The 140,688-nt window shown below is 39.1% G+C and overlaps 14 protein-coding genes, 1 non-coding gene and 1 pseudogene across 23 annotated transcripts in view; 10 read left to right on the top strand and 6 right to left on the bottom strand.

Annotated features, from left to right (window-relative positions):
• LOC121988673 (1-phosphatidylinositol-3-phosphate 5-kinase FAB1B-like) overlaps window positions 1-12,595 on the top strand; it is a 14,088-nt gene extending 1,493 nt beyond the window's left edge. For 4 of the 5 annotated variants that reach the window (XM_042542224.1, XM_042542221.1, XM_042542222.1 and 1 more), the window contains exons 2-12: window positions 1-5; window positions 4,531-5,259; window positions 6,075-6,228; window positions 6,309-6,650; window positions 6,979-7,875; window positions 7,974-8,305; window positions 8,395-8,518; window positions 8,597-8,728; window positions 8,833-10,239; window positions 10,642-10,908; window positions 11,821-12,595. The exon at window positions 1-5 is cut by the window's left edge and continues 1,007 nt beyond it. In XM_042542224.1, coding sequence (XP_042398158.1) covers window positions 1-5; window positions 4,531-5,259; window positions 6,075-6,228; window positions 6,309-6,650; window positions 6,979-7,875; window positions 7,974-8,305; window positions 8,395-8,518; window positions 8,597-8,728; window positions 8,833-10,239; window positions 10,642-10,908; window positions 11,821-12,147 — 4,716 coding nt within the window. In that variant the 3' untranslated portion in view covers window positions 12,148-12,595. The remainder of the gene's footprint in view (window positions 6-4,530; window positions 5,260-6,074; window positions 6,229-6,308; window positions 6,651-6,978; window positions 7,876-7,973; window positions 8,306-8,394; window positions 8,519-8,596; window positions 8,729-8,832; window positions 10,240-10,641; window positions 10,909-11,820) is intronic. The other variant, XM_042542225.1, reaches the window with a different exon arrangement.
• Window positions 12,596-37,743: 25,148 nt separating this feature from the next.
• On the top strand, window positions 37,744-40,015 carry LOC121988670 (ethylene-responsive transcription factor 1-like). 2 transcript variants are annotated; one of them, XM_042542217.1, is made up of 3 exons: window positions 37,744-38,109; window positions 38,773-39,633; window positions 39,715-40,015. In XM_042542217.1, the coding sequence occupies exons 1-2, from the start codon at window positions 37,848-37,850 to the stop codon at window positions 39,597-39,599; spliced, it is 1,089 nt and encodes a 362-aa protein (XP_042398151.1). In that variant the 5' UTR covers window positions 37,744-37,847; the 3' UTR covers window positions 39,600-39,633; window positions 39,715-40,015. The 2 variants fall into 2 exon arrangements, with proteins under 2 accessions (XP_042398151.1, XP_042398150.1); XM_042542216.1 differs by having other exon boundaries at window positions 37,745-38,109; window positions 38,770-39,633.
• A 710-nt stretch (window positions 40,016-40,725) lies between these two features.
• LOC121988669 (phosphoinositide phosphatase SAC2-like) lies at window positions 40,726-50,457 on the bottom strand. Its single transcript, XM_042542215.1, has 16 exons — window positions 49,936-50,457; window positions 48,524-48,728; window positions 48,259-48,424; window positions 47,888-48,110; window positions 47,120-47,196; window positions 46,778-46,965; window positions 46,570-46,667; window positions 46,294-46,427; window positions 46,051-46,179; window positions 43,838-44,324; window positions 43,460-43,581; window positions 43,214-43,327; window positions 42,666-42,848; window positions 41,906-42,046; window positions 41,657-41,744; window positions 40,726-41,196 (listed from the first exon to the last, which is right to left on the bottom strand). The coding sequence occupies exons 1-16, from the start codon at window positions 50,029-50,031 to the stop codon at window positions 41,077-41,079; spliced, it is 2,571 nt and encodes an 856-aa protein (XP_042398149.1). The 5' UTR covers window positions 50,032-50,457; the 3' UTR covers window positions 40,726-41,076.
• Window positions 50,458-50,737: 280 nt separating this feature from the next.
• LOC121988672 (dormancy-associated protein homolog 4-like) lies at window positions 50,738-51,657 on the top strand. Its single transcript, XM_042542220.1, has 3 exons — window positions 50,738-51,019; window positions 51,133-51,235; window positions 51,334-51,657. The coding sequence occupies exons 1-3, from the start codon at window positions 50,773-50,775 to the stop codon at window positions 51,359-51,361; spliced, it is 378 nt and encodes a 125-aa protein (XP_042398154.1). The 5' UTR covers window positions 50,738-50,772; the 3' UTR covers window positions 51,362-51,657.
• A 141-nt stretch (window positions 51,658-51,798) lies between these two features.
• On the bottom strand, window positions 51,799-55,592 carry LOC121988671. Its single transcript, XM_042542218.1, has 6 exons — window positions 55,214-55,592; window positions 54,040-54,093; window positions 53,868-53,948; window positions 53,041-53,110; window positions 52,860-52,948; window positions 51,799-52,206 (listed from the first exon to the last, which is right to left on the bottom strand). The coding sequence occupies exons 1-6, from the start codon at window positions 55,373-55,375 to the stop codon at window positions 52,072-52,074; spliced, it is 591 nt and encodes a 196-aa protein (XP_042398152.1). The 5' UTR covers window positions 55,376-55,592; the 3' UTR covers window positions 51,799-52,071.
• Window positions 55,593-55,706: 114 nt separating this feature from the next.
• TRNAE-CUC lies at window positions 55,707-55,786 on the bottom strand. Its single transcript has one exon. It is a non-coding gene; the product is annotated as a tRNA-Glu (tRNA).
• Window positions 55,787-69,766: 13,980 nt separating this feature from the next.
• Window positions 69,767-73,820, top strand: LOC121988668 (squamosa promoter-binding-like protein 12). Its single transcript, XM_042542214.1, has 7 exons — window positions 69,767-69,988; window positions 70,870-71,538; window positions 71,888-72,024; window positions 72,474-72,539; window positions 72,664-72,906; window positions 73,037-73,386; window positions 73,479-73,820. The coding sequence occupies exons 1-7, from the start codon at window positions 69,936-69,938 to the stop codon at window positions 73,494-73,496; spliced, it is 1,536 nt and encodes a 511-aa protein (XP_042398148.1). The 5' UTR covers window positions 69,767-69,935; the 3' UTR covers window positions 73,497-73,820.
• Window positions 73,821-74,877: 1,057 nt separating this feature from the next.
• On the top strand, window positions 74,878-79,726 carry LOC121988667 (aspartate--tRNA ligase 2, cytoplasmic-like). Its single transcript, XM_042542213.1, has 10 exons — window positions 74,878-75,483; window positions 75,982-76,092; window positions 76,196-76,309; window positions 76,692-76,982; window positions 77,062-77,172; window positions 77,268-77,321; window positions 77,957-78,036; window positions 78,138-78,253; window positions 78,820-78,934; window positions 79,370-79,726. Exons 1-10 carry the CDS (start codon window positions 74,947-74,949, stop codon window positions 79,494-79,496), a joined length of 1,656 nt encoding a protein of 551 aa, XP_042398147.1. The 5' UTR covers window positions 74,878-74,946; the 3' UTR covers window positions 79,497-79,726.
• A 410-nt stretch (window positions 79,727-80,136) lies between these two features.
• Window positions 80,137-80,980, bottom strand: LOC121990501 (60S ribosomal protein L12-1-like). Its single transcript, XM_042544620.1, has one exon. It carries the CDS (start codon window positions 80,915-80,917, stop codon window positions 80,417-80,419), a length of 501 nt encoding a protein of 166 aa, XP_042400554.1. The 5' UTR covers window positions 80,918-80,980; the 3' UTR covers window positions 80,137-80,416.
• Window positions 80,981-87,811: 6,831 nt separating this feature from the next.
• Window positions 87,812-97,072, bottom strand: LOC121988666 (RNA-binding protein 208-like). Of its 4 annotated transcripts, none has more exons than XM_042542208.1 (12): window positions 96,742-97,072; window positions 94,528-94,589; window positions 94,095-94,197; window positions 90,414-90,490; window positions 90,266-90,327; window positions 90,074-90,161; window positions 89,856-89,931; window positions 89,101-89,131; window positions 88,895-89,014; window positions 88,619-88,710; window positions 88,298-88,471; window positions 87,812-88,217 (listed from the first exon to the last, which is right to left on the bottom strand). In XM_042542208.1, the coding sequence occupies exons 1-12, from the start codon at window positions 96,856-96,858 to the stop codon at window positions 87,912-87,914; spliced, it is 1,308 nt and encodes a 435-aa protein (XP_042398142.1). In that variant the 5' UTR covers window positions 96,859-97,072; the 3' UTR covers window positions 87,812-87,911. The 4 variants fall into 4 exon arrangements, with proteins under 4 accessions (XP_042398142.1, XP_042398144.1, XP_042398143.1 ...); XM_042542210.1 differs by having other exon boundaries at window positions 87,812-88,199; XM_042542209.1 differs by having other exon boundaries at window positions 88,619-88,704.
• Window positions 97,073-97,833: 761 nt separating this feature from the next.
• Window positions 97,834-99,212, top strand: LOC121991328 (probable serine/threonine-protein kinase PBL23). The gene is made up of 4 exons (XM_042545341.1): window positions 97,834-98,040; window positions 98,126-98,315; window positions 98,384-98,775; window positions 98,862-99,212. The coding sequence occupies exons 1-4, from the start codon at window positions 97,834-97,836 to the stop codon at window positions 99,210-99,212; spliced, it is 1,140 nt and encodes a 379-aa protein (XP_042401275.1).
• A 651-nt stretch (window positions 99,213-99,863) lies between these two features.
• On the top strand, window positions 99,864-101,632 carry LOC121988665 (cytochrome P450 CYP73A100-like). The gene is made up of 3 exons (XM_042542207.1): window positions 99,864-100,709; window positions 100,790-100,923; window positions 101,005-101,632. Exons 1-3 carry the CDS (start codon window positions 99,871-99,873, stop codon window positions 101,613-101,615), a joined length of 1,584 nt encoding a protein of 527 aa, XP_042398141.1. The 5' UTR covers window positions 99,864-99,870; the 3' UTR covers window positions 101,616-101,632.
• A 1,504-nt stretch (window positions 101,633-103,136) lies between these two features.
• LOC121991327 (auxin-responsive protein SAUR50-like) lies at window positions 103,137-103,637 on the bottom strand. Its single transcript, XM_042545340.1, has one exon. The coding sequence runs from the start codon at window positions 103,635-103,637 to the stop codon at window positions 103,137-103,139; it is 501 nt and encodes a 166-aa protein (XP_042401274.1).
• Window positions 103,638-104,279: 642 nt separating this feature from the next.
• On the top strand, window positions 104,280-105,958 carry LOC121988663 (60S acidic ribosomal protein P3-like). Its single transcript, XM_042542206.1, has 2 exons — window positions 104,280-104,532; window positions 105,622-105,958. Exons 1-2 carry the CDS (start codon window positions 104,335-104,337, stop codon window positions 105,796-105,798), a joined length of 375 nt encoding a protein of 124 aa, XP_042398140.1. The 5' UTR covers window positions 104,280-104,334; the 3' UTR covers window positions 105,799-105,958.
• Window positions 105,959-107,013: 1,055 nt separating this feature from the next.
• On the top strand, window positions 107,014-113,565 carry LOC121988662 (UDP-sugar pyrophosphorylase-like). The gene is made up of 11 exons (XM_042542205.1): window positions 107,014-107,238; window positions 108,563-108,667; window positions 109,286-109,402; window positions 110,565-110,705; window positions 111,193-111,292; window positions 112,238-112,365; window positions 112,454-112,525; window positions 112,723-112,787; window positions 112,960-113,020; window positions 113,126-113,243; window positions 113,393-113,565. The coding sequence occupies exons 1-11, from the start codon at window positions 107,110-107,112 to the stop codon at window positions 113,548-113,550; spliced, it is 1,194 nt and encodes a 397-aa protein (XP_042398139.1). The 5' UTR covers window positions 107,014-107,109; the 3' UTR covers window positions 113,551-113,565.
• A 26,771-nt stretch (window positions 113,566-140,336) lies between these two features.
• LOC121993283 lies at window positions 140,337-140,481 on the top strand (annotated as a pseudogene).
• Window positions 140,482-140,688: the final 207 nt, after the last annotated feature.

Genomic DNA, 140,688 nt, shown 5'->3' with positions numbered 1-140,688 from the left:
AACAGGTGCTTTATCTTTCTAATATCATTCTCTCTACAGCAGCATACTATTTGCTTGACAGTGGAGTTGGTGATGACTAATAATATTTATGCATGCCCATATGACAACTCTCTGTTTATATCATTGTATACCATAAAACCTCATCTCATTTGATCGTTATTGTCCTTAGGGCCCTAATATATTCTAGGATGTCCACATCTTAATCCATTAGATTAGAGCAGGTGGGTTATATGCTCATCCAACGTCTGACCTATACTACTCAGTTCAAAGATGAATTAAATTGGACAAATATGTGCATTACAATCTGAAAGGGTCACCATGTTGTTTTTTAATGCTCGTTCAATTTGGAGGAATTGGACAACTTGGAGAAACTATGACAAATGTTCATAGCAAACGAGGAAAAGGAATACCAAAAAAAAACTCAGTAATAATAAAACAAGATAAAATTTATTTAAATATAAATGATAATATAGTAGAGGATAGAACCCAATAGCGAAGAACGATCTATATAACCGACTCCACCTAATAGGATAAGGTTTGGTTGTTGTTGTTCAACTCGGAGGAATTGGCTGAAATTCATCATTTCTGAAATAGCCAGAGAAGGGAGGCATGCTACTTATGTTATTAAATTTTATTTAATTATACCTAACTTATACATATGGATGTGTAGATGAGTTAAACTTGCAGCATGTTTAACAAGGTAATGCTATTAGAAATTTCCATCTTATTGCTTTGTCCGTGTTTAACTTGCTGAACTGAATTAACTTCATTATTTTTGAGGTAAAACGTTGATGGTTTAACATAATATATACACCTCCCCGACTCTCACTGCGCGGCTTCCATTGTAGCAGTGGCAGTGCCCAGTGTTTTTTTTTAATTTTTTGTCTTCATTGCCCTTTCCCTCTCGACATTCTCCGGAGTTCCCTTTCCCCTTTCGGCATTCTCTGAAGTTAGGTTTTCTCGCCACGACGAGTTCCCTTTCCCCTTTCGGCATTCTCCGAAGTTATGTTTTCTCGCCATGACGCCCACCTTGACGCGACAACCTCCTTGCCGCCACCTGGGTACGTCCTTCGTTGGGAGCTGCCGTCCCTCTCCGCAAGACACTCGCTGCCACCTGTGTGCGTCTTCTTCAGATCTTCATATTTTCTTGTAATTCCAAAAACTAAATGATTAGGGATCTGCCTGGTTGATAACAATAGTGTGTGATTAGGCTTTAGATGCCATTTGTGATGGCCTTGCATCTGGAATTGGTGGATGTTCTTTTGGATCTACTAATGTTTATTTTTGTCCCTACCTTTTCTAAGAATTCTTGTGGATCCCCTAAAACTTAATTTGCTGCAATCTTGATATGATAGGAAGAAGAATATTTTTAATAGCTCTTCATATGAAGCCGATATACTGCCTGATTCTTTTCATATGAAAAACATTCTGGCAGTTTTATTATTTTTTTCCCACAAAACAAAAAATAAAATAAAAAAAATATAAAAATGAGAGCATGGTGCTCACCACTAGGAAAGCTAAGTAATTAGGTAAAATAAACAATATCAGAATGTTTTTGTGCAAATCTGATGCAGATCTGTTTTTCAGATCTGTTGTTGTTTTTTTTTGAAGGAAACTTGCAAAACAACGTTTCTTTATATCAAAGAATGGTAAGTCGTTTCATTTTATGTTCTACTATTTTGTTTATTTAAGATTTTTAATGTTGTTTTTAATATAAGGGAAAACATATGTTGTCATTGTTGGACATGAACCGGATATGTATGACATGTGGGTAGAAGCATTTGGTAAAGTTAATGACTTTAAGGACGCTATACATCAATCTTTCAAGAGTAGAGAGAAGGTAGACAGAGCTTTTCAGACACACTTGAATAAAAAATCTGCACCCACTTCTTTTACATTGAGTGGAAACGAAAATTTATGTGCAGCTTTAGGTTCATTGTCAAGTTCAAATTCAGGGAGAAGACTTTCTCAATTTGAAAAATTAATTAATTTGAAAGATGCATTCGAAGAGCTAAAGCGGCATTTGGATTCTCTACAAATTAGTGATGATGATTAGATATGTTGTTTCAAGCTGTTATCTGAGTTGAACTTCAAACACTGATTTTATCTGAGTTGTTGCAAGTGTTGCGTCGAAGTTGAAATTATAATTTTATCTAAGTTGTTTTATGAGTTGTTGCAAGTGGTGTGTTGAACTTGAAACAATGAGTTGTTAACTTGAAACAATGAGTTATATGAGTAGAACTTGAAATAATTTTATCTGAGTTGTCAACTAAGTTGTTTTATCTAAGTTGTTGAAGTTAGGATGATAACTTGTAATAAATGATTTCCTGACAACTTGGATAAAATTATTTCAAGTTCAACTCAGATAACTCATTGTTTCAACTTCAGCACACCACTTGCAACAACTCAAATAAAACAACTTAGACAAAATTATTCTTTCAACTTCGACACAACACTTGCAACAACTCAGATAAAAATCAATGCTTGAAGTTCAACTCAGATAACAATTTGAAACAACATGCCTAATCATCATCACTAATTTGTAGAGAATCAAAATGCCGCTTTATCTCTTCAAATGCATCATTCAACTTAGTTAATTTTTCCGACTGCGAAAGTTTTCTCCCTAAATTTGAACTTGATAATGAACCTCAAGCTGCACATAAACTTTCGTTTCCACTCAATGTAAAGAAAGTGGGTGTAGATTTTTTATCCAGGTTGTCTAAAAAGCTTTTTTTGCCTCTCTACTACTGGTGTATAGTGCCCTTAAAAGCCATTAATTTTACTAGATGCTTCTACCCATGTGTCGTAAATACGTGGTTCACGTCCAACAAAGACAACATATGTTTTTTCCTATATTAAAAACAATATTTAGAATCTTGTATAAATATACAAAATATTAGAACTTAAAATGAAATGACTTATATTCTTTGATATAAAGAAATGCTGTTTTGTAAGTTTCCTACAAAAAAAAAACAACATATCTGAAAAATTTTCGGATCTGCACAAAACCAACATTATGATATTATATATTTTACCTAATTACTTAGCTTTCCTAGTGGTGAGCACCATGCTCCAATTTATATTTTATTTTTTGTTTTGTGGGAAAAAAAATAAAACGGTTGAGAATGTTTTTCATATGAAAAGAATCAGCTAGTATATCGGCTTCATATGAAGAGCTATTAAAAATATTCTTCTTCATATCAGATCAAGTTCGCAGCAAATTAAGTTTTAGGGGATCCATAAGAATTCTTAGAAAAGACAGAGACATAAGTAAACATTAGTAGATCCAAAAGAACATCCACTAATTTCGGATGTAAGTTCCTAAGGCCATCACAAATCACATCTGAAAGCATATCCCTAATCATTTAGTTTTGGAATTACAAGAAAATATGAAGAAGAAGACGCACACATGTCGCGGAGAGGGACGACGGCTCCCGACGAAGGACACACATAGGTGGCGGTGAGAAGGGTGTCACGTCGAGGAGGGCATTGTGGTGGGAAAACCTAACTTCGGAGAATGCCGAGAGGGGAAAGGGAACTTCAGAGAATGCCAAGAGGGAAAGGGCAATGAAGATAAAAAATTTAAAAAAAGCACTAACGGGGCATTGCTAAAGTGGAAGTCGCGCAGCGAGAGTCGGGGAGCATATCAACTGTGTGTGTATATATTACCCTGCACACCCATCCGTGAGCACTTAGTGTTTTTTTTTTAGGGTTTAGTATTTAGGCTAAAGGAAGTGAAATTTGGAAAAAAAAAAAATGACACTATGCTCTTAGGTTGCTTACGGATGGATGTGTGGGGTAATAAAACTCTCTCTATATATTCATTTCTATGTTAAAATAATACCTAAATTTTGGAATGGGTGTGATAATGCTGTCCAGTACCTAAGGTTTTACCATAGCTCTTGCTTTGCCGTTTTGATGATTCCACTTATTTATATCAACTTAAAATATTTGTTAATTAATTAGTGTTTTTAATTGATTAATGTGAATTTGAATTGAGGAATTGTCCATATATCTACTATCTTTGAGTTAGCTTTTCATGAACACATTGATTTTGTTCTGAAAAGAATGGAAAAGAAAATCTAAGATCTAATTAAACTATTACTAAATAATTATTAGGTGTGCTATCATTATTATCAATAATACTATTAACTATTTATTGAATTCAATAATTGTATCATAGAGATATAATAGAAATAACTATTAAAATTCATTTGCAAAATTGTAGTGATTGTGCCAAATAAAATTGTTTTGCAAATTTAGATTTCTTATTACTAAAAAATGTCCTTGTTTAAATTTTAAATTTTTGTATATTGATTCTAAATTTTGATCTTCTGGTGCCTAAAGAAGTTCTGTACATAAAAAATCATTTTGAAAAATAGAATTGTCTATATTTTGCTCGTCTTCATCATTATATCATTTTTGCTTCTTCCTGAAATTATATGGTGTTCTTATTTATTGGAGACTCTCTATATTAAAAGTTGATACAGAGAATTAAACTAAAAATTCATAGTTTCCCTCTGGTTATAGGAGTGATGATGAAGAAGATGATTTTGGAACGTGTCAGTGGGATTCAGAAGAACAAAGGTATGCCAACTCTGATGAATTTTATGGGCCACTTGAATTTGACGAATCTGTAAAGAGATGTGGATCACATAAACCACATCCTGCTGAAGGAGATATTGACACTCAAGAAATCAGCGTTCCATTGCTCGACAACAGAAATTACCACACTCATTTAAGCACTGATAAGGTAGAAGAACATTGTACTGTAAATAATGTTGAATGTGATACTTCATCTTCCATATTTGGCGTGGACACTAGTGATGCAGAACCTATGGATTTTGAGAACAATAAACAACTTTGGCTGCCTCCGGAGCCTGAAAATGAAGAAGATGAGAAAGAAGCTGTTTTCTTTGAAGATGAAGAAGATGATGCTACAGGAGAATGGCGCTATATGCGTTCATTGAATAGCTTTGGAAGTTTTGAGCACAGAAATCGAGACCGATCAATTGAGGAACATAAGAAAGCCATGAAAAATGTTGTTGAAGGCCACTTTAGGGCTTTAGTGGCTCAACTACTTCAAGTTGAAAATTTACCTATTTCTGAAGATGGCAAGGAGGGCTGGCTAGATATACTAACCTCTTTGTCATGGGAAGCAGCAATGCATCTTAAACCAGACACTAGTAGTGGTGGAGGAATGGACCCTGGATTATATGTCAAGATTAAGTGCCTGGCTTGTGGGCATCGCCGTGATAGGTAAGCCAACATTCAATGTTCTAAAATGCTGAATAGACCTTTAGGGATCATTTGGTATGGAGGTTAAAATACCCAGTAATATCATTCCTGCAAAAAATTGTTTATTGAAATGTTATGTCCTTGAAATTTTTTCCAGGAATATAAATAAAATACACAAAAAAACAAAGCTTTGGACAACTTAAAATACTTAAGTAGACAACAACTAATTAAGAAAACTGTAACTAGTTAATTTCTACTAATACTTCTAACTGCTGATATACAAAAGTGCATTAAGAAATAGTCAAGCACTTAAAAGTGTTAATATCTTAAAATCACATTTTAAAACATCATAACAATTCTTGCTTTGACAAATAACCAAACAGAATTGTATAAAACTGATGATGTATGAAACTACAAAAGCAAAAAATGAGAATAACCTAAGTTTGTCAAAACCCAACACATGGGACTAGAGGCCAATCATCTTGGTCAAATTTTTCATTCCCATCCAAAATTCCATTGCATAGGAACTAATTCCCACCTCATCATATCCCATTGCAGTGATATATGGAACATGTTTTTATGATCATTCTCACCAATTCCAATGCCATGAGAAGTAAAATGTTCGAAGCCAATTGAATACTTCCCCATGAGAAATATTTTAGTTTTTAGTTGACTTTACTGATAGTTACTACTTACTAATGACCCTTCCCCATGATGGAGCATACCCCTCATAATATGGAATAATGTTGTTGCAGGATCAAGTATCATGATTTGGTTGGTTTGTCTCTGGACGTTTCTTAATTCTTAACATAACTTTCCCCCTCATTTTCTTTTAGTATGGTTGTGAAAGGAGTTGTGTGCAAGAAGAATGTGGCCAACCGACGTATGCCTTCAAAGATTGAGAAAGCCCGCTTTCTAATCCTTGGTGGAGCTCTTGAATACCAGCGAGTATCAAATTTGCTTTCAAGTATTGATACTCTGTTGCAGCAGGTTTGTTGGGCCCTTATTCTTGACTAACATGTTTCATAGAGATGCTTTACTAGTTTCATATTTCATGATGTTTTATTCAGGAAATGGATCACTTGAAGATGGCAATTGCAAAGATAGATTCTCACCACCCCAATGTTCTTTTGGTAGAGAAAACAGTTTCTCGTTGTGCTCAAGATTATCTTCTTGCTAAAAACATTTCGCTTGTTTTGAATGTAAAAAGGCCACTTCTAGAGCGCATAGCACGCTGCACTGGTGCAGATATTGTCCCTTCAATTGACCATCTTTCATCTTCAAATCTGGGGCATTGCGAACTGTTTCATGTAGAGAAATTCGTTGAAGAACATGATATTGCCTGCCAAGATGGAAAAAAACTAAAAACATTGATGTTTTTTAGGGGATGCCCCAAACCCTTGGGTTGTACTGTAAGTGCTCAAGTTTCACTGTTTTATTAGTTACTTCTTGCTATGAAATCCTCAAACAATAGTTTAGACATTTGTATTTGGTGAATTCTTCATGCAAGTAAACTCAAGATATTTCATTATAAAATCAATTTCAGTAAAAGGTTTAATTTCTCAGGAACTGATTTTAGTTGTACTTAATTCTTTCCCAACACTTTTTTTTATTAAAATTGAAGTTTACTTCAAGTTTTTTTTTTTAATGTTTCTGAAGATGGCTACATCAATCTCATTGGAGTTTATAAGCACACCAAGGTTCACAAATATTTATCTGTATTCCCTTTTTGATTTACAGATTTTGCTTAAGGGTGCCTGTAGCAATGAGCTGAAGAAAGTCAAGCATGTTCTTCAATATGGAGTATTTGCTGCATATCATCTGGCTTTGGAAACATCTTTTCTTGCTGATGAGGGGGCCTCTCTTCCAGAACTTCCATTGAAGTCTCCCATAACTGTTGCACTTCCAGATAAACCCTCTATGGTAAACCGATCTATATCCACAATTCCTGGCTTCACAATATCTCCAGCGGATAAGTCACAATCTAGTAGTGTTGTGCAAACTTCTGGGAAATCAGATCCCAATTTAGGACCAGAAACTGGATCAGCTTTACGACTTTCTTATGAAGATAATACTTCTCTCTCTAACTCTGATAGTGCAGTTGTAAATATGCATGATCTTTCCTTTGATAAAGGCAACCAACTGAATAATATGGGAGAACAATGCCTGGTCCCTTTTGTTTCTTCATCTCACTCAGTTACAGCTCCAAGCTATTCCCTTGGTCGTTCTGCCTGTCATACTGGAGAAGAAATTATGGCAGACTTTTTGAGGGGTAATGAACCTGGATGCATGGAAACTCATAAAGAAACAAGTATCAGTCATCAAGTTCAAGCATCTAACCTTCATGAAAATAGAGGAGTCTTTGAGGATGGTAGGGGGACAGACTGTGATGTGCAAAGAGATGACCTAAAATCTATAAAATTGCATCGAGATAATTCAAGGAATGATGATTTGGTTACAAAGGAAGAATTCCCACCATCTCCATCAGATCATCAGAGCATTTTGGTTTCTCTATCTTCCCGCTGTGTTTGGAAAGGAGGTACTGTTTGTGAGCGTGCACATCTATTCCGCTTCAAATATTATGGCAGTTTTGACAGGCCCCTTGGGAGATACTTACGAGACCACTTATTTAATCAGGTTTTTTTATGTCTTTTAATTTTATTTTATTTCCTGTACAAATGTGTAGCTAGAGTGATATATAAAGAAGCTTTCTACTCTAACAATGTATTCTACAGAGTTATAAGTGTCGTACTTGTGAGATGCCATCAGAAGTTCATATATATTGTTATACACATCGCCAAGGCAGCCTGACAATATCTGTTAAGAAGCTTGAAGAATTTGTTCTGCCGGGAGCACGCGATGGCAAGATATGGATGTGGCACAGATGCCTGTGCTGTCCTCGAGCTAATGGGCTACCACCTGCAACTCCAAGAATTGTAATGTCTGATGCTGCTTGGGGTTTGTCTTTTGGTAAATTTTTAGAGCTTAGCTTTTCAAATCATGCTGCTGCAAGTAGAGTAGCTAGCTGTGGACATTCACTACACAGGGATTGTCTACGCTTTTATGGGTAATTTTCTTTACCGTTATTTCTTTTTGGCACTTTATAAGGTAACTTGTATTTTTCTTGTTCATTGATCTTTGTCTGAACTTGAGTAGATATGGGGAAATGGTTGCTTGCTTCAAATATGCACCAATAAATATACACTCTGTCTATCTGCCACCTTCAATATTGGATTTTAACTACCAGCATCAAGATTGGGTACAAGAAGAAACAGATAAGGTCTCATTGGACTAAGTTTGGTTAGTGCGGATTTATTTGGCACTCTTGGAAATTAATTGTTTTGATTTAATTTGACAGCTAAGTAATATTGCGCTTGATCTCTTCGCTCAAGTACAAAAGTCACTGCACCAACTTGAAGAGAATATCTCTAATGCTGCTAACATGAAAGTCCTTGAAGGTATTTTGCTGAAAGAGAGAGCAGAATTTGAGGTGTGGAAACATAAATACATACCTTTTTATATTATTTTCCATGTCTTCGTGAAATGATGGCCTTCTCATATCAATGAAGATATCTTCTACTTTACTGATCTCAGGAATCTGTTCGGACAGTAACTAAAAAGGAGGAGACAGATATGCAGCCATTTGTTGATATACTTGAAGTTAATAAGTTGCAAAGGAAATTGCTGTTCCAGTCCTATGTATGGGATAAACAAATAAAATTTGCTACTGACGCATGTACTAAAGGTTTGCCAACTAAGAATAAAGAGGAACTAGCTCCTAGGGTTGGGAGGAGCTTCACAAATTCAGACTCTTCAGTTTCTGTAACTTCTGCTGGACCCCATAATGGGAGTGGGAGTAAAGATGAAGATGATCAATATAAACAACCTTCAGATCAGCAAAAACTAGATTTAGAACATGAGAGCACCAAAGTCCTCTCTACTAGCACAACTGCAAGCAATCAGACTGATTTCCTGGAATCACATGATGGTCCTCATAGGGTTGTTTCTGTGGGGCAATACCCAATCATGGATGAGCTCTCTAACACCTTGGATGCAAAATGGATAGGTGAAAATGGTCCTACTTTAGTTGATGCAAGCAAATTGAACTTATCAGGTCTAGATGATACAACTCATATTGAATCATCTGAGAATGTTGAAGAAAGCTATCACATTGATTCAAATTCAACATCTACAAATACTTCTAGATCATGTGAACACATTGAAGATGTATCTGTTTTTATCAAGACGTCTGTATCTGACCTCTATGCTTCTCTCAACAAGGATATTGATGGTTTCCTTAGTGCGTACCATCCTGAAAGTATACATGTATTTAAGGAGTTATTGCAGAAGGGGTGGGGAAGGCTGTTTCTTCCCCTTGGTGTTAACGATACTGCCATTCCAATTTATGATGATGAACCAACGAGTGTCATTTCTTATGCTCTTGTTTGTGCTGATTATCACTCTCAAATATCTGATGAGCCTGAGAAGTTAAGAGATGGTAGGGAATCTCCACTTTCTTTTACCATCCAGGATTATGGAAACTCTTTCATATTTCAGTCATTGGATGATATTCCTTTTGAAACTTTCAAGAGTCTTGGGTCCATTGATGATAGCACTCCATCCATCCCTGGTAGCAAGAGTCCCCTGACCATAGATCCACTTGCATCCACTAAATCAATGCATGTTAGAGTCTCTTTCGCAACAAGGTATAGTGTGACTTGCTACTATGCAAAACATTTTGAAGCATTAAGGAAAACTTGCTGTCCATCTGAACTCGACTTTATAAGGTCTCTTAGTCGTTGCAAAAAATGGGGTGCACAAGGTGGGAAGAGCAATGTCTTTTTTGCAAAGTCTCTGGATGATAGGTTCATTATAAAGCAGGTTACCAAGACTGAGTTAGAATCATTTATTAAATTTGCTCCGGAGTATTTCAAGTATCTGACAGAATCCATAAACACTGGGTGCCCAACATGTTTGGCAAAGATTCTTGGCATTTACCAGGTATCTGACCCTGTTCCTCTTTTTCATGTTTGATTTTCCATATTGTCTTCGCGAAACTAGTGTCGGTGCATTAACCAAATATCGCAATCTGACTGACTAAAATCTTGCCTCTAATTTTGTTGATTGCTTTAGGGGGCAAAATGTGCCTCTCCTCTACATTTATTACTCTTCTTAACCATTGACATTACACCTTTTGTAGCAAGGATAAACTGAAAGCACCAATTTTGCTTTTGTTAATCTGAAGTAGAGACTCATCCTTATTATTTACTATGGTGAAAAGAACATTTTCTTGTTTGTTATCACCAATCCAGCTACATCTTCTCCTTGATTTACCATTCCATGTGCAAGCTCTAATTTATCTTTTTCCGAAACAAAATTGTTTTATATATATTTGTAATATAGGTCCTAATCAAAAACTCAAAAGGTGGAAAAGAATCAAAGATGGATGTTCTTGTAATGGAGAACCTTTTATTTGGAAGGAGTGTTGAGTGGTTGTATGACCTTAAAGGATCTTCAAGGTCTCGATATAATGCAGATTCAAGTGGTAACAATAAGGTGCTTCTTGATCAAAATTTGATTGAGGCCATGCCTACTTCTCCAATTTTTGTTGGAAACAAAGCAAAGAGACTTCTGGAAAGAGCTGTGTGGAATGACACAGCCTTTCTTGCGGTAAGTAAACTGTTTTGATAGGTCTGCTCCTTACATTACAATTATCTGTGACAGAACTCTTTTATATATCCTCCAGAAAACATGTTCTTTATATTTGCACAACAATATGGTAACACACCTCTTTCTGCACACTATCAGAATTATGAAATGTAAATCTTATATTTACTTGGACAGGGATCAAAGCTGAGAAAGTAAATGATGACTGTATTATTAATTGAACCTCATAATAAGTTCCCACATATATATGAATTATTTCCACTGGAAGCATTTACCATTTGGAGGGAGCCCAATTTCGTATTATCTTTCAATTTTCTCTGAATCCAAAAGCAAATTGTACTATGAAATTTGGTTTCTTTCCCAATCCCATAAAATGCAATTTGTGTGAGCACAACAAATATGCTTTTGCTAACCACTCCTATTGCAATCCATTCCTCTTCAACTTAAAATTACCAATTAACACAACTGAATTTTATTATTCCACAAGGAATTGCAAGAAGAACAAAGATAAGGTTCCTATCTTGTGCAAGTTTAAATTGGCATCAAAGTCATGTGGAAATCATCAGTGAGATTTGTTTCTTTATTTTGTAGTTGTGCTCATGGTCTCTCCTTGCTATTGAGTTTATGAATTCCATACATGAATCTAAATTGCACAATGGGAATTTTGAGCTTCCATCGACTGACAGTTTTTTTTTCCTGTTGCACACCCACATATGTTATGCCCATTGAAGGTGAGAAGGGGTAGGAGAACCTTAAGTATGCAGTATGTTTCTTAACTGAGAATTGTGATATTTGCTTATCTAGTAATGATAATAATGTGATTAAACTGCTAACAATGAATGTTCTTTCTAATTGCGTTTCTAACCATTTCTGTGCCTATAACTTCTTTTTGATATTTTTCTTGTTTTCTCATAGTCCATTGATGTGATGGATTACTCTTTGCTCGTGGGGGTTGATGAGAACAAGCAGGAGCTGGTTCTTGGAATCATTGATTTCATGCGGCAATACACATGGGACAAGCATCTCGAGACATGGGTGAAAGCCTCAGGAATTCTGGGAGGACCCAAAGACGCATCTCCCACTGTGATTTCACCCAAACAATACAAGAAACGATTCAGGAAAGCAATGTCGGCATACTTCATTGTGGTTCCTGATCAATGGTCACCACCTACCATCATACCAAGTCAATCACAGTCTGACCTTTGCCGAGACGATCTACTAGCCGCCTCTCCAAATTTATAAATGCCAGCCTCAGCTTATTTTTAAGGTTTGAACTGGCTACATCCTACCATAACATCATGGCGGACGGCCGTCCGATTGTTCTTTGCTAAGCCAACCTTCTGATGTTCATGTGAATGCCATTGAGATGTATAGTGGGTGATTGCCCACATTTTTGTCATTTTACACCAAAGCCCACCTCGTATAAAATCTCATAATATACAGTATGTTAGGTTTCTGTCTCCTATTTGTTGTTCTCTCTACATATGCCCCATTTATTTGTCAAAGATATGCAACATGGATGTCGCTATCAAGATCCATAACTATGCTGTTTGTCTACCATTTATTTGTTTGTGTCCATGAACTTGCTCGTTGTGTGGGAAGTGTATGTAATGTAAGTAGCAACACTAGAATATGTACATTTCAATCACAATAAATCTGATTGCATAGTACACTTCAGTGCTTCGTTGTAGTGTTGAAGTGTTCCCTAGTACGATCTCTCCTCGTTATGTTTGTTTGAGTTCTTTCGAGCTTACAATTATCCTTGTCGGGGTTCTCTATCAAATCATGGCTTCGTGCTACCGTGGCTACTCGTTGATCATGTATGTCGTCTTGTTTCTCGGAAGTTGGTCTGTCTCATCATTCAAACCTCCTTAATGGAACCCTAATTTATCCTTTTGTATTTCCCCTCTGAATCATTGTGGATGTTGTTACAATTTCAATACTCACCTCCTTTCCCTCTTGTTCTTTCTCATACTACGTTTGCTTATGCAAGAAATTGCTACAAATACAATTTCATTTCAATTGATATTTTCTACAATTGTAAATCATATTTCTTCTACTCTGCTCGATTAATTTTAGAACTAGACGACTTTTTCTCTAGTTCACCTATCAAATAAATTACTTAGAAATTTGACCTCTAAAATATTTATGAATTTGAACTTTGATCATTTTATTATTACATTCGGCGATTAAAAATATTAAATTAATTAACAAGACAAATTGGAATCTTGTCACCTTTTTCTTCGTCTACTATTATTAAAATCAAAAGGAGTGTGTAGGGCACATGGCCCCAAGCCCCACGTTACATTCAGTGAACCTGGCTCAAGGAATATCTCTAAAACTTTTGCTCATCAATATTTAAAATCATTATAAATAGCAATTCATTGTGCTTTATTTTTTCTTTGAATTTTTTTTTTCTATGTGCATGTATTTTAACTCCATGTAATTTAAAATATAGATTAATATTGAGGTCAACTTTTGTAATACAGTATCTAATGTACTAATAAATAAATAAATAAATAAGTTAATTACATCTTGGAGAACAAAATCTATGGTACCTTCACGTTAGCTTTCGCTCACAATTATCTTATATAACTGAGTGACAGGTTCTCTAAAAATTACAAATAAATCGATTCTCAAAAAAATAAATCGGGATGTGAATGATTCCAAGCGCTCAGAGCTGTGAGAATATCCATGAGCATACAAGGTATTATATATATGTATATCATCATGTTACATTGATCAAGATACCTGGATTCAATTTAGACGTCTGCATTTAATTTTTTTTAAATTAATATTTTCTTAAAGAGGAATATTATACCCGTGAATATTTAAATTTTTAATCTTAAATATTATAATCCAAGAGGAAAACCTGAATCCTAAAAAGAAAATTTTATTAATTAACTTAAATCTATTATAACATAACCCCTAAATTTTAAAATCTTAATTCCTAAATATATATAATATATCCCATAAATATTTAAAAATTTTAATCTTGAATACAATAACTCAAAAAGAACTATAAAGAGAAAATTTTATTGACTCAAATCTATTATAACCCAACTCCTTAATTTTAAAATTTTAAATTCTAAAAATATATATAATATATTTAAAATAAAAAAAATATTATATAAATCTAAACGGCTGGGTTCATCCTAGAGAACCACTATCACGTACGAACGTATGGTAAATGGTCCGCAGCAGGGTTACCGCGTGTGTATATATATATATATAGAGAGAGAGAAGTTATCCTGCGGCACGCTCCGTGCAATTTGGTGCGACGTGCATTAAAATTAGTGTTGGATCGACCCACTGATCGATTTAGCGGTGGATCGATTCAGCCCCGCTTCGTCTTCTCGCACCTGCTAGATCGATCCAGCGAGGCTGAATCGATCCGATTCAGCCCCGTTTCGTCTTCTCACGCTTGCTGGATCGATCCACTGATCGATTCAGTCTCACTTGTTTTCTCGTGCCTGTCATGCCAGTCGCACCCTCCCACCGTCGACGGTCTCCGGGCGCCTGCCCCCGAACTTTACTATAACTAGAGGGGAAGGTGAACCCAAGGGGTTCCGGCATCTAGCGGGGCTGAAGTCCCGCTTCGTCTTCTTGCGCCTGCTAGATCGAACCACTGATCGATCTAGTGAGGCTGAAGCCCCGCTTCATCCTCTCATGCCTGTTGGATCGATCCATTGATCAAGCCAACGGGGGTGAATCAATCAATGGATCGATCTATCGCACCGATCCGTATGGATGTGTGTCGTAGGATAATATTTTCGTGTGTATATATATATATATATATATATATATATATATATATATATATATATGATCCTGTCCGAATCGCTGAACCAACGGACGCTGGGCACGTGGCGCTCTCCTAGTCGATGGCGTAGGCCTCCGTCTGGTCGCACGAATCTCCGGCGAGCCTGCACAAAAGTCAGGTCGGGAAGGGGTTCCCAGCGATGACCCTCCGACGCTCAAGTCAGGCAAGCAAGCAGTGAAAAAGTGGCTCTCCGAATATTAGAACGCGTACCTCCGGCGAAGGATGAGGGCCTTTATATAGGGCAGCGGAGAAGCGAGTGTACACATACCGAGGTGTACACGTATCCGCGGCCCATACCTCAGTAAGGGCTTGTCAGTGAGCTTACCTGACCCATACTGCTACAGTCCAAGCATGTCCTCGATGGGACAGCGGAACCCCCTGTCATAAGATTAGGAGTATGGCCTACATGTGGAACATACCCGCTATCAGAAAAAGATGTGTCACTTGTCCTTTTGCCCTTACTCCCTTGCCTAACATCCAACCGGACAGCCTTCGACCTACGTCCGGCCTCCCGGATATGTATAGTGGTTGGGAGATCCTCGGTCGTGCTTGGTGGATACTGCTAGCAGCATGCTACCTCCTGTCTTCGGCCGAGCGTGCCCTCCGCTCAGCCCCGCGATCTTTGTCCAATGAGTGCCGGAATCTTACTTTTCGCCAGGGTGCCTTTGACCGTCAACTAGACACCGGCCGGCCGGTCGGTCGCCGCCCTCTCCAGCCAGCCACCTGCCCTTTGACTTCCCTGTGGCGTTGACTCCACAGAACGGGGGTCCCCTGTTCTTACCGCCGGATCACTTGCCTCCCCTTCAAGTCTAGTCGAAAGAGGCGATTAGTCCGACTGACTGGACTGCTAGCCTAGCCGGGCGGCACCTTCAGGCACACCTAATTCGCTCGGCTTTTCACAGGGATGGCTTTTAAGGTTAGTCAACAGCAACCTTCCTCGGATCTCCTCGTAACCCATGCCAATCTTCGACATTAAGGCTGAGCATGCGCTCATTAAATGCATCGAATGACCGAACGCCACGTGGTGAACTGTCGTCATCGTACGGCGGCGGCGGTGTGGTGCTTTGATGGGATCGAGGCGGTTCGAAATGGACGGCGCGATGTGCACTTTGATTCCCGTGACCTGGATCCAACGACGGAGGCCGCCCGGCCCCCGCTATATAAAATCTTCGCTCTCTCATATTCCCCTCACTTGCTTTCGCGATTTCTACCTTTGTCTCTGGTGTTTCGGTGCTCCGGCGATTCCCTTCATGCTTTCTGACGCTCTCCGGCGCCTCTTCCTTGATCCTTTTTCCTCGCAGTAAGGCTCTATACCTTTTCTTTCTTGTTTCCGGTGTTTACTCCGTATTTGTCTCCCCAGTTTCAATCCTTGAAACCTCTTTTCACTTGCTGTTGTTTTTCTCCTGCCTTTTTGCTTTTTTTATTTCTTCCGATCGGCCCATGGCTAGCTCTTCCCATCCCGAAGACCAGTTCCTTGGCCCTTGGTACACTACCATGCAGTCACGATTTGATCAGCGTGACTTTGACACTCTAACCGATAATTTTGAAATCCCCGAAGAGTTTGAACTTCTTTTAGCCGGTCCTTCCGCCCGGCCGCACAGGCCGTCGCGCGGAGCTTTCTGTGTCTTCCACGACCAGTTTACCGCCGGTCTGCGTTTCCCTGTACATCCGTTCATCATAGATGTTTGTAATTTTTTTGGTGTGTCGCTCGGTAGTCTGATACCCAACACCTTTCGTCTCCTCTGTGGTGTTGTTGTTTTGTTCAAGATTCACAACATCCCCCTCCGACCGGAGGTCTTTTTTTATTTCTATTATCCCAAGCAAGCCGAGCTGGGCACCTTCATATTCCAAGCTTGCCCCGGCTTAGTCTTCTTCAACAAACTACCTTCTTCCAATAAACATTGGAAGGGTTATTTTTTCTACATCCGTATGCCCGATCAGGCCAACTTCCCGACCAAGTGGCAGGTCAACCTACCCCCCACTCCCGAGCTGAAGAAATTCAAGACCCGACCGGACTACCTCCATGCGGCAAATATGCTAGCCGGTCTGCGGCTTGACATCAATAAGCTTCTTCACGAAGGGGTGATGTACATCTTCGGCCTGAGTCCAATGCGGACTCCCCTTCCGAGCGGCTTCGGTAAGCATTTTACTTGGACCTTTGTTTTGATTGCTAACTGATTTCTCTTCTTTCCTTTGCAGCGGACATCATCATGGATTCGGTAATGGCCGGCGTTTTGAAGAGAAAGGCGGCGGCGCTCGAAGCCGCGGCGGCCAAAGAAATGGAAATGCTGGGTATCCAGCAGGTCGGATCCCATGAAGGAGAAAGCGGGACTCAGGCTGAGTCGACCGCTCCATCTTCTCAACAAAACGTGGCCAGCGGAGCCACCCCCGTTGGGGAACCAACTGTCCTCGAGGAAGGTTCCGCTCGGGAGGAGGAGCAACCTCTACAAAAGAGACGCCGAGTGGAGACTCCCCTGCGGTCGGCTACCTCCGCGGTCCAACCATCCGAGCAGGTCACTGCGACTGCTCGAGGCAAGGCGCCAGAGGTCGAAGCCATTTCGTCCGACCGGACTCCTTGTGAATGGGGCGAGCCGGCTGTTCCAATTGAGGCTACTCCGGTTAGCACCCTTCCGCCCGCTCGTCACTCGGTCCAGTGCTCAACCATTCATTCTCAGTTTTCTGCACCGGCTTCTGATCCCCTTCCGATTGCCGGTCGGACGACCCACGGTCATGGCCGCACCGTACAAGTTACTCTTCATCTCCCGACTAAAGAGCTGCTGCCAGAAGCCGACCGACCCACCGCGCCCGAGTACACCATTACCTTGAAAGGGCCCCTAGCTGAGATGTGGGCCGACGCTCGGGCGCGCATCGCGATGATCCCCCTCCGCAACTTGGCCAATAGCCACATGCAGGAGGCCACGGGGGTAAGTTCGTTTTTTCTGAAGTTTTGCATGCATTTTTCCGATCGGCTCTTAACAACTTCTCCTTTTGCATCAGAGATGGGTGGAGGAGATAGCAGTCTCCAACCGCCTGGCGATGGTGGATGAAGAACTGAGACAACTAAAGGTGGCAGTCGGTCCGTCCGGCTCTCAAGGCCCTTCATATTCTGAGCTGCAAAAGGAGCTGAAGAAAGCTCAAGATCTGCTGGTGGCCTAGCAGAAGAAGGCGGCCGACCAGGCTCACGCCCTGGCCAAGTCCGAGCGACAAGTCAAGTCTCTTGACACAAAATTAACCCTGGCCACCACTCGAAAAAATACTGCTATCTCTGATCTGGAGAAAAAGAACGTGGAGGCTCGGGGCCTGGAGCTGAAGATAAAGGAGCTGATGGAGCAGCTCGACAGGGAGAAGGCGGGCCGCTCGGCCGACGCGGACAAGCTTCAGAGTCTAAATGAGGCCCTTACTGGCTCCCAGGCGGCTTTCAAAGAATATCAAGATGTCGAGCCGAGTCGAATCGCTGCCTTAAGACAGAGCTACATCCGCTCGCCTGAATTCTCGGAGAAAATCTGCGAGCGGATGGACACAGCCTTCGACTTGGCTATGACCGCCACCACCACTTATCTGAAGTCTAAGGGTCTTCTTCCGGAGTCCACTACCATTCCGGCCGGCGATCAAGTGGCGCTCCTGGACAACATCCCCAAGGACCTTTATGATTATATCGAGTAACTTTTGTAATTCGGCCACTCGGCTAGATATGATCCTTTTTGTACTTAGGCCGTCCGGCCTAAATTTTTAATTTTAATGCAGTGTCTTCCTTTCGCGCACTTTGTCCTTTTGCTAGTTAATATGTGTGTTGCCCACTCGCCTATTCTCACCCTTCTGGCATTCGAAAGGGAGTTTTGCGAAGTACTTGGTGTTGCCCTTCCGCTCGGGTAATTATTTCGAATGTGTAACATTCCGTTTTGATAGCAGAGATCGCTCACTAAAAGTCGACCAGTACCTTTGGGCTTTGAGCCAAGCAGGACGTAGAGTCGATCGAACGATATTGATGGCGAGTTTCTCGGACATGTGCGGTCCTTTTTTATTTCCTTCTTCTGCTCAGAGGATTTATAGACGCCGGCTCGTCTCTCGATATTTAACGTCGAAGTTCGACGGTCTTCCGCTCGGCGGGTTTATAGACGCCGGCTCGTCTCTCGATATTTAACGTCGGAGCTCGACGGTCTTCCGCTCGGCGGGTTTATAGACGCCGGCTCGTCTCTCGATATTTAACGTCGGAGCTCGACGGCCTTTAAGGCTAATTTTGACACTGCCGTTCGGCGAAGCTATTTGCCATCCTTTAATTATTTCTGCTTCCTGCATTACAAGGACCTAGGCGACCAAAACATATATAAAAATGAGTTACATCCGTGCACCTTTCACCCAGCTCGATAAGGCTGGAGATGATTCGCGCTCCATGGCCTATTCAGTTGTCGCCCGTCTTCATCCTCCAAATAATAAGCGCCCGAGCGGAGCTTTTCGATGATTTTGAAGGGGCCCGCTCAAGGAGCTTCTAGCTCGCCGACGTCACCGACCGACTTCACTTTCTTCCAGACAAGGTCGCCGACCTGGAATGATCTGGGATGACCCGCCGGTTGTAGTTTTGCTTCATCCGTTGCCGGTACGCCATCAGCCGAACGGACGCCTTGGCTCGCTCCTCGTCGACCAAATCTAGCTCCATGTTCCTTCGCTCAGCGTTGCCATCATCATAATTATGGATCCGGGCGGACTCGACGCCGACTTCCACAGGAACCACTGCTTCGCCGCCGTACACAAGATAGAAAGGCGTGACGCCCGTTCCTTCCTTTGGGGTCGTCCGGATGGCCCACAGAACGCCCGGCACTTCATCCACCCAACTTCCTCCCAGATCGTCGAGCCGAGCGCGCAAAATGTGAAGAATTTCCCGATTGGCTACTTCGGCTTGACCGTTGCTCTGGGGTACGCCACGGAGGTGAAGTGTTGTTCAATGCCGAAGCTTTTGCACCAATCTTCGAGCAATTTTCCTGTGAACTGCCGCCCGTTGTCGAAAATAAGTCGACGAGGGATATTGAACCGACAGATGATGTTCTGCCAAATAAACTTCTTGACCAACTGCTCGGTGATCTTGGCTAGCTGCTCGGCCTCCACCCATTTGGAAAAATAATCGACCGCCACTAGTAAAAATTTCCGCTGCCCGCTCGCCATAGGGAATGGACCCACAATATCCATTCCCCATTGGTCGAAGGGACAGGACACAGTGGCTGCTTTCATTTCTTCTGCCAGTCGGTGTGAGAAATTATGATACTTCTGACAAGAGAGGCACGTCGAGACGGTATGAGCGGCGTCTGTTTGCAGGGTGGGCCAGAATTATCCGGGCAGCAGTATCTTTTTAGCCAGCGATCGCCCGCCCGGATGTCCTCCGCATGATCCTTGGTGCACTTCTTGGAGGATGTACGCCGCGTCTTCCGAGCTCACGCATTTCAACAACGGACGGGAGAAAGCCTTCTTGTAGAGTTGATCTCCAATAAGGGTGAACCGACCGGCCCTTCTCCTAATAAGTTGGGCTTCATGGTGTTCGGATGGCGTGGCTCCCGAGCGGAGAAACTCCATGATGGGTGCCCTCCAATCACTTGGGAATGTGAGAGCTTCCTTCCGGTCGACGTGCGCCACCAAAGATACTTGTTCGATTGGTGACTGGGTGCCGAGCGGCATTATTACACTTGCAAGCTTGGCTAATTCATCGGCCGCTTGATTTTCCGCTCGGGGTATCTTTTGGATGATGACCTCTCTGAAATTGGCTTTGAGTTTCTCAAAGGCTTCAGCATAGAGTTTGAGCCGAGCGTTGTTAATCTCAAAAGTACCAGAGAGTTGCTGAGCGGCCAACTGAGAATCTGAATATATTGTCACCCGTCCGGCTCCCACATGCCGAGCTGCCTGCAAGCCAACTATAAGGGCTTCATACTCAGCTTCATTGTTTGTAGCTCTATAATCCAGCCGGACGGATAAGTGCTTCTTCTCTTCTTGGGGAGACAGCAATAATACACCAATACCGCTCCCGAGCCGAGTGGGTGATCCGTCTACAAATATCTTCCACATGGCTTCGGGCTCTGACCTTTGTACTTCGGTGACAAAATCCACCAAGGGCTGCGCTTTTATCGCCAACCGGGGCTGGTATTGAATGTCGAACTCGCTCAACTCCGTTGTCCATTTGATGAGTCATCCGGACGCTTCTGGATTCAGCAATATTCGTCCGAGCGGACTATTAGTTTTGACAATGATGGTATGTGGCGCCGTCTGTGGGAACGCACCTGCATCCGAACGGAAACGATGGACGAGGCTGGACGACAACACACGGTGGCGCTTTCAACAGAAGAACTCGACGCTCTGGTCGAGATGAGGGCCGCCAAACTTGTGGAGCAAAAACAGAAAGCAGCAGCCGAGCGGCCGGAGCAACAAGCAACATCTGCGTCAGGTGGCCGAGCGGAAGCACCTCCAGCCACCGTCGCATTCCATCGAGCCTTATTTCGCACCCCTGAAGCCGTACCCGCTCGAAGAGATAGAGGATCTTCTTCAGACGAGATGCCTAGGCGAGATGACAGAAAGGGGAAAGCCCCCCGAGCGGACTCATCCCCCGAGCGGATCAATCGCCAATTCTCGGAGGCTATTCTACGAGATCCTCTGCCCAAGCACTACGTGCCTCCGACGATCGGCGAGTACAATGGAACAACAGACCCGGATGATCATCTGGGTAAGTTTGATAACACGGCTACACTCCATCAATACACAGATGGAGTAAAGTGCCGAGTCTTTCTTACCACTCTCTCGGGATCGACTCAACGATGGTTTCGGAGGCTGCCGGACGGATCCATCACTAGCTTCAAGGACTTCCGAACGACCTTCCTCCACCACTTCGCCAGCAGTCGGCGTTATCAGAAGACAAGCGTCAGCTTGTTCGCCATCAAGCAAGAGCCGAGAGAATCGCTTCGAGCTTACATCCAGCGATTCAACCAAGTGACGATGGATATTCCAACGGCCACATCAGAGACGATGATGAATGCCTTCATGCAAGGCATTGTGGATGGGGACTTCTTCCGGTCGCTCATCCGAAAGCCGTCCCGAGATTATGATCACATGCTACATCGGGCTAACGAATACATAAACGTGGAAGAAGCGCAAGCCGCCCGGAAAAAGGAAACTCCAACCGAGCGGGCACCTATTCATGCCGAACGGAAACAGCACGCCGCTCAGCAGCCGCCCAGAGGACCAAAGACCGAAGCAATCCGAGCCCCCCACGCCAGATCACACGTACAAGAGGTAGCTGCCGCTCGGCCCAAGCCAAAGAAGAGATGGACCCCTATGTTCTGCTCCTTCCACCGGACGGATACGCACAACACGAGGGATTGTCGAAGTCTTCCCTTCGTGGCTAACCCCGTTCCTAGGAATGTCGAACGACGGTCTCCTCCCAGCGACAGAAGACAAAGGACCCATGAAGCCGACCGGACTCGTACCGAGAGGCGACATCAACAGACGCCCGATCGGCACCGATCTCCAAGACAGGAGAATCGCCGAGCGTCCAGAGAACGGTCCCGACCGGCCGCTCGGGAAGAGGAAAATAGGAGCAACACTTCCCGAGGCGAGATCAACGTTATTGCTGGGGGCCGACCGGAGGAGACTCCAACCGAGCCAGAAAGGAGGGCGTCCGGCAGCTCCAGATCCACGCGGTCGGTTGCAGCCAGGAGCGGGCAAGTGGACCGGAAATCACTTTCGGACCCGGGGACTTAGAAGGAGTTGAAGTGCCCCACGACGACGCTCTGCTCATTAAAGCGGTAATAGCAAATTACACTATTCATCGCATATTCGTTGACACAGGGAGCTCGGTCAACATCATATTCAAGAAGGCGTTCGATCAGCTGCAAATTGATCGAGCCGAGCTGCTACCCATGACAACCCCGCTCTATGGGTTTACGGGCAACGAGGTTCAGCCGGTCGGACAGATCCGGCTGGCTACTTCGCTGGGAGAGGAGCCGCTCAGGAGGACCAGGACCATAAATTTCGTGGTGGTCGACTCTCCCTCATCCTACAACGTCATTTTGGGACGACCGACGCTCAGCGAATTCCGAGCGGTCGTCTCAACCTTCCATCAGAAGATCAAGTTCCCCGTGGAGGACAAAGTGGGAGAAGTACGAGGAGACCAGCTAGCAGCTCGCCGATGTTACATCGAAATGGTCAGAGCAGAAGCTAATTCTGCTCGGAAAACGCCTCGAATCGAGGTACACGCCATAACTGAGAAACCTCCTGCTTTAATTTATGATGAAAAGGAGGAGGTTCAGATCCATCCGACCCGATCGGAGACCACGACTTTTATCGCCTCTGATATGGAGGAGGAGCAGAAGGAGGAACTGATCCAATGCCTCCAACGAAATCATGATGTCTTCGTCTGGTCGACACATGAGTTGCCCGGAATTTCGCCGAGCCTAGCGCAGCATGAGTTGCATGTCCGACCGGATGCTCGGCCAGTGAAGCAGAGAAAAAGGGATTTCAGTGCCGAGCAGAATGTCATCATCCGGGCGGAAGTAGAGAAACTTCTGGAGGCCGGCCACATACGCGAGGTGCAGTTCTCGAGCTGGCTGGCCAACGTAGTATTGGTCTCCAAGCCGGGCGGCAAGTGGAGAGTCTGCATCGACTTTCGGGACTTAAACAAAGCATGCCCCAAAGATTTTTATCCCCTGCCACGGATAGATCAGCTGGTGGACTCTACGGCCGGCTGCGAATTAATTTGCATGCTTGACGCCTACCAAGGATATCATCAAGTGCCGCTCGCCCGGGAAGATCAAGAAAAAGTAAGCTTCGTAACGGCCGACGGCACATATTGCTATAATGTGATGCCGTTCAGATTGAAGAATGTCGGGGCCACCTATCAACGCTTGATGAACAAAGTGTTCAAGGAGCAGATCGGGCGTAATCTGGAAGTATATGTGGACGACATTCTTATCAAATCCGTCCGAGCGGCCGATCTCTTCAAGGACATGGAAGAAACCTTCCGAACGCTGCGCAAATATGGAGTCAAGCTAAATCCCCAGAAGTGCCTGTTCGAAGCAAAAGGAGGGCGTTATTGGGGTATATAGTGACCGAGCGGGGAATCAAAGCAAATCCCAGTAAGGTGAAAGCTCTACAAGACATGCCGCCTCCAAGAAATACAAGGGAAGTACAGCGGTTGACCGGTCGGATAACCGCATTGTCCAGATTCATCTCCAAAACTGCCGACCGGAGCCTCCCTTTCTTCAAAATTTTGCGCAAGGCCACTAAATTTCACTGGGACGAGGAGTGCGACCGGGCATTCGAAGAATTGAAGATGTATCTTAATTCCCTGCCTGTACTAGCCAAGCCGATCGGGGGTGAGTCACTTTATGTTTATCTGTCTTCAACTGAGCATGCTGTAGGCTCAGCACTTGTGAGGGCAAGCGGCGAAGAGCAGCCGGTGTATTTTCTAAGCCACATTTTAAAAGATGCTGAATCTCGTTACACCGGGCTCGAGAAGTTGGCCTTTGCTTTGGTTCTAGCCGCTCGGCGCCTTCGACCATATTTCTTGGCTCACGCCATCATTGTCCGGACGAACAACTCGCTAGGAAGAGTGTTGTTGAATCCAGAAGCGTCTGGACGGCTCATCAAATGGACTATAGAGTTGAGCGAATTCGATATCCAATACCAGCCCCGCTCGGCGATCAAAGCGCAATCCTTGGCTGATTTTGTGACCGAAGTGCAAAGGCCAGAGCCGGAAGCTGTGTGGAGAATATATGTGGATGAGTCTTCCACTCGGCTCGGAAGTGGGATTGGAATATTGCTGCTCTCGCCTCAAGAAGAAAAAATGCACCTATCCGTCCGGCTAGATTACAAAGCTACCAACAATGAAGCAGAGTATAAGGCCCTCATAGCCGGATTGCAGGCGGCACGGCATGTGGGAGCCGGTCGGGTGACACTTTATTCTGATTCACAGTTGGCCGCTCAGCAACTATCTGACACCTTTGAAATAAACAGCGTTCGGCTTAAACTCTACGCTGAGGCCTTTGAAAAACTCAAAGCTACTTTCCGAGAGGTGCTTATTCAGAAGATTCCCCGAACGGAGAACCAGGCGGCCGATGAGTTAGCCAAACTCGCAAGCTCAATAACGTCGGTCACCATTTTGCAACCAATTGAAAAAATACTGCTGGTGGCGCACGTCGACCGGATGCAAGGTCTCACGTTTCCAAGCGACTGGAGGACACCTATCATAGAATTCCTCCGTTCGGGCACCACACCATCCGATGAATATGCAGCCCGGCTCCTCAGAAGAAGAGCCGGTCGGTTTACACTCATCGGAGATCAGCTTTACAAGAAAGCTTTCTCGCGCCCGTTGCTGAAATGTGTAAGCTCGAAGGACTCAGCTTACATCCTCCAGGAAGTGCATCAAGGATCATGCGGGGGGCATCCGGGCGGCCGCTCGTTGGCCAAGAAGATCCTCTTGGCCGGATACTTTTGGCCAACTTTACAAACAGATGCCGCTCGGACAGTATCTACCTGCCTTTCATGCCAGAAGTATCACAACTTCTCCCACCGACCAGCCGAAGAAATGAAGGCGTCAAGCGTTTCATGCCCGTTCGACCAATGGGGAATGGATATTGTCGGTCCATTTCCGATGGCGGCCGGGCAGAGGAAATTCTTACTAGTGGCGGTCGACTATTTCTCCAAGTGGGTGGAGGTCGAGCCGCTGGCAAAGATCACTGAACAAATGGTTAAAAAATTCATCTGGCAACACATCATTTGTCGGTTCGGCATCCCTCGCCGACTAGTGTCCGACAACGGGCGGCAGTTCACAGGGAGGATATTAGAGGATTGGTGCAAAAGCTACGGCATTGAGCAACATTTCACGTCCGTGGCCTATCCTCAGAGCAACGGTCAAGCTGAAGTGGCCAACCGGGAAATTCTTCGTATTCTGCGCGCTCGGCTCGACCATTTGGGAGGGAGTTGGCCGGATGAAGTGCCGAGCGTCTTGTGGGCCATCCGAACGACGCCAAAGGAAGGGACAGGAGTCACACCGTTCCATTTGGTATATGGCGGAGAGGCCGTCATTCCGGTTGAAGTCGGCGTCGAGTCCGTCCGGATCCAGAGCTACGATGATGACAACGCCGAACGGAGGAACATGGAGCTGGATTTGGTAGAAGAGGAGAGGGCAAAGGCGTCCGTTCGGCTGATGGCATACCGTCAGCGGATGAAGCAAAACTACAATCGGCGCGTCATTCCCAGATCATTCCAGGTTGGCGATCTTGTCTGGAAGAAAGTCAAACCGGTCGGCGACGTCGGCAAGCTTGAAGCTCCGTGGGCAGGTCCCTTCAAAATCATCGAGAAGCTCCGCTCGGGTGCGTATTATTTGGAGGATGAGGAAGGTCGGCAGCTAGATAGGCCGTGGAGCGCGAACCACCTCCAGCCTTACCGAGCAGGGTGAAAGGTGTGCATATGTAAATCATCCTGTGTACTTTTTTCGACTGAATACTTGAAATGTAGAAATAAAGAATCAAGAAAACAAATATAAGGCATCGTCAACGAGGACCGAAGGCCCCCGAGCCGATCGGCCGGGAGGTTTATATCCGAGCTGGGAGCTCGAAGACGAAGGCCCCGAGCTGCTCAGCCGGAGGTATATTGTACGAGCCAAAAGCTCAATTCCGAAGACCATGTGTCGTTCGGCCAGGTAAACGTTGTCCAAATTAGGCTTAAAAAGCCCGTCTAGCCCAGACGTTAAACCGAAGAGCCGCGCCGACCGGCTATAAATATCCGCGCCGTCGAGCACCGACGTTAAATATCGAGAGACGAGCCGGCGTCTATAAACGTCCGAGCGGAAAGCCGACGAGCCCCGTCGTTAAAAATTGAGAGCCGCGCCGACCGTAATATCCGTCGAGCACCGACGTTAAATATCGAGAGACGAGCCGCCTATAAACGTCCGAGCGGAAAGCGGACGAGCCCCGTCGTTAAAATCGAGAGCAGCGCCGACCGGCTATAAATATCCGCGCCGAGCACCGACGTTAAATATCGAGACGAGCCGGCGCCTATAAACGTCCAAGCGGAAAGCCGACGAGCCCCGGTTAAAATCTAGAGCCGCGCCGACCGCTATAAATATCCGCGCCGAGCACCGACGTTAAATATCGAGAGACGAGCCGGCGTCTATAAACGTCCGAGCGGAAAGCCGACGAGCCCCGTCGTTAAAAATCGAGAGCCGCGCCGACCGGCTATAAATATCCGCGCCGTCGAGCACCGACGTTAAATATCGAGAGACGAGCCGGCGTCTATAAACGTCCGAGCGGAAAGCCGACGAGCCCCGTCGTTAAAAATCGAGAGCCGCGCCGACCGGCTATAAATATCCGCGCCGTCCAGCACCGACGTTAAATATCGAGAGACGAGCCGGCGTCTATAAACGTCCGAGCGGAAAGCCGACGAGCCCCGTCGTTAAAAATCGAGAGCCGCGCCGACCGGCTATAAATAACCGCGCCGTCGAGCACCGACGATAAATATCAAGAGACGAGCCAGCGCCCGAGCGGCTCTCATCCAACGAAAACCCCTTTGAGGTAAGGCGCGAAGCAAAGGATGATTAATCGGAATTAAAGAGGCAAACAAGTTTGCGCGCTGAGCGGCTAATCAGGCGCGTAATGAGACATTAAAGATAATTCGCTTGTCTGGCATAGCGAGGTGCCGAGCGGGATGGTTATAAAGAATACTTAGTAAGTTCTTGCCACAATAAAATGTGAAAGGAATAGAAGATCATTTATTACGCAAGCCAAAAAAGTCATTACAGAGATAGCCTGGGCCGAACGGCAGGAATACAAAAAAGTTTATAAAAACGCTCCTCACACATCAAAATCAAAAAGAGCGTCGGGGATGGTGTCCATCACGCTCGCTAGATCCTCGGGGGTGATGGTCAGCTCGGCAGGCAGGTGACCTTTGGTCTTTAGATATCCCACCGCCGCCTTAATCGCCTCCTCGAACGTGAGGGATATCTTGTCGGTAAACTTCTCTCCGAAGCCCTCCGAGCAAAGGAACGCTTTCCTCACTTCGTCAAAGTGGGCCGACTCCCCCTCTTGGTATTCCTTGAGCGCGGCGTGGGCAGCATCGCTGGCGGCTTGGAGCTCTGCCAAATCTCCGTCGAATCTTTGGAGATCCGCCGAGCGGCCCTCCTTCTCGGTGGCCAGCAGGGCGTCCAAGTCTTTGATGCGTTGTTCCAACCCCCTGATCTCCACCTTCATACGGTCCATATCATTGATGGCCTGTTGCTTCCGAGTGTTCGCCGTTTTGAGCTCCTTCTCCCGTTGCTTGATCATCGCTTCAAGCCGAACGACTTTGCTCGCCAAATCGTTAGCCCTTTTCCGTTCGGCATCAAGCGATTTTTTGGCCTTCTCCAGAGCGGCAGTCGACTGCCCGTTGCCCCCCGCGGGTTTTTGTTTTTTCAACTCATCCTCCAGCTCGGCCAATCGATCGCTAATAGCGATCTGCTCCACCCAGTTCTACCAACAAATGTCCACAGATTAAAAACATAATTCGAATATGCAAACAAAGAAAAGGAGAGCATACCCCGGTGGCCTGTTGAAGGTTGCTATCGCCGAGCTGCCCGGGAGTCATCTTGGCTATGTGACGCCGAGCATCTATCCAAGCTTGGGCAAGAGGGCCCGTCAGAGTAATCTGCTGCTCGGGGACCATTGGCCGATCAGCAGCAGCCATGTACGCCTCTGAGGGGAGGCGCAGAACGGTCTTTATCAAATTCTGGCCGCTCGGCTCGCTCTGAGAAGCAGCGGCCTTATCGGACGGCCCACCGGCAGAAGAGGAGGGAAGCTCACCCATACGCCTGATACGGCGCAGAGTTCTGGAAGGGCTGGACGGCGGCACCTCAGAGCTGGCCCTCGGAGAACCCTGAGGGGTTGGGGTACTCTCGAGGGAAACCGTCCCGGACAGCACCGGTGCGCCCGCGCTCCGCTCGGGCTGTGGCTCATCAAGTTTAGAAGCATGGGCAGATTCTGGTCGTCGGCGCTTCCGAGTGCGTAGCGGCACATCATCGGCCGAACGACCTCTACCTCACCCTCGGTAGGAGGTTCCAGGTCGCCCGCGGCCTCATTGTGAAAGGCAGGGACATCTGAGGCTTCGGGGACAATTGGTGCCCCCTCACCTTCTCCGCCGGCCGGATCAAATGGAGCAAGGCCCCGCTCGGCGGCCTCCTTGTTCGTCACCTCCTCAATCTGAGCGGCCTTCAGTTTGAGCTTTTTGGTAGCTCTGGCACGCCACATGACTTCAGCTGCAGAAGCAAAAAATAAATCAGTTAGAACAAAACAAATGGGAAGATAAGGAAACTTACTCATGCTGCAGGGCAGATCGGCTGGGATAGAAGACAAGCCGAATATATGCATTACTCCCGGAAGGAGCATCTCGTCAATATGATAGCGCTGACCAACTAGCCGTTCAGCTGCATGGAGATAGTCCGCGTCGCCTCTAAACTTGCCGAGCTCCGGTTGCGCGGGCATAGCCGTCTGCCACTTGGTGCGGAAAGTCGGCCGCTCGGGAAAACGTATATAGAAAAAATGCTCCTTCCAATGTTTGTTGGAGCTCGGCATATGATCAAAAAACACGAAGCCTATCCTAGACTGGAAAACAAAGGTACCCCACTCAGCTTGTTTGGGATAGTAGAAGTAGTGGAATATTTTTGGGTCCAAGGGGATGTTGTTCAGCTTGAGCAAAACTATCACTCCGCCCAGCAGCCTAATAGAGTTGGGAACTACCTGGCCGAGCGGAATGCGGAAATAGTTGCAGACTTTTAAAAAAAATTTGTGGGGTGGAAAACGCAGTCTGGCCAGAAATTGGTCTCGGAAGAAAAGCACTGTGCCGGACGGCGGTTCATGAGGCCGATCGGCCGGTGTGGCTAACACTATTTGGTGGTCGGTCGGCAGGTCATAAGTCCGGACGAGACGCAATGCGTCTTCCTCATCAAAACGGCTCTCCATGGTCGTGTACCATAGACCAGGAGCGCCGCCGGTCGACTGTGAAGTGCTAGTCATGGTCAAGGGACGAGAATATAGGATTCCGAGGGAAGGGGCGAGCATAGGATGGAGAAAAGCCGATTGCAGGAAACGGGTAACAAAAAGAAGAAAACGCTGGGAACAAGAAAAAAGGCCTTACAAACAAAGAAGATGATCGACGAAGGGCTGAGGTTTGCCAAAGAGTTGAGGGGCGAGTTCGCCGGAAGAGAAAACGAGCAGAGAAGTGCCGGAGGAGAATGAAGCAGCGAGGCGGCGGCGGAAGCGGAGCCGCAAGCTTTATATTGCCGCCCGGAAGCAACCTCCACCGTCCGATCCAGGTCGTTGATAACGAGGTCATCATCCAGCCGTTCATTTCAAACGGCGGCTGTCCCATCGGAAGTGACGCCACCGCCATGCGCTGACAAGCGCACAATCGCCACGCGTCAGTAAGATACTGGCCGCATTTAATGAGCTCCCCTTACCGTGCGCAGTGCACGTGATAAACAGTGGGAGGGAGCATTGGACATGGATTCCGAGAGAAGCACAAGGCACGGACAAGATACTGCCGAACGGATGAGCATCCTTATGCCTGGCCGAGCGGACTAATGCAAGAATCATTGCTCAGTTAGATCGGCAGTCCAGTCAGTCGGACTTCGCCTCCTTCGACTAGACTCGAGGGGGAGGCAAGTGATCCGGAAGAATCCGGAACCCCATAACGAGGGGTCAACACCACGGGGAGGTCAAAGGGCCCAGCGGCCCACTAGAGAAGGACGAGCCGATCGGATTTAGAAGAAAGGGACATCTGGTAGTAAAAGGCACCCTGGTAGGGACCAGGGTTCCGACGCTCAATGAAACAGTACATAATGACCGAGCGGAGGGACTGGCCGCCCGGTCGGCGCAGGGAATTAAGGCCGTCCGGACGACGTTCTTCGCCCGGTCGGCCGGACGGACGTCCCGGCCGGGCGGTGGGTAAAGGAAGGGAACACCCTCTGACAGCCGTCAAGTCGTATGGCTACGCCATACTCCTAGTCTGGCAACGGGGTGTCCTGTTGTCCCATCGAAGACATGCTCGGACTGTAGTAGTATGGTGTTAGGTAAGCTCTCTGACAAGTGCATACCGAGGTGTGGGTTGCTGACACGTCTGTACCTCGGTGAACGTGCATTAGTTCTCTCCTCGCTCTATATATATAGAGCCTCTTACTTCGCCGCAGGTACGCGGAAAAAAATCATCTCTGGAGCCACCTTTTGCATTATTTGCTTGCCTGACTTGAGCGTCGGAGGGCCGTCGCCGGGACACCCCTCCCGGCTCGGTTTTGCTGCAGGTTCGCCGGAGCACTCGAGGATCCAGCAGGGAGCGCCACGTGCCCAGTGTCCGTTGACTCCTGATTCGGACAGGATCAGTATGCGCCAGGAAATATGGGCGAAGGCGCCGAGCGGCGAGGACCAGAGCGAAGGCCAACTTCTCGAGCCCCGTGTAGCGAGATTCAGCGTCTTTTAAAATATGGATCAGAAAATATACAGGCTCTTCTCCGCTCGCCCTCACTAATGCCGAGCCGATTGTTTGCTCATTTGAAGATAAATAGATACACAGAGGCTCACCTACGGCTGGCTTGGCTAGTACCGGGAGAGAGTTCAAATATGTCTTCAAATCTTCGAACGCCCGATCGCATTGTTCGTCCCAGTGAAACTTGGTGGCTTTGCGCAAGATTTTAAAAAATGGGAGACTCCGATCGGCGGTCTTCGAGATAAATCTGGACAATGCTGTTATCCGACCGGTCAAGCGCTGCACTTCCCTCAGATTTCTTGGAGGCGACATATCTTGTAAGGCTTTCACCTTGCTAGGATTTGCTTCAATTCCCCGCTCGGTCGCTATGTAACCCAGAAAACGCCCTCCTTTTACTCCGAACAGACACTTCTGTGGATTTAGTTTAACGCCGTACTTCCTCAGCGTTCGGCAAGTCTCCTCCATGTCTTCGAATAGATCGGTCACTCGGACGGATTTGATGAGAATGTCGTCCACGTATACTTCCAGATTTCGTCCGATCTGCTCCTTGAACACTTTGTTCATCAGACGCTGATATGTGGCTCCCGCGTTCTTCAGTCCGAACGACATCACCTTATAGCAATATGTGCCGTCGGCAGTGACGAAGTTAACCTTTTCTTGGTCTTCACGGACGAGCGGCACTTGATGATAGCCTTGGTAAGCGTCGAGCATACATATCAGCTCGCAGCCCGCTGTGGAGTCCATCAATTGATCGATTCGAGGCAGAGGATAAAAGTCTTTCGGGCAAGCTTTGTTGAGATCCCGAAAATCTATGCACACTCTCCACTTGTTGCCCGGCTTGGATACTAATACTACGTTCACCAGCCAGCTCGGGAACTGTATCTCGCGTATATGGCCGGCCTCCAGCAACTTCTCCACCTCCGCCCGGATGATGGCATTTTGCTCGGCGCTGAAATCTCTTTTTCTCTGCTTCACCGGCCGAGAGTCCGGTCGGACATGCAGTTCGTGCTGCACTATGCTCAGCGAAATTCCAGGCAGCTCGTGCGTCGACCAGACGAAGACATCACAGTTTCTCTGGAGGCATTTGATCACTTCCTGTTTACGGCTTTCCTCCAGGTCGGCCGCAACAAACGTTGTGGCCTCCGATCGGGTCGGGTGAATCTGCACTTCATCTTTTTCTTCATAAACTAAAGAGGGAGATTTTTCTGTTATAGCGTTCACCTCGATCCGGGGTGTCTTCCGAGCGGAATTGGCTTCTGCTCAGATCATCTCGATGTAGCATCGCCGAGCTGACAGTTGATCCCCTCGTACTTCTCCCACTTTGTCCTCGACGGGGAATTTGATCTTCAGGTGGAAGGTGGAAACGACCGCTCGGAATTCGCTGAGAGCTGGTAGCCCCAATATGACGTTGTATGCCGAAGGAGAGTCCACCACGACGAAGTTTGCAGTACGCGTCCTTCTGAGCGGCTCCTCTCCCAACGATATGGCCAGACGGATCTGTCCGACTGGCTGAACTTCATTACCCGTAAACCCGTAAAGGGGGGTTGTCATGGGCAGCAGCTCGGCTCGATCAATTTGCAGTTGATCGAATGCTTTCTTGAATATGATATTGACTGAGCTCCCTGTGTCAATAAAAACGCGGTGAATAGTGTAGTTGGCTATTACCGCTTTGATGAGAAGGGCGTCGTCATGGGAGACTTCAACTCCTTCCAAGTCCCTGGGTCCGAAACTAATTTCGGGTCCGCTCGCTCGTTCCTGGCTGCAGCCGACCGCATGGATCTGGAGTTGTCGGACGCTCGCCTTCCTTGCTCGGTTAGAGTCACCTCCGGTCGGCCCGCCAGCAATAATGTTAATCTCGCCTCGGGAAGTATTACCTCTATTTTCTTCTTCCCGAGCGGAAGGTCGGGACCGCTCTCTAGACATTCGATGATTCTCCCGCCTCGGAGAGCGATGCCGGTCGGGAGTTTGTTGTTTTCGCCTGTCAGCTTGAGTCCGATCGGCTTCATGAGTTCTCTGTCGCCTATCGGATGAGGGAGACCGTCGACCATCATTCCGGGGAACGGGATGAGCAATCAAGGGAAGACTTCGACAATCCCTTGGGTTGTGCGTATCCGTCCGGTGGAAGGAGCAGAACATCGGGGTCCATTTCTTCTTTGGCTTGGGTCGAGCGGCAGCTACCTCTTGCACGTGGGACCTAGCATGGGGGGAGTGAATTGTTTCGGCCCTCGGTCCTCTGGGTGGGTGAGCAGCGTGCGGCTTCAGCTCGGCAAGAGGTGCCCGCTCGGTTGGAGTTTCTTTTTTTCGGGCTGCTTGGGCTTCCTCCACGTTGATATATTCGTTGGCCCGGTGTAGCATGTGGTCGTAGTCTCGGGGCGGCTTTCGAATGAGCAATCGGAAGAAATCCCCATCCGCTAGGCCTTATGTGAAGGCATTCATCATGGTCTCCGAGGTGGCCGTTGGAATATCCATGGCCACTCGGTTGAACCGCTGGATATAAGCTCTGAGCGGCTCCCTTGGCTCTTGCTTGATGGCGAACAAGCTGACACTCGTCTTCTGATAACGCCGACTACTTGCAAAATGATGGAGGAAGGCCGTTCGGAAGTCCTTGAAGTTTGTGATGGACCCATCCGGCAACCTCCGAAACCATCGTTGAGCCGATCCAGAGAGGGTGGTTAGAAAAACTCGACACTTCACCCCATCCGTATATTGGTGAAGGGTGGCAGTGTTGTCGAATTTACCCAGATGATCATCCGGATCGGTGGTCCCATTGTATTCGCCGATCGTCGGGGGCACGTAGTGCTTTGGCAGAGGATCCTTCAAGATGGCTTCTGAGAATTGGCAATTAATCCGCTCGGAAGATGTATCCGCTCGGGGGGCTTTCCCTTTTCTGTCGTCTCGTCTTGGCCTTTCATCCGAAGAAGATCCCCGATCTCGATTAGTTGCTGCGGCTTCAGGAGTGCGGAATAGGGCCTGATGGAATGCAACGGTGGCCTGAGGTGCTTCCGCTCGGCCTCCTGATGTTGATGTTGCTTGCTGCTCTGCCCGCTCGGCTGGTGCCTTCTGTTTCTGTTCGACGAGCTTAGCGGCCCTCAACTCGATCAGCGCGTCGAGTTCCTCCGTGGAAAGCGTCACCGTGTGCTGTCGTCCAGCCTCGTCCATTGTTTCCGTTCGGATACAGGAGCGATTCCCACAGATAGCGCCAAATTGATCCTGTCTGAATCGCTGAACCAACGGACGCTGGGCACGTGGCGCTCTCCTAGTCGATGGCGTAGGCCTCCGTCTGGTCGCACGAATCTCCGGCGAGCCTGCACAAAAGTCGGGCCGGGAAGGGGTTCCCGGCGATGACCCTCCGACGCTCAAGTCAGGCAAGCAAGCAGTGAAAAAGTGGCTCTCCGAATATTAGAACGCGTACCTCCGGCGAAGGATGAGGGTCTTTATATAGGACAGCGGAGAAGCGAGTGTACACATACCGAGGTGTACACGTGTCCGCGGCCCATACCCAAGTAAGGGTTTGTCAGTGAGCTTACCTGACCCATATTGCTACAGTCCAAGCATGTCCTTGATGGGACAGCGGAACCCCCTGTCATAAGATTAGGAGTATGGCCTACATGTGGAACATACCCGCTGCCAGAAAAAGATGTGTCACTTGTCCTTTTGCCCTTACTCCCTTGCCTAACATCCGGTCGGACAGCCTTCGACCTACGTCCGGCCGACCGGATATGTATAGTGGTTGGGAGATCCTCGGTCGTGCTTGGTGGATACTGCTAGCAGCATGCTACCTCCTGTCTTCGGCCGAGCGTGCCTTCCGCTCGGCCCCGCGATCTTTGTCCAATGAGTGCCGGAATCTTGCTTTTTCGCCAGGGTGCCTTTGACCGTCAACTAGACACCGTCCGGCCGGCCAGTCGCCGCCCTCTCCAACCAGTCACCTGCCCTTTGACTTCTCCGTGATGTTGACTCCACAGAACAGGGTCCCCGGCCCTGTTCTTAATATATATATATATATATATATATATATATGACCGCAGTAACGACAGGAGTGTGTTGGTGAAGGCAATTAATTAACGTACGTAAATCAATTGTCTGCATGCATGCCTGCCCGCGCCGACTCAAACTGACCCATAAATTGCCCCAATATAGTGGTCAGCGTGTGCTCGCTTTCTCAATTTAGCATAATACAATTCTAATTTTATAGAATCCTTATTTTAATAAATTTACGAGTGATTTTTTTTTAACAAAATTGATTTAAAAATACTGATCGATGGCAGTCCGCTCCTACTGTTTCTATTTATCTGGGTGATGGATTAAAATCTTTTTAAGGATGGTAGGTTTTAGAATTAGTCGGTGTAAATTTAATATTTAAAAAATGGGCACATAAATCAGTAAATTTGGCACATAAATCAGTAAATTTGGAGGATGCGAATGTATTTTTTAAAATACTTTAGAAAAAAAATAAATATAAGAAAAATATGATAAAAGGGGATGGAATTAATAATTAATAATTCAGGTATAACATAAAATATATATTGCACAGATAAATTAAGGACTAACACACTGATAAATTGATGAGAAAATATGAAAGTTAGCAAAATGTCACACATTATTCTATAATCTACCACCACCTACACGAAAAAATAATTTATAATGGCAACAACCACCATTAAACTCTATTAATTAATTATCCACAATTCACATTTTACCAATTTTTTTTGGAATTATGATGGCTTTTTATAATGAGAAGGTATAAAAAAGTATAATAATTTAAACAATTTTCTTTTAAATGTAAAAACTACGTGAACGCCTCATGAGCCAGATTTAATATTATCAATTTCACACCTCCAAGTTTTAAAATTCAAAAGCATATATATCTTTCTCTTCTTTCCTAATAACCGACGCCCATTCTTTAAAATTTTAATATTTTTTGAATAAGGAGGTTTGAGAACTCATGGATGGTATTGATTAATGAACTTGTCACAAATTTTATTAAATTTAGTACTATTAATTTATACTGTCGAATTCAAATATGATCGTACAAATATATTAAAAATGATTATAAGATTATATTAATTTTAATTTAAAGTGATTAAGAGTTTTTTAAATTCATCAATCAAATATCCAAAACTGATTGATTAATTTAGAAAATTCTAAGTCACTTTAGATCAAAAGCAATAGTAAAATACTCCTGCAAACATTTTTAATGTAACTATTCTCCCAAATTTGAATTTATCATGGATAAAGAAAATTTAAATATAGAAAAAAAACAAGTGGGGTACAATGAAAAGTGTTACGAGTTTTTAAAATTTTAAAACTTTGAGTAATACAGAATGTTACACGCTCGATTTAGTAAAATGTCTAAAAAAAATTAAGAGGGTTTTTTTAGTAAATTAATTTTTTAACAAATTTAATTTTGGGTTAATAACTTTAAGCCCCCCTGAGTTTTATAGAGAGTTATATTTTGCCCCCTCTATTTAAAAAACTACACTCAACCCCCCTTTGATATGAAGTAACAAAATAAAAAAAAAGTAAATGACCAAAATAACCCTAATCTAAATCATATTTCGAAGAAGAAAATGAAAATAAAATAAAAAAATCCCATAAGACCATTAAAAGCTTAACCTTAACCAAATTTGATTTATATATAGGTCCAAAATTTCATTTGTTCTTAGAAAAAATATCCTCACAAAATTCATACATGCACCAGTATAAATTTACCTCCTCCGTGTTGGCCCTGGGACGGGTTGGCAGTGGCGCTGGGGGTGAGCGTATTCGCCTTTTTTTATGCCACAATACATGCACCAGTATAAACAACAGAAAAACAACAACTCTGAAAGTGATAATCAATAAAAAAACTCATTTTACCAAATAAAAAAGAGCTAAAATTCTAAATTAATGAATCAAAATTAAATGAAGATGGAACAAAATTTATCATTAAAAAATTAAAATGAAGACCCTTTGACGATTTAGAAAAAAAATCACTCTTTTAATTTTTGTCCAAAGATAAATTTTAATTTCAAAGCAGCTAAAAATACTTTTCGTTTCAAAAGGGTGTTGTTTTGAAATGAAAATTTACTTTTGGGTAAAAATTAAAAGGATGATTTTTTTTCTAAATCATAAATGGTCTTCATTTTTTATTTTTAATAATAAATTTTGTTCTATTTTTATTTAATTTTGATTCATTTATTTAGAATTAAGAGTTACTATTTTTCTATTATTTATGCTAGTACATATATGAATTTTATGAGGATATTTTTCTAGGAATAAATGAGATTTTGAACTTATATATAAATCTCGTTAAGGTTAAGCTTTCAACTGTTTTATAAGATTTTTTATTTTTATTTTTATTTTTATTTTCTTCTTAGAAATCTGATTTAGATTAGGGTTATTTTAATCATTTACTTTTTTTTTTGTTTTTTTACTTCGTATCAAAGGGGGTTGAGTGTAGTTTTTTAAATAGAGGAGGGCAAAATATAACTCGCTATAAAACTCAGGGGGCTTAAAATTATTAACCCTTTAATTTTTGGAAGAATATTATCTCCCCTCTCTCTCTCTCATAAAGTGGAGCCTTTGGCTTCAACTCTACTCTGCGCTCTTTCCACTGTGTTCTGTTCTCGGGGAGGAGGAGAAGAGTCGAGATTGGACGATGTGCGGCGGAGCGATCATCTCCAACTTCATCCCCACCGCGCGGCTGGTCACCTCCGACTACCTGTGGCCGGAGCTGAAGAAAAGGGGAGCCAGTGGCGCTAGGAGGAAGAAGATTGGATGCCGCCGGGCCGCTGCGGCGGAGGTCACCGAGGACGACTTCGAGGCTGACTTCCAGGATTTCGAAGGCGAGGCGATGGAGTTCGGCGCGGACGACGAGGTGCAGATGGTCGAAGCCAAACCCTTCGCTTTCACCTCGAAAGGCATCTTTTTTTCTCCCTTCCCCTTCTTTCTCACTTCGATTTTATCCCTTTTTGATTAAAAAGAAAGGAATTCCGATTGGTAGAAGCTCGATTTTTCTCTCTCTGCCACTCCACTTATGAATTCATGTGGGATCTAGTTCGTGCATGATGAATCTTTAACTCGCCATCTAGGTTTTTTTTAGCTCAAATTAGGTATTGAGTTCTGCTCTTCCGCAAAATTTTTTTGCTTTACTTGGAGTATCTTTCTTACTTGGAACAACTTCTCTCCCAAGATTTTAATTTGCACCTTCTCTTCGTAAGATCGAACATCTTCCAAAGCAATTCCCGTTTATTTTGCAACAATTCTCCTGCCTTTCTTTTGTTTTGTGCTCTTGCAGTCTTCCGGCAACCAACAGTGTGCATGCTCGTTATTGAGACTATTATGCAGTAACATAGCTTAAATCTTATTAATTTCTGTTGGATCATTCATTATATCGCAATCTGTATCGCTTATTTAGTTTTAGTTTTTGATCTGTATGACCTGCATATTTGTTCATCAAGCTTTTCCTCCGATGTTTATAAGTTTCCTTTGTTCTCTTTTTGATCGAGTCTTTCATCATCTTGCTAAGCATAGAAAAATTTCCTTCCAAAACATGTGCTAATTCCTTTTTAACATCGCAGTAGATGGAACACTTGGTCACAAAGATGTCGAATTGAATGGACCTGCAGTTAGGTCTGCAAAGAGGAACAGAAAGAATCAATACCGGGGAATCCGGCAACGTCCTTGGGGCAAATGGGCAGCTGAAATTAGAGATCCCCGAAAGGGTGTTCGCGTCTGGCTCGGGACCTACAACACTGCTGAAGAAGCTGCACGAGCATATGATGCAGAGGCCCGTCGGATCCGTGGCAAAAAAGCCAAGGTGAACTTCCCTGAGGAGGCACCACCAAATGTTCAAAGCTTCTTGCCGAGTTCAAATGCCCCCAAACTTTCCAAACTGAACCCTTCCGAGAAGCTCAATTTTAACCAGAATACGAACTACTTGGAAGGAGCAGATCAGGATATATCTGCCCTTTTTGACTTTATCGACGATAAGGAACCTATCAAGCAATCCATGAATTTGAACTCCTTTGTGGAGAAGAAGCGAAAATCTCCTGTTGATGATTGTGCAAATAAGTTTTACTCCGATGGAAGATGCAACTCGATTGATTGTTCTGAATATGGTTGCGAAAGTGAGGGGAAGACACCCGAGATCACATCAATTATTGCTGCATCAAGTGCTGGAAGTGTAGGTGGTGTTTCAGTGAAGAAACTTATTGGCAACGCTGAGAGTTTGTCCGAGGAATTGTCTGTTTTTGAGTCGTACATGAACTTTCTGCAAGAACCATTTCTGGAGGGAAGCCCAGATGTGTCGGCTGAGGACCTTCTCATTAGCGATGTGGCTCAAGAGGTGAACGATGAGTACCTGTGGAGCTTTGCCGACGTTCTTCCAATGGCAGTGAATGGTTACTGAGGGATCTCATTCCAGCAATGGTGTTTTGTAAATAGTATGCAAGAGCTACTGCATCTCTTTTACATGAATCTTCGGTTTCGCTTTCTAAAGAACTTGTCCTCCAATTTTGTCTCAGGAATCGGTGCGCTAGAAGCACGGTGAAGAAGACATATCAGCTATGATTGTGAGAGGAACTTCTCTTTATGCTGTCATTTTCTATGTTATATATATCGTTGTGGTATTGCCTTGTGTGTCTTTAAGTACTGAATTCGCTTGTCGTAGTAAGCTGCTATGTTTATTGATAAATAATGCACACTCGTTTGCTCTTAACTAGTCACATTGGTAGTCTCTGAACTCATTGTAAGCAATCATACTTTCTATATGCGACTTCTTCAAGTGGCATCTATATGATATACTTAAGAAGTTTTCACTTCTCAGTGAGTGAAAGTTGTCCTTGGATCTACCTTGAAGTTTCATACTTATTTTCGGTGTTTTGGAAATGAGTAGGATGCTCAATTGATCGAAGAGTCGGTTAACCTTGACAAGGTGGATAACTTATTCATCGACTCAAATCTCCCATCATTATAGGTAGACATCATTGCCAAAAAAAAAAAATATACTAAAGGGCACATTTTAGTAAATTTTCCAACTGTTTAAAAATAAAATTTCTAAGGTTCCAACTGTATCAAAATTTAACATTTTAGAGTTATCAAAGTACATCTTGATCCGAGCCTTGTTTATCGGCTTGACCCACACTTTCTTTGAGATCAATCTTTGCTTCGATACCCACTAGATTCGCTGAATTGAGCAAAAGGGAAACTTAGTTCACACAAACGGCATCTACTTTCCCATTATGGGAGAACTTACAAAAGGGAGGAGCCACGCGGGAGGCGGCGAGAGGGCCACTGGGATCTCCGCTTAAAATGGAGCTTACAAGATCAAGTTCTGCCTCGAGAAAGCATTGAAAGCTATTGAAGTGATTAGCGGAGAGGCAAAAGAAGATACCGAAGGCATAAGGAGGCAAAGGGATTCGGAGGGACTCAAAGGAGAGGGCAAAGAGGTCTATGTGGCTCTAGCTTGCATGGGAAATCCACAAGTCTTTGTTCTTTGCGGAACAAGTAATAAATGATTCCTATGAACATTGAAATGTCTAGAAAAGAATGGATAATTATTGAAGCAGTTGCCATCATCAATGTATTTACAGTATAATTCGAATGGTAGGGTGGGTTTCCGATTCAAAGGATCCCAAAAGAATATATACTATACACTCTCATACTCCTATTGCTGTATCGATACGAGAAAGTAGTAACACCGCCAATTAATGAATTTTTCGCAAACTTCTCCAAGAAATGGGGGTGAAATGGATACCTTGATGTGTTTGTTGAATGCATGTTGGCAGTACTTTCCCTCCTTTTCGATTGTATTCTTTGATCATTGAAAACTCTCAGCCGTCCGCAACTAGGAGGATGAGCACAAACCGTGGTAAGAACATTTAGAGTCAGTGGCATAATGTTTCGCCATAGATAACCCATCGCACAAAGCTATCGGAGAATTCAGGGGGAGTGTTAGCATTTGGGAAAGCAACATGAACCATTCCCATTCCTGGTGTTTGGGTTCCCTGCAACAAAGATAGGCATAAGATTATGCTTCTTGACTACATGTTAGCAACAGAAGTAAAATAAATAATCATTTGTCATAATGTCGCCCGTAATAGTTGGAACCAATACAATCTATAATACCAACATATGAAAAAGGTTAGCTATCATACCGTAACATCACAAACTAGTCATTAACTCAATAGGCTTAAACTGTCATCTAAAAAGGTTCCTAGCTAGCCATTAACTCATAGTGTGGAACGGAATTAACCGAGGGTATTGCAAGTTTCTTTCAGACTTTGGGGAGTGAAGACCATTGGAAATATGAAAGGATCACAAATTCTATAAGCTTACGACTGAATCCAAAACGAAAAAAGATTTGAAAAGTATTTTCATTACTCAATTTATCAACATTAGAAGTTAACCGATGGGGTCATGAAATGGAACTTTCATCTTGTTTAATTGCAGAGAAAGAGCACTAACCTTAATGCTAGATCCATTTTGATTCGGAGTTGCCTCAGCATTTATGCCATCGATATTCTCAGTTAAAAGATTCTCAATTGAGCTAAACCTGCACTCCAGAATAAATATTAACAAAATGTTCGTCTAAGCAATTTTCAAAAGGAAAAATGAAGATATAAGATATTTGGTTCGAGGTTAGGCATCATTTCATTTCGGCTGTTTCGCCAAACAAAATGGATAGGCTCATGCAGCAAAAAAGTAAAAGATTACCTCTCAGAAATTTCATCATCACATGAATTACCAGATGATGACAGCCAGTCGAGGTCCAGAAAATTTGATTCCCCATGTTCATAGACAAAATTCTGTTCACAATCTGCAAAAAGTTGCCTCCCGGACATGGTGGGTGTGTACCTAAACAAGGTTGGAGAAGAAGAAAGTTGACAATGAGTACACAACATAAGCAGCACCAAAATAACTTGTCCGTTAATTCATAACATGGTTTGAAGTAGTAAATCAGGTACTAGGTTCAGGTATTGATAGAACAATATACTGAAAAGTAACATTACTAAATAGATTCTGAAAATTAATTATAGCAAAAGGTGATTACGTTCACCCCTCATAGTCCGTCCCTAGATTATGCGAAGGGAGGTAAATCATAAGATCAGCTTATAGCCGACCGCGAAGTTGGCTAATGGGTGGGAGGAGTTTTTTTCTCCGAGAGCATGTGCCCGTTACCCCATTGTAGCAAGTCTGCCACCCTCTAGCCAACTGGACATCCCGTGGGGATAGATTCTGAAAATTAATGATATACCAAATAAAATCGTCGACTGGGCTTGGGGAGACACCGATAGATACAAGTCAGTAGGTACTAGTCCATGTAGCTTATCAAACCATGTATATCTAGTAGAAACGTAATTCTACCTTTAACATCAGTCTAACCACATGATCGGCTAGAATAATTGTTTTTTTTTTGTTTGGACAAACTGAATCAATTTTTTATGCATCAATTATTCACAGTAATGCAACTGACCTTGAATATGATACATCACTTCCACAAGTTGAGATTTCTGGTGTTGAACAGCAAAGGTTCTTTCCATGCTCTTGATCATTTTGCCCAGATAAGGATTTTCTCTGGTCAATACTATAACAAGATAAAAGCATATCGCTTTCACAAAGTATGTTACCATCGGAGAAGGACCTTTTGAAGAATTGCCTGAAAACATATCCATATTAGCTAAAACAAACAACATATTCGTCATTCAACTTGAAGGGACAACCAAAGTCCATAGTCCATACATGCCATCAAGGATAGTCAACATCATAAGGACATCGGTATTAGTTTTATTGTTAGTTAAATTTTACCAAAAAAAGTGATGAGCAAATTGCAATCAAAAGTCAGTTTAAGATAAAACCTACGACAATCACCAAAGTTTTTTTCATTGCAAAGTCCGTAAATGTTAAATATAAGCAAGGGGAAAAGAAGAAAAAGAAAGCATGAGATTGATATTTCTAACCATGGTTATAGGAACCGGCAGATATTAAAATTAGTGAGCAAAAGTATCCATAAAAGTAAAGTACCTAGAATCTTCATCAGGAAAAGCATGAACACTTTGTGCCAAATTGCAATGTTGGTCTGAGTCCAATTCCCATAATGCTGGCTTACCTTGTTGAGGTCGGAAATGACCCAGAAATCTACATTTTACAGGGCCAGTCAAGCAAGAATCAGCAGAATGAATATAATTAAATGTGGAAAAGAACTTAAAATCCACTTGCAAACATCAAAAATGGCAATAAAATTCAGCAGACAAATTGCTTTCGACATACAAATTTATTGCAGCCTGCTTTTCTGCATCCATATAGGCATTGCTGTAGTATCTTTGAAGGGTTCTAAAAAACTCTTGAGATTGTACAGCAGCTTTCCAGAGGCCTCTCCTCTCAGAGAATATCTATCAAGTATCAGAATCACAAGTCAAGCTACCTATGTGAAAAAGTATGTGAAAAGAATGTAGCATAAGTTAAGTTTTTGATACAGTAAACTTGGGAGCAACACTAATCCGTTGGCTAACTTGTAAAATGAATAAAAACAAAATCTAAAGCCCTAGAAACATATGTTAAGTTTAAAAGAACACAAGAAGATTTTAATGCATGCAGATGTTTTTTTGTTTCACAACATTGAAATAAAACATGTATTTGAAAGCATACCTTATTATGAGCAGGAGAACCACCATATTGTAGAGCAAGAGTATCACCCATCCTTTCATACAAACTCATCAAATCATCAGCCAAAGGAGAATCTAGATCAATCCTTGGTATATGTATCAGGTGTAAAGCATGAAGTTGATGCCCAAGAGCAGCTAAACCATATGCATATTGAGCAACATTTGTCCGATCCAAACAATCAATGCAATTTGTTCGCAAAACGCCTTGCTGCAATCTAATTAATTTAGCCAAGAAAATTCCAGAGTCACTGGTTTGGTTTTGTGCAGTTTGTTGTTCAGATGTAACACAGTCTTCCATGCTATAATCTTGAGAAGCTTCCTTCAACATTTTATCTTCCTGAGAAGCAACTTCTATCAAGTTATCTTCTCGCAAACCATCTCCAATGATGATATTACCATCTGTGTTGTGGTTATTGCCATTGCCCATGTTAATGAGACTACCAGAAGACCAGAGACCACCAAAATCCTTCCTACAGAGCAGCAGCAGCAAAAGAATAAAAAATATGTTTAAAAGGAAGCATCTTCTATACTAGGGTGCATACTCTTATAGGCACCATGTTATTGCCTAGCATGCTAAAGAATGGCTAGATTTTGGATGTGGTGCCAAAATACAAAACTCAGATGTGCATCCATGCAAGTGAGTGGCATGTTATGATAGTTCACTAAACATCGGACTGATTGATTGTTATAACAGTGATTCTACAAAACTTACTCCTCAGGCAGGTGCCTTCTCTCTATTGCTCAAATTCCTGCAGCTCCCTGCCTTCATCTGAAGCCGTTGCTCTTATATGAGGGCAGTAGGGAGCTGGAAGATGTGGTCATGGTGGCAGACATCATTCATACATATACATGTGTTTAAGATGGTCACACCAACCATTCACCACACTATGTTTGGACAACCATCTTCACATGCCATGCAACCACATTGCAGATTGGGACCACTTCATCATCCTCTAACACTACTCCAAAAATGTTGAATCAGGTAACATTGAACTAAAGGCAACTGATCCGGCCCCACGGAAGTTTCCCAACAGCCGCTAGGGTAAATCGAGAAGCGCTCACGACAAACGGCCCAGAAGCCCAGCATCTCGTGGTTGCGAGCCCTATTTGGAGGAAAAATCCCTGCAAATGCGCCATACTTGGGGATCGAACTGCGTGTTTGGGTGACAACCTAGCGCCCTTCCACTGCACCGTAGCCCCGGGGGCAACTCTAACTCTGCTCCAGCATCCATGGCTAGACGATTGACTCTCATCTAATGCTTCAATTACCATAAGCATCAACCTTTGCGACATTATTGTCTTGGTCATTAATGTCCTCACTGATTAGATTCTTGTGTGAAGTATGCAAACTTGACATACCAAATTATATGATTGGTAAATATCATATCATTAAAATAAAAGCATATTCTTTTTACTTGAATATCATGTCTTTTCTTCCTTTAATCTAGTGTCATTAGCATACTATTTTCCCTTTAATCTAGTTAACTTTGATATTAGAGGTACCAGTCTTGTCTTTATTAATGGATTTTTTTTTGTCAATTTTAACCTTTTGTTGATGATTATTCTCCTACAGTATAGGTCTGTGCTTACTGAAAACTTATTTAAGGTTATTGTTGTATTCAATTTTTTCCCATTTTGAAATAAAGACAGTTGTATACTTCTATCAAGGTTTTATAAACCAATTTATGTTCTGGAGTATATGTTGTTTGTACCTTTACTTGTTTATGTGCTTTACAAGGCATCATCCACAAAATCACCAGTGCTTATAATAGCAGAATTGTGTTATCCAGAGCAAGAGTTGTTACTACCATGTTGTTCCATGTGTATCCAAATAATATCAAGGAAATATGATTATCATCTCATGCTATCTTATTAATTACCCTTTTCTTAGTGACAACACCAAGAACAGGAGGACCACTGAAAAGAAGGATTCTGGAGACTTTAATTTTAAACATCCATCGCAAGTGGATTAACAAGAAATTAAAATACCTTTATCTTAGTGACAACAAAAAGTAAGTCGCAAATTAGAAAAGTAAAATCTAAATTGTAATTGCATCGATCTTGGACAAAATAAAGGCATCATCAAAGCAATTTCTTAGAGATGGAGCATAGATCAATGCACCCAAGTATCATCCAAAGAAAATAAATAGTGAATTCAATAGAGTAAATAAGAAATGAAAGGGATAATATTCTTACAGAATAATGGGTTCTTTTATATCACTGTCACACCCTAAAGTTGGTGACACTTTGCAGTGAAAGAAGCCTGTTATATTCAAAGCATAGGCAGCAACTTTTCCCAGTAAAGTAAGCACACCTTTAGCCTTACTGCAAAATAATTTATTGGCTTAGAAATGCGTGAGTCAATATGTTTTAGATTTACATACCATGAAGTATCTAGATACAGAAGGTAGAAGATACAAGTCACAATCAGGTAGTAACCTCCGAGAATGTCTATGAAGATCCCAGTGGAGAAACTTCAAATGACTTTCACATGGAAGATCTTTATTTATGAATTCGATGGCATTAGCAAATTCTGCGCGAAGAATAGATTCTCGAGGTTTCTTCTCTTGTGACTGTTGATGAAAAAGTGACACAAAAGATGATTGGCAAAATAACCACCACAGAGAAGTTCGAAATGCTATTATACTGAAAAACTCACTTTTCATGTTTCGCATAAAGAAGAAACCTTTGAAATGCTACTAATAGCGAACATACCTTAATTAAGTTTAAGATGATAACAGGTTTCCCATATCTTAACACAAGATTATCAAAGTGAAGTCGAGTGGCTTCATAATCTTCATCTTTTCTATGCACTGTAAAAAACAAAAGAAAATAAGACAACAGTAAAAACACAGATTTCTAAAATATATACATGTGTATGTGGTGATGTTGATGAGGTGCTTCAGAATGTTTGAAAGCTTACATATAATATCAGGCTTAAGATTGAGTCTCGAGGTTTCCTGGGACCAATACAGTGGTATGGAGCCCCTGTTCTGAACAACCGAACAAATATGTGTTGGTATTTCTCCCGGAATGTCTTCAAATACAATCTGTTCCGTCTCGACATCATTTGCCACTCTACCCTTCTCGTTAACTCCACGCTTTAAATATCTGAGTAAAAGAGACATAATGTTATTAAATTATTCAAGGGGAACAAATAAGTAAAAAAAAAAAGTTTTAAACTTGTCAATCTCTTTTATTACAATAATTTTGTTGACAGCCTGGGTTAACCTAAATTTGGAGAGAGAAAAAGAGGTACAAGAACCTAGTTCCAGCATAGTGACGTGAGCGCCTGGCAATTAGTGTCAGCCTAAAAATCTTGCCAAATACTGAAAGTTTTGCCTGAATAAACAAAACAGAAACCGATGAGAAACAACAAATGACAATAAAGAGGAAAAGATTGATAACATTCATCAATAACATAATGCATTTTCTCCACAAAATTTACTTCTGATTAAAAACAATTAGCTGTTTAAAAAAACAGCTCAAGTCTTAACTTACAAAAAAGTTACTCAAATTCATAAACTATAACAGGAGAATTATAATTGGAACTTGTTAGTATAGTTGGTTGATCAAGAAGAGAAAAACATCAATATAAAAAAAAAAAAGTTCAACCAAAGATCCAGCAGCCAGTTGTTGCCGATACACCTAAACAACTCTAAATAATCATCCTAAGTTTCAGTGAGTTTCTTTAATGTGCTAAAATAATCAAAATCTAATCATCTTGTCTATAGAAGATAGATATACAATGCAAACATTCAATATAAACTACCATGTGCATGCTCATAAAAATATGTAGAACACCCCAGGGCGTAGCCGAGATGGTAACCATGTGACAAATTTGCAGCATGGAGCAAGGGTTGAATCCCGACAAAGCCGATGAAAAATACCCTCCCACATGGGACCTGCTCAGTACCTAATTTACTCTCTCCCAATGACGCGGGGCAGTCGTGGGGAGCCGCTTTCACCTTTTGCAGCATAAAAATATGTAGAACAGGGCTAGAACATAGTTTGTAGAAGAAAAAACATTTACCTGCTTAAAGAAACCATATACTAAAGCAACTGTCCATAGAGTATTCTGAAGATGATTGTGGATTCCACGTGTCAAAAACTCATTCCAGACAAACATGGATCGATATAACACTTGTCCTGTCTGACTATCAGAAACATTCTTCTGGAGGCTTCGCATGACATGGTATGAGTAGCTAAAGAAGAAGTCTTTTGTCAAATCTAGTGAACATAATAGTTTCTTGTATCTGGACCAACAAACCAAAAGTGATTAATTATTAGCAAATATTTTTGATAGATTATGAATGAAGAATTATGGTACAAACATAATCAAAAAAGGAAGAAAAAAAAATCCTGGAGTTACAACATGATCTGACATCGTTGATAAGAACAAACCTATTTTCATGCTTAGAATAAGCCTTATTGGTAAGAATGGTAGAATTAGGAAGTGCAATCAACTCGGCTTTGTTGACAGCATAGATAGCATGGCCATATATAGCACCAATCTGACGCCTCTTAGTGACAAGCAGCATATAATAAGGCCCCAAGAATTTCACAAATCCTGAAATGACAATTCATCTTGTCACTGGAAGAAATTAATTCTGAAACACATAATGTTTGAAACTTAACAACATAAATAACAAATAGATAATTAACTTACCAATGATACCATAACAATTAGTGACAAATTTTAGTCCACCAGTTGACCTGTTTCCTTCGTCTATTCGCTTCAACAGCTCATTGCATTCACCTTCTGAGTATGTAGTGGCATCTTCACGGATATTAAGCTCAGAAGGTTCAGATCTGTCAATCTTTAACACTCTCCAGAATGTTCTATTTTTGTCTCTTCCAATCATATAGAATTTCTGTAACACACATAAATTTTTTCACACAAGCAACGACAAACATATGAGATGAAAATTTGAAGTTGAAAATATAAAAACCAATGAGACAACCAATCATTTAATTTCCCTTGATAATGTGTTTCACGGCACTTAGTATTACAATTAGAACAAATGGTTAGCAATATTTGGGACAATGCAATTGGAGTGGCATGGTTTAGCTTGGCTCGATGTGAAACAGAATTTCAAAAAAAAAAAAAGGGCAGCCCAGTGCACGAAAGCTCACGCCATACGGGGTCCCGGGGAAGGATCCATTGTACACAGCCTTATTCTACTTTTTGTAAGGGGCTGTTTTTAGGATTTGAACCCGTGACCTTTTGATCACATGACAACAACTTTACCATTGCACCAAGGCTCCCCTTCGTAAAATAGAATTTCAAACCCAGCTAAAATTCACAAGCATTCAAACTAGATCAAACTTTTAGTTAATTGGTTGGATTTATATATACATATAGCCTGTATTTCAACTCCATTTTGAAAAATAAATAAATTACGAACCACATATCTAACAATCATCTATTAACATTTTAGTGCTGATCCAGTGTCAAGGGCATAGTTTTCAGTAGTTAGATATTCAAAATTAGCATCACTCAAAAAAATTTCACCTGTGTGACAGAACCTAAATTATTTCCTAATTGAAGATTATAATCTATTATTCATCCAACAAATGAAACTTCTAAAAAGACAAAACCGGTTCTTTTATATGTCTATTGCATGAACAATATCATCGACAAACCTTGGTGTTGATAAATTTATAATTTCATAGTTGAAAGTAAAAGCAACAAAAAAATCATGGGTTTATGGCATTGTGTAATTCACTTTATGGGACATACTGAGATCAGTACATATAACTTCATCTGATTCGAGTTCAAACATTCACTTCGAGATGATTATCCCAATGTTGTAAACATAGTTATTGGCTTGCGTATGGCTTGCCGAGATAAGTGTTTCTATGGAGTGGATCTCTAACTTGTTGACGAATCTATAGGGCAATGCCAAGGTCATGAGTATATTGCCAAATGATCCCATTTGACATAGAAAAGGAACAAAAAGGTGATTAAAAAACTACAAAAACGCATCCTTAGAATTTTGAAACTTTAACGAAGAAAAAAAAAAGAAGATCAAACGGCGGATACACGCAGGAAAAATGCAACTTCAGCAAGTTCCTCACCGATCGAGTCTCGTAGAGCCTAAATTTATGGAGGTAGCAGCTCGAGGCGTCGACGTGGCTCTCGATCCCAGCTTCTGTCATGCTCTCGACTGCCATTTGGAAGCCAAATCACTCGCGCATTCCAGTCCTGGCAGATCAGACGACGACTAGCAGCCGGATCTCCAGATCCGCCCACCACCTCAAACGCCGCGGCACCTCGCAGCTCCTCCTCCCTTCTCCTCCTCCATAAATTGCGTCCGCGACCCGATCTCTTCGGCCCAGCCACCCAAGACGACAAAAAAGGAACATGTAATGCACAAAAAAAGCACGGAAATGATCTAGAAAAAGGGGGATTTTCGATCCTGCGAGGCGAAGATCCAATTTTGGTCCTCGGAAATTGGAGGTGGAAAACAACAAAAGGAGCTAAATCAGTGCTTGGTTTTGGAGATTGGATAGAAGGGTGGAACAAGAGAGAGGTTGTCTCGATCGTGAAGCGAAGCGTAACCAATCCAAAAAAAAACACTAACCAATAATTGCGAGAAAAAGAAAACGACATATAAAATAGAATTACATTTTTTATTAAAAAATATATATATGGCCTTAAAAAATTTTAAACGTCATTATATTTCTTTTATTGATCTTAAATATGTTTAACTCGAAAATTAATTAGTTAATTAATGAGAGAAACATCCATTTTTCTTTATTTGGGAATTAGAATGAATTAAGTGGATAAATTACAAAAAAAAAAAAACAAAAAAAAAAGGGTAAAAAAGACCAAAAGACGGGATGAAAAAATTGCCCTTATCTGAATCAATTAATTAATTAGTTGGAGAATACAAACGAGTGATTTTGAAGGTGATGACCTCTGTCTTCCGAGGAACCCTAATGGGTATTCTCCACCAGCTATGGGACGACACCGTCGCCGGCCCGCCGCCCCTCGGAAAGCTCCGCAAGTACACCTCCTTCCCCGCTTCATCCTCTTCTGTCGCTTCCAACGCTGGCGCCGCTCAGATCACCCGCAGCGTCACCATCCTCCGCACCCGGCTCTCCCACGCCGCGTCGTCCCCCATGTCCCCGGAGAGCGCGCCGGAATCCCCTATCTCCTGTGAGTTCTCGTCACTTTAAACCCCTTTCGTTTATCTCTATTAGCGGTGGAGACATCGAGTGGGATTAAAAAGATCTCATTTTGGGGTAAATTTCTTGGATTTGGATTTGCAGCTCCGGGGCCACGGGGAGACTGGAAAAGGCCTTGTAGAAAACCGGCGCCGGCGCCGGAGGGAACGGATATTGCCGTACCGAGAGCGCCTACCGTCTATGACTGGTTCGTATATCAACCCTAAGAAGTATGGAAATGAGTCGGTATTCTCATTGAATTTGGCAATTGAAAGAAACCATTGGCATTTGCATTCGCATTCCCAGGGTGGTGATAAGTGCACTGGACAGATGAAGCTTGGGAGGACGTGAACTGAAAGCAAAAGGAGTTGTAGGAAAACAAAAAATCTGCTTTTGTCTTTTGATCTTTGTAGATGGTGCATGTGTGTGTGTGTTGCTGTTCATAAGAAAGCTGTGGATGGATAGTAGAATGAATTTGGTAGTGTTGAGTTCAACCTTCCAATCACTTTCTGAGTTGTGTTCTAGTTTTTGCTTGATCCCTCTTCCTTTTGCATTGTGATCCATCTGTTCTCCTTTAGTTTTTTTGTCTTCTTGGCCTTGTGATTAATACCACTGTTCTGTTTTGCTGAATGCAATGGATGTCATCAACTCAGCTGATTTAACTCTTCTATATGGGCCATCCGATCAATCTCCATATTTAAGAAGAAGAAAAAATCTACTTGGACTTTTAGTGCATTGTAGCAAAAAGGAAGAAGACTATGACCATCATCATTGATTAACATACAATTATCAAGGGTGTTGGAGTTGAACTCATTGTTTGAATTATACGACACTTGAAAAAAATAACACTACTCGGATAGATAATGATGATAATCACGACAGATATCCCAAACATGAACATGGAAACAAAGCCGAGAGGAGACGATCAGGTTGCAAGTGATCCAAGACGCACATACAATTTTTTCCAACACCATTTTCACTCATGAATGATAATTACTGTCCAGTTAGTGTCATCGTGAAGCAAGGAAATCGGTGGTAGCATTTCTACCTTTCTTTTAGCTCTTGTTCAAACTTGTGTAGTTTCTCGCGGATGGGTACCAAAAACGACCTCATGGCCGTGCATATCTGGCTCTTAGCTACTGCTCCTAAATCCTTTTCCTCGCTAAGGCTCACCGTCATCTGCAAGAGCAGTTAAAATAGAGCAACGATCTTGAAAGAGCATACTTTCAAAAAATGATAAATTTAAGCATTCAGCCTTTGTCACTCATCCAGTGTACTATTGATCATTTTGTATTTAAGATATTTAACATAGAATGTTATTCTTTATATATATATATATATATAAAGAATATATTGTGGCATAACAAGTTAACTAAAACGCAGTTTTATAGTGAATCAATTATCAGCAAAAATTGAAAAACACAACATAAAGGAATAACTAGCCAGTGTATCACATTGGCTATAATTTTTTTTTTATCTATATCAATTCCTCACTCTTCAATGAGAACCATTGAATCTGTTGTTGACTTTATACTGGTTTACATCATCTCAACCTATTTAACCCCTATGTTCTATATTTTTTCAATAACCTCACGTCAATCTTAACTTTCTCATCTTAGAACAACTCGATAATTTGATCCATAAAACATAGTACACAAAAGATTCCAAAAGCCATTCTGCATTTTAACTATCTACATTCTGTTACTACAAATGGTATCTTCCAACATTTTGGTGAGTCTAAGTTATCTAAAATTCTTGAGACAATCAAGGTGATCAATAACCATATTATTAGAGAATTGGGTTGTAGGGACATGATCAAGATGGCATCGTACCTCCAGATCCTCGAGTTCACCAAACGAGAACTCAGGGATATCTAAGTGGCCTTTGATCTTCTTGCATTCATTTTGGATTTGCCATTCACCTGTTCCATAACCACTGAGAGCTTAATACCAAATCGAAAAAAGAGATAAAGTTAAGAGCAAACAAGCAATAAGTTCAGATACTTTTCTGTACCTTTAAATTTTAAACTGAATTCATATGTATAACCAACTCTCTTCTTATTTCTTACAGTCACAAGGAATGCCTGCAATGCAGACACATTAGAAAATGTTACCCAAGATGCTTTTAGCAGAATAAGATTTCGTATAATGGAGTGGTTTGATAATAACCACACAAGTAAAACGCACTAACATAAATAAATTCTTTCAAACGTAGTTATTTAAACAAGCTGACCCAAACTGGCCAGAATCCTCGGCTGGTTGCATAACCAGATTGGATCGGCATCACGATCTGAATAGAAAGTAGTTAGACCAGCCAGATTTTTTTAAAACAAACCAGGAGCCGACTGCTTATTGAAAAACTATATTTATATTGTTAATGGTTTATGACCGCAATCGTTATGGAATTCAACCAGTTAATCAGAACCAATCTGAATAGCTAACTTGTCCAAATCAATTCTCATTCCAGTAAACAATTTGACCAATTGACACAGAAGTTTTTTTTAATTCAATTAAGACCCATCATCCAAATTTTACACCTATACTCTCAGGTATATAATATTTCTCCTAGTTGCTAAGAAACTAACCTAAAAAAATCAGCCAGAAGAACTATAGTAGTAGAAGATTTCTTATATCAACAACTTGGTGGAAACGCTCCATCGATTTACACCAGGTCTGCAAAATCTGTGTATTTGAGCAATTCTTTTTTGAAAAAGTATTATATATAAACTATTTATTTTGGCACGATAGCTGGTGACATTATTCATGGTATAAATAATAGAAAGCATCGAACAAACAATTAAAGGTTGGGTAACATGTGGAATTTTCTCAAACCCCACTTACATCTCCTGAACATTTGGACACGCCTTCAATATATGCTTTACCATTGGAGAACTCCAACGAGTCCAAAGACTTGAGCAATTCCTGAAGAGATCAAAACCATTTTCACTGTCATAAATGAAGAAGCAAAATGGTGTTCATAAAAGGGCCACACCATCTCCATAAGGTTATATACCTTTATCCTGTCACTTGCCCATGTATTCAGGTTTTTCTCCTCCCAAGTCCCAGCCTGCATATTCATCCAATGAAAAAATCATCCAGGATCAGAGGACCAAAGAATGAATAGTGAAGTAACTGAAAATGAATTCTTCTTACTCGGGAGTCAGCATTGTTGACAAATGGCATGGAATCTCTATTTTTATTACTAAAACGAAATAAATAAATAAAATGAAATAAAGATAATGATAACCAAAAGGTTATGTAAAATACGCAAGCAAAAAGGTAAACCCCGTGCACCACCTCAGTAATTTGTCATATAAGAAAAATTGTCCTTGAGTTTAGTCATATGTAATGGCCAAAGAAATTTTTGAAAGCAAGCAAATATTTAACGTATTTGGATGATATTTTAACAAGAAATGATTTTAATGATATTTGTTTGTCCATTAGTCCTAAATAGACCACTTCTTGTTTGAAGATAAATCTAAAATACAATCATGGCTGTGTCTGCTAAGACAGAAGGAAAAGAGAGCATTGTCTTCTTCAAGAAAAAAAAAACATTCAATTCACTTGCCTACTTCAAGAAGAGAAAGAGAGGAATTTGGATCTTCTTTCCCCACTTGGGCTAAAAAGATTGGCTTAACTGGCATGTCTTTGGGAATGACAAAAAAAAAGAGCCTAGCATTGCCATTTTCTCCGAGTTACTCTTTTTTCCTCTCTTTTCAAGTATACAAGAAAGGGAAGTCCTCATATTGGCGTAAAAACATCCATTACTGGGTGTTCTCAAAGTTGAAACACATGGCTTGCTAACTCATGTTGGACAATCCTTTGACAACGATAAATAATTGGGTAGATACATTGATTCATAATGATTTACAAAATAGGTAGGGCAGGGAACAAAAGAAACAGAGAGTAAGAATAAAGTAAAGAAAACAGAGGGAGATATTAAAAAAAGGAAAGGCAGATTTTTTTTTTATGTGATTTCCTGTATGTTATCATAAGCAAAAGTTTCCCGCATCCAGTTACAACATAGGGCATAGTTCATCTATGTTACTGTTTTCTAACAAACGCCTTAGAAGATACAAAATGCAGCATATCCTCTCAAGATGAATTTCTCTTCCATCAAGCAACAATACCAGAAAAATAACAAACTTGTGGTGAAAACTAGGATCAGAAGGAGAAGGGCATGGGACCTGATTCCAGACAGATCCGAGGGTGTTGGGTTGCGCCGGCTTGGAGATGTCATCGGCCGTGAGCTTTCGCGGAACCGGGAGGGGCGCAGCGTCCTCCCGCGTGTCCCTCACCCAGTAGGTGTAAGACGTCTGCTGCTTCTTGACCAAATCGCCGCCCTCCATGCAGATATCACCGAAGCCGGGGCAGAAGACAACCGCCGATCCGCGCCGCGAAGGACGAAGATCGATCGAAACGGAAAATCTCGAGGCGGGCGACGAAAGACTCAGAAGACTTGGAGGGAGGACATAGGAGAAGACTGGTCGTTTCTGGCGGCCATTAATGGTAATGGAGGAGAAATGGTTTCTAATGGGACCGACCGGGAGCCGTCCGGAAGCTTCGACGTGTTCCTCCACCTTCGTGGGATATATGACAGACCTCGAATTAGTTTGGGCTGTATAAACCTAACCGCCCAATCAAGCCCAAATAACGAAAAAAAACAAGAAATAAAATTCGTTCCGTTGCCGGGACCCGGGACTCGAACCCGGGTCTCTCGGGTGAGAGCCGAGTATCCTAACCAACTAGACTACAACGGAATTTGTATATGTATCATATGACATATTATTAAATATTAATATTATGTATATTAACGCATAAGAAAGATTTTTTCGGAAATACTATCTAAATTATCAATATTGAGAAAATAATTCAATACTTAAATGTCCAAAGTAACAGCTACTATTAGATAATATCTGTTATCGCCTATGTCTAAACTATGGTAAGTTCGGGTGCTTCACCACATGTGATCGTGCCCAGTGGTATGATCTGTAATAGGTTCAAGTGTCTCGTCACGCGTGGTCATTCCAGGGGCACGACTTGTGCCCGACTCTGTCCCCTACCACGACCTACCAATGCCCAGCGACATAGGTCGTGCCCCACTCAACTATGTTGACACGGGCGCTGGTGCCTAGTGGCACAGGCTGTGACTTGCCAGATCTAACACTCCATGTGAATGCTCGTGTCAAGCGGCACGCCCCGTATGGACACCTGATTTCTAGCACTATTTAAAGGGACTTCTCCATTGGATTGGAGATCTCGACCTAGGAGATCATCCAAGGACTCCAAGGAGGCTAGAGAAGAAGTCTTCAAAGTGTTCCGAAGCCATCTATTCATCGAGGAGCCATCGGGAGCGACTAGGAAGAAGATTCACAAGCGATCCTAAGTTTTTCTTCCTCTTCTTTGTTTTTTCTGAATTCAAATATTTAGGATCGAAAGCGCGAGAGGGAGGGAGAGGGGGGTGGGGTGAATAGTGCTCGTGACTTTCACGTTCTTTTTGAAAAACTTCAATTAAATACATAACGGAATAATAAAACACAAACATAAACGCCAAGGGTTTTACTTGGTTCGAAGCTTGTGGCGACTCCTACTCCAAGGTCTATGCTCGTTGAGCGTTTACTTCGGACAATCACTATCAATTCGTAAATTACAATTTGAAGTACAATATAAACGAAAAATTTATACCGACAAATAAGGAATTAGTAAACTTGAAGCTTCTGGTCCTCGGAGTCGAGTTGCAGCTTTATTGGATCATCCTTTGAGCAGCACACAGAAGAAAGATTGCATTTTCAGTTTTTGTTGTATTCTTGTTGCTGGTCAAACCAAGCATATATAGCATGTTGAGGGTGCCCTCAACCTCATTGAGGGCACCTCCAATTCCCGGGTCAGCCGCGCATGGATAAGCCCTGCTTCGTCGCTGCTTATCCTTCTGAGGGTGCTTCCAAGCTCCATGGAGGGTGCCCTCAATTAGCATCCAGGACGCCCTCAACCTCCATGGAGGGCGCTCTCCATCCAACGTCCAGGGCGCCCCCAAGCTCCATGGAAGGCGTTCTCGTGCCTTGCTGAGGGATTGTTGACCACATGACCCGAGGCACCTCTAAGATCCATGGAGGGCGCCCGGGGACTGTTCATCCGAGGCTTTCTTGTTCACTTTACGTCATGCAAGGTATGTTAGTCTACAAATAAAGTATACCCTGTAAAACAAAGTTAGTACAATAAAATAAGACAAATAAAAATAATTTTGATAGTCACCGGATTGTCTGATTCTGACTTCAGATTTCTCCTTGAGAAACCTTAAGTCGAACCAACGCCTACTGTTCCCTCACCGAGAAACGCGCCCTCACCTACTCCACTCATAAGAGTTTACCTATTTCCAGTTGATCTTCCAGACCAACTGGACTTTTGCTTAGCGTCCGAAGCTTCTGGTCTTCATGCTGGACGTCTGCTCCACGACCTGTCCAGTCTTCCACCCTATTCACGATACCAGGATTTCAACCTAGGGTTACCACCTCCTAGGATTTTGCCCGAAACTCTCGACCCGCCAAGACTTTCCGCCTAGGGTTACCGCCCCGTAGAACCTAGGGTTACCGTCCCCTAGGGTTACCGTCCCCTAGGGTTTTCCCTTTGCCTAACAGCAACTAGGACTTTTGCCTAAGCACACTTAGGACTTTCCTGCAATCTCATTCAAACTCGTTAGATAACAAAACAACTTAACTTTGGACCCTTTGACATAATCAAAACACAGGTTCAATCGTCAAATGCTTCCCACACCAACAATCTCTTCCTTTTTTATTATGATAATATGGTTCAAAGTTAAGTAAAACATAATAATAAATAATGGAATTTAAACAAGAGCATGAGTGCAATAATTTAAACAAGAACATGGTTCTGTGTCGCCATCTCCAGCTCCATGTTGAGACCCCTAGATCCAACTCCTCATCTGACTCACATTCATCTACTCTTCCGAGTCACGATGATTCGATCAACACGACGACCAACTCATCGATCCACCAGAAGGCATCCCCTTAGGTCAGGGTATGTCATCGTACTCACTCTTTATTCATTTCATTATTTTGCTATTATCTTGCTCTTTATATATTCATGGAATCTGCCTCAAGCATCGAGATGTTAGGGATCGGGGCAATCCGATCGCCATCTGCATGTAGCGTTGATCAAAGGCCTTCTGACAACTTGATCAATATTGAAGACAGCTCATCACACCCTTCCCCTCCGAATCATGGCAACTCGGTCAACATTAATCCAACCACATCATTCCGGTAATTCCGTTTTCTTAGCTTTCAGACGGGATTATACGTTGTAGTATAAATCCTTCTGATATATATTAGGATTACGGTTGGGAATTACAACTTAAAATGAAACGAATTACCATTGTTTATGAAATATGGGAATTGATGTTTGATAAATTCCCTATAAATTATATAAGTATAAACTGGTAAGAAAGTAGCTAGGGCTTGTGCGTTGTAGGATATATCAAAGCTAAAAAATATTGTAAAGAACTAAAAAACAGACAACGAAGTAGAAGGCTTACGATCGAGAATGAAGAGGGGGTACTAAACAAACTAGCGTCAGTTATGTGTTCGATGACAGTTTGGGGAGCTTTCAACCAGCTCAAGAATAAGCATGTAACTATAAGTTGTGCTTAACTTATAGCACCTTTGCTTTGCTTGTCGGCAGGAGCAAGCTGCGACGAAAGACGACAGCGAAGGAAGGAGCAAGAGTGAGGGAAATTTACATTTGGGAAACAATTTTACCGTTGTTTTGAGTAGAAGGCGGAAGGGAAGAGAGAATAAAAGAAATATTTTTTTATAAAGAATATATATATATAACAATTTTTGTCTAAATTCTCACAAGAAGAAAGAAAACGTATGGTAATAGGACATCAATAATATATTTTATTTAATAAATAATCATTTTTATTCCCACGAGGAATTTAATAACTCAACTATTAAGGTTTTTGGGGTGGAAATATTTTGATACATAGGAAAATCAGTAATATATTTTATTTTATTAGCATAGGTAGGACATCCCTATAATTTTTATCATTTCTTTATATTAAAAAATATATAATTTAATGAATAATAGTAAACACGTGGTTATCCCCACATTAACTTTGACTTTGTATCCTATATACATTTCTTAATCACGTGACAAGTAAATCTTTAGTTTTAAATATTTTCTCTGTTCTTTTTTTGCCCTTTATTAATATATTAGTTTTTTAAATATTTTAGTTTAAAAATGAGTTAACATCAATATTTTATATAATTAACAAAACACGTGATATTATTCAATAGAATTTTAAAATAATTATATTACTTTTTAAATGTTATTATTTGGTATTAAAATAATGTGTGATGATCAACTCTATTATTCTTTCATTTTGCAATTCAATATTTTATTTCGACATCTTGGTCCAAATAATCTCAAACAATTTAATATCATCGTTCCATAATAAAATATAAATAAATAAATTCATTTTACATCCATTAAAAATTTAAAATTTATTAAAATAAATACCCATATAAATTTCAACTCAAAGACCACCAAATAAATAAATGTTGATTTATATCGTTGTGAAACTAGCTTCTCTCCTAATTTAAGGGATATTTGTAATCATCTTTTACTATAATTAATTATTATTTTTATTAATTATTTTTATTTTTAGTTATTCTCCATTTATAGCTATATATATGTTTAAAAAAAAAATATTTATAAAATATTTTTCTAACTTATAAACTTAAACAATTCCAAAATAAGTAAATTTTAGCTTCATGGGTCTTGTATACAAATAATATTTTTAGCCTAAAATATACATAGTCTTAAACCATTTAAATTGGAAAAAGAATGTATAATTAGTGACTTTCGTAATGTTTCTTTTTTTAAATACAAAATAGTGCTTATTTATAGAATTAGATTAATTTTGAATTTATATAATAATTATAAAAATCATCCAGCAGTCGCCCATGAACAAAGTCAATAAGATTATATATATATATATATAGAAACGCCTAGAATAGAAGTATTTATTCTTGAATGTTGAGTAGTGTTTAAGTCTACATGATAATTTTTAATAAAACTATTATATCACTTAATGTAATTTAAATTTGAGAATATAAACATATATAATGACTTCAAAAGAAGAGAAACTTTTATATGATTTTAAATTAGGTAAATTTGAAAAAAAAAAAAAAAACGCATAGGGTGACTTCAAAATAATATAATCTAAATTTGAATATATAACAATTTCAAAAAAGAGAATCTATAAAAATGTTCGTTTCTAAATTTCGAGCAATTTAAATTTATATTATAATTTTGACTAGAATGATCTAAATTGGTATATATATATATATATATATATATATATATATATATATAACGATTTTGTAGGATCCTAGACACATTAGGCTAGTTTTGATTATATAAAAAAAAATTCAATAAAACTATCACATGTCACTTAAAAGTAGCTAAAATTGGAATGGTAAGAAAAATAACTTTATTTACAGAATTAGACCGGCCGTTTAAATTAATATAATAGTTTTGAATAAAACATAAATTTAAAATAAAAATAAACACATTAAGATAAAAATAAAGAATAAAGTCGTAAAAAAAAAAATGATATCATTCACCTCATGCAACTTAATATCATGAGTTTCATGATAAAAAATAAATAAATAAAAAATATTTTATCCTAATACATCCGTCCTTTATATAAAATAAAGTCATCAACCATAATAATTGATCGCGTATTATTTGAATATCTAAATTATTAAAAAAAATATTAATGATTTAAATATAAAATGATATATTTTTTTACTACTATATTTATATAATTCAATAAATTTATAAGTTGGCCCTATTATTTATTTCTATTCACATAATCTGAAGAAGTACTGTGAGAGACGAATGAGCGTAATCATATTTTAATACAATGAGTTTAAGTATAAAATGGTATGGATTTAAGCCATTATTAGTATGAGAATTTTTGAGTTATTTTGAGCTCTAGCTCGGGTTAAACTCCGATTTAGACCTAGATTCGACCTAAGTTATCATTTAGGCATGATTTATTGACCCATGATATAATTATTAATAAACTAGTATAATCGATTATATATACCGGTACAATGTGCTACAACGTGTCTATGTAGACACAACTTATATGCTTCCTAATTCTCGTTATGCAATTTTCATTGTTACAGTGCTCCATCATTATTTTTTTTTATTTTTCTAATTTAGTAGTGCTTCATCAAATTAAAAAACTCTTTTCCTCTATAAAAATCCAAACATTTTGAATCATCCTTCGAACTCCCTCGTTTCCCTCGATGCCAACCCACCTTCCAGAGTCGTCGATCATCGTCTTCATCGATCAACTCCCTTGGTGTCACATCACCTCACCAAGCCTGTCTGTCGCAGTTTATTAGCAGTGTGCTCCCCTTTGTACCTGCCCTAAACATCTTTCTCCTTCATCCAAATGTTATAGTTTTATGGTTTATGCAATATTATAGTAGCTATGAAACCATATCTGCTACAACATTCTTATTTGTAGTCCTACCACATTGTAATAGCTACAATTTCATAGTTGTTACAACATTCTGGTCTAAGAACGTTATAGCGAATCATAGCTACTACAAAGTAGTATGCACATTGTAACAGTTATGAAATCATAATTGATACAATGTTCTAATCTAATCATGTTCTTAGACCAAAATGTTGTAACAGTTACGGTTCCGTAGCTGTTACAAAGTAGTAGACACATTGTAATAACTATAAAATCATAGATGCTACAACATTCTGGTCTAACCATGTTCATAGACCAGAATGTTGTAGTAGTTATGGTTCTATAGCTACTATAAAGTGGTGGGCATGTTATAGTAGCTACAAAATTGTAGCCACTACAAAGTTTTGGTCTAACCTCGTTCTTAGACTAATAGCTATGAAATTGTAATTACAACGACGTTCTAGTCTAACCACATTGTAACAGTTACGATTTGGTAATTGCTACAACGTTCTGGTTAGTATGCACATTTGCAATGCTGCTAGAGAAAATTATTTTGAGAAGAATTATTGGATCAAATTTCAAAATTCTTTAAATTGCAATGCTTAAGCATTATCTTTAATTTATGACAACTTACACAATATATGAGATATGTTATTGTTTGAGTTACCTATTGTAATGTAATGTTTAAAGCAGATTGTTAACTCAGACTAGAACCTCTACTCCTCTTAACAACTTGAATCTCTGTGGTACAACAAGACCTAGTTGACAACTTCAAATAATTGAAGAATCTGACATTCCCCAATAATGGAAGAAAATTATGACGAGGGGCAGTTATACATTCTCCCAAATTGCAAATGTTCAAAAGCCAAAAATTAGGATGAAATTAAAGTCTCATTAATAGAGAATGCATTTTCTCTCTATAACCAATATGCACAAGAAACTAGATTTAATGCAAAGATAAACAATAGTAAGAAAAATAAGAAGACAAATGAAGTCGTCTGGAAAATATTTGTGTGCTTTAAAAAAGGACATACAAATCAAATGTGATGGAATAAACATCCAAAATGTGATCAACGGATAAGTGTTAGAGCATATGACGAAGTTAGAACTGGTTGTATGTCAAAGATTTCACTTGTAAAGGAACAAATTGGACCTAATCGGTTGTCACTAACTTCATGGAAAGTCATAATCATCTGACTACTTCAAAGGTGCATTTGTTATGCTCACATCATAATGTTTCAGTAATAAAGAAAGCTTTGACTCAATAGATTTCAGAGGTCAATATGTCAACTTGTCAACAAATATGATTATTAGACATAGAGTGGAGGGTCTGAGCGAGTAGGTTGTAGCGAAAGAGATAATAGAAAGTTTGAGAAAAAGCTAAGGGATAAATAAAAGGGTATCAATGTCGAAATACTAATTGAGTTATTTATATCCGAGAAAGAGAATAATTTATTTTTTTCTTTGATTACGAAATTTATTCAGATAACAAATTTAGTAGGTATTTTTGGATAGATCGTGTATCAAGGACAACATACAATGTATTTGGTGATATGGTTATATTTGATATGACATATAACACTAACAAATATAAGTTATTTTTGCACCATTTATAGGAGTTAATCATCATGATCAGACAATTATTTTTTGTTGCAGTGTTACAAGTGATGAGAAAACTAAGTCTTTTATTTGGCTGCTTAACAAGTACATAGAAGTAATGCTTAAAGGTACATCAGACGTGATCATCACTAATCAGGATCCTACTATGACGAAAGTCATTGCCCAAGTTTTCCCTAAGACAGTATATCAATATTATTTATGGCACATACTTAACAAATTCTCAGATAAATTGAACCCTTTAGTTGTCATTGATGTATGACTTATGACACAAATAGGTGACAACATATTTTAACCATGTGTTTTGCATTGAAATGTCAAATAGTCAGAGATATAAAGGCTCATATTCATTTTTTAAGAGGTATATCTCAAATAAGAACTCATTGATGAATTTTATTATCTGTTTCAATAGGGCACTATGACATTAAAAATATAATGAGTTAGTTGCTGACCATATTGATATGAATGAGCATACCATGTTTAAGACAAATTGGTCAATGCAAACTCAAATGGTTAAGTTGTACACAAAAAAAGAAATTGGTAGAGTTTTAAAATGAAATGAGTGAGAGCCATGGTTATTATGTGCAACAAATATCTATATCAGTTGAGTTAGTGGTTTACCATATGATGAATTTTCAAAATTGTTCTTTCTCTAAACCAAGAGTCCTCTCGTGTGACAAACTAAGGGACTACATGTCTAGCAGCTATAGGAAATTTGAGTTCGATGACATTCCATGCAGGCATATGTTAGTTTTTTTTCGTATTAACCAAGTTAGTTTTTTTTTCCGTATCAACCAAGTGTTTAATTTACCTGATAACTATATACTCAAACGATAAACATGAGATGCAAAGGTTAAAGTAATATATGCTTTAGGAGAGCAAAATTTCATCGATGATCCACAAGCATTTTTATGCCAAGACACTCGAGGTTATCCTATAAAGCTTCAATATTTATTAAGGATGATAATGAGTCAGGTTTGGATCGAATTTCATATCCTCCATCCCTATACCCATCGGGGATCGAACATCCATCCTCATACTCATATCCATTAAAGGATCAGATATCTTCTATACTAATAATTTTTCTTCTTTCCATCCAACTATCATCATTTAACAAAAGCATATTAGAATTACCATTATATTAAAAAAATTATATAATTATAAAAGATTAAATATCTATATAACCTACTCCTAACAATAACAAAAATAGTTAATGGTTTTGTAAAAAAAATATTTAATAGATAGATGTCAAGTCTTCTTCATATGTGTCATCATCGCTGTTATGATGATTATATACAATTAATCTGACAATTGACATATCGTCATATTTATAAAATTTAATAAAAATAATTAGTTTCAAACAAAAATATAATATAAATGCAGAATTAATCAAGACATACCCTTGTTGTAAAATTGGACAATTACGTTTATCATGTGATACACTTTGATGCCCGCATTCACAACATAATTGAAACTTTGAGGTTAACTTTTCCTTTGATGATTTCAGTCTTTTCTCACATCCCTTCGTTCTTATTAAAAAAGGATCAAGAATAACAAGGGTTCCATCCATGGATTTCTTCCTTTGACTTTCATTGTCACATTTTCTACTAGTGTTCATCTTTTGAAATTTGCTCTAGATACAATCAAATTTTTCATCCAAGAAGTTTGTCTTCTCATCAGCCAAAGATGCACCATTAATTAATACTAAAGCTTTATAGGATAACCTCAAGTGTCTTGACATTAAAAACTTTTATTGATTATCAATGAAATTTTGCTTCCTCAAAGTATATATTGCTCCAACCTTTGTATCTCATGCCCGTCATTTGAATATATATTCATCAGGTAAATGAAGTACTTGGTTGATACGAAAATAAGCTAAAATATGTAAGCACCCCATGGTACTTTTGATATGATCAACCAAGTCAAGTTAGGTCATGTTGTGTTTTAATATCCTTGTGTCTAAGTGTGCAGGAACTTAGGAACATAGGAAGTCAAGCGAAAGACGCAGCTAGCGAGAAGGATGACATGGGAGAGTACCGACGGGCTTGGTGCATCTGAAGGATGAGGCGCTGCGGAAGAGTACGTTGGCAGATGAGAAGGAGGCGCGTAATATTTTCGAGGGACGAGAAGCTGAAACAGAAGGTTGCACGAGAAAGTCGGAAGATAGGTTTGGGTGAGCCCTATTCCGAATGGTCGAAATCACCCAAGTAAACAGAGCTGGAGCGGAAAACTCAAACCCAAGCGAGCAGAGATGGAGCGGAAGTCCTGGTCCAAAAAAGTCAATGAGGAGTTGACTTTTGGGTCCAAGCACCCGGAGTTATTCCTAGCACTCGGACCGGGTCCGGGCGCCTGGATCAGGTCCATGCGCCCTGGGGCAGCCAGGGCGCCCCTAGTACGCGCCATAGTTGAGCCCAATTTAGCCCGATCTGGGAGTCAGGAACCCCTCCGGGGCTTGGACCAGAAAACTTATCAAAATGCATATTGTCGCGATCCGGTGCGACGAGGATAAAGTTTTATTTTCTTTCAGGCGCTTGGAACCCTTCCAAGCGTCTCGATTAGAGCTATAAATACAGCCCTGATCCCAGAAGCTAAAATCAATATTTGTAATCAATTCTAATTGACTTTAGCTTTATAGTTGTGAGCTTTGACTGCTATAAGAGGTTTCTCCGTCCGAAGAAGACTTTAGTGAGCTTTAATTTTCTTGAATTAGCAATCCGTTGATTGTAAACCAAGTAACTATTTCTGTGCCTCTTTCTTTTAGCTTTTTAATTCTTTTTATGCAAGTGTTTTTTAATAAAAGCTTATAAAGATCGAGAAAGGGTGTTTATTTTTTTTACAGGGCTATTCACCCCCTTTAGCCGGCCACCAAGGGTCTTACAAAATATGCCTACATGGAATGCCTTCGAATTGAAATTTCCTACAACTACAGAATATATAGTCCCTTTGTTTGTCATAAGTGAGGACACTTGGTTTGAAGGAGAAACAACTTTAAAAATTTATCACATGGTAAACCACTAACTCAACTCTTATAAATGTTTGTCGCACATAATAACTATGATTCTTATTTATTTCACTTTAAAACTCCACCCATTTTTTTTCATGTACAACTTAACCATTTGAGTTTCCACTGGTTAATTTGTCTTAATCATGGGATGCTCATTCATATAAATATGATAACAACTAACTCATTATATCTTTGGCGTCTCAGTACCTGATTGAAACGGGTAATAAAATCTATCAATGAGTTCTTATTTGAGACATACTTCTTAAAAAATGAATGTGAGCCTTTAGATCTCTGACTAATTGATATTCTAACACAAAATACATGGCTAAAATATGTTGGCACCCACTTATGTCACAATTCGTACATCAATAATAACCAATCATTTTTCTTCAAGTTAGCATACTTGATAATTTCTTCCCATGATTTCTCAAATTCATCAGGTGTTGTAGACTTTCCAATAACATTCTTTATGCTTTGATAGTATTCACGAAAAATTAAAGAGTTCAATTTATTTAGGGATTTGTTAAGTATGTGTTACAAACAATATTGATGCACTGTGTAAGGAAAAACTTGGGGAATGACTTTTGTCATAGTAGGATCTTGATCAGTAATGATCACGTTTGGTGCACCTATAGATATAACTTCTATACACTTGTTAAACAACCAAACAAAAGACTTAATTTTTTCATTACTTATCAAACTGCAACAAAAAATAATTGTCTAATCATGATGATTAACTCCTACAAATGTTACAAAAATTAATCCATGTTTGTTGATGTTATATGTTGTATCAAATATAACTACATTACCAAATATACTATATGTTGTCAATGATACATGATTTGTCCAAAAATACCTACTAAATTTATTATCTGAATTAATCTCGTAATCAAAGAAAAAAGCTGAATGTTTCTCTTTCTTAAATGTAAATAACTCGATCAATGTTTCAACATCGATACTCTTTTGTTCATCTGTTAGCTCCTTCTCAAATTTTCTAATCTCTTTTGGTGCAACATACTCACTCAGGCTCTCCATAGTCTATCTCTAATAATCATATTTATTGACAAGTTGACATATTGACCTTTGAAAACTGTTAAGTCAAAGCTTTTTTTTTTATGTTGAAACATTACGATTTGAGCGTAACAAATGTACCTTTGAAGGAGTCGAGAGTGGATGATTATGACTTTCCATGAAGGTAGTGACAACCCAATTAAGTCAAGTTTGTTCATTGACAAGTGAAAATTTTGACATACAATCAGTTATAAGTTCGCCACATGCTCTAACACTTATCTATTAATCGCCTTTTGTATGCTTATTTTGTTGGTGCATGGCGCGCCAGAATCGAACCTGAGTTTTCATATTGTCAAAGGTTCAAGTTAAGTCTTGTTATGATTTAATAAGTTAACTAAGTGCGCAGGATATTTACTCAACGGGACAAGTCTTAGCGGATTGTGGAAGTTAGGTAGGAAGTTCAAGTGGGTCGAGAGGACCCAACACTTGGCAGGGAAGCTCGATAGGTCTGGAGGACCTGGTATCAAGAGGAAGCCCTGGTGAGTCGATCCGATACTAAACGGTAAAGTCCAAACAGGTCTAGAGGACCAATGTTTGGTAGGTAGGTTGATGTAAGCAACTGGAGAGAAGCGACGGTGACGTCGTGTTCCAGAAAGGAACAACCTTAGGTCGTTGATCCAACTGAAGAAACCGGGAAGATTTCCAAATTGAGATCAAGACAGTTTTACCGTTAATTACTACTCATGTATCATATATTATTGTCGTCGCCTTATTTTACAGGAATATTTTGTTTAACTCTGTTTTATAGGAACCGGTCTGATCAGTCAATCGAACCCATGAATCAGTCGACCGAACCAAGTTGATACATAACAATGATCAGTCCGAAGTAAAGTTTGGTAAAGTAACTGATCGGTCAACCGAACTATCAAAGAATTAATGACGAATCTCGATGAACAAGGAAACTGCACAGATTGGTCAACTAATCAGGGGGATCAGTTGACTGAACCATAAATGCTCATAAATACGCAGAGATCGAATCTCGTCAAAGAAGGAAAGCAAGAGATTGAGTTGACTGATAAGATGATCAGTCGACTGAAAGGATTAGTCGACTGAACCAGGCTTATATAAGGGGAGCTCGAGTTCCAAGGAAAATCATCAATTCTCAATTCATCTCTATGCAAAGTTGTTGTTCGTGCTCTTACTTTACACTTCATCTTCACAAGCAAACTGCTCTATCAAGAAGTGTCGACAGAGCTTCATCTTCTACTTATTGGTGGTATAATTTTAACTAACTTACATTGTTTTAATTTCAAGAAAATAGTGGTGTGTTACTATCTTCTAGTTTCATTCATACCAATTGCTTCTTTCCGAAGATTTCGGAAAGAACAGTTATAGTGGATTAGTCACGATGCGATCAAGGATCGCGGGTCTTAGAGTAGGAGTCGACATAGGCTCTGAATCAAGTAACTGAATTTGTCTTATTATTTTCCGCTGCACTTTAACGATTTTACCATACAAAAGAAAAAGTTTTAACTAGCGATATTCAACGGCCTCTATCGTTTTTTTTTATCTATCAATTGATATCAGAGCAGGTCACTCTGAAATTACTTAATAGTTTTTCAAGCAAATTTTAAAATTTTTTTCTTTTTCTTTAAAGAGATTTTTCTTATACATTTCTTTCGTTTATCTCACACTGTTAATCCCAAGACAAGAGTCTTGGAAATTTCGTTTGTTAATTCTGTGATTGTAATAATATCGAACTCCTACCAAGAATGTTACAGCATTGTCCGCCCCCCGCTATTCAAAGGGGAAAACTCTAGCTACTAGAAAAACAGAATGAAGTTCTACCTCAAGTCCGACATCGAACTTTGATTCACCATATTTAAAGGATACACACCTCCGATGATAGATGGAAAGCCAATAGAACCAGAAGACTGAATTCCCTTAATGATTAAGAAGGCACAACTAAACTACAAAACAATTAACACCATCTGATGTGAGCCCCTTATGGAAGAATTGAATCGAGTTGGGCCTTACAACAACACAAAAGGACTTTGAGATCATCTGGTAAAATTACACGAGGGAATCGACGAATCAAAGGTAAATAAGAAAGATCTTTTATTGAATAATTTATTTAACATTAAAATGCTTCCCGGAGAGACGGTCACCCAACTGCATGCACGACTCAAAGACATCCTCAATGATTTCCATGTGATTGTATACCACTTGGAGAACCATGACATCTTTCTGCGGAACACTTTGTGACTATCGATTCATTTTTGAGAATCGAGATGTCTAGGAGACATCCGGGTGTCCGAATATATAAGAATAGTCTCAGAATATACAGAGTAAAGATGTGTAATATATACTCATGAGCAATGAGTACAAATCTGAATGCCTTGATTCTCAGAGAGTTCGGTGGAGCGTCCAGCCATCCGGATTTATACTCTAATTATCTATAAATGTGTACGATAAACAAGTGCAGAGTAAAATCCGCGCCCCCCACCCCCTCTCGCTCTCCATATACTTTTTTTTTTTATATATATACTTTTTATTCCCATTCTACCCTTTATATTCTCTGCCGTCCGTGCGTCTTCGCAGTTGCTTGCTTCCTCGCCGAGCGCAGAGATCGTTAGAGGAAGCAGCGGTTGTTCTCGGCGCTGCTGCTCCCGGTTCGACCGCTCCACTCTGCCCTGCTCCGTTTCGTTCAACCTCAAAACTTCTCACGGGGCCGTTGCAGAGAGGAGGGGAGCGAGAAGGAGAGATGTGGGACCTGGACGCCGGGATCCCACCCGCTATCGCTTCTACTGCGCAAAGGTGACAATCGCTTGCCTTTTCCCCTCTCCTTTTTTGATATGCTCACCACGCGATGCCTTTGTTTTGATCGAAGCAAAATGGTACTAGCTGGTCTCACCTCTTCTCGGCTTGAACCCTAGCGAGGAGCCAGTAATTGAGCTTGAAGATGCCGTCTTTTTAGTATTGTTTTCTCATCTTGGTCGCTGTGTCGCTTCTGAACTGAGTAAAAATCCGGTTTTTGCTCCCCACGTGGAGGTAAAGGGTATACCTCTCTATTGCCCCAAAAGATGATACCTTGGCCCTGGATAATTAATGCAATCGTGTCCTTCTCCTGAAATACCTGCTTTTCCTTTTTCTGGCCTTTTTTTTAATCGAGTTAGATTCAGTGCGTTGCTTGGTGAAAGAAAAGTTGCGACCTTACTAGCCGGGTTTCTGTTTTAAGGGTTCTGACTGATATCAAAGAAAATATAGTGGCACCGTCTTATTTCAAAGAATTCTTCCTTGAGGCTGAAGAATGTGGTCAAAAAACAAGTAGATATCTGGTGGAAATGGTAATTGGGAAGAATGGAGACTGGGGAAAGAGTGGCCAGAGAGTGCTAACCATCTCGTTTAGGAAACAACTTGAGAGAACAATTAGTAGACGGAGAAGTTGATACATACCCAGGATCTGATGCTCAGTTTTGATTTCTTTTCTGGGGAGCAGTCAACCTTTGTTAATTGATTCTCCAGCCCCCTGGTGGTGCAGACCTAGAAGAAGGTGGAATAGTTTTCGGAATAATCTTTTTTTTGGTAGCATTCTTTTATCTTGATAATTTGAGCTGTTTTTTTTTGTTGTTGAACCATCTTTGCTTAATATAACACTTATAATTTGTACTTGGTATTTTGGTCATTTGTTCGAGCAGGAAAACACCTTCAATTGGTTGCAAAGACTTCTTGGATGGATTGGGTTCCAAAACTCCATTCCAGTGGGACTGGGGAAGCCCAGTAGCATTCACTGGTAGGGAAATTGACATCCCTAAGGATGCACAAGAAATAGACTTGAGAATTGAAGATTTATGTTCATCCGGCTGTGGTGCCTCCTCTGTTCTAGAATTGAGTAACTGGTCCGACAAAAGCTCTTTGTATGCATCCATAGGTTCTCTGTCTGATACTGAAAGGAGAAAGCCAGAGTTGAATATTCAACCAACAGAAAGGACACTTCAATTCTCAGACAAGATTATTTACCCATGGGTAGTTGATTCTCAAACTTCACCGATTGCAGTGGAGACGGGCCACCCTAAGGAGCCTCTTACTGGTTTGAAGCTTGGAAGGAACTTTGAGGATGTTGATGCAGAGAATAACATCAAAAACTTTCCCTCTGCATCTCTGGCGTCAAGCTCAGCAACAATCAAAAAGTCCAGGTTGTCTCAGCAGAACGTACTGAGCCCTTATTGCCTTGTTGATGGTTGTAATATTGACCTTACAACAGCTAAGGAGTATCATCGCAAACATAAAATCTGTGAAAGCCATTCAAAGTCTCCTAAGGTGATCATAGCTGGTCAGGCACGCCGGTTTTGTCAGCAATGTAGCAGGTGAGGTTTTTTGGCACAAATTCTATATGTAGTATATATCAGTTGCCGATAGAAGTGTGTTACAGTTTTGATTTAAGCTCTTTGCTGCCCATTATGGTTATGATGCGTCTAATAGTTACTGCAACTTAGATGGCTATAGTGGATTGAACAAATGCAACGTTAAAAGTGGCAGAATACATAGATTTGGCAGCAGCACATTAGTATTCTATAGTGTGCTCCATGATAAATTCTTCTATTCCTTGGACTGCCTTGTAGCATGCAACTATATGACTTATGATGCATTGTTTTGTGATGTTTCTAGTTGGAAAACTCGTCTATTCTGAAAAAAAATTCCCTTTTGACCTTCCAGGCTCCATGATTTGTCAGAGTTTGATCAGAAAAAGAGAAGTTGCCGCAGGCGTTTATATGATCATAATGCACGTCGTAGGAAGCCACAAACAGCAACAATCTCATTTAGTTCGTCAAGCCTATCTAGATTAAATTATGGTATTTCTTGAACTTTGCCTCTATTTAAGAACTTTCTTGGATCTATTGAAATTGGTTAAAGATTGGCACTGTCTTCTCTAGAAGATATTCCTCTTTTCCTATGGTAAACTGAAGGATTTTTCTCAGTGATTTTCTTAGATTCTTTTTGAAAATGTCTTTTTCTTCATCTGGTGATCTTGTTGGATACTATATTTTACTGCCTCGCGTCCATTTATATGATTGGTTCAGATGGATTCTTAAGCTGTACTAGTTGCAGCATTAGAGGTTCTATTTGTAACATTCCACTGGTAGACTTCTTCTCTGACATTTTGCGAGTGAATTTCAATTTCATTATCCCTCTTCTCAAGCTATTCTGATGCATTTTGTTAAGCCAAGGATCTGTCTTTATGGAAATTTGTTGTCTCTTGTTTTTGTGTTCCTTGCTTTGCTGATCCTGACACCGTGAGAAGTCGAGGGAAAATTGTTTCTTGTGATCTCATGCTGGCTGCTGATAGATTCCTTAATTGTTACTTACTGTAAGTTATATGAATTTTTTTCCCGGAGGACAAAAAATTCAGATTAAAGTTATTGGTACTTCTTCACTCTAAGCTATATGAAGATGTTCTGTTTTGTTTGTTGATCATCGTCTGTTCCTTTCAGATGATGAACGTAAGATGAATCTTGTTTTTGGTCAGGCGCCTATGGGTAGTTCCTCATGGGATGGTCTGACCAGTTTCCATTTACGTCAATCGGAAGAGTCTCGGATAAAGTCCAATAAAGCTAGATGCACTGACAGGCAGCTGCAGTTTTCTGCTACTCAAACACATATTGGTTCTACTGGTTGCGATGAGTTGAACAAGCTCTTACCCTCTAAGGGCACCACCGCTGAGGTCCTCAATCAAGGTTGTGTCTAAGTTAGCATTCTATATATACGAATGCAATGGCTACTGGCTACAATGACTTTCTGCTCATTATTACCGAACATAACTGTAGTTTTTATTTTATTTTTAATATATTTTTTTTTGCCTTGCAGATATGGGAGCATTTGTTTTTTATCCCAACTCTGAAAGAGCATTGGATCTTCGGCATGCTCTCTCTCTTCTGTCAAATGATTCTTGCGGCCCAGCAGAGCGACTGAAAATTTCCGGTATCAAGTTTATTGATGCAAACCACACAAGCATCGCTGATCCTACAACCGGTATGGTCAATTCAACACCAGGAATGCTACAAGACCAGCAACCCCTTGAGCAATCGACTCTGCTGTCATTCAACTCGCAAAATAGCAATTACCAATTCCATCTGCTGCAAGCACCACATGGAGGCTCTCTTTCAGATACCCAAAAACTCCATATGCTTGACCATTGCATTGATTTTGATTCTGAGGTCAGTTTTCCATCCAGATTATCGGTTTATGCGCTAGCAATTTAGCTAATAGAGTGTAAATTACTCCGCTTAGACCATTTTGTTCGTTACAGGTTTCGTTTCAACGTTAGATCTCTAGTAATTCCTTTTACTGATGCTACTTTTGGGCTCATCGAGTCATCCTATTTGCAACTGATGAATGGTCCCAAGTGTGGAAAACTCATTCCTTCGCCTCGCTTTGTTGAATAAAGCAAGCATGTTGAACTCAGCAAGTTGTTTGATCAAACATGTTTGCACATTTGCTCTCCAATCGTGTATTTTGGTACTTTGCTAACTTGCTACTTCTTGTGAACTTCCGTCCATTGTGTTCGTGTAGATCTCCTCAAGTTCAACCTCGTGTACATTTTTTGCTAATAATAATATTTATTCAGAGAAATATGTACAATTAATTTAAAAAGGGTTTCTTTATTTTTATTGTTGTTAAAAGTGCATCCAATATTTAAGCAGGTTTAATTAATGCTATTTTTAAGGTGGCGTTTGGTTTAGAGGTTTGAGAATGAGGGAATGAATTTATTCCTAAACTTTATGTTTGGTTGATGAGAATGAAATCAAGATTTTGGAATAAAATTTAAAATTTTGAATATGGATGAAACCCACCCATTCTCTTGGGTTTGATGGAATGAGAATAAAAATTAAGTTTTAGACGAAAATACTTAATATATTTGTTCAATTTTTTTCATTTTACTCTCTCGCTTGTTATTTTCTCTCTTTTTATTTTCTCTTTATTTTTTTTATCATACATTCTCTCTCATCATACCTTCTCTCTCCTTGATCTCTCTTACCATACTCACTCTCTTCATATTTTTTCTCATTACATTTTCTCTCTCTTTATTCTCTTCCATCACACTCTCTCTTCTCGTTTTCTCTTATCACACTTTCCCTCTTTTCATTTTTTCTATCATACTTTCTCTTTCATCACATTTTCTCATCATTTTTTCTCTCCTTAATCTCTCATTTTTTCTCATCACACTTTCTCTTTTTATTTTTTTTCATCACTCTCTCTCTCAACACACTTCACTTTCATCATACTTTTTCTCTTTTTAATCTCTCTTATCACGCTCTCTCTTCTCATTTTCTCTTATCATACTTTCTCTCTCATCATTCTCTCTCATCATATGTATCTCTCATATTCAATTTTTTCTTCCATCTAATTTTTTCTCTTATTTTACTCTAAGGGTAAAAAAGGAAATTTAGATTCATTCTGATTGAAAATATTCAACTAACCAAATATTATTTTTAAGAATAATACTCAAGCTCATATCTATTCTCATTCCATAATATTATGATACTTATTTCCATTCTAATTTCTAGGAAAGAACCCTACGTCAGGACAAAAATGAGAGTTAAAATAAAAATATTTTTTGGATGAAAAATATAATTGGAGATTCTTTCAATATTTTTCAAAAATGGAGGGGCGCATTTTAATTTTTGCCGAAATGCATAAGCATCTATTCGGTTGATGAATAAAAAGGTTCGGAACGTTGAGGTAGGGTTTCAGCATTTCTCCTGCTCGCGGTAGCCATGGCGTCATCCGAACCCCCGACGGCCTCCCAAGCGTCCTTATCGTCTGTCGATGGCGTGGCCGACGATTTGGCCGGCACGACCCTCAGCAAGAAGCAGGCCAAGAAGCTGGCCAAGAAGGAGGCCAAGGAAGAGCGCAAGCAGCAGACTTCCGCCTCGGCGACCGCTGCCCAGGATGACTCCGCAGAGGCTGATCCCTTCGCTGCCAACTACGGAGAAGTACCGATCGAGGAGATCCAGTCCAAGGCCGTCAGTGGCCGGGTGTGGACCGAGATCGGCGCGCTGGAGGGCCAGCTCTCCGGCCAGTCGGTGCTCATCCGGGGAGTCGCCCAGACGATTAGGCCGGTGAGCAAGAAAATGGCTTTTCTTGTTTTGAGGCAATTCACGAGCACCGTGCAGTGCGTCCTTTCCGTCGATAAGGAATCTGTGAGCCCCCAGATGGTGAAATTCGCAACAGTGCTCAACAAGGAATCAATTGTGGATGTTGAAGGGATAATTTCAGTTCCCAAAGATCCGATAACGGGAACGACTCAGCAAGTAAGTTGCTTACTTTTTTTGCCATCGGTTGTGTTCGAAAGTCCACTTTTTATCTACGAAATTGACGTTTGATGCGAAGAAATTAGTCCTAGAGTGTGAATTGTATCATTTATCAAATACTATAAAAAACGGAATTCAGAGATCTGAGAGTACCTACTGGTGATGACGGAGCACGTGAAAATTTCTGTTCAACTTTGTATCATGTGTTTTCCCCCTCTAGCCGAACTGTTTTCAACTTTTATCAGACGAATCTCAATATCTTACTTCACATGCGATACGAGATTGCTCGATTGGCTAACTGCTTACGTAAATTTTCTAATATTACACATCAATTTTACCTGTTTATTAGTTGTATGCATGGTCTTACTCTTCTTCCGTTCTTCATGCTTGAAATCAGTATCTCAGTCTGTTTTGTCTTTTACAACGGAAATGATTGTCAGTTTAGTAAATGTACCTTTAAGTGGGAAGGCGACTTAATCACCTGAAACTTTTTTGCAGGTGGAAGTTCAAATTAAGAAACTCTATTGTGTCAACAGATCTGTGCCTAATCTTCCTATAAATATCGAAGATGCAGCACGAAGCGAGAAAGACTTTGAAAAAGCAGAACAGGTGAGTGGTGAAACATCTAAAAATTTTGCGGTTTAATACTGGAAGTAAAACTTTGATTTTTTTTCTTCTGAAATAAATCAAAAACTTAATTTACGGATGACAGACGGGAGTGCAACTTGTTCGTGTTGGTCAAGATACACGTTTGAATTATAGAGTTCTTGACATACGAACTCCTGCAAATCAGGCAATTTTTCGCATTCAGTGTCATGTTGAGGATGTAAGTTCTTTAGCTGGATTCTTGCAAATGTGTTTTTTTTTTTCATACTACAAATTTTACATCAGTAAACATTGTTTAAATTTAGATTCCAACTTGTAACATTATTTCCTTTTGTTTAATTGCTGGCCCTTTATAGAAACTAAATTCCATAGGCCATCCATTTGTGCCATGTGCTGATATATTGTCTGTATGTTTACCAAATTCTTTGTGACTAACTAAAACTAACCTGTTTTTTGCAATCTTGAAATAAAAGCAGCACTTGTCATCAAAGACGAGTGCCCGTTTTGTGTTCATTTACATTTAAAATGCTTGTTTCTGGAATGCATTTGATTGAGACTGTATTGTGAAAAACATTCTTATAAACCGGTAACTGTATATCTAGGTGTTTAGGCGATTTCTGCGATCTGAGGGATTTGTTGGAATACATTCTCCAAAGTTGATAGCTGGTTCTAGTGAAGGTGGTGCAGCAGTATTCAAGCTTGACTACAAGGGGCAACCTGCATGTTTGGCACAATCACCACAGCTCTACAAACAGATGGCAATATGTGGGGGCTTTGGACGTGTATTTGAAGTTGGATCTGTTTTCAGAGCAGAAGATTCATACACTCATAGGCATTTATGTGAATTTGTTGGGCTTGATGTTGAAATGGAGATTAAAGAGCACTATTTCGAGGTGGGATTGACAGATTATATCCTCTGACAAAGTTAGTTTATTCATGCAATTTTTGAAGCTTTCTTAATGTGTCTTGCAGGTTTGTGATATTGTGGATCGTTTATTTGTTGCAATTTTTGATGACCTGAATGAGAACTGCAAAACGGAACTTGATGCCATCAATAGACAATACCCTTTTGAACCTTTGAAGGTGAGACTGTAGCATTTATGTTGAAAACCTATATAAATAATCTTCTAGAAAATCTTGTCTAGTGTGTTTTCTGAAGCTTTATCATCATCTTTCAGTATTTGAGAAAGACTTTGAAACTTACTTTCGAGGAGGGCATTCAAATGCTTAAGGTGAATATCCTTTACTACAGTTTAAGAACTTGTTCATTTTTTTAGTATCTCCTTGTTGAAATCATTTATCAGCAGCCACTTCTTGCCATTCTGTTGGGCCATGGGTGTGTTGCATTCCTAGTTATTTAAAGAGCTAACGCAATGAAGACTAGGCTGATAGAATTGCCATTACGTTGTGGTCTGTTGCTGCACTAAATGAAATCAAACTTTAACTTGTGGAAGTGGTGCATATAGTGTATGCAACTTCTATATGGATCTGGAGAATTTTTGTGCTGTCTTAATATACAAGTTATGACACTATGTTCATCAAGTAAAAGATGTCAGTATGTTGAATCAAATACTTTCGGGCATGCATGTTGAAAGCATTTTTCTTTGCAATACGATAGCTAATGTTAGCAAGTTTTACAGTAGTCCTATTTGATGAAAAAAGTGAAATAGTAGAATTTAGTAGTTGTTAAATTGAAATTAAATTCAGCACTATAAATACTTCCCAAGTTTTGCCGCTCTGAGCTGGACAGTTACACCTTTCTCAACCTTTTGAGGATAGTTACAACTTTCACCTGTTTTTAATAGATTCTTACTATTATTCCCATGTGTTTTCACCTTTTAAGAAGTTAGTTTGATTGGTTCTACAGGAGGCTGGAGTAGAAGTCGATCCTCTAGGTGACCTGAACACAGAGACTGAGAGGAAATTGGGCAGGCTTGTCCGTGAGAAGTAATTTTCTTCTTTCTTGTTTTTTTCCTTCCTCGTCTGATTCATTTCCTAGTTCTCCCAGAAGCATTGCTGAAAATTCTCAATTTTCCCTTCCAACACAGGTATGACACTGATTTCTACATTCTATGTCGGTATCCTTTGGCTGTAAGACCATTCTATACTATGCCTTGCTATGACAATCCAGCATACAGTAACTCGTTTGATGTTTTTATTCGAGGTGAGAAATGCTGCATTTTAACTAATTTTGAAAAGAAAATTCTTATGCTTCTGATTGCTGTTAGTTGGCATGTTCATGTGCACACAAAAAAGCAAGTTAATGCAAGCTGAAATTCTTCCAAGATAAATTGGAAAACTCCATTATGGGGCAAGCAGTTGTGTCTTTAACCACCATTCCACAGTTTTTGATCATGTAATATGGGTGGTAATGTAGAACTCTAGCATTTGTCTTAAAAGTGAACTTTGACTTGCTATAGCTCTGTAAACTTCACTCCCAATTAGCCATTTATATAGCAAAAAGCAATCTATTATAAAATATGATCAATCCATATTACTCAATTTGTTGCAGTTACATTGTGATCTAAATAATGGCAGATGATCTGCTGGGTGCCCACCGTGTGCCCATGGTGGGCGCCTGAGTGCATGCGAGGCGCCCGGAAGTGATCTAGGCCTCCGGCTGCGCTCAGGCGCGCACGGTGGCCACCCAGCAGATTGCCTCTCCTAAATAATTACTTCGACAATTCTACCCATGGTCTTATGAATTCTCTTTTCTGAGTTTTCTTTTAGGTGAGGAAATAATCTCTGGGGCTCAAAGAATACACCTCCCAGAACTATTAACCACTCGTGCAGAGGCATGCGGAATTGATGTGAAAACGATATCATCCTACATCGACTCCTTCCGGTATTTATCTTTCTTGATTACTTTCTATTTATAAATTATTTCTTCCAATGCTCATTTTATGACCACTCCTCTGTGATTGCGTGGATTCTAAAATTCATGCCATATATTTTGGTTGGCACATAGCCATTTAGTAGATGCATTATGAAGAACTTATCATGCTCCTTTTACTCCACTTGAACTGCTTCACTGAACTGCGTATGTTCCTCTAAAAACAGGTTGCTTGGAAAACAATATCTAGTGTATGATCGTTATAAAAATTATTGAACTAGCGTGAAGGTTACAATCCTTGTAGAACTGTATACCGCATAGTTCAATTTCTTTCAAGGCTGTTAAATGTCAATAGAAGGAACCAGTTCTATAATCTGGAATGTTTTTGAAAATTTATTGCTCGCAATTTTGAGTTCAGCTAGCTAACTTTTAGCGTTGAACTTTTAGATACGGTGCGCCGCCTCATGGTGGGTTCGGCGTCGGCTTGGAGCGTGTGGTCATGCTCTTTTGTGCCCTCAATAACATCCGAAAAACATCGCTGTTCCCCCGTGATCCACAGAGGCTCACTCCATGACTGGAGTATTTTCTTTCGTTGGCTAAGTTGAAGAACATTCATAATGTTTCATCTTTTGTCTGTCACTCAATGATCACTTTTTAAGTCACTAAGGAGGTTGTTTTTGTTTACATTGAACAGCAATGCAATCTTATCAAGATCAAGATGTCTGTATTGATCTCTCGATGGTATTATTTTATTGTTATTTATTTGAATAAATGGTATGCGATTTTGTTTCTTCTTGTTTCTAATTATCCTTGTCTCAAAACCAGATTTTACTTTTCTTAAAAACAATAAACATTTATCATCAATTTTTTTTTTACAGTAGCTTGTTCTAAGAAATTAATTATAAAATCAATGAAAAATATGGGTCTACAAGCGTTATTCTCTTTCTTGATCAAACAATATCAAGAATTCATGTTTGGCTAAGAAAATTTAATTTGAATTATTCCTTCATGTTGTAACCATATAATTATGATTTTGAATTCAAGTATAGGGATAACATGAAATAAAATCCATATGATTATATAAGGATTATATAAGAATTATATTATAATCTTTTTTCTTTGTCTTACACAATGATCGATAATAAGTCGATGGTTAATTCTAATCTTTTGTCTCCAATTTGATCAATAATTGAAAATGAAATGAACTCCATGTGGAATTAAGCATTAGGATCAAATTAAAGGGAAAAAATATCTTTAAAAAAACATTGAACTCCAATAGTTCGGAGAAGAACAGAAAGCAACACGACGATAAGAAGATTGCAGATCGTTTAATCAAAATCACATTTTGATTGTGAAAACACCTTGATTAGGGAAATACATAACCAGGTCACGATTTTCAAAATGAATGGTTCTGGATTCAATCAGTCTGGAAAATCCTCGGAAATTGTTGGAAATGAAGCATTTTGATTTCGAATCGATGGGCAGCCTTACCGGTCACTCGAGCGGCACCTCGACGTCGCCGTCGGAGATATCCTGCTGCATATCCTTGGGATCCTTTCCGTCGACGGTGCATCCGACGGAGACGCAGGTGCCGAGGATCTCCTTGACGGTGCCGGAGAGATCCTTGGCCATGGATCGCGGCCGCATGACGCGCGCGACCTCGAACACGTCGTCGAGCGAGATGTTGCCGTTGTGCTTGATGTTCTTGGTCTTCTTGCGGTCGCGCTCCGGCTCCTTGAGGGCCTTGATGACGAGGGCGGCGGCAGAGGGGACGACGGACACCTTCGCCTGCCGGTTCTGCACGGTGAGCTTGACCGTTACGCGGAGGCCCTTCCAGTCTTTGGCTGTCTCCTTGGCGATGTCCTCGCCCACCTTCTTCGGGGAGAGACCCAGCGGCCCAATCTTTGGGGCAAGCGAACTGGCGGCTCCGACCTCGCCGCCGGTTACACGGACGTAGACGTCAACCACCTGCGTGGGATCCAACTTGGGCGGCATTGCGGCGGGCGACCGACTAGTTTTCGGGCTTAGGGTTTGGAAGAGGAGAAGCAGTTAGCTACGATCCAGCTTCATATAGAGGTGTACTTTACATTTTTATCCATGAGATTTAAGAAATATAACACGGAAAGTTTTTATTTTTCCTCTGGAAGTTTATTTTATTTCTAAAATATCCGCAAAACATCTAGTAGAGTTCCATTAGTTCTAGATTTTTTTTTTCTTCCTTAATTTTTTGTTATTGTTGTTTCTACTTAATTATTTTCTAAACATCAAATCCTCAAACGCTTTTGATGACTCATTATTTTTAGTTCTAATAACTGTCGATTGTCATTTTCTTTTCTCTACAGCAAATTTTTGTTTTCCATGGATAATGCATTTTTGGACAACTAAATAGAGGAAACTCCCTGTTTTTATTTGAATCATCCATCTTTTGTATGTTTTTATCAAAAGTATATTCCATCTCATCAACCACATGTAAAATGTAAAATGACTCGACTACCTTCAAATATACTATTTGATATTATTATCTCATCATACTCATTAAAACATAAGTTGATTAGTATGTTCTACTAATTATAAAATTGTAATTGTTACGACATATATTTAACATATTTAAAAATATTTAAATTATAGTCACTGTTATAATATAAATTTAGCTTGTTTATCTAATATTTATATTGTAGTAGTTATGAAATTTTTCTACTATAACTTAGACTTATTATCTTTAACAATATTCATCCTGTAATAATTATAATTTCATAGCTGCTATAACATATACAATCAATTTAAATTTAATACATATAATAAGATATGATAATAGTGAATAGTGAAATCATAACTACAACAATATGTTTAATGACTTATAACTTATATGTATAACAAGAGGGACAGAGATAAGAGCGTAGCCCGAATTCAAATTTAGGTGAGGTTAACCGTCGATAATAATTGATATAGTAAATTAATTAATTTAAAAATATATAAAAATAAAAATTAAAATAGTACGTGAATACTAATTTTCCTAAAATATGGAATATAAGTATTTAATATTTAATACATTTAAAAGCATGAGAAAATACTATTAAAATTGGGCTAATTTATTTTATAATCAACCTCATTTATTATTATATTGTTATCAATTTTCATAACAAACTCCCATTATATTTTTAACATATTTTATATATATATATCATAGAATATGTTAAAAAATATATTTTATACAGCAATTTACCAAAAGGCACATTTGAAAATCTGAATTTACCAAAAGGCGTACACTACTTTGGTATTTACCAAAGAGCGCACTTTTTTAAAAGTATTTCCTATTTTACCCTCATGATAATTTGACTTTTTCTATTGTTTTTCTTTTCTTCATTATATTTCTCTCACTTCTCTCTCTCCTCTGTCGACAGAATATAGAAATAACATTAGTCAATCTTTAATCACATTTTAATACATTTGAAGAAGCCAAAATAAATAATGGACACCAGATTTGGACTCCTTGCAATTTTAGAAATCCACAGGAACTTAAATGGGTGCAATCGGAGCTTTCTAGGTCGATCAGTGGGTTTCGGTCAAAATCCACTGATGGACCTAGAGAGCTCCGATTGCACTCATTTCAGTTTCTATGGATTTCTAAAATTACAAGGAGTTCAAATATGGTGTACATTATTTATTTTGGCTTTTTATAGATGTTAACAAGCAAAATCAAAGAATCGGCATAAAAGCCCACGTTGGGCCTGATATCATTCCATATCAGCCCACGTTGGGCTTGATATCTATCAGGCCCAATGTGGGGTTTTTGCCGATTCTTTGATTTTACTTGTTAACATCTATAAAAGCAAAATAAATAATGGACACCATATTTGAACTCCTTGCATTATCAGGAATCCATAGGAACTGAAATGGGTACAATCAGAGACCTAGAAAGCTCCGATTGCACCCATTTCAGTTTTTATGAATTTCTAAAATTACAAGGAGTGAAAATATGATGTCCATTATTATTTTTGACACTCCTAATGGTGGACCAGAGGTTTTGAAAAACCCTAAATCTCTCTTTCTTTTTTTTTCCTTTTTTTTTTGTTTAGGCATGATATGAAGAGATATCATGCCCACGTTGGGCCTGATATCTCTTCATATCAGGCCCAATGTGGACTTGATATCTCCCCATATCAGGCCCAATGTGGGCCTGATATGGGAGATATCAGGCATAGATACAACAAAAAATAAAAAAAAAGAAATAAAGAGAGATTTAGGGTTTTCAAAACCTCTGGTCCACCACTAGGAGTGCCAAAAATAATAATGGACACCATATTTTCACTCCTTGTAATTTTAGAAATTCATAGAAACTGAAATGGGTGCAATCGGAGCTCTCTAGGTCCATCAGTGGGTTTCGGTCAAAATCCACTGATGGACCTAGAGAGCTCCGATTGCACCCATTTCAGTTTCTATGGATTTCTAAAATTGCAAGGAGTTCAAATATGGTGTCCATTATTTATTTTGGCTTTTTATAGATATTAACAAGCAAAATCAAAGAATCGACATAAAAGCCCACGTTGGGCCTGATTTGAGTCTATATCAGGCCCAATGTGGGCTTTTTTACCGATTCTTTGATTTTTGCTTGTTAACATATATAAAAAGTCAAAATAAATAATGAACACCATATTTGAACTCCTTGCAATTTTAGAAATCCATAGAAACTGAAATGGGTGCAATCGGAGCTCTCTAGGTCCATCAGTGGGTTTTGACCGAAACCCACTGATCGATCTAGAAAGCTCCGATTGCACCCATTTCAGTTTCTATGAATTTCTAAAATTACAAGGAGTGAAAATATGGTGTCCATTATTATTTTTGGCACTCCTAGTGGTAGACCAGAGGTTTTGAAAAACCCTAAATCTCTCTTTCTTTCTTTTTTTCCTTTGTTTTTGTTTAGGCTTGATACGAAGAGATATCATGCCCACGTTGGGCCTGATATGAGAGATATCAAGCCTAGTAACAACAAAAAATAAAAAAAATAAAAAAAAAAATAAAGAGAGATTTAGGGTTTTCAAAACCTCTGGTCCACCACTAGGAGTACCAAAAATAATAATGGACATCATATTTTCACTCCTTGTAATTTTAGAAATTCATAGAAACTGAAATGGGTGAAATCGGAGCTCTCTAGGTCCATCAGTGGGTTTTGGTCAAAACCCAGGATTTCTAAAATTGCAACGAGTTCAAATATGATGTCCATTATTTATTTTGGCTTTTTATAGATGTTAACAAGCAAAATCAAAGAATCAACAAAAAAGCCCACATTGGGCCTGATATGGACTCAAATTAGGCCAAACGTGGGCCTGATATGAAATGATATCAGGCCCACGTTGGGCCTGATATGGAATCATATCAGGCCCAACGTGAGCTTTTTTGCCGATTCATTGATTTTGCTTGTTAACATCTATAAAAAGCCAAAATAAATAATGTACATCATATTTGAACTCCTTGTAATTTTAGAAATCCATAGAAGCTCTCTAGGTCCATCAGTGGGTTTTGACCGAAACCCACTAATCGAACTAGAAAACTCCGATTGTACCCATTTCAGTTTCTATGAATTTCTAAAATTACAAGGAGTGAAAATATGATGTCCATTATTATTTTTGGCACTCCTAGTGGTGGACCAGAGGTTTTGAAAACCCTAAATCTCTCTTTATTTCTTTATTTTTTTATTTTTTGTTGTATCTAGGCCTGATATCTCCCATATCAGGCCCACATTGGGCCTGATATGAAGAGATATCAGGCCCAACGTGGGCATGATATCTCTTCATATCATGCCTAAACAAAAAAAAAGGAAAAAAAAAGAAAGAGAGATTTAGGATTTTTCAAAACCTCTGGTCCACCATTAGGAGTGCCAAAAATAATAATGGACACCATATTTTCACTCCTTGTAATTTTAGAAATTCATAGAAACTGAAATGGGTGCAATCGGAGCTTTCTAGATCGATCAGTGAGTTTCGGTCAAAACCCACTGATGGACCTAGAGAGCTCCGATTGCACCCATTTCAGTTTCTATGGATTTCTAAAATTGCAAGGAGTTCAAATATGATGTCCATTATTTATTTTGGCTTTTTATAGATGTTAACAAGCAAAATCAAAGAATCGGCAAAAAAACCCACGTTGGGCCTGATATGATTCCATATCAGGCCCAACGTGGGCTTTTATGCCGATTCTTTGATTTTGCTTGTTAACATCTATAAAAAGCCAAAATAAATAATGTATACCATATTTGAACTCCTTGTAATTTTAGAAATCCATAGAAACTGAAATGAGTACAATCGGATCTCTCTAGGTCCATCAGTGGGTTTTGACCGAAACTCACTGATCAACCTAGAAAGCTCCGATTGCACTCATTTAAGTTCCTATGGATTTCTAAAATTGCAAGGATTCCAAATCTGGTGTCCATTATTTATTTTGACTTCTTCAAATGTATTAAAATGTGATTAAAGATTGACTAATGTTATTTCTATATTCTGCCGACAGAGGAGAGAGAGAAGTGAGAGAAATATAATGAAGAAAAAAAAACAATAGAAAAAGTCAAATTATCATGAGGGTAAAATAGGAAATATTTTTAAAAAAGTGCGCTCTTTGGTAAATACTAAAGTAGTGTACGCCTTTTGATAAATTTAGATTTTCAAGTGCGCCTTTTGATAAATTACCGTTTATAAAATATATTCTATAAGACTACAGTTAGAAAATATAGAATTTAAGTAATACAAGTAATTAACTTTCGATCAAACTAAAGTACACAAATAAGGAATCTTAATGGTTGAAGTATCAAGAATTGTGAGTAAACCGGATAAATTGAGTAATTGACTATTATTGAATAAGATTTTTTAAGCATGAAAAGAAATTATATTTGACATCACATTTTAAATAAAAGTATAAGACGTAATCTCCATTTACAGACCTAGACTTATGTTGCTCATTGCTTGGTAAGTCAGTGACCTCCTCGTGTACAACAACTAGCGAAGCAATTACTCATCACCTGATAAGGCGGTGTTTGCCTCACGTGCGGTTGCTTCGCGGGCGATCGCACGCGAAGCGGTTGCTAGTCACTTGGTGAGGTAACGCTCGACTCACGAGTGATCATCGCTCGTTGTCCCGTCTAGGGGTGTAAACGAACCGAATATGCAGAAAATTTTAAAGCTCGAATTCGGTTCGAAATAGGTATATTCGAGTTCGAGCTCGATTCGAAGCTCGAAAAATTCAAAATATTTGGTTCGAGTTCGGTTCGAATTAGGACTCAAGTTCGAGTTCGGCTCGAAATATTCGAATATGTTCGCGAATTATTCGAATTATTGCTCAAAAATAAGTTCAAAATGTTTGAAATTTATTTATTTAATATATATTTAACTTATATTAATAAATATTAAGGCTCGTGAATGGTTCGCGAGCGGCTCAAACAATATAATTTGGGCTCGAGTTCGGCTCGAAAAAAAGTTCGAACATGTTCGAGTTCGGCTCGAATTCGATAAATTCGAATACGAATCGAATATTTTTTGAGCCGGCTCGATTTGCTTACAGCCCTAGCCCCGTCGACCATCACTCAAGCGGTCGATGCTCATTGGCTCTTTCTCAGCGATGTAATTTTATTTTATTGAATGAGAAATCAAAATTTTATATTACTTTTAAATAGTAAATTCCTCATTTGCTGCAGAGAGCAAAGGAGACTGTGCTGTGAGTATATTTAGGGTAAAACCAAGAGTTAAAATTAATATATTTATTAGCTTATAAATATATTTATAATGACTTTTATAAATTCATCATTCTAATTTGATATTTAAAAATTTATTTTTGAATTTGATATTTTAAAATTGATCAGCGCATAGAAATGGCCAATTAATGGATTTATATGGGCTGATGCATAAAAAATCAAAATTATTAATTACGTTTTTTTTTAAACGAGGTGAGGTTGAAGTCCATCCTAGTCGAAGGCAATAGGGATCCTCTTATCCATAAATTATGAATTAGAGGATGATCAATTATATGAGGACCTTTGATTTGGATAGGCTCAATCTTTAAATAGATAGAGTCCATCTAAATCAAGATCTAAAAAAATGGATCATCTTGTAATCCGTAAATGGATCAGAGAACCTGTCCTCAGTCCAAGGATGGCTCCTACCCTAGACAGAGATCCTCTTGTCCAAAATTTTTGGATCAATCCTGGATCTTAACCTATTCATTAATGAAATAGACTATACCTTATCTGTTAAATAAATAGGGTCTAACACATCCACTGATAAATTTGTAGGGCCCATTCTGATCCAACGGATCTGACTGAGATAATAATATCCAAAAAGAACCATTGTATTATTTTAAAAAGAGCACTGTACATCATTTTGATAAAAAAAATAAAATAAAAACAAGACACTATAATGATTCAAAAAATCTAGAGATGCTCTTTTAACGTTTACCCTACATTTAAACGAGAACTTCTCATTTTGCCCCTTAAAGTTAAGGAATAATAAATATAAAAATACGGGCTTATGTTCATAAAATTTATGAAAAATGCCGGTGCATACAAATTATAGTAATTTGTTCCATCAAGGCAAACAGAGAAAGTATAACTCTTTTGAATAAAATAAAATAAAATAAGAACAAAAGGAGATTTCGTTTAATATGAAATGGATATTTCTTTATCTTTTCTTTCTATATTTCTGACTTTTTCTTTAAATCCATCCTAGAGTTTTTTAAATAGTCACAATACCACTACTACTCTAACAGCCGTACCATATTCTTCAATCTCAAAATCTGCTCATAAATTTCCTTTTTAAAAAGAAAAACAATATGTGCACAAAGTATTTTGAAGATTACATTCCACATGCCAAATTCACGTTGCAGTGAGGAAAATAAGAAACCAAAAACAAAACTCAAAATAAGTGCAAATAATAATTGTCTTGTCATGCCAAAAATAAAAAAATAAAAATGGATGATGGCTTGTATAATTCTCAAAAAACCACATTCTTTAGTCGTAGTAAAGTAGCTGTTGAGCAGATGAAAGATTGGGGTAACCTTCATAGATCACCTGAGAACCACCAATCCCTGCTGGAGCCTGTGCAGCAGCAAGTCCATGTTGGCCAACCATTGTTCCAGCAGCCGCCTGGCTTAAAGCCAGTTGACGCTGATACGCCAGGAGCTCAGTAGCTGTAAAACCTTGGAGATCTGGCATCGGAACAAGCTGAAATGGGGGAATGGGAAGCGGTAGTGGATTAGAAGCTGTTCCTGGTGGAGTTGGCTTGGTGCCCCAAGAACACTGCAAGAGTAATTGGATCTAAATAATGTTAAATGTATACCAGAAGAACTCCAGAACAAGCCAGTTTTCAATACTATGTAGCAGAAGTGAGAACATACTTTCATTGATTTTCCACAAACTATCCTTCCATTAGCCATTTGAATGGCTAAAGCAGCTTCGTCATGGCTACCGTATCTCACGAATCCAAATCCTTTATCCCTTTGTATCCTCACTTCCTCGATCACACCAGCCCCTAGAATATGGAATTGGAGATGAAGCTCAGTTTGTGTTACCTGAAAAATTATCGCCAGGTGAATTCATTCAACACAAACACAACCAAACATGTATTCTATATGTTGACATGGAACAAAAGGAGAAAAAATAGAGGCAAATAAACAGCTAAACATGATATTGAAGTCTAAATAATAGGTAGGAGTTACCTCATGGGCCAGATTACCGACATAAACTGTTGTGTATGCAGGGTTGTTCTCAGGGATCATTTCATTTGTACTCTCTTGGGCACCATCTGTTCCTATCAAATGACGCAATGTGAGTTCTCTTTAAATTGCATCATATATTGGCATTTTGGTATACAAAGCAGCAGCACACACGATGTGTTTCAAGAGAAAAGCCAACTCTTGAATTAGAGAACTCGGATGGAGTAGTGACGGATGAGGATCTACACAATCTTAGCAAGTAAATCTTAGCAAGCTCACCAGGGTTGCTACTTCCTTCCGTCAAAAAAACTGCATTATGATCCTCACTTTGTGGTTTGTCTTCTCCAGTAGTCTTGGTTGCCCAATTGCACCTTATTTGTCGGCTTCCAAGCCATTTGCCTGGAGAAAAGGGTTTCCAATTAATCCAGGAAAAATCAATTAGTCAGGAAAAATATTGAAATTACAGAAGCAGTATACAACCCTACCAGTCATGTCGTTAATAGCATTTTGAGCATCCTGCAAAGTTAACATGACAGTAAGGAGAAATAAAGGATTTTGCCTTCTGAGTTTTGTGAACAATAAACTAGATTCAGACCAAATACAAGTTAACACGGGTTACAAGGAGAAAGTATAACAGTGGCTACAAGTTATGACTACCAAACAACTAAGAGCCAAGAACATTTTCATCCTCCTGAGAAAAACCATTCCACTTGGTCAGAATTAAATCAATTAAAGTTAGTTTGAAGGCATATTTATAATGTTAATGTTCTCAAGCTGTTGGAACTTTCCAACTGGAAGGAATTAGGGGTATCCAGAAAAAAGAACAATCAAACTGAAACAGCATCGGACTTTCAACTAACTGGATCGAATTTTAGTCTGTCAAATGAAATTTGCTCCAGATCAAGCTTTGGATCCTCCTATAAAAACCTTAACAAAAAGCTAGAGCAAATTTGACTTTAATTCAAACAACAGTGAACATTTATTTAACTAAAAATTCCTAAAAATTGAATATCTGAAAAAGCCAAACAACTCAACCTAAACTTGGATGAACAATAACAAAAATGTCTATGAAATCTGAAATATGCAAAAAAAAAAAAAAAAAAAAAAAAAAAAGATTATGTCAAATAGAACAACCAAAGCTGTTTCACCCTAAGGTATTGTTTGTGATACATTTGAAACCCCTAAAAATTAGTAGTAAAGAAAAAAAAAAATCTGAAGTTTCTGAGAATTACTTTCATACCTGTTGGTTGCGAAAAGAAACAAAGCCAAATCCTCTAGAGCGCCCAGTTTTATTATCCCACATAACCCGTGCATCACTAAAGATTGAAAATAAGTTGAGTCATTTGCAAATGCCTGAATTTTATCTTCTATATTAATTAATCACTTGCTGTGCTACTTTCTTTGTCATAAGCTAAATAATTCTGATCTGAGCACAAGGAAAACATGTGAATGACTTACGAACAATTAGGGTACACTGAGAAGCATGCAAAAAGTGTTGCATCAGTGACCTCAGGACTTAAGTCACCAACAAAAATATGGTAATGTCCTGCTCAAATTGAAATTAAAAGCAAAATAGGTTCAAGTGAAAATTGTTTGGGGAGGTACTGGTCACCCCCAACAGAAAATGGTTCAGTAGTCTGAAATATATACCAGAAGTGTCTTCCCTTTGACCACTGGCATATGCCCAATTCACCTTGATTGCCTGGCCATATCTGCAGTAGTTCAATAATATGAGAGATCCAAAATAAAAATTATCATATACAGGAAAATTCTGCCATGCATCTTAAAGAGATCTTACATCTGTCGTCCGTGCAATGACATGATTGCAAGAGCTGCAGATCTTCGATCATGGTAATCAACAAACCCAAAAGAAGACTACAAAATAGATGATACATGATCAGACAGACACATAACAACATTAGGAGAAATTTTAAATATTAAAATGCACTTATTTCTGTTTCCTTTGTTACTCTGTAGAAGTTTCCACATGCTGACAATAAATCAACCAACTAGAGCAGATGGCAGATACTATTTCAAAACGACAATATTCCAAGAATTATGTGATTCTTATGGGATTTGATCACTCAATGAGCAGTTCAAACATTACTCAAGCCCTGGTGATTCACCATCCAAGTTGCCTTGCTTGGTTGAGTACTACAAGGAAGAAATCCATTATATATTATCTATCATGCACACTTTGAGCAGCCAATCTGAAAAATATTTGCCAATGGGGACAAGGGAAGAGATCAAATTAGATGTCCGCAAACACTTTGACACCCTGCCCGTAAGACTTCAAATTGCTAGTGCAAAAACTTCCAAAGGATAGAAATCATGTTAGATTGAACCAAAGATATTCTGCAATATTCACTTAGTCATTTTACCACAAAATTATCATATCCATGCAATATTCTTAAACTCAGTAAGGATTTTCAAGCTTTTAATCAGAACGAATGAGCCTGGAAATTTATTTTCTGCCATCAATACTAATATATAATGGGGAAATCTTTAGCCTACCTCATTATAGCGGTGCAAATTTTTGTGAGGATTTTTCCTAAACCGTCACAAATATATTTTTCCCCATAGCATAACTATGATGTTGCATCTAGTTACACAATATGTGTAAGTACCCGGGTAACTTTTGATGTGATCAACAGGTTTAAGTTATGTCCTATGGTGTTTTGATCCTTATGTCTAAGTGTGCAGAAACTTAGGAACACAAGAAGTCGAGCGGAAGACGCGGTGGACGAGAAGGATGACATGAGAATCAAGTTGATGAACTCGGTGCATCCGAGAGATGAGAAGCTGTAGAAGAGTACACAGCGAGAAGGACGTGCGTGGCGCTTCCGAGGGACGAGAAGCCGGAGCGGAAGACTGCTCGAGGAGAAGACTGGAGTTGGATTCAGGTGAGCTCAACTCTGGAATGCCGGAGGATAACCCAAGCAACCGGAGAAGAAGCTAGCGACCAGAGAAGGCGTCAGACGGTCAGCGAATGGTTGACTGATCCGGGCGTCCGAACCACCAAGGCGCATGTTATCGTAGTGTCGTTGCTGTGGATCACTTTGGGTCCACGTCAACAACGGTTCGGGCACCCAGACATGGAAAAATTCGATCTCGAAGCCGTTGCATGGAGAATAAAGTTTGCCTCGCTGCTGCTCGGAGAGGGCCCAAGCGTCCGGAGATGCCACGTCAACAAACGACCACTTTCGACTAATGGACTATAAATAGAGCCTTGGTCTTCTTCATTGAAGTAGAACACATTTGTATTTCATCTACGAATTCTGTTAGTTGTTTTTGTGTTTTCAACAACGGTAAAAGGCTACTCCACCTACGATGAAAGGAGAATTTTAGTGAACTTCATCTGCCTTAGATCAAACTATCCTGGTTGTAACTAAGTAAAATTCTATTTATCTCTTACTTACTTTTTTTATGTTATTTATTTTGTCTAAGTGTGCAGGAACTTAGGAACACAAGAAGTCGAGCGGAAGACGTAGTGGACGAGAAAGATGGCATGAGAATCAAGTCAATGGGTTCGGTGCATCCGAGGGATGAGAAGTTGTAGAAGAGTACACAGCAAGAAGGACGTGCGTGGCACTTCCGAGGGACGAGAAGCTGGAGCGGAAAACTACTTGAGGAGAAGGCTGGAGTTGGATTCGGGTGAGCTCAACTCTGAAATGCCGAAGGATAACTCAAGCGACCGGAGAAGAAGCTAGAGACCAGAGAAGGAGTTAGACGGTCAGCGAATGGCTGACTGATCCGGGCGCTCGAACCATCAAGGCGCATGTTATCGTAGTGTCATTGTTGTGGATCACTTTGGTTCCACGTCAACAACGGTTCGGGCGCCCGGACATGGAAAAATTCGATCTCGAAGCCATTGCATGGGGATAAAGTTTACCTCGCTACCGCTCGGAGAGGGCCCAAGCATCCGGAGATGTCACATCAACAAACGCCCACTTTCGATAGTGGACTATAAATAGAGTCTTGGTCTTCTTCATTGAAGTAAAACACATTTGTATTTCATCTACGAATTCTGTTAGTTGTTTTTGTGTTTTCAACGACGGTAAAAGGCTACTCCGCCTACGATGAAAGGAGAATTTTAGTGAATTTCATCCGCCTTAGATCAAACTATCATGGTTGTAACCAAGTAAAATTCTATTTATCTCTTACTTCTTTTTATGTTATTTATTTTGTTTAAACTAACAGTGTGACTTTGCTAAGAACGATAGCAAAAGAAAGTGTTAAATTACATGGCAATTCACCCCTCTCTTACCGGCTCCTCCGAGAACAACATATAATATGTTGTATTTCCTCACCCTCCAACAGTGTCATATTTGCCACAATAATTATAGAAACCAGAAGAGCAATTGCTACTATATATATATATCAGCATCCACCATGGAGTTCATGATGCAATAAACTAAAACAATTCAACATGCATGATGGCTTGCTGCCTAAGCTCCATCGTCCAGCAATCCTACTGGAAGGACAAGAGAATCTATCACGGACTCCAATATCAAAGGACTACCTAATCCACGTGGACCCCATCTTATACATACCATTATTAATGCCAATAGAATGCAGATCATCTAAGACAAAAACCATGGCCCTCGAAAATCAGTATACAGAAAGGGGGAACAGAAAACCCCTGAAGATAAATAATGATTCAGTTCTAGCATCTTCAATATCCGATGGCAACCTTGTCCACATGAACAAAATCCTAAAAGCTAATATCAGAGGACTACCTAATCCACGTGGACCCCATCTTATACATAACATTATTAATGCCAATAGAATGCAGATCATCTAAGACAAAAACCATGGCCCTCGAAAATCAGTATACAGAAAGGGGGAACAGAAAACCCCTGAAGATAAATAATGATTCAGCTCTAGCATCTTCAATATCCGATGACAACCTTGTCCACATGAACAAAATCCTAAAAGCTAATATCAGAGATGCCAATAGAACGCAGATCATCTTAGATAAGAAACCATGCACAAGAAATCAATATACTTAAAATAACAGTTCCAGTTCCTGGACTAAGTATAAAATGTTCATTAATTAAGCTTTTTTCAAGGGTTTCATATTGCTAGAAAACCTTCTCATGTTCCACTAGGAAATCCATTGTTTCTAAACTCCCATCCAAATTTAGTCCTACTTACAAAACCACATGTTGTATGCAACTGTATTTTGTCTTCATTCCAGTTATATGCTTTCACAGTCTAGCACAGGTTTGATTATAGAATAAACAAAAAAAACTACCTAGGACAAGCTATAGCTTAATAATCGTTCATGTTTAACACAGACCAGAATCTACTAAAGTAATCTGAAATTTCTATCTAAAAACTAAGTGATCCAAATAAACAAGATTGTGGCTCCACATCTTCAATAAGTAAAGGAGTCAGTGATGCTAATAAGAGCACAGAGAATGACCCATTGACTTCAGGATAAAAGATGTAATAGATGTGATCCAGGAAAAAAAACCTTTTCTTTTCTGATTAGTTTGCATCCTTCAAGTGGACCAACACTTTGAAAAACTTCTGCAAGCAGGCTCTCTGTCACATTTTGATGGATATTGCCCACATATCTAATAAAACAAAGGAATTAAAAAAGAATCCACGCTCAAGCTGAAATATTTAAAATTGCATACAAAAGCTTTAGGATAGAAGGAAATCCAGATTTTCAATAATGTCTTATTAACAGAAAATGTGTCCCGAAGAAGTCTGAAGTTAGGACAGACTAAATGTGCAATCTTTTAGGACATTCACCAAAATCTACCCATTGGGAAGTTGCTATCAAAATGACCTTCATATGCAATTTTTGAAACAAGTGGGCTGGAACTTTGAAAGAAAATGGGGAAAAGGAAATAAAAAAAGAAAGGCAAACAAAGAAAAACAAACCAAAAATAGACACTCACACACTGCGGCATGTGGATGGATCAAAACCAGGCGGAAGATTGCCACTTGGAACAGGTTCCATCTGCAAAATGTGAATGTAAAGAAAAAAAAACAACTAGAGAAACTATAGTTATCCTAACAACTGGGGAAATTAAAAAATCAGAAAAATACTAACAACAATCGGACATGGAATTCCAATTCGAATCCTCTTATGCAATGAAACCTAACAAGGGACTAAAAATTTTAAAAATGCAAAGGAATTTCTACTACATGCTCTGATCAGTAAAGTCCAAGAACAGAAATCAACTTATCCGAATATTAGTAAAGTAAAAAAGGGATATTGATCAACATCTATCTCCAAGAGGCAAGGCTGAAAATTTCAACCCCTTCCTGGAAGACATAAGTGGGAATCACATCCACCACTTGTTTTGGAGTATAATTCACAGGAGAAATGTTAGAGATAAAATCATATGATATTAGAGTGAAACATAGTAGAATACTGAAAATGTAACTCCAAACAAAAGGCCTTCTTTAGGAGAGTGTTTTAGGGAGCAACCAAACCCAAGTCATAACTTTCACCTTAGATTATAGCCAAACTACAAATAGAGAAAGTAACAAAGAAAAATGGAAAAATAATCATTGGATTCGCAATTACATAATCCAGATGTTATATAAGTGAGTGGCAGATCCAAACACTTACATTTGGAGACATATAATTTTGTTAAAATGCCATCTTTGAAATCTAGGAAAGGATACAAAGACAATAATTTCACTCAATCAAAGGACTGGAAAAATGTGTGGAATCATTTTGGAACAAGGAAAAAAGAAAATCCAGGAGCATGGTCTGAGGAATAATGGTTAAATATCAAAATGGATAAAATGTCAAGGGATGATCAAAGAAGCATACGAGCTCCCAGCCAACTATACATAAAAATAAAAAGAAGTAAGAGAGCTAGAATTAATGGATCGCAGCAAATAATGACTGAAATCCAAGCAAATTGGAATCATGCTCGTCATTCCATAGCCCAGTAAAAAGAATGTCATGCAACAGAAACTTTGTAACAGAGAACTTGAGCGAATGAAGCGTGTACTGAGATTGATGACAACAAGATTAGTAGGGGGTAGATACTATATATGATGGAAGAGTCTGAATATACTCAATGTGGTTAATAACCTCTTTTAAATTAAAGTAATGCAAGCACCAAGTGACACTGCATTTAAAAGGTAAGTTTATCACTCTAGCTCTTATAAGAACTTTTATAGGAGTTAGCCTGTAAATATCTTTTTGACATAAATAGAGTCTGAAAATAAGTTAATTATAAAATTACTTTAAAAATTGTTATGATGCCTGTTTTAGATAATATATAAGAAAGCAAGCCTCTGTTTTGAAGAAGGCAAGTCTCGTACTCAAGACCTTGGCAACAACTTTCAAGGCCCTTAACCATCTTGACTAATGGCATCTTCTATAAATTGAAATGATACTGATTATTTGTTGCCTTACATATAAGTTAATTAATTGACTCCGTATGCCACATTTTATTTTGTTGTATAGTTGCGGTGTGACATCAAGAGTCATGATATTGCTAACAAGTAAATCTCAAAAAGAAAAATGGCATTTGTTAAGTAGGGCAGCATTCAGGGCACATGGAATGACCTCAGCGTGAGACAAAAGTAGAAGGGTGGAGCAGCAGCATATACAAATTATGCAGAAATAGAAATGATTATAAGGATTAGAAACAACCACAATGAAAATAGGAATATGTTTCCTGCAGATCGTTACCTACCGAAATTTGCCCAATGAGAAAACCTAGGCATTTTACCCTTGATCCCCCGAGGATGTTCAATTTTTAACACACGCATGTCCAGACCAAAATTCAGTAATGCAATTCAAATCCACTGGAACCAGTAATTCATGAACAGGGGAAATTTTTCAGGCTTTGAAAAAGTTACATGTGATTCCGCCATGTTGTTCTTTCGAAACTAAATGGTAATCAAAATCCTCACTTGCCATCTAATACATTCGACTTTGAATGTTTGTGGAGGGCATGGGTGGTCAAATGACTCCTATAAATATGTGTACAATCTCGAGACAAAGTGGCAACGATCGACGGGGCGAATTAAAACCCGCTCAATACATGAATGTTTACTTGACAACAATCGAAGATACTTGGTGCTTGGATATATCACTATCTACAAAGAAATATAATAAACTGGCATAAAGATCGCAGCCACACCTGCGACATGGCGGCAGCCAAGACCCCGGAATGGTAAATCTGCTGCTGCTGCTGCTGCTGGAGCATGACCTGCTGCATCAGGGCCTGCTGCTGCTGCAGCTTCAACCTCTGATTCATGTCGAAGTGATCAAACGGAGGGGAAACCTCGGGATCGGCCGATCGAGGGGACAAAACGGCGGATTGGCGAGAATCAAAGGATCGAGAGGGATCGATGGGCGCGAGGATGAAGGAATCGGGAATGGGGAAGCACCTCTCGCCTGTGGCTTGCACCGTTCTCCCAGCGAAGAGAAGGGGAAGTGGCAGAAGAAGAGCGATTCTTGCTTCCTTTCAACAAACGAAAATAAATAGGCAAGAAATAGCCAATCCAACCCCCAAGGGCATTTTGTCGTATTGATAAAAAATATATCAAATATTAGGGTTTAAGTAAAAAAAATGAACATTTTATGTAACCCCAAACAATTACTTCAATTTTTAAATAGCTCCTGCAATTTAGTTGCTGTTAAATTGAATCCTACATGAAGAATGATGGTTTTCTTTTAAGACGTTTAATACATAAATTGACGGTATCCCTTGCATTTAGCTTTGTAGTTATTAAAAATAAACAAAAAGGAAAAACAACTCTCGGAGGCAGTCTTAAATTTAGCTTTTACATTGTTGGAAAAGTAATTGAGTTTAGTAAGATGAACTGTGTCCATTGTTTATTTCCTCTTCCACATTCGGTTGGAAGAAAAGAATCCAAGAGTTTCATCGTCGTAGCGGGATCGTTTTCTGTGTGATCTTTCCGATGATGTTTCGCCTATGTGGATCGACTATTTAGTTGATCCGCATAAGTACATTAGATATATAATTTTTTTGATTAGTATAACACTTCTTTTGGCTTTGGTTTGAAAGCCAAGTTTTAGAAGAAAGGTTTCATGGGCTTCCTTTGTTGCTTCAAATCATCCGATCTACGAGAAGGGACTTCTATCGAGGGAGACCGCGCGAGAGTGTATCACAACCCATTGACCTCGCTTGTCAATAACCTTTCACTTGGCTCAGGTGCGAATCTCTTCGCATGTCCACATTGTTCTTGAGATCTTGTACCTCAAAGTTATGAATTGGCACAAAAAATGTGTAGATACCGGAAATCATAGGTCGATCGCGGAGGAAATCCTACGGTTCAGGAACAACCCCAATTCCACAGTTGTTTTTACATTTGATCAACTCTTAACTGCGACTTTCAACTTCAAAGCGGAATGTTTCCTCGGTGAAGGTGGCTTTGGAAGAGTTTACAAAGGTCGTCTCAAGGACACAAACCAAGTACTGAAATCCGAGAAAGAGTTGCAAATGATCTTTTATTTATTTACCGATTTTTTTTCTTCACATTTTTCCAATCTTCTTGTAGGATATAGCGGTTAAGCAACTCGAAAGGAACGGTTTGCAAGGGAATAGAGAGTTCCTCGTTGAAGTGCTCATGTTGAGTTTACTGCACCATCCAAACCTTGTCAACCTAATTGGCTATTGTGCCGAAGGAGATCAAAGGATCTTAGTCTATGAATACATGGCATTGGGCTCTTTAGAGGATCATCTACTCGGTAAACCACGAATATAGATGATGTTTCCGTATTGATTTAACCTATTTTGATCGAATTGAGTCTTACAGATCTTTCGGCAAACGAGAAGCCGTTAGAGTGGCTTAGAAGAATGAAAATAGCTGAAGGAGCAGCGAAAGGATTGGAGTATTTGCACGACACCGCGAATCCTCCAGTGATATACAGAGATTTCAAAGCGTCTAATATTCTTCTTGATGCGGAGTACAACCCGAAGCTATCTGATTTTGGCCTTGCAAAGGTTGGGCCGACCGGTGATAAGAGCCATGTCTCAACGAGGGTGATGGGGACTTATGGTTATTGTGCTCCGGAGTATGCACTCACAGGGCAACTGACCAAGATGTCCGATGTGTATAGCTTCGGGGTCGTGTTTTTGGAGATAATAACAGGGAGGAGAGCTATCGATTTGTCGAAACCTTCAGACGAACAGAATCTCATCCATTGGGTATATCCTTTTTTTCGGTTTTTGCCAATTAGTTCTTTCGACAATTGTCGGCATTGCTTTTGATCGAATTCCTTGTGTTGGAGCAGGCAGAACCCAGGTTTAAGGATAAAAGGAGATTCGTGGAGATGGCTGATCCTTTGTTGGAAGGGAGATACCCCCTGAAGGGCTTGTACCAAGCCCTCGCGATCGCGGCGATGTGCCTACAAGAGGACGCGACCAATCGACCTTTGATTAGCGACGTGGTGACTGCAATCGAATACTTGGCACACCCCGCGGACGACTCCAAGGAAGCAACAACAGGAAGCCAACCGCCGGTCAGTTCCGCAAAAGAAAACGACATTGGCCGGGAAGAAGGTGGATCCACCTTGCAAGATAATAGTGAACGAGAAGCTCATAGCTCATCGAGACACAAAGGAGAGAGTATGGATAGAATGTAATAATATTCTAAAGAAAAAAAGTAAACAAAATTATTTCACTGAAGCCACCAAAACAGAGAGCAAACAGTATTTCCGATTTTGACCTATTTAATTATATTAATTCTTAAATATAATGGCAATAATTCCTACTAAACATGCTCTAAATATTTTTGTTATTCGAATTGCTCCACTAATAATCGACAAAGTCGCATCCCCTCCAACCTCAGATCAAATCTTTTGTCCCCAAATTTCTCTGTCCCCTGCCGATCGGACAGACCAGATTACATCTTAAGGCATCATGACATCTTTAAGATGTGTGTAATATCATCGTGATGTGCAAGGTATCCTTGAGATATAATCTGATTCGTCCGATCGACCAAGAAACACGGAGATAGAAAAATTTGGAGACAAAGAATTTGATCTCCTCCAACCCACCCATATCTTATTCTTCTTACCAACTCACTTAAGACTTTGAAAATTGTATTTCTTCGACTTTCTGCCTTCTCTCTTCGCTCTCTACCTTGTTTCCTGCCCATGGATTTACCCTTTCAAAACCATTAACCCATTAATCAAATATTAATATATTAATTATCAAAATAGTCACCAAAATCTTATTATTGTTCTAAATTCTTTCTATAAATATAATCCAACCCATTGAGGCATTTCGTCGAGCGCCCCAATGGCGATCTCCGTGTCCAGGTTTGCCGCCCTCACTTTCCTCGCCGTGGCCTCCGCCTGCCTTGTAAAGTTCGGCCAATTACCAGTGGCGGCGTGCATTCCCCTCGTCTTCGTCCTCCCGTTCTTTTTCGTGACTTATGGCGGCGGTGGCGATGGTAAAACTCCGCCTGGCCCCGTCGCTTTGCCCGTCTTCGGCAACTGGATCCAGGTGGGGAACGACCTCAACCATCGGAATCTGGTGGGGATGGCTAAGAAGTACGGAGATGTGTTCCTGCTGCGGCTGGGCGTGCGGAACCTGGCGGTGGTCTCCGACCCCAAGCTCGCCGCCGAGGTGCTCCACACGCAGGGCGTGGAGTTCGGCTCGCGGCCGCGCAACCTGGTGTGGGACATCTTCACCGACAGCGGCAAGGATATGGTGTTCACGGAGTATGGCGACCACTGGCGCAAGATGCGCCGGATCATGACCATGCCCTTCTTCACTAATAAGGTGGTGGCGCAGTATCGGGAGATGTGGCAGGAGGAGATGAACGCGGTGGTGGAGAGCCTGCGGGCGGCGCCGACGGAGGGCGTAGTGGTGCGCCGCCGCCTCCAGCTCATGCTCTACAACATCATGTACAGGATGATGTTTGACGTGCGGTTCGAGTCGGCGGAGGACCCTCTGTTCCAACAGGCTACGCGGTTCAACTCGGAGCGGAGCCGCCTCGCGCAGAGCTTCGATTACAACTACGGCGACTTCATCCCCATCCTGAGGCCCTTCTTGAAGGGCTACTTGGAGAAATGCAGGGACCTGCAGAGCCGTCGGCTCGCCTTCTTCAACGATAACTATGTTGAGAAAAGAAGGTACTTGACCAAATCGTTGGAATCGATACCGCTACCACGACAAGACTTGATTTTGCCCTAATTTTTCGATTTCGGAACAGGAAGGTGATGTCCACCAGAGACGGAAGCAGCGACCGGCTGAGGTGCGCTATGGACTACATACTCGAAGCAGAGATGAACGGAGAGATCAGCTCCGACAACGTCCTCTACATCGTCGAGAACATTAACGTTGCAGGTAATCAATTTAACTATGGATTGAGCATAAATCGATCTTACACTTACAAGTGATTGATCGATTGATGGATGTGGACTGCAGCCATAGAGACGACGTTGTGGGGAATGGAGTGGGCACTGGCGGAGCTGGTGAACCACCCGAGTTGTCAGAAGCGGCTTCGAGAGGAACTTCAGCGAGTTCTGGGCGAGGAGCCGGTGACGGAGACAAGCCTGCCTCGGCTGCCGTACCTGCAGGCGGTGGTGAAGGAGACGCTCCGACTGCACTCGCCGATCCCGCTGCTGGTCCCCCACATGAACCTCGACGCGGCCAAGCTCGGTGGGTACGAAATCCCCAAGCGGACGAAGGTCATCGTGAACGCGTGGTGGCTGGGGAACAACCCGGAGTGGTGGGTGCGGCCGGAGGAGTTCAGGCCGGAGAGGTTCCTGGAGGAGGAGGGGGAGGTGGAGGCGATGGTAGGCGGCGGGAAGGTGGACTTTCGGTTCCTTCCGTTCGGGGTGGGCCGGCGGAGCTGCCCCGGGATCATCCTGGCGATGCCGCTGCTAGGGCTCGTCGTGGGAAAGCTGGTGAAGGAGTTCGAGATGGTGCCGCCTCCGGGGACGGAGAAGATCGACGTGACGGAGAAGGGAGGGCAGTTCAGCTTGCAGATCGCGAAGCACGCCACCATAGTCTTCTGCCCAGTTCTTGCGGCGTGAAAGCGGACATGGATCGCCGTCTATTAAATGAAAATTTGGGGATTGTTTTTCGTAATAACATAATTCTTGGGAGGGGCAAATAAGTCATATATTAACAAATAAGAGCGTTTAAATGTGTTTTGTTTATTTTTGTTTTCAAATGTAATTTTGGCAATGTATCAAAAGGATTCATTGAGTTTTCAGAATTTACCTAATCCGGGCAATACATTATAGAATTTAAAAAAGTCCGCCTAATTTTCAAAATACCTTCTGTCCAATACATAGTTTAGTAATTTTAAAATTACTAAAGGATATCATGTAAGATATCCTCCACTCCCCTAAAGTAAGCTCAGGGTGTAAAATATCAAGGTTCATAGTAAAAAAGAAAAAATCTTAATATCAAGGTCAACTGTCCCCTCAACTGTCATATATTAAAGGTGTAAGATATCATGGTTCATAGTCAGAAAATATATCTTACACCATTGACGTGTGCAGCAGGGGCGACCACATGGAGGGTCCAACCCCTAATGCATGTTGATCGCCCCCTCATCCACGCACCCTTGGTGAGGATGTCAAGAGTGTAGGATATTAGTGTCATAGTTAGAAAATATATCTAACAAGCTAGGAACACTATTATGTCGGTTGCCCTTCTCTAGCATGCATGCAAAGGGTGTAAGATATTAAGGTTCATAGTCAGAAAAGATATCTTGCACATTTGGTGTAGACATCGACAACCCTCTCAATCGTGCACCCCTAGCGTGCAAGGGGGCAATCACATATGGGGCCACACCTAATGCCACATCAGCCACCTCTCTGGTTGGATATTAGGATTCATAGTCAGAAAAAAAATATCCCGCACTCCTAGTATATGTGCTAGGGTTACATAGTAGAGAGAGACGAACATGTGGGCGCAACACCCCTAATGGACCATCAACCACCCCCCTTAGCTACGCATCATATCAAGACTCATAGTAAAAAAAGATATCAAGCACTTTTAGTACCGCGAGTGCAACAAAGGGGGCGTTATGGCCCATGAGTACAGCATATCAAGATTACCACGAGGTACATAATATTATGACTCACTCAATAGTATCCACCCTTGGATATTCTGAAATTATAGATAAGCCCTATTTTTATTTTTATTGCAGACCATATTGCATATTGTAAAATTTATTATATTGAATAATCTTTAAATCTACGCACACGGTGGTGACACAGAGAAATACAAGCCTTGAAATATTCAAGACAATTTCTTTCTTTCTAAATGAAAAATAGAAATCATCAATCAGATCAAACACAAAAGTTAATTAATGCTTATCAGGAATAAATCATCAAGATCCAATCTTTTAGTCATAAATCAAAAAATAAAAATAAAAAAGATAGGAAAAACAAAGGAATTCATAACTCCTCCATCGTACTAAAAGCGTAAGGAGTCGGATTATTTAGGTTTGAATCCTTTCCAAAAAAAAGGAGAAAGGGCATGAAAAAGAAACATCAAAACATTGGAGAACTGCAAGATCCATGGACGAATTCTTCCTCGAATCATATGTTCCGGGGAGAGATTGGTGCTGACGTTGAACAAGCACTGGTGGTTCTGGTGAGGAGACGGGAGAAGGTGTTGCAGGAGGAGGAGTAGCGGCACGGAGAGTCGTTGGCGGCTTCGGAGTTGTTGAGATCGGAGAAGAGGGCAACGAAGGCGTCTAGGGACATATTACCGTAGCGTGCCTCGTCGCGATTGAGGGTGTCAAGGACGAATCCGAAGAAGTCCGGGTCGCAGGGGAAGACGAGGCAGCCTACGTCGCGGACAGGGAAGGCGTATTGCTCCTCCTTGAGGCGGAGTAAACCGTATACGGCAGGGAATTTGAGGGCCCGGATAGGGATCACGAAGCGCTGTTGATCAGGCCCAACGTAGACGGGAAGAGACCCAGGCGGGGGCGTGGAGCCACCGTCGTCGACGGATCCGCATCCAAGGGTGAGCGATCGCCACTTTCGTATCACGTGCTTCAGTTGCCCGATCTTGCGGAACCCCTCCAGCTTCTTCATCGCCGCCGGCGCTGCAGCCGTCGTCTCTCTCTATCTCTCTAGGGAATTAAATCGAACCGGTGGACAAAGACGGTGAAGATAGAAGTCGAGCTGGGTATCTATTTATAGGAAGAGAAATATATTTTGGCCCCTAAAGTTATAAATTTACAGACATAGTTTTGATTAGGTCCTAGGTGAAATTGATTTAATTTTAAATTTTTGCTTAAATAATTCATAATTGAATTCGATATTATTATTATTATTATTATATATTTTATGGAAAAAATTTAGAAGATAGTATATATTTGAAATTAGAAAATAAGCCTAGGGGTGTATATATGAGTTATAGTTTAGATTTTTCTAAACCGTAAAAAAGGAAACTAGGGTTTGAAATGACAATTCAATTAATACATTTACTATATATATCTAAAAATTCCCTTAAATTTTATCTTCTATGGTATGGCGTATAATAAATAATTATTGTTTTCCTTAAAATGATTAAAAATAAAGTTTATTTATTGGATTACGTATCACTTGTAAAATATTGGGCTTTAGGCCCAATCATGTCACGATGATTTCACGCGAGGGTATTATCGTTATTAACTAACTTACGATGGGCTTGTATGTCTAGAGATTATTTCCACGTAAGTATAAAAAGAAGAAAGGCCTGGATTAGGGTTAGCGAATTGACGTCGGCGCGAGGTCGTAGAAGTGAGAAATGGGCGTCTTCACCTTCGTGTGTCGCAGCTCGGGCAGCGAATGGACCGCGAAGCAGCTTTCTGGCGATCTCGAGGCCTCGGCTGCTTCGACCTTTGATCTCCAACGGCAGCTTGTTCGTGCAGTGCTCGGTGTTGACTCCTCCGGCGGCGTACAGTCGTCCTTCTCATTAGTCTCCCCGTCTTCGGCCGTCTTCCAGGTGAGAGATCTGATCGATCTTTACATTGATCTTGCTGTTGAATTGATTATATCTTGCACACCGTATAAAACTATATGGTTCTGTTCTGTGTTCGTTTTTGTGCCTTTCGTAGTATTCTGAGTAGTGTTGGTTTTTTTTTCCTTCGTTAATTCTAATGATCTTATTGATAATTCTTTTGATCCACGTTAAAGTTAGATATTTGAGCAAAAATGACTTCAATAATTGATTCAGTGAAATTATATTCTTTGAATAATTGTAACCAAAAATGGTATTTTTTAAGAGAAGCAGCACCTACTTAGCATATCAACTTGCTGAGATATTGACTCTGCCTTGTTCATTTGTAGGTATAGCATGGATAGACATGGAAGAATGAGTGTTGGATAATGATCTTCCTCCGTCCAACTAAATTCTATTTCTTCTTTTTAAAATTTTTTTTCCATGTTACGTTTACAGTAGTAACTAATCTGATCGGATTAATATTTTGTTCTGCCATAAATCTAATGATCTTACTTAGAATTCATTTGTAAAAGGGGAATTAGTTATATCTCAAATAGATGATAAAATCTGAGAAAATAAGTTGTCGACTTTCAAAAGAGATCATTAGAGCAAGAAAAGAAAGATTTAGTTTCTTTAATGGAATTATGATTTAGTTGATTTGGTAGCCTTAATGATACAGGCTCCATAGAGATTGTAGTTGATCCCAAAAAGATACCACAAACATAGCTTCGGGATGAAATAGCAAACCAAGTGGTTTGTATGGCATCTTAATCTTGCTCATACTTGTTTGTTCAGTATTTATATTTCTGTGCTTCTAATCCATGTACTCATGTGGTTATTTGATACCCCATGCATTAATTTTTTTGGCTACTGTATGCACTATTTTGCCTGCAAGACTAAACTTTACCTCACTGCAATTCACCATTGAGCGATTTATCATCTTATTGATAATTTATAGCCTCAGAGTTTCTCTACATTTATAGCCTCAAAACCATTAGCTCCCATGTTATCAATTTTTATGTTGCTGTCCAGATTGAATTCTTTGCACCAATCATATTGCCATTTCATGTGTATTTGTGTTATATGGTGCAGGTAATCATCGGCGGTGGCGGAGGTGGTGGTGCATTCATCGGCGGTGGTGCTCCATCAGGCGCTGCAGCGGCAGGCGCTGGTGGTGGAGCAGCAGCTCCTGAGGCACCTCCTGCCGAGGAAAAGAAGGAAGAGAAGGAGGAGAGTGACGAGGACATGGGATTCTCCCTCTTTGATTAGTTTGGATCCAAAAACATTTCTATTTTCTAAGGGCTTCTGTTCTAAGTCTGATGGTTATTGTGCTTTGGGAGATTATATCATTATGACCGAGTTTTATTAGACAAACCTAAACCTCTAGTTTGATGATTATAAAAGCTTTCATTTATTTTTATTTTTTAAATATTTGAAGGTTCAAATATTTTATTTAAAAATTGAAAAAGCCCTCCAAGTTTTTAAAATCATGGTATTTTTATTTTTAATATACATTCTAAATTTAACTTTTTAAAAAATATTTTATAAAATTAATTTAATGTGAACTTGAACCCTAATTTGATTCATCAAAAATTAGGTTAATAGGATATATCTTAATTGTATAAAATAATAAATAGTCACATATATAATTATTAATATAAAAAATTACATCAATAAAATGTGGATGTAAATTTTAATTCATGCAAAAAAATTATATTTTTATAAAATGTCTGACTTAGGAAAACAAGGAAAAGAATATAATAAATAATTTTATAATCTCTATTAACTGTCCAATTAATAAACAATATTTTAATTTATAAAACAAAAAAATCAAATTTAAATTTATAATATAAAAACAAATCTAATTATGGAATAATATCTGAAAAAACTGATTTATGCCCTTTCATAAAAAGAAACTTCCATTGACGAATTTATTATTTTTTATAGGATAACTTTTTGGAAGTTAGTAATATTTTAGTTTTAAGAGAGGAATTCAATTCATTATTATTTTTTAATTTTCTTTTTAATTATTCCCCTAATTGCCTTTATGAAAATTTCCAAAAAAACTCCACCGTAAATATCGGCCTTTAATAACGAACCAACTTAATGTACCAATCACACAGATTACTTTAATTTATTAATTAATTAATTATTTTGTTGAGTACTTTAAAAAAAAAACAATTCAATAAAATAATCGTTAAATGCAAATTCTTTTTTATTTTAAAATTCTAATAAAAATAATTTATTCCATTCAAATTCCACTTAGATGCGGTTCGGACGGCGCTATTCCAGAACCGTAGCATGGGAATCCCCGCCAATCCCTACTCATCTATCGACGTTTCCAATCCGGATCAGGACCGATATCACAAGAGAACTTAACATCTTGACTGTCTATTATTCTAACGGAGGGACGAGACGAGAAGGCTATTTTTGTTTGACGAATTGGAGAGGATCCCCGCCGGCTCTTGTGCTTCCTACAGTTGTCCATGTATCCCGTGTGATAGGGAGTCGCGTGGAGCGGACGACTCTTTCCATATTCCGCTTCCTTCCGCGCTCATCCTTCTCCTCTTCGCCTTCGAGATGGCCGTTGCTGCTGCCGCTGCCGTTGCCGAGAAGCTTTCCGAGTTGATATTCTCTGGGGACGACGATGGTTGGGCCGCGGCCGTCCCGAATCTCCAGAAGAATCTGACGGTCCTCTCGCCGGAGCAGGTTTCAAGCGCTCTTGGCCTTTTTTTAAACAATAATTGAACGGAAAGATAAAATCGTTGTTGTTTAGATTCGGTCCAGTTTATTCGGCACTTTGGATTTGGATCTTCTTGGAAAATTCTCATCTTTGCACGAAGAAAACTAGAAATCGTACTTTTGGTGCCGTTGGCGACGAGCGCCTCTGCGTGTACTTAGCTCAAATGTTTTTTTTTTCAGAAAGTAGAGACATACTTTGATCTTTTTGTGGCCTACGTTATTGTTCTGTTAGTAGGTGATGACATTTTTACATTTCCTTCAAAGTTACTCGGCTTAAATGTCGATTCAGAGAATAGTTGTAGCTTTCTGCATTTTTCTCCAAAAATATATTTTTAGGGTTCAATCAAAATTATATTGAAACGATTTTGGTAATGCATGAGAAATTGTTATTCCTTGTTACTACTTCGTATTATGTTTGATAGTTACCGTTTTGCTTAACATACAATCCAACGACACGAACGGTCTTGTTTTAATGCTGTAATTTGTTCTGCCTCTGTTGTTCTTTCCCTTATAGTGCACCCGGGCATTGATTTTTTATTCTTCCGTCCAATCTAATCTACATGCTTTAGGAGAGGATTTGAATTTCCCCCCCTCGAAATCCTTATCATGCTAACCATTCTGTTTCAGATTTCAATCTATCTTTTCGATAGGACATATGGTGGAGGATATATTTTTATTGTTATTATTTATTATTTCTTTTTTAAGTGGCTATTGAGTCTTTATGGTGAAAGTTTTTCTGTTGTTTATTATCCTTGAGAAAGAATGTATGTTATCTATGGACTCAGGTTTTCTCATTTGAAATTGTTTCAGTCCATGGCCATGAGTTTCTCTTATTTTGATTTGACGAGGAATGTCAGAATTTTATTGGGAAACATAGATAGAAGCTACTTGGTTCTTTTTTTAAAAAAAAAAAAATTGTGTTGAGCTCGTGTTATCATGATTTATTATTTATTTCCTACTTCCTAGCAGTCTAACTGGCTTTGCTTCATATGTTATCTGCACAGCCTGGATCTTCAGAGGTAGCTTGCTGATACCCCTGATGCAAATTAAAGTATTTATTTTGCCTTGCCTTTAGGTTAGATGGTCTCCTTCCCTAGGAGTAATTGGTTCTGGTAACTACAACAAATTTTCAATGTCGTGACAAAAAGTTAGGCATCAGAAATGTCTGTCAAAAAAACTCTTTTTTGCCTTTAATAATTCTGTACTTGATTTTATATTTTTAATTAACATTTAACAAAATAATTTCAAAAATCTTATTTTACTTACATGTTGTTTTGTCATACTTCTCTAGATTGAGCTTGCAAAGATGTTGTTACAAGAGGGACAGAAACATCTATTTGAACATTGGCCAGAGCCAGGTGTTGATGATGGGAAGAAAAAGGATTTCTTTGAGCAGGTTATCTATGCTAGTCATATACTGTATATGTGTGTATTAATGATGTGATTAATTTCATATCCCTCTTGATGTTAATGCCAAAATTTTAATAAAGGCCATATTTAAAACTGCATGTTTATAATATGAGCTTTAATCTACATGTAGACGATTCTCAGAAACTGTAGTTTGTTTTAGAGCAGTTACTATCCTAACAACTCATGTCTGCAATACAAATAATTTTCGTGGATAAATTTCTTTCTCTTAAAGATGCAGAAACATGAGCAAAATGAAAACTGAAGCTGATTGCAAAAGGCCACTGAAGTGGATTTCATTCATCAAACTTGTATTTTTCACTTTTCGAAATAAATAACCTCTTTAAAATATCCAAATAAGTTTATTTTTGATGCCACATGGTTTTTGAAATTAGCATGTAGCTGACCTAGGAGAGAAGAACAAAATATTTGAAAAGATATGAGAAGAGACTCTGTGCTTAAGTGACATATGATTATAGATATTTATTTTATTTCTTTAATTTTGTCAGATCGATTAGTAAACTACAATCTTCTACTCATTCTTGTGACTAATCATTGCTAAATTGATCTGTTATCCTTTATCTGTCACTTAACAAATTATTTTTAGGTTGCTAGGCTCAATTCAAGTTATCCTGGTGGTTTGAGTTCATATATTCAGAATGCAAAGAGGCTCTTAGCAGATTCAAAAATTGGTAAAAATCCCTATGATGGCTTTACTCCTTCGGTGAGTATTTGTTCTTTTGTGTATTTAAATAATTCATCTTTAACATTCATATCTGTTAGAATATAGAAGTTTTGTCCCACATGGCAACACTTAGTCATTGAGTTATAATGTTGGAGTCTATTATTCCAATCATCACTCCATATCTACAACAATGTCCAACTCGCCATCCAATTGATGGTCAACTTCTCCTTCTTGCAACCATGACCGTTCTTCACCAACTTGATTTCTCCTCCTATGAGGCTGTTTTATACTCCCGTCTCCTTGTCGACTGCCTTCCTAGTGAACCCTACCACTAAACTTACATTCACGGCATATGACCCCAGGAAACCTTTTGGTGTTCAATTACTAGGGGACTTAGTAGTGACCAATTTTCTAGATCCCATCTTAGTTGAGTACCATCAACAATCCCATCATCAATATTATCAACAAATTCAATGAGCCATTGCTCTTGCAATGACATAGAATGAGGTTATGCACAGGAAGAACTCTTGTCAAGATAGAGGGTCAAGACCAATTACCTGCTATGGATGCTGTCACTGAATCTTAGATTGGGTGAGGGGGCTATCAATCCTAATGCAGATCTTGTCGAATGCCAAATTGTCGATTGACAATTTCTGATCCTTTTACATCAAAGGCTTAGTTTTAAAAGCCTTACCTTTTGTACAACACTATTAGATGAACTTACTAGTCACATTCTAGATGTGTTTCCTTGGTGTATATTATTTGCAAACAATATTGTGTTAATTGATAAGTATAAATGAAATAAACCAAAGTTCGAATTTTTAGAAAAGAATAATAAGTGAGTAAGATTATGATGGAATGTATGAAAATTAGTTTCAGTGATTAGAAAAGAAGTGAGGGAACAATTCACGTGATACAATAGGAAATTCTTGAAAGTAATAAGAGTTTTAGATAGTTCAATTTGTATATTGGTGAAGATAATATTAACACGAGAGTAGAGGATTAAAAAAAGTAGCTTTAAAGGCCTTGCACGATCATCTTGTTTTTCTTGTTTATCTTTTGTTTTCTTATTTTGTGTCTGATTATTATTAAAAAAATTCTGTGTTATTATTGATAACATAACAGTTTTTGCTACAAACAATTGAGATGAGTTGGTGTCTAGTAAAAATGAATTGGCTGATGCACTTATGTTCTTTTGCAGGTACCGTCAGGACATGTTCTGACATTTGGTGATGCTGAGTTCATCAGGTTGGAAGAGGCTGGCATTAAAGAAGCCAGGAAATCGGCATTTGTTCTTGTTGCAGGAGGCCTTGGTGAACGTCTAGGATACAAGGGTATTAAAGTAAGAGCTCATATTCCCATGTGGATAGACTTTATTACACTCCAAATAGCCTGCTTCAATATGTTTCTGGTTTGATCATAAAACCAAGTAGTTTTTATGATCTTGAACTCTTGTTAAGTAGAATCAACCAAGTCTAGAATAAAAATACACGAGCTTGCTGTGTTTGGACATTTGCAAGCTCATAGATGCATGTTAACGTTGCAAGGGTGAACCAGAAGCTTTACTAGCACTGGCATATAAGAATATGTGCTTATTGTATTACAGTTTGTTTGGTTGTGGTTAGATCCAGCCATTTGAGATAATGCCTAACTTGCTTAAATAGACTGCTATTTTTGGATTCATTATGTTGACTGATATGGTAAATATAAAACAATACCTCTTAGTTGTCTTAATTCTCTTGTTACGAGATGTTCTTTTGCTTCTGAAGAAAACTACAACAAATTTCTTTAGTATTTTTAATCCTTAAAATGCTTCATTTCTTTTGCAGTTGGCTCTCCCCATAGAAACCACCACTGGCCGATGCTTTATGCAGCACTACGTAGAATCTATTCTAGCTCTGCAGGAGTCTAGTTGTAGACTAGCACAAGGTTTGCATATATATATATATATATATATATATATATCTAAAATGTCAAATCTAAATTTATGTTTTGTTCAATAAAATTTTAGACTTGGAAAGGATTTGTATTTCATAAACAAAAAATGGGGAAATCTTTGAATTTTTAGGAACTTAATTAACTTCTTTTCTTTAGTTCATCAGAATGTGAAATATACTTACTTTATTAGGCCGAACCTTCTACCCTAATATGACACTAAACAAGGGCATACCTTCATTTCTCAATCTTTTATTCTACTTTTTGCATCTATTTTTACAAATATACAATTGTTTTACAATTTTATACATCATTTGCATCAATCTTTTTTTTTTTAATTTGAATACTATGGATACATCAGTTACATAATAAGAACTTAAGAGATTTGAATATTACTAGAAATATGGATTTGCATAGAGTTCAATGGAGGGAAAGGATCTTTGTAGTGAACTCCAAATAATTTGGATTGACATTTTTGATGATGATGGCAATATACTTAGAGCAATAACTACTACAATTCCCCATCCATGCAAGTGTTTTCATCAGGACTTTACCCTAACACTACATTGCATATTTGCTAAACCTTTCATTTACTATTCTTCTAAAATTTTGAATGACAAATTCTTATCCTTGCTTCCTTTTTGTTATTGGTCTTGGTGTGGTAGTGCTGGCTAAAATGTTGTAGAATATGTATTGGAACTATGTTAAGACATGATTACTACTTGCTAATACTTATTAATATTAAAATTTCTCAGTGTTTTTAATGTCCCATGTCTAATCTGTGTTTTTTTTTTCTTTTTGCTCGTTTTAATCAATATTCTACTATTCATTAGCTATTATGAGGATTACTTATTTTAACATAACTTGCAATTTTCAATATGATTTTATGGATTGCTTAGAATTACTGCAGCTTATTGTGGGTCCTATTAATTTTTGTAGATCAACGTCATTCAGAGATTCCTTTGGTGATAATGACTTCTGATGACACTCATACACCGACGATAAAACTGTTGGAATCAAACAATTATTTCGGAATGAAATCCACGCAAGTGATATTACTTAAGCAGGTGGACCCAAGTAACTATTTACTAGTTATTTAGATAATGGTGTAGGTGTTTTCATGTGTAACTTAATGTGCTGTGATGCTTGTTTTAGGAAAAAGTAGCCTGCCTAGATGATAATGATGCAACGTTAGCATTAGATCCCAATGATAAATACAAAATTCAGGTACTACCTGTGGCCCATATTCTTTGTTGTACTCTTCTTTTGGTTTTAGTTTGTGGAAAATTTTGTTGCTTATCTTGAATGAAATCTCATTTTTAGAGCATTTATGTGTTTTATTTTCTTTTTATCTTGATTGAAGGAATAAATTTACACTTTCACAGAGATTTTTTTCCTTATTGCTATTATTCATTATTATCCAGACAAAGCCTCATGGTCATGGCGATGTGCATGCACTGCTTTATTCCAGTGGACTTCTCAATAAATGGTTTGCTAATTTTATCAATTATCTAATTTTGATGTTTCTTCTCTTTCTTTTTCTTGTAATTATGAGCTAGCCCTCTATCAGTAAGTATAGTTTCCTTCCAATTACACCGCCTCTCATCTGTTCAAGGGCAGTTAAATGTTTTCTAAATACATCTCATTTATTCTGATTTAAGGAAACAAGAAGGCATAAAGTGGGTCCTGTTCTTCCAAGATACTAATGGACTACTCTTTAAGGTTGATTTCCAGTACTTGCGTGAATTTAAACTTCACCTCTAGGTATATGTTGGTCTTACCAATAACAACTAACAACTGCTTCTGTTCACTCTCTCATTAATTTAGGCAATTCCAGCTTCCTTGGGAGTTAGTGTGACAAAGGGTTACCATGTCAATTCTCTTGCTGTTCCTAGGAAGGCGAAGGAAGCTATCGGAGGAATAACAAAGCTTACTCACACTGATGGTATTTCAGTCCTCTCGAGTTATTCAATCTACAGCAAAACCTATGATCTTTTCAAGTTTTCATTTCATCTATAGAGATCAGCAATTGTACTATTTTGACATTCCTTTGATTTCTTGTGACTTGTACTAAATGAATGACAATTGTTGCAGGGAGGTCAATGGTCATAAATGTGGAATATAATCAGCTGGATCCATTGCTTCGAGCAACTGGGCATGCTGATGGAGATGTGAATTGTGAGACAGGTTTTTCTCCATTTCCAGGAAACATAAATCAGGTGCATTTTTGTTCCTTTGTTTTCATAAAATAACTATTTATAACCCAGGTGTGTGTGGGGGGATTGAAATCCACCTCCATGAATTGAAAATTTGAAATCATCAAAACAAAGTAACTACTATGAGATAAAGGGCAGCCCGGTGCATGAAGCTCCCGCTATGTGGGGTCCCGGGGAAGGATTCTTTACGCAGCCTTACCCTCTTTTTGCAAGACACTGTTTCCTGGATTCGAACCCGTGACCTTTTGGTCACAAAGCAACAACTTAACCGTTGCACCAAGGCTCCCCTTCAAAGTAACTACTATGAGATACAAAATTAAAATAATTATCAATTTTAATTATTGAACATATTATGAAATATAGTTAGAGACTGAGGGTTAATTATGATCATGTTAAATACTTCAATTAATATATCTATAACAACTACATGTTATTGGATTATGGAACAATTAAGTTATTTGTTAGAATGATTAATCAATTAATCCTAACATATTTGTTTTAAAATATTGAGTATATTATCTGGATTAGATAATGCTTGACATATATGGTGCCAAATAGAGTTTAAAATATTTAGTATATTATCTGGAATAATTAATGTTTGACATATATGACACAAAATATAATTGAAAATTTAAATTTAATTCTCAAAAATTCAAAATCATTCCAAGTCAACCATTAGTGACTCCAGTTCAACTTGTTGGGTTTGTAGAGATAATTCAAACTAAATTTTTCTTAAGTTGATTAGATGATTCTTTTTTACTAGAACCAAAAGAGATCTCTTTCAACATTGTTAGGATGAATGAGATATAACTAAAAGAATAGCCTAAACCAGAAAGCCGGTGACTTCTATATCTGAAAGATGACACAAGTTTGCCTAACTAATTCCAAATCAGTTTCAAACTTTTTACCGCATGTCTAATCTATATTTAGTTATTATACTCCATGAACATCACTGACCTAGAATTGATGCAAATTCATGGACTAGACTAGTTATCTAATTTTGTTATGACCAGAGTGCAAAACATGGAACTGAGTATGATATATCCTAATTTAGTTGCAACTTTTCAAAATGATTATGAATAGTTGGGGGATACATTCATGCAGATTGGACGTGGGATTCCATGCTTATTCATGAAAATGACAAGTTTGTTTGAGTGCAATGACCAAACATGTTTGATAACTTAGAAAGGATGAGATAGAAAATTAGGATAATAAATAATTACTTCTATTTTACTTTGAATTTTCATGCCTGGACTCTAGGACACCCTAAAATATTTTTGGCATTAATTAAAGGGGTGGGAAAGAAAGTTAAAGCATTAATTCTTTTCAAAATTTTCAAAATTATTTTTTTTTAAAAGTCAAAGTTTTTTAAAAGTCTTTAACTATGCCTTTTATCAAAATTCCTTTTCAAAAGCTAAGTACTAAAGCATTTTAAAGTTAAATTTTTTAATCAACTTCTTTTAAAGCTTGTACTTACCTAAGTTTAAAATCCTTTAAAGCTAAGTTATTTTCAATATTTAATTAAAGTCACTTTTAAATTTTTGCTTCTTCTTGCAAAACTATATTTAAGTAAGAGCTACCTTTTAGGGGAGTTAAATATTTCCTATCTTTCCATTATTTTTTCTATTTTTTAAGTAATATTTTTTATATATGGCAAAGGGCGAGAGGAAAGTGAAAGTTAAGTACATAAGAGATTAAGGGGGAGATACAAACAAGTTGCAACTAAATATTTATATATTTTTTTTACACCTACATGTTTTTTCACTTGATTGCACTTGAATCTTAATTTTATGCTTGTACGCATTTATACTACTTTTATATTTTACTTAAATTTTACTTAACTTTGAATTTTGTTGTCATAATCAAAAAAGGACAGATTGTTGGTGCGATAAGGATCCGACGATCGAACTTGAGTTTTGATAATGACAAAGGGTTCAAAGTTAAGGTTATTTGTAGTCTAACATGTTTGAATGAGTTTACAAGAAAGTCCTAAGTGTACTTAGGCAAAAGTCCTAGCTGCGGTTAGGCAAGTGAAAAACCCTAGGCGGTGGTAACCCTAGGTCCTAGGGGGGCGTAACCCTAGGTGGAAAGTCTTGGCAGGTCGAGGGCTTCGGGAAAAACCCTAGAGTCGGGGACTCTAAGTGGAAAGTTTTGGTGTGGCGAACCGGGTGGAAGACTGGACGGGTCGTGGAGCGAACATCCAACAGAAAGTCCTGGAGCCTCGGGTGCTGAGCAAAAGTCCAGTCGGTCTGGAGGACTAGTCAGACAACAGCTAAACTCTCCTGAGTGGAGTAGGTGAGGATGCATACCCTGGTGAGGGAATAGTAGGCGTCGGTTTGACCTAGGGTTTCCGGATGGAAATATGAAATCAGAATCGAACAGTCTGGTGACTGTCAAATATTTATCTTAATCTTATTTTATTGTGTTTAACTCTGTTTTGCAGGATATGTTTTGTATTTTGGACTAACACGTCTTGCAGGGAGTGAAAAAGTCTTAAAGCCTCGGATGAATAATACCCGAGGCACCCTTCATGGAGCTTGGTGACGCCTCGGGTGCAATGCTTGAAGACTCTGTTAGAGCAATCTGGATACCCTAGGTTTTGATATTTGGGTAAAGGTTTAAGTTAGGTTTATTGTTATATTTGATATGCATTGTGAGTGTGCAAGATGCAGGTACAACAAGGAAAGTCATGTCCTTAAAATTTAAGAATTTTTGGAGATATGTGGAATTTCTGATGCATTTCTGAAGTTGCATCAAAAAGGTTGATTTTTGCTGAAATAGTGTACCAGACGAATGGTATAGTTACCAGTCGACTGGTAACAGTGTTTTTGAGCACAAAAGGTCTCTATGAGCTCATTTTGAAGAAGGCAACCGACTGGGATTTATACCAGTCGACTAGTAACACTATTCATGAGCACAAAATGTCTCTATAAGCTCATTTTGATGATGTCAGTCGACTGAGACTTGTGGCAGTCGACTGATACAATCTGAAAATATTTTTTAACATTAGAAAATGATCAAAATGGTAGTAAACATGTATGTAATCTTATGAGGGATTAATACATGATATTTATGGTCATTAGAGGTCAAAAAGTCCAATAATTGGGATATTGTTAAATCTCTTTTTGATGTATGGCAAAAGGAAAGAAGTTTAGGTTTAAGTGGGAAACCTACATACTTTTGTAAGAAATCCTAACTCAAGGAAGAGCTTAGGTGAAGGGGGAGCGATTGCTCATTTATTTACAAAGGGGAAGAAGTTTATTGTTGTATTTGATATACATTGTGAGTGTGCAGGATACTGGTACAACAAAGAAAGTCCAATGGTGATCTTGGAAAAAGAGGAAAGTCCAAGGATGAGTCTTGATGGTGTAAGTCCAAGTATGTAGTCTTGGCAATGTAAGTCCAAGTGTGACTTGGCAATGGATGAAGTCCCGGAGGCGCGACCTCTTGGCAAAGGAAAATCCGACAACAATGACAAGGCCGATGGAAGCTCCAGAAGGCTAGACGTGAAGGATGGGGAGGCATCCGAGGGACGCAAGGCTGATGGAGGAGGCTAGAAGGCTAGGTCTAGATTGGTCGAGCGAGGACGAGTGCTGAGTGAATGTACTCGGGGGGTAAATCCTAGGATTAGGGATTACTGTAGCAGTCGACTGGTGTTTTCATCAATCGACTTGTAGCGGACCATTGGCTTATAACAGTCGAATTTCACTTAGGACCAGTCGACTGGTGGTTGTACCAATCAACTGGTGACAGGGAAAACAGTAGGTGTTTTCCTCCCGAGCTCTATTTAATAGAGCTCGGGGTGCTTGGCCAAGGTTGACGAAATAGACTTGGTTAAAGCCTATTAGAGTCTCCCAAGTCCTCGTGTGATCGGTGTACTTGTATTCAAGTGTTTATCGCGAGGTTTCTTCACCGACAAGGAGCTTGAGCTAGCGAGAGGTTTTCCGAGGAGTCATCCACCAACGGATAGGGATCGTCCACCTTATGGACAGCCGTAGAGTAGGAGCTTTATCTCCGAACCACGTTAAATCTATGTGTTAGGTTTGCTTTCTCTTGTTAGTATTTATTTTTGTATTCCACTGTGTGTACTAAACATTGTAAGAAGCAACATTTTGGGTGAGACTCTTTTCACCCCCCCCCCCCCCCCCCGCCTCTAGCGGACGTCAAGGTCCCAACAAGTGGTATCAGAGCGAGTCGTTCTTCTACGGACTAATCACCAAGGGAGCAAAGTGTTGGGAGATTGTTGGTGCAATATTTCCCAGGTCAAGGTTGACCTTGAATTGGGTCAAGCTCGAGTCTTAATGTTTGTGTTTTGATGGTTTGACAATACATGTAGACAACACATGGAGATTGCAGGTGCAATTGTTCATGTGTGGAGATTGTGATGGAGAGTCAAGTAGGTCAAGGTTGACCGGATACTTGACTGAAAAATCCTGGTGAGTGAAGCCAGGTGAAAGTCCTAACTTGGAGGTTAGGCAAAGGAAGTCCTGGTGAGTGAAGTCAGGCAGAAGAAAATCCTGGTGAGTGAAGCCAGGTGAAAATCCTAGTGAGTGAAACTAGGTGAAAGTCCTGGTGAGTGAAGCCAGGCAGAGGAAAATCCTAGTAAGTGAAGCTAGGTGAAAGACCTGGTGAGTGAAGCCAGGCAGAAGAGAAGCTCTAGTGAGTAAAGCTAGGCAGAAGGGAAGTTCTGGTGAGTGAAGTCAGGCACGGGGAAATCCAGATGGGTCAAGGTTGACCAGACATCTGATGAAAGCCCAAGTAGGACAAAGGGATTGACCGGATACTTAGCACGAGGAAGAAAAGTCCAAGTAGGTCAAAGGGATTGACCGGATACTTGGCAATAGGAGAAAAGTCCAAGTGGGTCAAAGGGATTGACCAGACACTTGGTGAGAGAGTCCTAGCTGGTCAAGGGTGACCGGATGCTAGGTTTTATGTACCAACAAGTCATGGTTGACTGAATGTTGGTTTAAGGGGGCTTTAGACTTGGTTTTGGACAAAAATCAAGTTCTGGATCGATCAGCCGATCGATTGGATCATGCCCAATCGATCGGCCGATCGATCGGATGAGTCCCCGCGACAGAGATCCTTCCAATCGATCGGGTGATCGATTGGGGAGGAATGTCGCACGAACAGAACCTCTCTGGATCGATCAGCCGATCGATTCAGAGGCTCCAATCGATCAGTGGATCGATTGGAGAGAGCTGACTTCGCGCGATAAGCTCTGGATCAATCGGTCGATCGATCCAGGCATTTTCCCGAGAGTACAGAGGCACTCTGGATCGATCGGTCGATCGATCCAAAGCCTCCCCGATCGATTGGGAGCAATCCAATCGATCGGGATCCGATCGTTGGCGTCGTATTTAGCTGCAGACGAGCGTTTCCTTCAGCAGAACTTCACGCATACATTTCAGATCTTCACAGCAACTCCACAGCTTCTCCACAAAGTTCAGATCGCCAGTTCTTGAAGGTTCTTGGAGGTTTTTCCAAGTCAAGAGACGGATCTATAGCTGAAGAAGAAAGCTAAGGTTAGAGTTTCTCTTGTGCAAACTTGTAAGCTTTTGCTTGTATTTTATTCCCTTTCCCTTTCTTCTTGTAGTGTGAACTTATAGGGTTTCTCTGCCTTTGGTAGTTACCATAAAGGAGCGTTATTCATAGTGGAGGGTGCGTGAGTGTGTGGATCCTTGGATTAGTCACCTCTTGTGAGGTGGATACCAAGTAAATCCTCTTGCTAGCGTTGTGTATTTTGTTTCTTTGTATTTTCCGCTGCATATCTTGAAGAAACAAGCAATGAAGAGCAAGACGGGCGCAACAAGCTATTCACCCCCCCCCCCTCTAGCTACATAATCGGTCCCAACAAGTGGTATCAGAGCAAGGCCGCTCTTCACCGAAATCATCGCCGGAAGGGGCAACAAAGCTAGAGGGTGTAGAAGTTGGAGCAAATTCTATCAAGTCAAAGACTTCATCATCAAGCTCAACTTCAAATGGAATTCCAAGACGGACTTGGATTCGATACAAGGGTGCCTCCATCATTTATTTCAATAAACTTTGATCTTTGGAAATCAAGGATCGAGAATTTCTTGATGATGGAGATAGAGCAATGGTTTGCTCTAATGGAAGGATTTGAAGCTCCAACAAATTCCAAGGGTAAGCCTCTCAAGAAAAGCAAATGGAGTCAAGAACAAGTTCAAAGGAGCAAGGCAAATGATAAAGTGACCAAGCTTTTGGTCAATTTATTGCCAAGCAATATTTTGACTTAAGTTGGAGATTTCAAGGATGCCAAGGAGCTTTGGAGTAAGTTGGCCAAGATTCATGAGATCTCCTCCACTGTACCAAGCCAAGAAAAATCCAAAGAGGGTGACTCATTAGAGCAAGATCAAGAGGAGGAGAATTCCGAAGGTGAGAGATGCTCATCTTCCGAAGAAGAAGTCCAAGAAGCTTCATCTTCAAAGGAATGAAATGAAGAGGGCAAGGAGAGGGCATACTCCTTGTTCCATGTACAAGATGAAGCTGAAGAAGTCTCCACCTCTAGGATTGAGGGGGAGCAACTCTTGGTAATGCCGGATCAAGAAGAAGGAGAAGTCTCTACATCCAGGTCAAGAGAAGAAGAGGATGAAGAAGCTTCCACCTCCACAAGTCAAGTCAATTCTATTGGAGGAGCATCATTGTCAGATCAAGAGGAAGCCTCTACGTCCGGATCAAAAGGAGAAGATGTCACCCCTACAAGTAAAGGTATAACAATTTCAATAGAAAATAACAAAAATCATATCATTTGCTTTGAGTGTAGGGAAAAAAGGCATTACAAAAGTAAATGCCCTAAATTGGCCAAGAAGAAGGGACAAGTGGCACAAAAGGGCAAAGAGAAGCCCAAGGAGACCGCTCCCGGAACAAAAAGGAGCAAGGAGCACATTGTGTGCTTTTTGTACAATCAAAAGGGACATTACCGGAGTCAATGTCCCAAGGGGAAGAAGGCGGTCAAGGCTCAAGGAGGAAGCACACCCCAAGGGGGAGTCTCCAAGGTAAAAAAGAAAGGTATCATTTATTGAGTCTACTCCCTTGAACAATGGTAAAAAGCATGCTAAGTCAATTCTTTATCATTTTAATGCTATTTACCATAAGAATAGAGAGCATGATAGCATTAAGGAAAAACACATGGCTCTCCATGCTAAAACTACTACACCTAGGGTTAGGAAGGTAGATGGAATTTTAGGCAAAAACTCTAAGGATTTTAGCTACAAGCCTAGAAACAAAAATGCTCATGGACTTAATGGAAAACCAAAAACTAAGGACTTAGTGATGGAAAATCAAGTCTTGAGGTCAAGACTTGACAAACTAGAAAAGACCCTAAAAAGGATGGAAAATATCCTTAAAGGGCAAAATGAGCAAAATCTAGGTTTAAGACAACAAAGGTCATCCAAGGGCCATAGAGGTTTGGGATACAAACCTAAAACCAAAAAGGATATACCTACTTACCATAGAGTTCCATATAGTTATGGAACAAACCCTAGATCAGGTTATTCCTAAGAGTATTTTTGCAACAAATGTGACTAAGACTTCTAAGAAGTCCAAGAAAGTCACAAAGAAGGTCACAAGGGAAGCAATCCCTAGGATTGACCTAGAAAATGTGACCAAGGCTTCTAAGAAGCCAAACAAGGTCACTAGGAAGGTATCTAAGGAATTTATCCCTAGTGAGTACCTAGAGCATCCAAGGAGCACCAATAGGTTTTGGGTTCCTAAGAGCATCTTCTCTACCCCATAGATGGGTTAGAGAGTGTCAATTCTAAGTGGAAGGGTAGTTAACCCAATCATGATGAAGTTGACACTCAAGGAGCATTTTCAAGGTTATTATTAACCTTTGAAAATGAAAAGGATAAAGGGTTTACTCTTGGAAAAAGTAAAATGTGTCATATTTTGAGAAATTGGATGAGATTTTAAATAACACAATTTGAGAAAATCATAAGAACTACCAAGTTGGGATTTTGGTATGTTCTTAGGAAGTTAAAGGCAAATTTAAGCCTTAACTCAATTGATTACTCTTTAAAAGAGTAAATTATGTCAAAATTTGAGGAATATGCTTAATTTAAATTGGCACAGATTAGGAAAAGCAAAAGAAATGTCAAATTTGGTTTTTGACATTTTCTTGGGAAATAGTGGGCAATTTAGGGTTTAAATTTTTAAGTTAGCTAAGGGTTAAGGATACTTAGGTAGGTAATCTAGGTATTTTATCTATGCTAACTTATCATGCTTTGCTTGCCCATCAAATGCCATGACATCATATTTATTTATTTGTGTTTGCACTCATGCCTTATTATGAAAAAAACACAAAAATACCATGTCATATCATCCATACATCATATAGTTATAGGAAATTTTCTTTTGAAAATTATTTTTTTTTATGTATGCCATGACATCATCATGCATCATTTTAATTCCTTGTTTATTAAGGACTAATGGCATTAATTAACAAGTAACATCTTGGGTGGAAGTCTATAATTCAAAAATGCCTAGATAGATATGCATGATCCCTAGATTAGGGCAAAACCAAAACTTTACATCTCACAAAGACCCATAAGGTGACTTGTATGTGTTTTAGTACACATTAGATACAAGTGAGATGTTAGGATGATGAACAAAACTCAAGATGTTGATTTAGTGCATTCTTTTGAGTTTTAAGTTCATCAAAACACATAGTTATGTGTTTTCCCATCATTGGGAAAGTTAATGTACAAGTCATGTGCATTAAGCTCAAGGAACATGGTGAGATATTGGTTTTTGAAAATTGTTTTAAAATTCTTTTGGAAAATCATTGGTGAAGGTTATCGTTTGATAGTAATCACCATTGAATAGTTAGGCACAAACTAGAAGAAAACACTAAAGTTTTTTTAAGTTTTCTAGTTTGTGTAAATCTTTAAAAATATGAAGTATTTTCTTATAAAACTATTTTTCCATGATAATATATGCCCTAAATAGTGTCTACACAAATTTTCATAATTTTTAGAATTTTAAGAAATTTTTGGGGAGTTTCTGAAATTCACCGCAAGTGAATTTCAGAACTATCAGGCATTCAATCGATCACCCGATCGATTGAAGGGTCTCAATCGATCGGGCGATCGATTGAGAGCAAGCTTCTCACGAACAGAAGCTTCCTGGATCGATCCACCGATCGATCCAGCCCTCCTGAATCGATCAGTGGATCGATTCAAGCTGGTTCCATCGATTGGAACCCAACTCCAATCGATTGAGGAAGCTGATTTTGGCTGGGAAAGTCTGATTTCAACATTCCAAATCAAGTTTAGTCTAGGAAACCATTCCTAACCCCTCAAAATACATTTGTATACATAAAAAGGGTGTTTTCATGTTGAAAACAAGGATGGATTGGTTGAGGAAGATAAAATTGAAGTTTAGGTTGAGGTTTGGTTTCAATATTGAATTTTTGAACCTCAAACTTCTAAATTTGGATTTCCTAAAGGTTTAGGGATTCCAAGTCATTGTTGGTGCAATGACAGAAGTCACGACCATGTCTTTAGGGGGAGTTACTCTTTAAGGACATGAAAACTAAATTTTCATACACCGTGGAAGGTGGTTAACCTTCCTTAGTGAAAGATGCTCAAGGTTGAGCATTGGATTACAATGGAGAGTGGATATCTTCATTGTTTAAGTTGTAAATGTTCAAGGTTGGGCATTTGTCTACATTGGGGGAGAATATAGGGTTAAGGATAAATGAAAGGTATGGGACTTTCATTATCGGGTTGATCACAACGAGTGAAGTTGTGAACAACGTTAAGTAACTCTTCAGGGGGAGAGTTTGTTTTGATGTGTGCCAATAGGGGAGAAATATAGGGTTTAAGTTAGGACTTCATTATCTAAGAGGGAGTTTGCCCTCTTAGGAGTAGAATGAAGGGTTTAACTTATGCCTTCATTACCTAGTGGCATGAAGGAGGTTTAGGCTATGGGATTAGCCTAACTTAAAGAAGGTATTGTCAAACATCAAAAAGGGGGAGATTGTTGGTGCAATATTCCCTAGGTCAAGGTTGACCTAATTTGATTGAGCTTGAATTGGGTCAAGCTCGAGTCTTAATGTTTATGTTTTGATGGTTTGATAATACATGTTGACAATACATGTAGACAACACATGGAGATTGCAGGTGTAATTGTTCATGTGTGGAGATTGTGATGGAGAGTCAAGTATGTCAAGGTTGACCGGATACTTGACTGAAAAATCCTGGTGAGTGAAGCCAGGTGAAAGTCATAACTTGGAGGTTAGGCAAAGGAAGTCCTGGTGAGTGAAGCCAGACAGAAGAAAATTCTGGTGAGTGAAGCCATGTGAAAATCCTAGTGAGTGAAGCTAGGTGAAAGTCCTGGTGAGTGAAGCTAGGCAGAGGAAAATCCTAGTGAGTGAAGCTAGGTGAAAGACCTGGTGAGTGAAGCCAGGCAGAAGAGAAGTGCTAGTGAGTAAAGCTAGGCAGAAGGGAAGTCTTGGTGAGTGAAGTCAGGCACGGGAAAATCCAGATGGGTCAAGGTTGACCAGACATCTGGTGAAAGTCCAAGTAGGTCAAAGGGATTGACCGGATACTTAGCACGAGGAAGAAAAGTCCAAGTAGGTCAAAGGGATTGACCGGATACTTGGCAATAGGGGAAAAGTCCAAGTGGGTCAAAGGGATTGACCAGACACTTGGTGAGAGAGTCCTAGCTGGTCAAGGGTGACCGGATGCTAGGTTTTATGTACCAACAAGTCATGGTTGACTGGATGTTGGTTTAAGGGGGCTTTGGACTTGGTTTTGGGAAAACCCAAGTTATGAATCGATCAGCCAATCGATTGGATCATGCCCAATCGATCGGTCGATCGATCAGATGAGTCCCCGCGACAGAGATCCTTCCAATCGATTGTGTGATCGATTGGGAAGGAATGTCGCATGAATAGAACCTCTCTGGATCGATCAGCCGATCGATCCAGGGGCTCCAATCGATCAGTGGATCGATTGGAGAGAGCTGACTTCGCGCGATAAGCTCTAGATCGATCGGTCGATCGATCCAAAGCCTCTCCGATTGATTGGGAGTAATCCAATCGATCGGGATCCGACCGTTGGCGTCGTATTTAGCTGCAGGCGAGCGTTTCCTTCAGCAGAACTTCACACATACATTTCAGATCTTCACAGCAACTCCACAGCTTCTCCACAAAGTTCAGATCGCCAGTTCTTGAAGGTTCTTGGAGGTTTTTCCAAATCAAGAGGCGGATCTACAGCTAAAGAAGAAAGCTATGGTTAGGGTTTCTCTTGTGCAAACTTGTAAGCTTTTACTTGTATTTTGTTCCCTTTCCCTTTCTTCTTGTAGTGTAAACTTGTAGAGCTTCTCTACCTTTGGTAGTTACCGTAAAGGAGTGTTATTCATAGTGGAGGGTGCGTGAGTGTGTGGATCCTTAGATTAGTCATCTCTTATAAGGTGGGTACCAAGTAAATCCTCTTGTTAGCATTGTGTATTTTGTTTCTTTGTATTTTCCGCTGCATATCTTGAAGAAACAAGCAACGAAGAGCAAGACGGGCGCACCGAGCTATTCACCCCCCCCCCCCCTCTAGCTACATAATCGGTCCCAACACAATGCGCTAGAGGAAGATGGAATTCGAAGGACCTCTAGGATGGGATATTCGAATCTCACCTCCATACGATCGAGATGATTTCGAGTATTGGAGGAAGCGGTTGGATACTTGATTCCAAATGGATTGGAACCAATGGATTATGTTGGAGGAACCGTTCGAAGCTCCAACAGACAAGAAGGGAAAGTGCCTCCGGCCTCAGTGTTGGACCGAGGAGCAAAGAGAGCAATCGGAGGCGGACAAGGAGGTAACTAGAATTTTGATTAATTTATTACCTCTTAATTTGGTATTGAATGTAGGTGAATACAAGAATACAAATGACCTTTAGAAAAAGGTAATTGCGCTTCATGAGGATCCTACAAAACTCCAAGTAATGGAGGAGCTAGCCCAAGGAGAAGGGCTCGTTGGTTCAAAAGGAGAAGGACCAATCAGTTGTTGACACGTGCTCAACATCAGAGGAGGAGAAGGAAGATGAGGAGATATCATCCACATCTTCAAGAGAGGAAGAAGTGGAATCATCCATATCTTCAAGTGAAGAGGAAGAAGAGCAATCCAAGGAAGAGGAGATCTTGGAAGCTCAACCCTCCACCTCAACTACCAAGAAGAGCACAAAGGACCACATCAAATGCTTTGAGTGTGATAAGATGGGGCACTACAAGAGTAGGTGTCCTTCGCTCAAAAAGGTAAATGAGGTAAACTCTAAACTCACTAAAGTTAATTTAGAAACTAATGTGAGTTGTATGAAGAAGAAGAAGAAGAAGGAGAAGAAATACATTAGGTGCTTTACATGTGATGAGTGGGGTCACTACCACACAAAGTGTCCAAGGAGAGGAGAGCTCAAGAAATTGGTGCACTTGAAGAAGAGGAGCTCAAGTCAAGGAGGAGCTTCAAAGGTAAAAGGGAAGAAAATCCCTATTTTAAAGTTTAATCCAAGCTCTAATTCTTATATACTTGTTATAAATAATGTAGATTATTTACCCAAGCATAATCATGGATTTGGGTACAATGATAGGAATAGTGTTAATATAGGTAATAACCCCAGGAGACTTATTCATGATAGATCTAGTAAGGGTAGACCTAATAAGACCCAAACCACTTTACTTAAGGGAAGAAAAGTGGGTGAAAACCTAAGTATTAATCCCAAGAAAGGGAGATATATACCTAGGAAGGTGGGTAGGTCTAGGGATGTCCAAGGTGGACATGTTGACTCTAGGGTTAGAACCCTAGAGTTGGAAAATCAAGCTTTGAAGACAAAACTTGATGAAATGGAGAAAGTCCTAGAGAGATTAATTATTGGACCTAAAGGACTTGACATGTATTTGGGTGGTCAAAGACCCAAAAATATCAAATTAGGTCCCTCCAAGACCAAAAGGAGGTCAAGTGCTAAAATAGCACATGACATTGGTAAGGGAGGTGTGACCAAGGACAAGGGAGAGTCATCTAAAGCCAATAAGAAGGAATATGTTAGGGTGACATATAATTATGGTAAGGATGAGATGTCCAAGGTTAAGGAAAAGAAGAAACTAACCAAAGACAAGGTGTCTAAGGTTAAGAAGGTGAGTTTTGTAGGCCAAGTGTCACCCGAGGTATATCGAAGTGGTCTAGCCATAGTAAATGAGTCACCTAGGGAAGTAGCTAAGACTAAGAGCTCTAGGGAGAACTCAAAGAGTCTTTAGGATATATGGTAAATGAATCTCAAGTGGACCATGCTTGGGACTCAAAATGGATCATCAAATGTGCCAAAGTGGTTTAGAGACAGACTTGAGTCTCAAATCCAAGAAATTGACACAATTGGGTTGAGTATCATGCACGAAAATATGAAAAAGATTTCATATTGCATGAAAATTAGTTTTGGATGTATATATGCCATATAAACCAATGCTAGGGATGCATTGTGGTTTAGTATGGGCAAATATATCAAGAGGAAGTCAAAACTAAGACTTTAGGTCAAGGTTCATTGAACCATTTAGATCATTTTGAATTTTATCTCAATCTTGGGATCTGTAATAAATATATTTTTATATATATTTTTTCCAAGTAGACATGGATAAAATAGGTCTTTCCTTAAAATTTGAGAATTTTTGGAGATCTGTGAAATTTTTTGTTCATTTTTGAAGTTGGGTCAAAAAGGTTAATTTTTACTGAAATAGTGTGTCAAACGACTGGTACAGTTATCAGTCGACTAGTAACAATGTTTTTGAGCACAAAAGGTCTCTGTGAGCTTATTTTGATGAGGGCAGTCAATTGAAGCTTATACCAGTCGACTGGTAACACTGTTCATGAGCATAGAATGTCTCTGTAAGCTCGTTTTGATGATGTCGGTCGACTGTGACTTGTGGCAGTCGACTGATACAATCTGAAAATATTTTTTAACATTAGAAAATGACCAAAAGAGTAGTGAACATGTATGTAATCTTATGGAAGATTACATGATGTTTATGATCATTAGAGATCAAAGAGTCCAATAATTGGAATATTGTTAGAGCTCTTTTTAATGTATGGCAAAGGAGGAGAAGTTTAGATTTAAGTGGGAAACCAACATACCTTTGTAAGAAATCCTAACTCAAGGGGGAGCTTAGGTGAAGGGGGAGTGATTGCTCATTTATTTACAAAGAGGGAGAAGTTTACCTTTGCAAGAAATCCTAACTCAAGGGGGAGCTTAGGTGAAGGAGGAGCGATTGCTCATTTATTAGCAAAGGCGGAGAAGTTTACCTTAGTAAGAAATCCAAGCTCAATAGGGAGCTTAGGTAAAGGGGAGCCTAGGGGTTTAGGTTTCATTATTTATGCATGAGTTGATTTGCATATTTATTTGCATATGTATTGCTATATTGTTTCCCTAACTTAAACGGGTCGCCAAACATCAAAAAGGAGGAGATTGTTGGAGCAATCTGGGTATCCTAGGTTTTGATGTTTGAGCAAAGGTTTAAGTTAGGTTTATTGTTGTATTTGATATGCATTGTGAGTGTGCAGGATACAGGTACAACAAGAAAAGTCCAATGGTGATCTTGGCAAAAGAGGAAAGTCCAAGGGTAAGTCTTGGTGGTGTAAGTCCAAGTATGTAGTCTTGAAAATGTAAGTCCAAGTGTGACTTGGCAATGGATGAAATCCCGGAGGCGCGACCTCTTGGCAAAGGAAGACCTGACAATAATGACAAGGCCGATGAAAGCTCCAGAAGGCAAGACGTGAAGGATGGGGAAGCATCCAAGGGACGCAAGGCTAATGGAGGAGGCTAGAAGGCTAGGTCTAGGTTGGTCAGGCGAGGACGAGTGCTGAGTGAATGTACTCGGGGGTTAAATCCTAGGATTAGGGGTTTATTGTAGCGTTACTGTAGCAGTCGACTGGTGTTTTCATCAACTAGTAGCCGACCGTTGGCTTTTAACGATCGAATTTCACTTAGGACCAGTCGACTGGTGGCGGGGAAAACAGTAGGTGTTTTCCTCTCAAACTCTATTTAATAGAGCTCGGGGTGCTTGACCAAGGTTGACGAAATAGACTTGGTTAAAGCCTATTAGAGTTTCCCAAGCCCTCATGTGATCGGTGTACTTGTATTCAAGTGTTTGTCGCGAGGTTTCTCCACCGACAAGGAGCTTGAGCTAGCTAGAGGTTTTCCGGGGAGTCATCCACCGACGAATAGGGATCGTCCACCTTACGAACAGCCATGGAGTAGGAGCTTTATCTCCGAACCATGTTAAATCTACGTGTTAGATTTACTTTCTCTTGTTAGTATTTATTTTTGTATTCCACTGTGTGTACTAATCATTGTAGGAAGAGACGTTTTGGGTGAGACGCTATTCACCCCCCCCTTCTAACGGACGTCAAGGTCCCAACAGACTCCGCGCAGCAGAGCAGGAGGCACCCTCCATAGAGCTGGAGGCGCCCTGGACGCTGGGTGGAGGGCGCCCTCCATGGGCTTGGAGGCACCCTCGGGCGGATAGGCTGCGGGCGAAGAGAAGCTTATCCATGCTGCAGATCTGGTTGTGTTGGTGGCGCCCTCCATACTGTTGAGGGTGCCCTCAACGGGCTATATAAGCTTGTCTCGAGCAACAGCAAAGCAAAACTCAAAATAGTAATTCGTCTTCCGTGTGCTGCTCAGAGAACGATACGATAAAGCTGTAACTCGACTCCGACGACCAGAAGATTCAAGTTTACTAATTCCTTGTTTGTCGGTATAAGTTTTTTATTTATATTGTACTCTAAATTGTAACTTCCGAATTGATAGTAATTGCCCAAAGTAAATGCTCAACGAGTGTGAGCCTTAGAGTAGGAGTCGCCATAGGCTTCGAACCAATAAAACCCTTGGTGTTAGCGACTATTTTTCGTTTACTTCTATTCCGCTGCATATTTCTGAAACGGACGTGAAAGCCACGAGCGCTATTCACCCCTACCCCCCTCTAGCGCTTTCGATCCTACACTTATTACTTTGGCTTATTTCTTCATTGTCTTCAAATTGTGATGTCTCTATTGGATGTGGAATGTCATCAACGCCGACAAGGTTCTCAACCAATGATTTCTCATATTGGGTAGGGATTAGGTCAATCATAACCTGTCAAATTATTAAAACACATTTTAAAAAAGGATATTAACCTAACTTAAGTGGCAGTATTCAAAATTTACCTCTTCAGATGAGACTCGATCGAACAAATCCCCCACCTTATTAATATGTGAAGGAATATTCCTTTACTTATTTATTCTTGCTCTTTCAATTTTGTATGGTTTTTGGATTAGAACATGCTCCAAAAATCATGTCTGATTCATCATCACAAGTGTTAACTATTCATACATATCCATAAAATATTATTAAATTTAACATCAAATATAAACTCACTGTCAAAAGACCAGCAAAACCTTTAGGTAAGGGAGGTTGGTGTTAGAATGTATTGTCTGAGTTGATGAAAATATATCCTCAATCTTAGGTAATTATGGAGCCAAAAATTCATGGATGGCTTCAACCCAGTTGAATCTAACAAGATTCTCAAAATCATCTACTATATCTATAAGACATAGAAGGACCTTATATGTGCTAGAAGAAAATAAGACACAAACAAATATATACAAAATATAGAATTTGTAAAATAATAAAACATCATCTTCTTCTTCAATGCGATTGGCATAACATTTAAGCAACTCCTCAATTCTTGATCTGGTAGTTTCTTTTTTATTTAAGAAGTAAGTTAGAAAGAGGTCACCCGATGCTTTAGTTAAATTGATCGGAACTGAAGCACCTCAGTCTGTAATACCAAGCAGCAAAGAAACGTCTCTTCTTGTGAAGACAATCGGAACACCTGAACAACTCAAATGATTAGTTGACTTCTCCGAACAGATAAATAAGTATTAGGTCAACAGTGGGCCTGATATGATCATATATCAGGTTCACATTAGGCCTGATATGAAATCGTATCAGGCCCACATTGGACCTAATATGATATCAAATTAGGCCCACATTAGGCCTGATTTGGGATCATATCAGACCCATGTTGGGCTTGATATGAGATCATATCAAGCCCTTGTTTGTCATAATACCCTACTATCATGGTCATTAGCTAACTAAAATATTAACCTTTCAAAGTATTTTATTTTACTATACAATTACTTCGTGATTAAAATTGACAATTATAAATTGTACCTGAGAATCTAAATGTTTGAGAAGTTGAATTTTAATTTTGAAATATATTTGTCAATTTACAACGATTATGTTGCATATCTTGTATGTCCGAGAAAATACCAAAGGGTGACTGTTTGATCATCGCTATGTGTCAATCATGTAAAATAACAAATCCATGATGTCTTCCTTTCTTTGTGGATGCTTGAAAAAAAAACTTTTAAAGTGACCTAAGATATTGTTCGAATACCGTTTCTATCTAACATCAATTGAATCCTACAATTTAAAAAAATTTAAAAAATTTTAATCAAACTCGTTGAGCTTTTCAAAATCAGAGAGTTTCTAAGGTGATACCTTTGCAGATAATTGAAGTGCAGAGGATGATACATCCGATCCACTTCTTTGCGCTATTATGAAAGGAGATTACTGCTAGAAACCCTAAAACCTTTCACTACAGAGTTACGATCATTGTGGATTTATAGGTGGAAATGCTTGATGTCGCTTAAGCTAAGGGACACACGAAGACACTTAGTTAGATTTTGAGTGGGATGATGATTTTGCCACTAAAATAAAGCTGCAAACGAAGAGTTACGAAGAGCGGCAAGGCATGGATGAGCTGAGAGAGGGAGGGAAAAAAATGATCATTCCATCACCATCACTATTATTTTTAAATCAAAATGATTCAAAATATGGTTCGAATATCCAAAAAATCACGACTGAGGAGAGGAGATTAGCAGGAAGGTTAAAATGAGAATTCCATATCACTTTATTATGCTCTTTTATAAATACATAATTACGATATGTCTTTTGATAATTTTCATATTCTACCTACATTTTTTTAGTAAATTATTGTAAAAATTATAGCGACTCAATAGCCTAAATTACCACCTCTGCTATTGTCCATCCATTTAAACACATGACATAATTAATCACCTATTACAATATTTATTGTAAATTTATAATTTGTTTCTTTTACTTTTAAATAGTCTATTAGTTTAAATGATATTGGTTCTACCCTTAAAAATTATTATTATTTTCTTAAAATACAAGAAGAAATGGGATCCGGAGGTGATCGGCATAGTCTATAAAAATTTTCTATAAATAGATAAACACTCATAGTGAACAACTCATCAATTCAATGTTTGTAGATCAACTATTTATTAAAAAAAATATTTATTAATTTATTAAAATTAGAACTTATCTTTAAATACTTGAAAACACATCCTTTTACAACCGGGAGAAACAATTACAATCAATATATTAGTCGATCTCATCTGGTAGTAGTCCTAACCGCTGGAGCAAGGTTACTAAGGCATCCTCATTCAATATAACCTCCGCCGGCATCACTTTCCCATATGATTTTTCTTCCTCGGTCATGTGGAGGCTACGTCTTCCTCATCTTCTAATAGCAGCAACTTCCTCCCCCATCCAATCGCACTGTTGCATTCCTCACTGTGTTGCCAAAACTTATTGCAAAAGCTACCGTTGATGGAAGTTATGAAACTTCAATAATTATGAAGTTTTTTTAAAATTATTTTTCTTCCTTCCATTCCATATCATCTCTTCGAATAATCCGTCTTTAAAAGAGTTTCAATAAATAACATGATCAAACAATACTATGATTAAAAGAAATTCTCGTCGGTAATATTTCCGACTGTGTTAAATTATCGATAAAATATTTATTCAGTCGAAAAAAATATCGATGGAATTTTGATTTCTATCGGAAAGCCCTATGTCCATGAATGATATCTCAATAAACATTTTTCTATTGAAATTTCGTCGGTAATCGAATATACCAATGGATTGCTGATGAAATTTTCCATTATGAATCCGATTATTTTTGTAGGTACTATAAAAAAGAACACCGATTAACCATTGATATTTCGGTCGCTAATTAATCATTAAATACACTTAGCTACCAATCAACAACCAAAACTTTTGGTCGCAATCTTACTAAAGTTAGCGACTGGAATTAAATTTCCATCACTAAAATTCAATATATTTAGCGATGAAAATTAAATTTTCATCAATAAATTCAATATAAAATTTAACTACGAAAATTATAATAACTTGTAATTAAAAAACAAATTGTTCAATACTAATACAATCTAAGATTACTAAAAGATAATATCAATACAATGCACGAGTTAGACGGTTAACATGTTTACACTTTTAAAATCTAAGTCAGAATTTCTTTTTTAATACGACAATGGTATAAAGAAAATATTTGCACATTTAACTATTGAGATGGAGCTCAAAAATTTTAAAAAACAAACTAAGTACCTAAATAACAACACTTACAGAAGTAACAACATTATAATTCAACAACAAAACTTAAATATCAAAACCTACCTTAGTTGTAAAGAGTATATTGACTTTTTTATGTTAACATGTGATATTAAAATACTAGGGAAAATCACTAGATATATTGAATAAATAGTATAATAAAGAAGAAAGTGGTGCAAAAAAAATGAGAAAATTTTCATATAAATATCCATATAGAACAAGTTAAATTTGAACAAGATAAATTTCTCTGACTCACTTCTTTCCTTTTCCGTCATTGTCTGACAAATTTTTTTATGACCTCTCTAAAAGACTAAGTTGACAAGCTGCAAGGAAATCATTTTGACACAGTGAACAATCAATCAAAGATTATGGTTTTTAATTTTAGAATTTTAGTTTATTATGAGAAGTATCTAAATCAATCCTCTCGCCAACTAGGTATATTATCGTCTTGACCCCATCTTCCACTGATTGCTTTATTGCCGTGATCCGAACTCTCAATTCCTAATTTTCTTTGCTCCCTTAACCTTGCATTTCAACATATGAAGAATTTATACCTCTTTTTGTAGCAAAAGGTGAATACGTTCGCCTCGAGCGCCCCCATCAATCCGTCTCAGGACCAATATGAAGGAGGTAAATCACGGACGACTACTAATCTTTGGAATAGTAACTAGCACATAAGGGAGGTATTTACCTCGATTTTGCCGAGATTCGAACCCCAGACCTTATTATGATAACACCTCATGCGCTAGCCACTAGACCATCCGAGTGAACAGAACTTATACAACCCCTGAACTTAAGAGTGCACAACACACGCATCAATCAAATTATATATCAAAATGACAGTACCTTAGAAAGCTACATATATAGTAAAAGAAAGAGCAATTTTGCATATACACATCTCTTTTTCCCAAGGATAACAAGAATATAATCCGGGATGAGAAAATACCTATTCAAATAAATGCAATTTGCAAGCATGAATATTTGTTGGGGAAAAAAACTAGTGACGGATTCCTTATAATTATGAACTTGCAACATGGGAGTATTAAGAATCAAAATGATACCGAAACCAATACCTATTCAAAGAAATAATTACTAAATTATTAATTTTTTAGCCAACCTAGACAATAACAATAGACAACCTTATAATCTACAAAAAGTAAACCGAAATAGTTTGCCCTTGAAAGTAAAGGACATTCTGATTAGAATGGAAATAAGACATGTTTGAAACTCAAAAAAATGAATAGGGCCAAGTCATGTCCAATTCCAATTTTGCAATCCAACCCAATAAACAACTTGAGATAGAATTGTATATATTATTTGAGCTAAATGGGTAGGCTAGTTAGCTAGATTAGGTTGGTCGATGAGTTGGGATGCTCGATTGGTAGCATGAGTTGCACTGGACAAGTCAAGTAGAAGGGGCAATGGGTAAGGTTAGCTTGTTCGATCAATCAAGGTGGAAGCTGACCAAGTCTAATGAGTTGTTCGAATTGAGAAATTGATCTAACCAAGTGAAATAATTGAATCAATTAGACCAACCCTAACTAAATAGCTAGGCCAAGTGGATTGATCATGTTAGGTAGGGCAAGCAAACCAATCATGTTAAGTGATCCAACTATACAAGTCATGTTGGGCAAGCCAAGTAAATCATTCAAGCTAAAGCAAGCCAGAGGTGATTTCTATTTCCCTAGCCGTTCTTATTTTTTTTTTATTTGATGCGAACTTTGATGATCCCTTCTCTTTTCACTTTGATGAAACCAAATAAATTGTTTATTTTCCTCTTAAAAAGAAAGGGATTGAACATTTTTTTAAAATAAAAATGAATTATCTTTTTTTTTATATTCAGGCGGACTCAAGGCATAGGACCCTATTTTATTAGGCCCCTAAAAGCCCTAATATTTTTAAATATTATTTATATTAAATTTTTTCTTAATTATTGTTTTAATTATATATTTTATTTTTATTAAACTAGTAAACACTTTCACATTGATACACTTTTTAATTCAACTGACTTTTACTTTTTTCACATAATTTTTTTTGAAAAATGCACCCTTCCCCTTTCTCAATCGTTAGTGATCTCATGTTCTTCCTCTCCCTTTAGTAATCCCACATCTTTTCCCTCTTTCATCAATGATCCTATACCAATGATTTAATCTCTCAAAGGATGTTGAGTACTTAGATAAAAAAAAACTCTCATTATGGATGGATCCCGCCTGATTAAGTTTTAGATGCTTATTTAATATTTGATATTATTTTTTTAGTTTGGATAATTTTTTTGGATGCTCATTTTAATTAGTTTAAATAAAAGTTAATATTTGTTTATTATTTTTAATATATTTATACGTATAATAATGTTAAATTTTAAAGCATCATCAAATTAAAAATAAAATAAAATAATAAAATCTTATTTACACTCAAAAAAAATAAATAATTTAAAAAATTTATCAGGTCAGTTAATATAGGGAAAGATTTGGGGAAGAAGAATTGACAAATTTTTAAGGAGTGCCCATACGCGATAATTGAAAAATTTATCATGTCCGAGTACCCATGCAATAGTACAATGTTAGGTGACACTCGAGAATCTCAGACTACTCATTATAAAAAATTAATTTAATATTATACTTGATCTTAACTTTAAAGCTGAGAAAAATTTGTTTTTTAACATCGCCGTAAGTATTTATAAAAACTTCTCTATTTGCAGTGTTATCAATTCTAAGATGTGAGACTAAAGAAAACTCTAGATTTCTAATAAGAAAAATTTTCAATAATACGACGTAACTGAGTCTCGAAATCTAGATTATTAGTTAATGCATTTTTAAAATTACTAATAAATTTTAAAATTATAACAGTAATAAGGTCATTCATGTACTTATTTTAGGTTTTATCAAAGTTAGTTAGATAAAATAGTAAAAAATATATTTATTTATTAAGACCCTAAATATGTTTTAGCCTGGGGCCTTATATTTCTTCACAATACAGTGAAAGATTATATCTTGCAAGCATTTTATTCATTTTAAGATGGTGATAATAGATTTAGTATTTTGTGGCATTTAATATTCTTCTATTTAAGATAAAATTTTCTATTTATACTTCTTATTTATCACTTAACTCTCAATTTTTCGAGTTTGTTTTTTAAGAGCGTCTTGGGTTATGAATGAGCAAAGCATTTTCTTAATAAGTATGATATTTGGTTTGATAAGAAGTTCTTTATCTTTATTCAATAATATAATATATATATATATATATATAAACATTAAAAAACTATTAGTTACTGTTTTTTTATAATTGTAAGTAATTGGTAATATCTTAAAAGTAAGAAGTTAAAATTTATATTATTTTTAAAATTGTAAGACCATATATCTCAGTTTGAATTTAAAAACATGAGTTCCATAAAAATTTTAATAAATAAACTCATAATACGGTTTGGAGTGTAGATACAACCCGTGCTTATAAGTAAACACACCGACAATTTTTGTTTTCATTACTCTTCATCAACAGAGGTGATAGTAACATCAAGCGCAGTGTGTTGGAGGAGCATGCTGTTTGGGTAGGAAATGGAAATGTGATGATGCTCACGTTATCCATTTTCTTTAAGATAAAATATTCCTTTTACTTTTGGGATAATTTTTATTATAAAGAGAACATCCAAAGGTAGTTCAAGGAGTTTAGATATGTGAGATTCGTTTTCACAGTGTAAGGAGCAACATCTAGAACGAAAAGGGATTTGATTTGTGGATCTGATTTGTGGATCTTGCATGAAGGTTCATCTTTGTAATCTTCACGCCGATAGTAATTTCTCCTCTCTCCTCTCTCCTCTCTGAATTCCGCCGCCATGAGGTATGACTTAATTGTTTTGTATAATTATTGGGATTAGAGCTTTCTCAACCGGATAACTTCTTGCACAGCTACTGCACAAGTCACATAACTTTCATTGTCAACAAGGCTCTATAAACTAAGTCACATAATTTTTTCCAAGGATCTTAAATATCACAACAAAAGTAAGCATATAGAAATTAAATATAATTTTGTAGGGAATGTTGTTGACAAGAAAAAGATAATTCTTAAGTATGTCCCTATATGTATTATGCTTGCAAATCTTTTTACTAAATCATTGACTAAAGAGTCATTTCAAGGATATGCGAAATTGTTGGGACTTCGTAAAATATAACACTTTGAAAAGATAATTGGATATATGAAATGACATGATCTATTTAGTGTAAATATCTTTGTTACATTTGGATAAAGTCTCGGTAAGCATGTTGGCAGGTTGAGATTGGTTCACTCACATGGACAATCACCTCTATTTGCTAAGTATAAATAGAGGTCAAACTATAACGTATGAGACAGTTTATGTAATTGTGAATCGAGACATACCCATAAGTTAAGATTGCCTTGATAATTGTGTCAAGATAGGATCATTTATATGTTAATAATAATTGAAGTAAATGAACTCACCATTTACTGAACCTATTGGAAGCTAGATTTGAATTTATGAGTTGAATTCAGAATTAGACATTAGGAATATCTAGATCAAAATCTATACGATATTAAATTTTGAAAGAAAAACATACATTTTTTTGGATAAAGAGAAAAACATCATAGCATGTGATTCATACCACATGTACAATATTGACAATAAGGATAGTAAAAGAATGGATCTCTACTATGTGAAACTCTTGAAATTATAAGTTAATCTCAGTTTTATCCTTAATAATTATTTAACTATTTACTTGAAGTTTTAATCTGCTACTTTAGCATGTATCCTATGGTTATGGATGATCCAGTCTATGGAATATAACTAGTAAAGCGACTGATTAGAATGAATAGATTCTAGTTTAAAAGGAACATTAAATAGATTTATATATTTTGATGTTATTGACTGGTCGATCCATTTTTGTTATATATAAAAATGATTGTGAATATTGAATATGGAACATGTTTTTGACATAATAGTCGTTATGAGAGATTAGAGATGTTCATATTGATGTAAATACATAAGAGTCATTATAAAGGATTAGAGATGTTCATATTGATGTAAATGAAGATTATTTAATCTGGGTAAATAGCAAGACATTGATATCTCTAAGATAAAAGTTGCGTGCCATCGGAAGATTAGATATTTCCTAGATAACGGATATGCATCACCAGGAGAGAGGCTATATGTTATTATGAGAGTGTCTTTGATTCATTTGGAAGAGCGACTAAGTAAAATGTAACAACTTTGTTAGTATTAATCGTTCAGAGAGCGGCTATATAAAGTGTAATAATCTTTATAGCGAATATCTCTCAGTGTGCCTGTTGTCGCACGAACCATTTTTTCTAAGTATGGATTAGATGTTCTAATATGGTCTTTGTGACTAAACTCTTATATAATTTATGTAACTTATTTAATCTTTGTGACTAACTAGTCTTAGTAATTTATCTTGGACAAATGGGAGATGTAGGAAATGAAAACGTGTGCATGCCCACATTGCCGACTTTCTTTGGGACAAAATATTCCTTTTACCCTTGGGATAATTCTCATTATAAAGGAGCGTCCAAGGGTGGTTCGAGAGGTTCAAGATATGTGAGATTCGTTTTCATCATGTAGGGAGGAACATCCAGAACGAAAAGGGACTTGATTTGTAGATCTTGCGCAAAGATTCATCTTTGTATTCTTCACGTCGACGATAATCACCCCTCTCCAAATTCCGCATCCATAAGATATGATTTAATTGTTCGGTACAATTCTATTATAATTCCGACAGTTCGGGAGAGAGCCAAATATCTCACGAGTGGCTCGTTGGGGACTATAATTAAGGCTATCAGTAAGTACCTATTCTTGCTATTACACAAACAATATAGATCATGGCTCCCTATCCATTTTCATGTCCTCTGTTTTCTTCCATTACTTAACAAGTAACTTTCAATCTTGGCAGAGAGAGAGAGAATCTTATTGCTTTTAATTATGGTTGGACAGTCAGAATACATTTTTCTTTAGCTGGTAGCATCATATTCATTGATCACAATGCATTTTATGAAATTGTTAGTGGCTCCTCCTTCATATTTTGACTTGATATGTTCTATTTGACATGGTTTTCTTGTTTAAATGTCATGAATTACACGTTCGATCTACATAACTTCCAAATTTGCGCACAAGGTTTCTTGAGCTGTTACTAGATGACAACTTTGCTATTTGCCTTGTCATCTTTCTTCCCCATCAATTTGCACCTTTTAATTTTTCATAGTATCACACCATCTTCTAGATTTACTATGCTATATAGCTAATCTATTCTCATTGTCCTGTTTATTTCAGCTTTTCAGTGATGGATTTTCCTTGCTGTCAAAGAAGTCTCCTTGCTTGACCAAGGAAACGATGTCAAACAATGCATATTTCAAATGGAGCAGACGAATATACCACCGCAACTGTGATTTATGTGGAGTTCATTATGTATTTTCTACTTTGACCAAACAAATTTTACTAGTTTTCCTAACTCCTAAGTTCATGAGTTGAGTTTTTACTCAGTACCATCCAAATATTTTTGCTTTAAACTGACCAGAATATAATTCAGTTTTATGGAACAGACAAGGTAAATAAACTGTCATGACTTTTGTTTCTGTTATTGTGGATTCATCTGCATTCCTCCTGTATCAAAACATTTTTCAGAGATCTCCATGATCATTACCTGAAACAAGATAATCTATCGAACTACTGATTTGCAATGAATGCAGTATGTGGATGAAATCCACCTCAACTGTTCTCCCCGTCTTCAACCATATGTTACTATGAGATATTATGAAACATTGTTTCATTACAGTTTTTAGTTACTAGATGCTACTTTAGAGATTTTGCAAGAGGCTGTCAAACAATAAAAGTTGGTTCTAAAAATTGATAGTACTGTTCTGGTCAATGACACTAGAATTTATAATCTTAATAGAGTCACTACAAGACCATAACTATTTTGATGTCTAGTTATTTGGAAGTAGATGTCCAGAAAAACATTGAAATTTGATGGTGAAACCTTGTAGGAATTCAAACACTTTAGATCTAAAATCAAGATTTCAAAAAAAAGTTGATTTCCATTGAAGGGATATTAGATGAATTCAGAAGATTGCTAGTTTCATCGTATTATTTTCTTATTTTATTAAAAAATTGAACTCTTTATCAACTAATTTTGATAAAACCCAAAATAAAATTACTTTAATATTATTTTTTCTTTTCACACTAATTTTTTTTTAATAATTTTCTCTAATTATTCTATATAAAAAAAATATACATTGTCATTATTCTCTTTAACCTCATGTCTTAGGATTAGCAACACCACAAGCGAAGAAGTTTTTATAAATACCTCATGCCAACGACGTTAGAAAGCATATCTTTCTTAATTTTTTTGACTATGATCAAGTGTTATATTAAATTAATTTTTTATAAGGGAGAATTCATTACCATAGTTTGTTATTGGGATTCTCGAATGTCACTTTTGTATTGGACTACTATATGGATCTGACGTACCCTTATCAAATCTAATTTATAGGCCTCGATGTTAATTTAATGACATGTATTCATATATTATATTACACATACAACACACGTGAATAGTAAAATTAATAATTTTATCATAAAAGGATTTACTAAGAGACAATCAAATTAAAAAAGAAATTTGGAAAAAGAAGTTAAATGACATGAAAGATAGAATAATCTACAAAGAGGAAGAAAATGCTAAC

Source organism: Zingiber officinale, chromosome 6B (assembly GCF_018446385.1).
Source record: "Zingiber officinale cultivar Zhangliang chromosome 6B, Zo_v1.1, whole genome shotgun sequence".
NCBI classification, from domain to species: Eukaryota; Viridiplantae; Streptophyta; class Magnoliopsida; order Zingiberales; family Zingiberaceae; genus Zingiber; species Zingiber officinale.
Note: the sequence above shows the minus strand (reverse complement) of the source record. Positions and strands in the feature narration are given on the sequence as shown.

Bases quoted from the DNA above. Each gene is read 5' to 3' on its own strand.
- LOC121991328 (XM_042545341.1), top strand. From the start codon at position 97,834: ATGAATTGGCACAAAAAATGTGTAGATACCGGAAATCATAGGTCGATC. The intron at 98,316-98,383 runs GTAAACCACGAA...TGAGTCTTACAG, and splicing joins TTTAGAGGATCATCTACTCG to ATCTTTCGGCAAACGAGAAG. The intron at 98,776-98,861 runs GTATATCCTTTT...GTGTTGGAGCAG, and splicing joins AACAGAATCTCATCCATTGG to GCAGAACCCAGGTTTAAGGA.
- LOC121988668 (XM_042542214.1), top strand. From the start codon at position 69,936: ATGTGGGACCTGGACGCCGGGATCCCACCCGCTATCGCTTCTACTGCG. The intron at 69,989-70,869 runs GTGACAATCGCT...TTGTTCGAGCAG, and splicing joins ATCGCTTCTACTGCGCAAAG to GAAAACACCTTCAATTGGTT. The intron at 72,025-72,473 runs GTATTTCTTGAA...CACCGTGAGAAG, and splicing joins CCTATCTAGATTAAATTATG to TCGAGGGAAAATTGTTTCTT.
- LOC121988670 (XM_042542216.1), top strand. From the start codon at position 37,848: ATGTGCGGCGGAGCGATCATCTCCAACTTCATCCCCACCGCGCGGCTG. The intron at 38,110-38,769 runs GCATCTTTTTTT...TTAACATCGCAG, and splicing joins CTTCGCTTTCACCTCGAAAG to TAGATGGAACACTTGGTCAC.
- LOC121990501 (XM_042544620.1), bottom strand. From the start codon at position 80,917: ATGCCGCCCAAGTTGGATCCCACGCAGGTGGTTGACGTCTACGTCCGT.
- LOC121988662 (XM_042542205.1), top strand. From the start codon at position 107,110: ATGGCCGTTGCTGCTGCCGCTGCCGTTGCCGAGAAGCTTTCCGAGTTG. The intron at 110,706-111,192 runs GTAAGAGCTCAT...TTTCTTTTGCAG, and splicing joins TAGGATACAAGGGTATTAAA to TTGGCTCTCCCCATAGAAAC. The intron at 111,293-112,237 runs GTTTGCATATAT...TAATTTTTGTAG, and splicing joins TAGTTGTAGACTAGCACAAG to ATCAACGTCATTCAGAGATT.
- LOC121988672 (XM_042542220.1), top strand. From the start codon at position 50,773: ATGACCTCTGTCTTCCGAGGAACCCTAATGGGTATTCTCCACCAGCTA. The intron at 51,020-51,132 runs GTGAGTTCTCGT...TTGGATTTGCAG, and splicing joins GCCGGAATCCCCTATCTCCT to CTCCGGGGCCACGGGGAGAC. The intron at 51,236-51,333 runs GTTCGTATATCA...TCGCATTCCCAG, and splicing joins GCGCCTACCGTCTATGACTG to GGTGGTGATAAGTGCACTGG.
- LOC121988669 (XM_042542215.1), bottom strand. From the start codon at position 50,031: ATGGCAGTCGAGAGCATGACAGAAGCTGGGATCGAGAGCCACGTCGAC. The intron at 46,966-47,119 runs GTTCTTGTACCT...TCTTTTACTCAG, and splicing joins CGTCACTATGCTGGAACTAG to ATATTTAAAGCGTGGAGTTA. The intron at 41,745-41,905 runs GTAATCTTTTAC...TCTGGAGTGCAG, and splicing joins GATGATGAAATTTCTGAGAG to GTTTAGCTCAATTGAGAATC.
- LOC121988666 (XM_042542208.1), bottom strand. From the start codon at position 96,858: ATGAATCAGAGGTTGAAGCTGCAGCAGCAGCAGGCCCTGATGCAGCAG. The intron at 89,932-90,073 runs GTAAGTCATTCA...TTCAATCTTTAG, and splicing joins TCAGTGTACCCTAATTGTTC to TGATGCACGGGTTATGTGGG. The intron at 89,015-89,100 runs GTAGGGTTGTAT...CCTTTTCTCCAG, and splicing joins TGCTATTAACGACATGACTG to GCAAATGGCTTGGAAGCCGA.
- LOC121988671 (XM_042542218.1), bottom strand. From the start codon at position 55,375: ATGGAGGGCGGCGATTTGGTCAAGAAGCAGCAGACGTCTTACACCTAC. The intron at 54,094-55,213 runs GTCCCATGCCCT...ATGAATATGCAG, and splicing joins TCGGATCTGTCTGGAATCAG to GCTGGGACTTGGGAGGAGAA. The intron at 52,949-53,040 runs GTACAGAAAAGT...GTTATGGAACAG, and splicing joins ATTCAGTTTAAAATTTAAAG to GTGAATGGCAAATCCAAAAT.
- LOC121988663 (XM_042542206.1), top strand. From the start codon at position 104,335: ATGGGCGTCTTCACCTTCGTGTGTCGCAGCTCGGGCAGCGAATGGACC. The intron at 104,533-105,621 runs GTGAGAGATCTG...TATATGGTGCAG, and splicing joins CGTCTTCGGCCGTCTTCCAG to GTAATCATCGGCGGTGGCGG.
- LOC121988667 (XM_042542213.1), top strand. From the start codon at position 74,947: ATGGCGTCATCCGAACCCCCGACGGCCTCCCAAGCGTCCTTATCGTCT. The intron at 78,037-78,137 runs GTAATTTTCTTC...CTTCCAACACAG, and splicing joins GGCAGGCTTGTCCGTGAGAA to GTATGACACTGATTTCTACA. The intron at 78,935-79,369 runs GTATTTATCTTT...TTGAACTTTTAG, and splicing joins TCCTACATCGACTCCTTCCG to ATACGGTGCGCCGCCTCATG.
- LOC121991327 (XM_042545340.1), bottom strand. From the start codon at position 103,637: ATGAAGAAGCTGGAGGGGTTCCGCAAGATCGGGCAACTGAAGCACGTG.
- LOC121988665 (XM_042542207.1), top strand. From the start codon at position 99,871: ATGGCGATCTCCGTGTCCAGGTTTGCCGCCCTCACTTTCCTCGCCGTG. The intron at 100,710-100,789 runs GTACTTGACCAA...ATTTCGGAACAG, and splicing joins AACTATGTTGAGAAAAGAAG to GAAGGTGATGTCCACCAGAG. The intron at 100,924-101,004 runs GTAATCAATTTA...TGTGGACTGCAG, and splicing joins CGAGAACATTAACGTTGCAG to CCATAGAGACGACGTTGTGG.